Source organism: Musca vetustissima, unplaced genomic scaffold (genome assembly GCF_032173495.1).
Source record: "Musca vetustissima isolate MV318-11 ecotype Yass unplaced genomic scaffold, APGP_CSIRO_Mvet_v1 utg2004, whole genome shotgun sequence".
NCBI lineage: Eukaryota > Metazoa > Arthropoda > Insecta > Diptera > Muscidae > Musca > Musca vetustissima.
The window spans coordinates 45,782-189,960 of record NW_026876008.1 but is presented as its reverse complement, the minus strand read 5'-3'; the positions used below and the strand labels follow the sequence as shown (position 1 = coordinate 189,960).

At 35.2% G+C, this 144,179-nt stretch overlaps 2 protein-coding genes and 1 long non-coding RNA gene across 3 annotated transcripts in view; 1 reads left to right on the top strand and 2 right to left on the bottom strand.

Annotated features, from left to right (window-relative positions):
- Positions 1 to 23,095: 23,095 nt before the first annotated feature.
- LOC133338555 (uncharacterized) lies at positions 23,096 to 108,389 on the bottom strand. Its single transcript, XR_009754633.1, has 2 exons — positions 108,232 to 108,389; positions 23,096 to 23,187 (listed from the first exon to the last, which is right to left on the bottom strand). It is a non-coding gene; the product is annotated as an uncharacterized LOC133338555 (long non-coding RNA).
- Positions 95,689 to 103,701, bottom strand: LOC133338552 (proton-coupled amino acid transporter-like protein CG1139). Its single transcript, XM_061546722.1, has 9 exons — positions 103,697 to 103,701; positions 103,177 to 103,311; positions 102,961 to 103,111; positions 102,756 to 102,877; positions 100,913 to 101,139; positions 100,723 to 100,853; positions 100,191 to 100,369; positions 99,643 to 99,818; positions 95,689 to 95,959 (listed from the first exon to the last, which is right to left on the bottom strand). The coding sequence occupies exons 1-9, from the start codon at positions 103,699 to 103,701 to the stop codon at positions 95,715 to 95,717; spliced, it is 1,371 nt and encodes a 456-aa protein (XP_061402706.1). The 3' UTR covers positions 95,689 to 95,714.
- Positions 108,390 to 135,059: 26,670 nt separating the features above from the next.
- The window catches only part of LOC133338554 (uncharacterized), a 9,534-nt gene continuing 414 nt past the window's right edge, over positions 135,060 to 144,179 (top strand). Inside the window, exons 1-2 of the mRNA XM_061546725.1 lie at positions 135,060 to 135,083; positions 142,405 to 142,755. Coding sequence (XP_061402709.1) covers positions 135,066 to 135,083; positions 142,405 to 142,755 — 369 coding nt within the window. The 5' untranslated portion in view covers positions 135,060 to 135,065. The remainder of the gene's footprint in view (positions 135,084 to 142,404; positions 142,756 to 144,179) is intronic.

Sequence of the window (144,179 nt, the reverse complement as noted above, 5' to 3'; positions counted from 1 at the left end):
AGGTACCAGAAGGTGTGAACCAATAAGTCCCATCTTCTGACTCAAGCTGGACTTGGTAAACAAAATAGGTTATCCAAAGTCCGACATTCCATTCGATTGATATTTCATTTATAAATATTTAAACTTTTAACCATTTGTGGGGAGGTACAAGAAAGAGTGACCCAAAGAATTTAGGCTTAGTAAAGAAAATAGGTTGTGCAAAGTGTGGTTCAAATTGGATATTTCATTCGCATGATATTGTAAAATTAATTTTTAGCACAATTTTGACAATTTTGTGAGTAAGGTGCCAGAAGGAGTGGTCCGATATATCCCATCTTCGAACATAAACTAAGTTCGGAAGAGATACTGTAAATTTCTTAATAACTATTAAATATAAATATATAGTATATTCTGAGACTTGAAGTGTATTTTGACGTATAATATTTAATTTTTTGACATTTTTCCCTTTTTCCATCGAATTCCGTATGGAGAAATCCTTCAGAATTCTTCCAACAAAACTTTCCGAATTTGTCGTCACCTTCACACAATTTTGTTCCGATTCCGATAAGAATTCGGCATCAGAATCGAAAACTTGTGTAAAGTTTTTCTATGGAAAGGCAGTAGTGACCATATGGTACATGGTCACTACTGTATACCGTTATCTTTGGATTTTGTCACCACTTCCATTGAAACGGATTGTGTGTAATCTGACTAATGCTATGGTAATTCCGTAGTGCCACCTGTGAATCGTTTCTAAACTACCTATCAGTTCATCATTTGCTCGTTGTTGGTTCTAGTAAATACAGTTTACCGACAAAAGTTGTCATCTGGTTTTTGATTTGTTGGCTTATTTTTCCTATCTTCTTGTCTTGCAAAAGCATCGAATTTTTTTTTGGAAAATGTCGATTTATTTGGTCTCAACTAATTCCTATTTATCTATCATTTATTTGATTCGGAGTAGGGTCGTTTCATTGGCCATTGTTGATACTGTGATGGTCGTTGGTACCATTGTGGTGCATTTATTTTTTTTTTTTTTTTTGTAGGGATTAGTTTGTTATACACTTCACACACATACATAGAAATCATTGAGTGTGGGTGTATATGTGGACATATCATTGTGGGGATGGATGCTTAAGTAAACTATGTTAACTTTTTATTCCTTCATTCATTTCGAAAGTTGTTTGTACATCGAAACTAGGTTGGAAACATAGCACTCAACAATGATTGATTTTTTTTTTTTTTTTGTTACATATGATTTATTACCAGATAGTACTGTAGCGAGAATATTACAAATAAAAGCCTATATTTTATCGACATTCCAAGGTAATCGATAATCTTCGAAAAAAATTGAAAATTACAAAATGGTAAAAGTAAATATTTATTAAACCAGAATGGATCGAATGTTTTATAACTTTCTGGTAAAACGGTTAGTTGAAAATATCCTCTGAAATTAAAACAAATTGAAGAAGAACAGAAAGTTTGCGCTGCATTGCACTATAGGTCAAATGACCACTTTTTCTGTGCAAAATTAATAGCGGCTACAAAATCATAGTATTCGACATGAAATTTGGCCCAACTGATTTTTTTGCTACTTGAATCGATATTGTTGAATTTGGAAGAAATCGGTTCAGATTTGGATATAGCTCCCATATATATTTTCGTCCGATTTTATGTAAATGGTGCACCATACTGCCAATATTAGTCCGATTTAGACAAAATTTTGCACAGAGTATTGAATTAGGTCTAGATTGATATGTGTCAAGTTTTGTTGAAATCGGTTCAGATTTAGATATAGCTCCCATATATAATTTCGTCCGACTTAATGTAAATGGTCTACCAAAGTCCCTATATATCTTTCGATTTGCACGAAATTTGGCACACCGTAATAAATTAGGTCTAGAATGGTGTGTTAAGTTTCCTGAAAATCGGTTCAAATTTAGATATATCTCCCATATATATTTTCGTCCGATAGGTAAATGGTGCACCAACCTGAAATTGTTTGCCTGTTTGGGACAAAATGTTGCACAGCGTACGGAATTTATTCGAGTTTGACATCTGTGAAGTTTTGTTGAAATCGGTCCAGATTTATATATAGCACACATATATAGTTTTGTCCGATTTTATGTAAATGGTGCACCAAACTCCCAATAATGGTCCGATTTAAACGAAATTTTGCACAGCGTCGTGAATTCAGTCCAGTTTGACATATATGATGTTTTCCTTGAAATTTTATTGAGATTTTGAAATGGTGCACCAACTTTCAATAATAAATGCTTTTCTTATATTGTATATGGCTTTTATTCAAATTCATATTTTGGTTGTTCCCAAAGTGGTAAAGGGTATCATATAGTTAAAATTTGATCTTTCCTTACTGGTTGTCAAAACATATCTTTCTGTGACATTTTTCCAAATTTTACGCTAATTTTAAGCAAAATAAATGTACTATGTGTTTGAAAATTTTCTCTCTTTCGTCCAAAATATTGTCGACATCAATTTTGCTCACTACATGTTTGAAAACCGCACCAGGTTTTTTCTTTTTGTTTCCTTCTTTTCGTCATATTTCACAAAGTTCGATTTTTGTATACGGAGGTTGCCTAGGTAAAAGAGGCATCACTCGCAAAACGCAAAAAATCGCAACTTGAAATAAATTTAAATTAACTCAGTACTTATCACTTAATTTAGGTGCAAAATTTCAAAGAGGTCATATTGGGTCATTTTTTTAATAGATTACTGAAAGTCAATCTATCAAATTACTTTAACTTTTTAAAGTCTTCATAGACTAATGGGTTATTATCAAGTATAGGGTAGCAAACATAAAAATTTTTTGATTTATTATAAAAAAATTGCAAAAAATAAATTGTTTTCGATTTATTTAACATTTAAAGTTTGACTTTTCCTCTGAAAGTCGTGTAAATGACTGTGGAAGTGCCCATATCATTCTGAAATCTATGAAAAAATTATTGGTGTACCATTTGTATGAAATCGAGACAAAATAACGTTTGAAAATCTGGACCTAATTGAGCAACCGTGGCGTATACCATTTGGTATGCTGTGTGGACAATGCGCTGTCCACAATTTTATATTGTGTATATTGAACAGACGTAGGCTCCTCTGTGCACCTTTTACATAAAATCAGACGAAAATATATATGGGAGAAATATTTAAATCTAAACCGATTTTCGCAACTTTAATACACATCACACCATTTCCAAAAAAATCGGACAAAACTATACATGAGAGCTATATCTTAATCTGAACAGATTTCAACAAAACTTCACGGACGTCAACCTGCAGTAATTTCAATACGGATGTCAACCTGTAGTAACTTCAGTACTCTATGCTAATTTGTTTATCAGTCTGACCAATATTGGCAGTAAGGTGCTCAATTTACATAAAATCGGACGAAACTACATATGGGAGATATATCTAAATCTGAACCGATTCCAACAAAACTTCGCATGCATCAATCTGGGCCTAATTCAGTACGCTGTGCAAAATTTTGTGCCAATCAGCCTAAATTGACTCTTTGGTGCTCAGGACATGCAGACGGACAAACAACAAGATGAAGTGTATCCCCCCAATCAAAATCTCCAAAGGTCAAATTACACCCACCACAGTTTTCCAACTGCAATACCAAACATCCTAGTTGTGGTAGTGATGGTTGAGATAAATTCACCTATTTAATAGAAAAACATAAAGTCTACAATTGTCATTTGTTTTAAAAACCAACATTCTGCGAAACCTTAAATTTAAAACTTTTTCAACGATATTTACGGCAGGTGATGAGAAACTTTTTTAACTACGTCAAAAGCCATAAAAACAACAATTTGTGTACATCACAAACAAACAGACACAAAACAGCCAAATTTGCCACCTGAAGTCACAAATAAAATAAAAACATCACAAGAGTTTACGAAATTAACTTTTGTGGTGCTTTCTGTAAACAACATTTGAACAAAATATAATTAAGAACCACATTTTAATAAAATTTATATATATACTAGCTGGACCCGTGGCACTTCGCTGCCCCTTCCAAAGGCCAAAAAATTAAATCCATAATATGGTAATTTTTACTATGAAATGTGTAACTTAGAAACTTAGACTTAGAATTTTTAAACGTATAGCATTATTGCTATGAGAAAAATCCAACATCGCGCAAATATTCCAAATTCGAGGTATCAAAATATTGATTTTTCTGGAGGAGTGTGTGAAAGAAAATAACATCCTTAAGTGTCCACGGTAATATATATACTGAATAAATTTTTCAAAAGAACATCCAAGAAAGCGAGTAACATATTCCGACACGTGATTGTCACTACGTAGATTTTTAATAAAGCGTGTTATGGTATTAATAATTCGCTTTAGCTTATTAACATGCAAATCAATGGATCCCGAATACACTCCAAGTCCATATAATTGCAGCGACATTAACAGAGCATTTGCCAGTATTAACTTTACACGTTGCGTTAAATATAAATTAGATGCAAAAATTCTACGTAAAGTGTTGCAATCTTTCCCCGCTAAAACAGTTGCTGTACAACAATAATTTTGCACTGATCTAGGAATATATTGAAGGATGAGGGATTATGATTATTAGAACAAAATCCCAAAGCTTTTGGTTTGAAAAAATTTATATTAAAATAATGCACAGAACGCAGTACATAAAGGGTCTTAGATGGATGTTTTTGTTATCTTCCATCAAAGTAGAACTATACATTGAAAAGCAGTAATAGGATCAGCGAATAAAAATTAAAGCTTTATCTAAATTTATCATATCCCAGTCTCCGACTTTTAACGTGCCTTCTAGATGATCAAACGATTTATAATTAAAATTCACACTATTCACTTCGGTGTTTTTTAAGCAAAATAACATTTTTCCAAAGTAAATATGTTTTCACAAACTGAAAAAGACAGTAAGGAAAGCAGTAAATTCGGACTGGGCCGACTATATGATACCCTTCACCATTTTGGGTATTTATCTATATCTAAACCGACTAACATCAATCCCTACACATGTCATTCTGCAACCTATCGTAAATCGATTTAAAGCAAACTTGACACACGCTATTTGGTATATTGCTCGGTTTAAAATTTAATCTCAATCAGACATCCATTGATTACATGGTGTAAATTTACCATGAACCGAATTCAAGGAAAGTTACCAGAGATTAATTTATATCGGACGAACATATATATGGAAGCTACATCTAAATCTGAACAGATTTTCACGAAACTTTGCTAGACTATTCTAGACTTAATTCAGTACGCTATGCCAAAATTCGTGCAAATCGAATGATTTTCAGGGGCACCATTTACATAAAATCGGACGAAAATATATATGGGAGCTATATCTAAATCTGAACCGATTTTCACGAAATGAAAATCGAATGATTTTCAGGGGCACCATTTACATAAAATCGGACGAAAATATATATGGGAGCTATATCTAAATCTGAACCGATTTTCACGAAACTCGAATGATTTTCAGCATTTACATCGGACGATATATATGGGAGCTATATCTAATTTTTTCACGAAACTTAGCATACATCATTCTTGACCTAATTTAGTAGGCTGTACCTAATTTCGTGCAAATCGAAAGATATATAGAGACCATTTACATTAAATCGGACAAAAATATATATGGGAGCTATATCTAAATCTGAACCGATTTTTATGAAACTTTGCGCATTCATTCTAATTCAGTACGCTATGCCAAAATCTATCTAAATCTGAATCGTTTTTCACGAAACTTAGCACACATCATTCTACGCTATGCCAAAATTCATGCAAATGGAATGATATATAGCGATTTTGGTGTGCCAATTATAGAGGCTTCGGTGCACCATTTACATATGGGAGCTATATCTAAATCTGAACCGATTTTCACGAAACTTTGCACACATTATTCTAGACTTAATTTAGTCCGCTTTGCCAAAATTCGTGCAAATCTAATGATTTTCAGGGGCTTTGGTGCACCATTTACCTAAAATCGGGCAAAACTATATATGGGAGCTATATCTAAATCTGAACCGATTTTCACGAAACATAGTATACATTATTCTTGACCTAATTCAGTATTCTATACCAAATTTCGTGCAAATCGAAAGATATATAGGGACTATTTACATTAAATCGGACACAATATATATATATATATATATATATATGGGAGCTATATCTAAATCTGAACCTATTTTCATGAAACTTAGCACAATCATTCTTGACTTAATTCAGTACGCTATGCCAAAATTCGTGCAAATCGAATGATATATAGCGACTTTGGTGTACCAATTACCTAAAATCGGGCGAAACTATATATGGGAGCTATATCTAAATCTGAACCGATTTTCACGAAACTTAGCACACATTATTCTTGACCTAATTTAGTAGGCTATACCAAAAAATTTCGTGCAAATCGAAAGATATATAGGTACCATTTCATGCATAAATCGACTCAGAAAGTTATTCTATGCTTATTCTCAAAAGGAACCATGGGTCTATCTCGATTTCTTTTGCCTGTTACAAACATATGCACAAAGTCATAATACCCTGAAACACCCTGGTGAAGGGTATAAAGAGGGCAAATATGTGTACAGTACTAATTTGTGTATATAATCCAAATTATTTAAATCGCTTCGTGCTCAAATTTTACGAATTCTGTCATCAGTAATGTGTACAGTACTATTTTGTGTATAGAGTCCACATTATTGAAATCTCTGCGTACTCGAATTGTACGAACTCTGTCATTAGTATCACTTTTTTGATTCAGATATTTCCATCTTTATCATTGTCATAAAAACAAATTGTGAATTGGCAACACCTACATAATTGTGGTTTGTGAACTTAGTAAACATCTGTGGTTTGTATATTTACTAACACTTTGCTATAATTGCCAATTCCAATTCTCTGCTATAATGGCCAATTCTGATCTAAAAAGGGGGCAATTTGTATGGGGGCTACTGTTTCCCCTGCCCCCATCAAAAAATTAAGTACCCTATGTTACCACAAATGTACTCAAAAATCGACTGTGAAAATTTCATGAAAATCCGTTCAGTAGTTTAGGAGTCTATAGGGAACACCTATCAAACAAACTAACAAACAAACAGAAATTCATTGTCACTTTGGCACAGAACCTATTTGCAGTTTTAATTTTTCTATTTTGCTTTTATGTTTTCTTCTTTGTTATTTCGTTTCTTTGTTACTTACATGTACATGTTTTGGTCTGCGTCATTAGAAAAACCATATACAATGTTAAACATTCGAAATAATTTGGAAATTACATATGCGAATTCTGTAAAACGAATACAAAGGACGGAAATAGCGTATTAAACAATGGAAAGCACAACTAGCCACAGTTGAGTGAGCGGTTGTTAGCAACGGTTGCAAAACTAACAACCACTTAGTGAGGGAAGAGAATGACAATTATACCAAAACAAATCACAGCCGAATGAATGGAGAGAGAGAAAATGAGCGCTAAAAGTGTTAATGTAGAGCAAAGAAAGAAAATAGTTGTGATATTAATGAAATGTTTACATATTATAGAAAAAAGGGTCCTTTCTTGATTATAAGAATTTTTAGTTGTATTCTAAGCGTGGTATATGAACAATACGGAAAAACTTAATTTTGAATGAAATTGTGAAAATATTCATTAGTTGTTTTGTGTACAGTTTTTTATAACTGTTTAAGAGATTATGGCTTTACTATCTCCGCCTGTAATAAGATCTAGTAAGCGAAGTTGAGACTCTGCCTGATATCATAGTATCATATGCTTTTACTTCTCTTATTTCAGCCATTCGATCCAACTCAAAACCTCCGATTGAGGATCCGATTTTAGCCTTTACTATATGTTGGTGCACTCTATTGTATCCGGTGTCGATCAACTCGTTCTTTGCTTTAGCCTGTGTTGGCCGCTTTATATTTTACAATTGGATGAATGTACAATATTGTCTCCAAAGCTCATGTTGGTGTTGATTTCATTGTCCCTCATTTACTTAGGCAGCATGTTTTCTGGTCTTTCTGTAACGATTTTACACCACATTTTTTCCCATTTCTGTCCACCAGACTAGCAACATGGCATGTTAGGTTTGGTCTAATATCGCTCTTATAGATCCAGTGTATCATTTTCGGATTGAAGCCATACTTAGAGGCTACGACTCCTCTCCAGGATGATCTGTATCTGTGGGTTTTTTTCATTTCGTTCCTGTATGGGGTCTTTCCATTTAAATGTTCAGATATTTAACTTCATTTGATACGGTTATGGCTTTGTATTAAAAGATGGGTTCTTCATACTGTTCTATTTTTATCTTTCTGATGTGGAGACAAACCTCCGTCTTAGTCGGATTTACATTAAGTCCTATCGGCCTCGACCAATTATAGGCAATGTTTAACACCGTTTCAGCCTTGTTACATAACAAATTATGATTCTATCCCCTCAGAAGTATTAAAACGTCGTCTGCATAACAGACTGGTTCAAACCCCCCTCAGTTAGGGTCCTTATGAGACTATTGATAGAGGTAACCACAAGAGTGGTGATAGAATCGCTTCCTGCAGTGTCGATTGTCCTACTTTGTCCCTGATATTTATGACTTATTGGCTACAGTTTATCCATCTCTTCCATAACATATGGCTGACCAGGATATGATTGTCTGGTCATCTTGAAAAGTGTCTATGGATTGGATAAACGTTTCAACTCCGACATTATTGAAAGCTCCCTTGATATCAATGGATACAGTTAAAGTGAATATTTTCTTATCGAAGGTGCTTTCAATGTGGTGTACCACCTCATTCAGCGGCTTCCACTGATATTCCCTTTACGTACACGTGTTGTTTGTACTATAGCGTATCTTTGGGTATGTTGCTCTTTATCATGACATCCGTTCCATAGTTTTGAGTAAGAAAGAAGTTAGGTTTGTTGGCCGATAGGATGTTGATGTTGCGTAGTTTATCTTACAAGGCTTGGGTATGAAGACTACCCTGGCTTCCTGCCAGGCTTTCGGAGTGTACGCAAACCGTATACATGAGTTAAAAGGTACTGCTAAATATGGTGATATGTATGTTCTGCCGTCTTTTGCCATAAAGCTGGGAAGACGTTGCTGGCCCAGCTGCTTTAAATGGTGAAAAGCTCTTCAATGTATAGCGGTGTGTTCGTTGGGAGTTGAGCTTTCATGAAGAGTCTTATTGTATCTTCTGTTGTCTCTATACTGATTCCCCCCTCATCTACCATGGTATCGGTTCGACCTGTTCACAGCAGATTTCAAGTAAATAAAATGAGAATAAACAAGTGAAAGGAACAGTATATTGGGGCGGTGCCGACCATACACATCTACCACATAAATCTAACTTTATCCGGTTCTATATACTGAGACTGGGCAATAATTCGCGATATTTACATCTTTTTTCGATTATGGGTCAAGAGATCAAATTTCTAACCCTGGCATATTTTCTAAATCTTGTTTCACTGAGGTGACTATTTACGCCACGAAATAAAAATTTGGTCACTTTAGGTTTTGATTGATTTGACCTTCGATTTATTGACCGATCGTCATCTAATCAGACGTTCTAAGTATTTGGTCAGATCCCCTTCACCTATTTCGTGCAAATCGAAGGATATATAAGGACTTTTGTGCCTTAAATCGGACGAAAAATATATATAAGAGCTATATCTAAATCTGAACCGATTTTCACGAAGCTTATCATACATCATTCCAGAATCATTTCATTACGCTATGTCAAATTTCGTGCAAATCGAAAGATATATTAGGGCTTTGGTACATCGTTTACATAAAATCGGACGAAAATGTATATTGGGTCTATATCTAAATCTGAAGCGATTTTTCTTAATTTTAATAGGCTTCGTACTAAATGTGACATATACTTTGTTTACATTTTAATATTGACAGACAGACGGACGGACATGCATAAATCGACTCAGAATGTGATTCTATGAATATAATCAAAAGGAACCATGTGCCTATCTCGTTTCCTTTTGCCTGTTACAAACATATAAACAAAGACATAATACCCTGTACCACAGTGTGGTGAAGGGTTTTAAAAATGGAGCTCATAGCCGGCAAATGAAGAATTCCATTTATGGATATGAAATCCCTTGCGTATATACATATTTAGAAAACAGAAGGCGTTAAGCCATGGCGTTATGGCTTTATGATTTCGTTCTTTTAGCTTCATATCCATGAATCGCTCCTATAGGTTCATATCCACCTTTTGAGTTGTTATTTCAAATATTTACTTCTTTTATGAACAATTAATTGATGTCTACAAATTTCCGAATTGTTAGGTGTACTATACAATTTGTTGAAAAATTAGAGAGGTTTTGTGACTCTCATAACTCATTTAACTGCAAATAACGCTTATTCCATTTGTCACTTTAATCACCTTGTATCATAAATTAAATTTATTTCAACACAACAGTACTTCGAATATGTCGTTTGTGACGAATACTGGCAATTCGTAATATCCAAAAAAATCCTTGCTTTTCATTACATTCTACATATTTATATGCCACATGTTCGAATTTAGAAATTCCATATAAGCACGTTTTTGTGTGTTTCGTTGTTTTAATCTTTCAATTCTGGGCTTCCAGCATTCGCTTTTATCAGAATCCACCTCCTCCATAACCCATTTAGTTAAACAAAATATTTAAATAAACACTCGACTACACATGAAACAACTAAATAAAATCAAATAGAATGAAATAAAATGCGACGAATAAATCTCTTTCACTATTCAAAATCGTGCTGACACAAATCATAACAAAATATATATTTCATGAAATAAAAACTAGTGAGTGGACGAACAATATCGGGTATTGGCGACTGTGAGATACCTTAAGCCGCATCAAAATAGGGAATAGATGCTTCTCTGGAATATTATGATTACATTCCATAACAAATCCATTGGCGTTTCGAAGAAAAATTCACATGAATCAAAAGATTTAAAAAATGATTTTTGATTTTAAATCTATTCGCCTTAAAAATATTGTTATTATTACATCAAAATGATTTTACTTGCAAACATCTGAATAAGTCGTTAAGTTCGGCCGGGCCGAACTTTGGATACCCTCTACCATAGGTATACCGTTACTTGAAAGAAATATATAGGGATCAATTGTCCCAAACGATTGTTGAAAATCATAATGTACACAAAATACTAATATCAGCAATTTTTAATGGATTTTTTCCTAAAATCACAAACCCCCAAAATGTGGACCGATTTATAATCTCCAAAAACCTGCAATTTAGAGGCCAAACTTATATGAGACCATCACCAACGTACACAGGAATTTATTTCGGGGGTGGCTTGGAAGCTGCTGGTTCAGTATGAAAATTGTCATTGTGGGGAAAATTTTGTAGACGTACGGCCCTAGAGGCTATATCTAAAGCGGGAGATGCTATGGTTAATTAATTAATAGCTCAACTTTGAACTTAACATGTTTGTATTACAATACTATTCCTCATGCAAAAATTTAAAAAATACCGAAAATACGTATGTATCATTATATGGAGACCCAGTTGAAGGCCGAACCTGATCTCGATATCATCTGAAGGTAGAATGATTACAACAGATGACAGAATCGGCAAAAGTGTCTTAGAATATAATACTTTCGATTACAGCATATCCAGCCTACTATGGTGGCATACGACTATATGGGAATAAACCAAAAACACGGACCAAATCAGATAACTATTTTAACATAAAAACGCGGTCGAGAACCGCAAAATACAGAAAATTGGCGATACTCTTATATGGAGTCGATCCGAACAAATTTAACTATATTTATAATTTTTTGTCAAAACTCCCCAAAATACTGTAAATTGGGGGTACCGTTATTTCGGCTACCAGAAAAAATTTACATCTATCTATCTATATATAAAAATCAATTTATGTTTGTTTGTTTGATAGGTGTTAGCTATAGACTCCTAAACTACTGAACGGATTTTCATGAAATTTTCACAGTCGACTTTTGAGTACATTTGTGGTACCCAGTGTTGCCAATTTAGCACTTTTAGTGCTAGATTTAGCACTTTTAACACCAAAAAATTGATCTAGCACCTAACATCTTTTTTAGCATTTTTTATTTTTTCTGGATATTTTCAAAATTTTCCGTCTATTTGGCTTTATACCAAAAAAATTGCGTTTTTCGATTATACATAGAATTTTTGTTATGTTTCACGCTATGAGCTTTATTTTTAATGTTAAAGAAGTGTCAGTATATCTGTGAACAAGTAAAAAACCCGACCCCGCCGATGTGAAAAGGTTTTTACAACTTTAAAATGATGCGAATAGGACGGAAATTTTATATGGAGTATATGATCAAATATAGAAATTGTCCGCATAAAAATTTTCTACCCTAACAGAACCCAGAGAATACGGCTAAATCCCTCAAAATACCGAAAATAGGTCGGTACTTTATGCCAGCCTCCGAATCATACGCGCAATGTTATATTGAAATCAATTCAATTCTATTAAACACGCCCCCTACCGCTCTCTGGGCCGAAACGGCCCAATATTGATAATTCTTTGTATCTCCTGATTTAGACGAGTTTACTTGCGGCAATTCTTATCGTTTTCTTTTGAACTTGCTTCATGCGTCTATACAAGGCAATTCGGTTTCAAATTTTTTTTTTTTTGGTTTTCACATTAAAACACAAAACGCAAAACGAATTGCCAGAAAATTGCCGGTACGAGCAATTTTTTCCATTTCTTTTCTCGTTGCCCTTCTCTCCTACAAACAAAGACTTGTCGCAAGTAAACTCGCCTAATCTAAATTGGGACTATGGAGAATTCCTGTCTAATGAAACCACTTGGTTGAATAATGTACCTAAAGTCACTAAACCACCGAATAATGGAGGTACCGCTTTCCGTTTCAGAAAATGTTAAGTCGATTTACGCATGTCCGTCTGTCTGGCTGGCTGGTGCGCACGATAACTCTCGAAGGGAATAACCGATTTCACCTAAACTTTGCATTTAATATTTCTTTCAAACATAGTTTAAGTTCGAATATGGTGAATATCGGTCCACCCCTTAATTTCATAATAACATGCAAACGGACCATCCGATTTTAACGAAACTTTGTACAACCTATTAGATTAAGTATGAAAATGGACCCATTGGTCCACTCCTTCTTGTACCTCCCCCACAAAGGGTCAAAAATTTTCAATATTTTTAAATCCAATATCAGGCTAATGGAATGTCCGATCTTAAACAAACTTTGCACAACCTATCACCTCTACTAAGCCTAGATCAAGCTTAAAAATGGTACTCATTGGACTACTCCTCCTGGTACCTCACGCAAGATGGGACCCATTGGTCCACTCCTTCTTGTACCTCCCCCACGAATGGTCAAAATTTTCAATATTTATAAATGCAATATCAGGCGAATTATTATTGCATTGGTATATTATCTCTACCAACCCTATATGAATTCCGAAGATTGAACCCAGTAGTTTGTACAATTTTATCAACATTAAATCCGAAACCTCTTTGATAAAAGCATATTTCTTATATAAAGCTAATAATAAAATGTGTGTGTAATTCCGAAGACCTAGGCAAACCATAGGCTGGGGGTATATATCTGTCGGCAACACCGACTGACACTTTTTTACTTGTTTCCAATGAAAATCCAAAATATGAAATTATAGCTAATTCGGTTGGGGCTTCCCTTAAAATGGACACATATATCCCATTTTCAATACCATCCTAGGAATATTAGCATTGTTCAGATTTTCAAAGATCTGTCTTCAATATTGCGAGCTATATATACATGGCTATATCGACATAGAAGTTTATTCTAATTATGAATAAATAGGATATCAGGTGAATATTTCCTGGTTTGGCAAACAAATTTTAGGAAATGCAGATTTTATTATTAGCTATAAGCGAAATTCCTTCTATAAACTTTTTAGCACTTTTTTTAATTTTTTAGCACTTTCTAGCATTTTTTTAAACAAAATCTAGCATTTTTTAATGACAAAGTTTTGACAACACTGGTGGTAACATAGGGTACTTAATTTTTTGATGGGGGCAGGAGATACAGTAGCGCCCATACAAATTGCCCCTTTTTTAGATCAGAATTGGCCATTATAGGAAAGAATTAGCAATTATAGCAAAGTGTTAGTAAATATACAAACCACAGATGTTTACTAAGTTCACAAACCACCTTTATGTAGGTGTCGCCAATTCTCAATTTGTTTTTATGAAAATGATAAAGGTGAAAATATCTGAATCAAAAAAAAAGATACTGATGACAGAATTCGTACAATTCGAATACGAAGCGATTTAAATAATTTGGACTGTATACACAAATTAATACTGTACACACATTTTCCCTCTTTATACCCTTCACCGCTTTGTGCATATGTTCCAACAGGCAAAAGAAATCGAGACAGACCCATCGTTCCTTTTGAGAATAAGCATAGAATAACTTTCTGAGTCGATTTATGCATGTCCGTCCGTCTGTTGATGTTAAATTGTAAACAAAGTACAAGTCGCATTTATAATCCGATTTGGATGAGGTATGGTACAGCTCATTTAGTTGGCCAAGGACCCTATTGAAATTGGTGAAAATCGGTTCAGATTTAGATGTAGCTCCCATATATATTCGTCCGATTTAATGTAAAGGTACACCAAAGTCCCTATACATCTTTTGATTTGCACGAAATTTGGCAGAGGGCACTGAATTAAGTCTTGAATAATGTGCTCAAAGTTTTGTGAAAATCGGTTCAGATTTGGATACAGCCCTCTCATATAGTTTCGCCCGATTTTTCGTAAATGGTGCACCAAAGTTGCACTAAATTTGGCAACGCGGTTAGATTTTGATAAAGCTCCCATTAAATTTTTTTCCGATTTTGTGTTAATGTAGCACTAAAACCCTATGTATTTTTCGATTAACACGAATTTTGACATAGCGTACTGAAGTATGTCTAGAATGATGTGTGATAAGTTTCGTGAAAATCGGTTCAGATTTACATATACGTCCTTTATATATTTTCGTCCGATTTTAAGTAAATGGTGCAGTAAAGACCCATAGCTAGGCCAATAGACACAACCTACTGATGTTAATATTAATTAATATGTGGCAAGTTTCGTTGAAATCGGTTCAGGTTTAGATATGTTGATTGTACACCAAATAATCAGTGGGTGTCTGATTGAGATTAAATTTTAAACAGTACAACATACAAAATAGCGTGTGTCATGTTTGCTTTAAATCGATTTGCAGAATGACATGTGTAGGGATTGATGTTAGTTGGTTTACATATAGATAAAGATCACATATTTAAGTTCGTTCAATTTCACGTCAATGTTCCTTCGAAGGGGCGACGTCTGTTAGGATACATATACAACATGAGCATGGTACGATCAAGGTAAAATGTACTCCTCATTGCATTTGAATCTATATGTATATAGAAAATATATTGTTTGTGGACTCAAAAACACTGAACAGATTTTTATTAAATGTTCACAGTACGTCATGCGATCCCATGGAAGTAACATAGGTTAGACAAACTTTTAAAAGTCCGCGTGGATGTGGAGTAATAGCATTAAAAGTATTCATACATCTGATAGAATATATGTATGTACATTTGCTATGCAAATTTGGTTGAGAAAAATGGATGCCAATACGGATCATCCGATGAGGATATATTTTGAAATACCCATAAGTAGAAAATTCACTGAAATAATTGACATTAATTATACCCTTCACAACACACTGGTGCATATATTTGCAAAAGGAATCGAACTAGACCTATGGTCCTTTTGAGAATATGCATATAATCACTCTCTGAGTCGATTTTGATGTTAAATTGTAAGCAAAGTACAGGTCGCATTTATAATCCGATTTGGATGAAATTTGGTACAACTCATTTATTTGGCCCCAGGACGAACCATATTGAAATTGGTGAAAATCGGTTCAGATTTAGATATAGCTCCCATATATAATTTCGTCCGATTTATGTAAATGGTGTACTAAGGCCTCTATATACGCGATTTAAACGCATTTTGGCATAGCGTACTGAATTAAGTCTAGAATAGTCTAGAAAAGTTTCGTGAAAATCGGTTCAGATTTAGATGTAGCTTCCATATATATGTTCGTCCGATATAAATTAATCTCTGGTAAGTTTCCTTGAATTCGGTTCATGGTAAATGTACGCCATGTAATCAATGGATGTCTGATTGAGATTAAATTTTAAACCGAGCAAAATACCAAATAGCGTGTGTCAAGTTAGCTTTAAATCGATTTACAAAATTTAGCATAGGTTACAGAATGACATATGTAGGGACTGATGTTAGTCGGTTAAGATATAGATAAATTTCACATATATAAGTTCGTTCAATTTCATGTCAATGTAGGGTATCATATAGTCGTCCAAGTTTGAATTTACTGCTTTCTTTACTGTTTTTTTCAGTTTGTGAAAACATGTGTACTTTGGAAAAAATGTTATTTGGCTTAAAAAGCACTGAAGTAAATAGTGTGAATATCAATTATAAATAGTTTGATCATCTAGACGGCACGTTAAAAGTCGGAGACTGGGATGTGATAAATTTAGATACACCTTTAATTTTTATTCGCTAATCCTATTACTGCTTTTCAATGGATACTTCTACTTTGATAGAAGATAACAAAAACATCCGTCTAAGTCGTTTTATGCACTTCTTTCTGTGCATTATTTTAATGTCAATTTTTTCAAACGAAAAGCTTTGGGATTTTGTTCTAATAATCATAATCCCTCATCCTATCAGTGCAAAATTATTGTTGTACAGCAACTGTCTTAGCGGGGAAAGATTGGAATATGTTACTCGCTTTCTTGGATGTTCTTTTGAAAAATTTATTCAGTGTACATATTACCGTGGGCACTTAAGGAGGTTATTTTCTTTCACACACTCCTCCAGAAACCCCAATATTTTGATACCTCGAATTTGGAATATTTGCGCGATGTTGGAATGCACTGCTACTTGAGTTATGGCTTTTTCTCATAGCAATAATGCTATACGTTTACAAATTCTAATTCAGTTACACATTCCATCGTAAAAATTACCATATTATGGATTTACTTTTTTGGCCTTTGGTAGGGGCAGCGAAGTGCCACGGGTCCAGCTAGTGAATTAAGTATAAAATGATGTGTGCTAAATTTCGGGAAAATCGCTTCAGATTTTGATATAGCTCCTATATATTTTTTCTTCCGATTTTATGTAAATTTTGCACAAACGACCAAAAGTTTTTCCGATTGCCACACAATTTTGTACAATGAACTGAAGTTAATATAACCTAGCGTTTGGAAAGTTTTGAAATCGGTTCAGATTTGGATAGAGTTCCTATATATATTTTCTCCCGATTTTAAGTACATGATGCACCAAGAACTCAAAATGTGCACAAAACATACTGCAATTAGTATAATTTAACCTGTGACAAATTTCGATGAAATCGGTTTACATTTCGATATAGCTTTCATATATAGTTTCTTCCGATTTTTAGTAAAAGGTGTACCAAACTACTCATATTTATCCAATCGGACACCCGGAATGATATTTGCTTTAAATTGTTTTGAATAATTTTGTCCCATTATGAGAACAAGCCCATTTTCATATTAATGGTCCTTCTAAAATGCGACATCTGTTAGGATTCATCTATTGAATATACCCAAAGTGGTGAAGGGTATCATATAGTCGGCCCCGTCCGACTTTACTACTTTCCTTACTGGTTCATATTGCTAATAAGAAATATCGGTCCAAGTATAATAGTTGCGCCTCATTTCTGGCATTTTTAAGATTTTAGCCGCATTTTCCTATTAAAATACCTGTAATTTGACAATCCGGCATTTTGGAGGATATCACACATCTACATAAAATATTATCAATATACGATCAAGTATTGCCATGACCCCCATATAAAGATACCTTCCCATTTTCGGTATTTTAAAATCCGATTTTGTCTGATTAATGGCGTACGGAGGTCTGCACATCTGTCAAACAAATACGAAAATAATGTTAACTTTAAAACGACATTAAATACTTTCAAATCACAATTATATTACTTTCATATAATTTCGTCCATCTTTTCCAAATTCTTTCGGATTTTTCCATATTTATTTACTGACTGTCACAAACACATCCATAAAGTCTATCATAGTGTCCCTACACCACAGTGTGGTGTAGGCTATACAACATAAAATGTTTTGTCGGCATTCCAATAGCTGTGAATGCACTTCAACAGTTCGAAATGCCAACGTGTTTTTGGAATTCAATTGGTGCCATATTTTTGTGTGGCAGATGGAAGAAACAAAAAAAAAAAAAACATTTTAATAAAAACAACAAATGACTGTCGAAATTAAATATAAACAAATTTATTTTAGCACAATATTTTTATTTGTCGGCAAAATGTTGCATTCAATTTTATTCCATTTCAAAGTGCATTCTATAAAATTTAGCGATAATTGTAGAGTAGCTATGGGTGAAAACACTAAATTATATTAACAATTAAAAATTATAAATATAATTATATTTAAAATTGTTTATATGCTACAAAAAAAGCATCGAATTGAAATAATTCCTTAAATTGATCGGAACATTTATATGGGGGTTATGGCATTATGGCAAATTACAAGCATTCTAGTTGAAAAACTTAAACGGGGCTTTGTTTAATTTTCTTTTTTTTTATTCACCAAGAATCCGATATGTCGAATTATATCCACTCCTATGAGATATTTCGATTAAAAATTTATTGACAACCCATGAGAACCTGAAAAGACAAATCGAAGTCAATTCGGTTAAAAATGGCCAAAACCCCTTTTAAAATATCTGATACCATACAGGGTGATTTAAAACAAGTAAAAAAGCGTTAAGTTCGGCCGGGCCGAACTTTGGATACCCTCCACCATAGAAATACTTAAAATTTTTTGAAATGAAAACATAGGGAACATACATATAACGACAATTCTTCCAATCGATTGTTGTAAACCAAATAGAAAATTCAGCATATCAAATGTTGATATATATTATTAACGCATGGTACGGTGAAACATGTGTATAAAATCCTGAACATACTCCAATTTAGAGGCAATATTGTATATGAAGCATGTTTATATTATATAAGGGGTTAGGCCTAATTAAGGGCAGATGTAGCTCAAGTTCCAAGATAATATTTTAGTTTTGAATTCCAAACCGTCCATCACGCTAAATAATATATACGTAGGAAGTTTTATATAGAACCTGGTCCTAAATGCGGGTCGGAACAGTTCATTCTCAAACCTCACGTTTTAGTTCTTATGTCGATATCCTCCGAGAGAAAAATTATTACAACATATGGCTAAATCGACTAAATCGTTTTAAAATTCCATACTATGTGGGGTATGAACTGAAAATTTCGTCTACCGAATATCCCCCCTGAATACAGCTATGTGGGATAAGCCCAACACACGGAAAAAATCAGCTAACTATTTTAAAATAAACAAGTGAAAAAGCGTTAAGTTCGGCCGGGCCGAACTTTGGATACCCTCCACCATAGATATACGGGCAGGTACTAGAAATGAAAATATAGGGAACATGTCAAAAAGTGGACCTATACCGACATTTCTAAAAACGGATTATGTAAACCATAATGTAAACAACAATACAAATTTCAGAAAATTTTAATGGATAATTATACCTTCAGCCTTACAGCTAATGACGGTGTATACACTTTAACACAATGAAAATGTGCCCCATCGAAATATTGGTTCTAGACCCCATGTTTCTTTGGACCAAATCCGTTTCAGTAAAGTTGGATTTCATTCAAACCTCGCACATCTTATTATTTCTTCCAAACTTAGTTCAAATTCGAAGATGGGGAATATCGGTCCACTTCTTCTGGTACCTCCACACAGGGGCTAGGTCTAAATGCGGCTATAGTTCATTATCGAACCTTACGTTCTAATTTTTTATCTCGCTATCCTCCGCAGGTGAAATGATTACAACAGAGTCTTAGAACCAAAATTAAAACGCGTAACAAATCAGATAACTATATTAATATAAAAAAGGGGGTTATATGGGGACTACCCCAAAAAGGGGGCGAATATTAATAATTTTTGGTAGGGAGATTTGTTACCATATACGACTACAAAATACCAATTTGCAACAAAATTGGGGGTACCCTTTTATGGGGGCTATCCGAAAAAATGGACCTATATTCATAATTTTTTGTGGAGAGTTTAGGGACCTATTAAGAACTAAAAATACTAAATTACAGCTAATTCGGCGGAAAAATACGATCAAAACCCCCAAAATACTGAAAATTAGGAGGTACCGTTATATGGGGACTACCAGAAAAAGTGGACCTATATCCATAATTTTTTGTGGAGAAATTTATTACCCAATAGGAACCCAATAAAGCAAATTTCAGCGAATTCCGTTGAAAAACGCGGTCAAGAACCCCAAAATACCGAAAATTGAGGGGTACCGTTATATGGGGGGTACCAGAAAAAATTGACCTATATTTATAATTTTAGTATGTTTATTTGGTACCCAAAAAGAACTCAAAGTACCAAATTTCAGCGAATTCTGTTGAAAAACACGCTCAAGAACCTCAAAATACCGAAATTTTGGGGTTACCCTTACATGGGGGCTTTCCGAAAAAATGGACCTATATTTATAATTTTTAGTGGGGATATTTGCTACCCAATAAGAACTCAAAGTACCAAATTTCAGCGAATTCGGTTGAAAAACACGCTCAAGAACCTCAAAATACCGAAAATTGGGGGGTATCCTTATATGGGAGCTATGCCTAAACCTGCCTGCAGACAAAAGACCTGCCTGCAGACAAAAGACGACTCTATGCGAAATTTTGGGGCACTATCTCAATTCGTTTAGACGCTAGAGTGATTACAACAGACAGACAGACGGACATGCATAAATCGTCTTAGAATTTTACGCTGATCAAGAATATAAAGTATATATTCTTGATCAGCGTAGGGTCGGAAATGAGTATCTCGATGCGTTACAAACGGAAAAACAAAACTAATATACCTCCATACTATGGTGGAGGGTATAAAAAGGGGGTTATATGGGGACTACCCCAAAAAGGGGGCGAATATTAATAATTTTTGGTAGGGAGATTTGTTACCATATACGACTACAAAATACCAATTTGCAACAAATTCGGTTGAAAAACGCGCTCAAGAACCCCAAAATACCGAAAATTGGGGGTACCCTTTTATGGGGTCTATCCGAAAAAATTGACCTATATTCATAATTTTTTGTGGAGAGTTTAGGGACCTATTAAGAACTCAAAATACTAAATTACAGCTAATTCGGCGGAAAAATACGATCAAAACCCCCAAAATACTGAAAATTAGGAGGTACCGTTATATGGGGACTACCAGAAAAAGTGGACCTATATCCATAATTTTTTGTGGAGAAATTTATTACCCAATAGGAACGCAATAAAGCAAATTTCAGCGAATTCCGTTGAAAAACGCGGTCAAGAACCCCAAAATACCGCAAATTGAGGGGTACCGTTATATGGGGGTACCAGAAAAAATTGACCTATATTTATAATTTTTAGTAGGTTTATTTGGTACCCAATAAGAACTCAAAGTACCAAATTTCAGCGAATTCTGTTGAAAAACACGCTCTGGAACCTCAAAATACCGAAATTTTGGGGTTACCCTTACATGGGGGCTGTCCGAAAAAATGGACCTATATTTATAATTTTTAGTGGGGATATTTGCTACCCAATAAGAACTCAAAGTACCAAATTTCAGCGAATTCGGTTGAAAAACGCGCTCAAGTACCCCAAAATACGGAAAATTGGGGGGTACCCTTATATGGGAGCTATGCCTAAACGTGGACCGATATATCCCATCTTCAAAGTACCAAATTTCAGCGAATTGGGTTGAAAAACGTGCTCAAGAACCTCAAAAAAGCGAAAATTGGGGGTACCCTTATATGGGGTCTACCAGAAAATATGGACCTATATTTATAATTTTTGGTGGAGATTTTTGGCACCTAATGAGAACCAAATGTACAAAATTTCAGCGAATTCGGTTGAAAAACGCGCTCAAGAACCCCAAAATACCGAAATTTGGGGGGTACCCTTATATTGGGAGATTTGCTACCCAATAAGAACTCAATGTACTAAATTACAGCCAATTCGGTTGAAAACTACAATAAAACCCCCAAAATTTATAGAGGTACCGTTATATGGGGGCTACCAGGGAGCTATGCCTAAACGTGGACCGATATATCCGATCTTCGAACTTGACCTGCCTGCAGACAAAAGACTCTATGCAAAATTTTGGCGATCTATCTCAATTCGTTTAGACGCTAGAGTGATTACAACAGACGGACAGACGGACATGCTTAGATCGTCATAGAATTTTACGCTGATCAAGAATATATATACTTTATAGGGTCGGAAATGAGTATTTCGATGCGTTACAAACGGAAAAACAAAACTAATATACCCTCCATACTATGGTGGAGGGTATAAAAACTGCAACAAAGTCAAACGTCATAGTATTTACGTTTTTTTTTATTTTATTGAATGAAAGCAAAAAATGTCGGAAATAGCATCAACTTTTAGAATACGTTTAGATTTGTTCGAATTGGTCACCTATGGCACCGTTTGGAATTGTGGCCTTAAAAGGCCAATGAAACCATCACACGCGGCCAAATTTGCTCTGCGGTATTTTGGCCAATTCCCGGCGAAGCGCTTGCTTGAGATGATCCGATACTATGGTATTTTTAGTGCCAACCTTGCCTTCCAAAATACTCCAGACACAATAGTCAAACGGTTTAGTATAGGAAATTTTGGTGACCATTGTGCGCTGGAAAAGAAGAGAGGAACCTCATTTTATAACTATTCTTGGGCGGCGCGTGCTAAGTGCGATGGTGCTGTTGGAATGTCCAAGGTCTGCGGCCAAAATGTTTACGTGCCCAAGGCTTTAATAAACCCTCCAGAACATTTTCGTGATAATATTCGGCATTTATTCTGATGTCGAGCGGAGAGCGACCATCGGCTGTTATGGCGGCCCACACCATCATCATGACCGGCGCTTGAGTTCTGGTGGCCAACCTAAGATGCACATTTTCAGCTGACCTCTTTGGCAAGTAAACACGATCGTTTTGTTTGTTTACAAACTGCTTGAGAACGAATGTTTTCTCATCGGAGAAAACCAAATTCGGCAGTTCACCACTTTTGGCCAAGCGAAGCAACTCTTTAGCTCTCTTTAGAAGAAAACTTGACACACGTTATTTTAGTACATTTTGCGAAATTTCGTGCCAATCGGGAAGGCATGATGCCTATTTTTATACCCTCCGCCATTGTATAGAGGGTATATTAATTTTGGCATTCCGTTTGTAACTCATCGAAATATTCATATATATATAAATATCGGTCCACATTTATTGGCTATAGTAGCATCTCTTTCTTACACACAAAGTGTCAACTTTAGTCCCTCTTCAATGTCAAATAGTTTCAGTAGTATTTTTAAAAAATATCAAAATTCTACATTCAAAATTGTAAAGTCTGCGAAACTTGCGTTGAAATTATTGTGAACATTTCTGCTGTATCGAATTTTAATTTTTATTTTTGGAAAACAAATTTTATTGTAATACTGTCAGCTCATGTCATATCTGCTGTCTCGCCTACAGCATTAAATACCCGAATCGTATTACATTTGCCAATTAAGGCACACTGCCAGCATGCCATATGGCTTTAATAGCATCTCAGGTAATTTGAAAAATTAACACACTTGACAGGTGTTGAGTTTCGGCATTTCTTTTCTGTTCTGTTGTGCCTTTGTTTTTTATTCTTTATTTGTTTTGACGGTATGCAGAACATCGCTTTTGAATAAAACGAAAACAACTTCAATTCTCTTCTGTTCTTATGTTGAAATGTTCTGTTCTCCATTCGTAATTTCATTGTTATCTGTTGGCTAATGTACTGACAGAAAAGCAGCATTAATGGCATAGCTGCGAATACAAAAAGTACTCACGTTATAGCAGTATTTCTGTTTACCATAAAGATTTCAAATGGTGATGATTCGTAAATATTATTTTACTTTTTGGGAAACATTATTTACCATAATTATACTCTGCAGATATACAGAACAGATATTTTTGTCCACGTTAAATTGTAAACAAAGTACAGCTCGCATTTATGATCCGAATTAGATGAAATCTGGAACAGCTCATTTATTTGAAATTGAAGAAATCGGTTCAGATATATCTAAGCTCCCGCATATATTTTCGTCTGATTTAATGTAAATGGTGTACCAAAGTCCCTGTATAACTTTCGATTTGCACGAAGTTTGACATAGCATACTTCAGTTAAGTCTAGAGTGATGTGGTTAAGTTTCGTGAAAATCAGTTCAGATTTAGATATAGCTCCAATGTGTATTTTCGTCTGATTTAATGTATATGGTGTACCAAAGTCCCTGTATAACTTTTGATTTGCACGAAATTTGGCATAGCGTACTGAATTGAGTCTAGAAAGATGTGTGCTAAGTTTCGTGAAAATCGGTTCAGATTTAGATATAGCTCCCATACATATTTTCGTTCGATTTAATCTAAATTGTGCACGTATATATCTTTCGATTTACACGAAGTTTGGGATAGCATACTCAGTTAAGTCTAGAGTGGCGTGTCTTAAGTTCCGTGAAAATCGGTTCAAATTTAGATATAGCTCTCATATATATTTTCGTCCGATTTAATATAAATGGTCCACCAAAGTCCCTATATAACTTTCGATTTGCACGAAATTTGGCATAGCGTAATGGCGACGTCAGTTGGGATTCATATGTAGGGTATACCCCAAGTGGTTATATTAAAATAGTTAACTTATTTATTCGCATGTTAAGGATAAGCGCGTTTATTCATAGTATGGGGGATATTCTGAACATATGATATCATAATACCTCCGAAGTGTATCAGTATACAAAACTGAAAGGTTACTTTCGAAAATGAGTTATATCGGTTCACACTTAGGCATAGCCCCATATAATGATACCTCACGACTTTCGGTAATTCCTACCAGAGCACTATGGGCCAGGATTCCAATTTTTTGGCAAAAAGTCAATTTCAGGTAGAGAGGAAAAAGCGTTATACAGTATTTTTCGGTTAATTGCACATCAAAATTTGCACAAATTTTTGTTCAATTATATTATAAAACTATGACATGAAATATTTTTGACCCATCATGTGGTTCAATTAAGCGTGGAAACCAATTAACCGTAGGGTCAATTAACCGAAAAATACTGTATATTTAAAATCTGGGAACTTCGAGCTTTACACCAGTAATATTCATTGTGGGTAGCTTTTTACAAATGACATGAGGTCAACGTCGAAATTTCATATTGTTCTGAATAAAATTTATATTTGAAAAATGTTATATAACATTGACATGTGTCATGAAATGACGACCCATTAAAGAGATGGAACTGGTAATTATAACGAAAGTGAAAATTGTTAGTAATTAGAAGATAATCATCAAAAATGTTGTAAATCTATCTATCTATCTATATCTATATATATAAAAATGAATTGCTGTTCGTTAGTCTCGCTAAAACTCGAGAACGGCTGAACGGATTTTTCTGATCTTAGTCTTGAAATGTTCGTGGAGCTTCAGGGAAGGTTTAAAAGGTGAGAAAAATTCGACAAACCGCGAAAAATTTGCAAAAAAGAAAAAATATTATGAAAAAAAAAAAATATTTTGAAAACAAATATTCATTTGTCAAATATTGAAAATTTTCAAAATATTTTATTTTATTCAATTGACATTGTAATGAAACTTTTTTTCTGAGAATGCAAAACAATAATTGAGAAGTATACGCGATCATTGTATGTACACGTCTTCCATGAAATTCACGTACATTTTGGGACAAATGCAAGGATGAAAATCTGAAGATTCAGAAAAGAGTTCTGATTCTAAGACACATGCCCTAGATTATTCTTCTTGAAAATAATAATAATAATAGGAACATAGGAACATGTTGTTATTGAAGTACCTAAAATGTACCATTATATGGTGGTTATATGCCTAATCGTTGGTCAATGTCTTTAATCGCATATGTGTATCACAGAGAAAATTAAGTTCATATTGAAAGAGAACAACTATAAAAAGCATTTGTTATAACAAAGAGTCTCATGATGTTACATCAATATATCAACTACCGATATATTTAATACCATGAAAAATCGTTGTTAAGATCGAACTTTTGTACTTTCTAATATGTAGATTCTTTAAATCGGCCGGGACATTTATATGGGGACTATGTTACACAGTACGTGTAGTAGATTGGAAAACGGGGGGTAAGAACTTCAACATACTGAAAATTAAACGGGAAATATGTATGGCGCCTTTCTATTACATTAAGCCAAATCCATGATCCATCCATTCCGTCAAATTCTTTACAAAACCGAAAATGGCGCGGGCCCCTATGTAGGAGCTATACAAAATTTGGTCCTGAATAGAAATGTTTCCGCAAATGTGTTTTACCCTTTCAATATCACGGAATGATATATGATATGAATGACATACGATACTACAATGGGTATGGATATATACTAATACCACATGAGAAAATACCGAACAATAAGAGTATATCATTATATGTATATCAATATATGGGGCTACCCGGACCAATTTGCACCAACATTGATAATTTTTTGTAAACAGGTTTTCTTCATCCAAAATAAAACATTACAGCACTTCGACTGAAACACTCCCTAAAATACCGAACTCCTCAAAGTACCGAATATTGTGGGTACCTCAAAGATTTAACCAATATTGACAATTTCAGTACGATTCATTCTACCAAATATACAACCAAACGTGCCCAAACCCCCCACAGTATCGAAATAGGTTGATTACTATTACATGGGGGATATTTGAAAGCTTGGGCGAACATAACATTGCAGCCAAATACCGAATATTAAGGGATGCCGTTAGATGGGGATATCCGAATACTTGAGTCAATATGGAAAATTCTAATTAGGGAGAATTTCTGCCCAATAAGTATCCCTAATATTAGGTTTGGGAAAAGAAATCCATTAGACCGGTGGAACGATCGAATTTTACAGGCATGTCGTTACATCGTCCAGGAGCTAAAAATTAAACCTGGATTCAAAAAGAAGCTCAATGGTTGGGTGCCTCACCAATTAACAGAAAAAATGGAATGGATCGAATTTCCATCTGCGAAGCCTTGACCAAACGGAATGAGATACTCTTATTTATATAAACGGATGGTGACTGCAAATGAGAAATGGATCACATACGATAACCCTATGCAAAAACGATCGTGGTCAAAGAGCGGTGAAACACCTCAAACGGTGACCAAACCAGGACTAACGACCAGGAAGGTTCTGCTATGCATTTGGTGGGACTGGAATGGGATTATTTATTATGAGTTGCTTTCAGGGACGTACGCAGGGGGGCGGCCCTGGGGGCCCGGGCCCCCCCCGAAATGATTTTTTTTCAGAGTAAATTTATGTTTGCAACAGCGAATTTTTTCATTTTGTACTACCGGGCCCCCCCCGAAATGAAATTCTGTGTACGTTGCTGGTTGCTTTCATATGGCCAAACGCTAAATTCTGATCTCTACTGCCAACAACTGTACCGTTTGAAGATAGCAATTGGCCAACAGGGGAGGTGTCGTGTTTCACCAGTAGGCCTATTCTGTAACTTTTAACAACATTCGATATTGTTTAAATTTCTTTTGTTATTGTAAAAACAATAAAACTTACAAATGAAATTGTTGTAAAATAGACAATATCGAATGTTGTTCAAAAGTTACAGAATACAGGGACAGGACAACGCTAGGCCATCTTATGAGTAGTACAAATGTATGTGCAAATATAAAATTTATATCTTAAATCGTTGAGGGAGCAACAAAACTCACTCATAAACATCAAATTCAGTTTTGTAATGTTACCCTATGTGTGCTCTGATAAATACCAAGATGTTACAAAAATATATTCAAATCACCTTATGATGGTGGGTATAAAAACAACCTAAAATGCCGAAAATTATACATCAAAAATATTGTTAGGCAAGACAACGTTTGCCGGGCCCGCTAGTCTATCTATATATATAAAAATGAATTGCTGTTCGTTAGTCTCGCTAAAACTCGAGAACGGCTGAACGGATTTTTCTTATCTTAGTCTTAAAATATTCGTAGAGCTTCAGGGAAGGTTTAAAAGGTGAGAAAAATTTGAAAATCGCGAAAAATTTGCAAAAAAAATATTTTGAAGCATATTTGCATTTCCACGAATTTATTATCGAGCTATTTTTATTGCACCACGTCGTAGTTGTTATTTTCAGATATTTTGGGCGAAAATTGGTAGCGTATTAAGCTTTCATTTGTCAATTATTGGAAATTTTGAAAATATTTTTTTTTTTCAATTGGATTGATATTGTATTAAATTTTTTTGTAAGAATTTTAAAAATAAGTCAGAAATACCATTGAATGTACACGTTTTCCATAGAATGCCCGTACATTTGGGACAAATGCAAGGATGAAAGTCAGAAGACATGCGGAATAGAGTTCTGATTCTAAGATCTATTCCCAAGAGTATTTTCTTAAAATAATAATAATAGTTCCATAGGGACATTTTATTTCATAAGGTACCTAAAATGTTGATATCAGGTGGAACCATCATTGCCTAATCGTTGGTTAGTATCTTTGAACTTATAAACTCAATACCGCATATATCCGATAGTAATAATATGTATCACAGAGAAAACTAATATACCGTTCATTTGCTGCAAGACAGGCATAACTCAAAAAACGTGATTTTCGAATTAATGTTGTGTAAAAAATCATTTGAATATCTCTTACACACTCTAATTGGGAAGCTGTAGAAGTTCCTCTGTCCCATATAAAGTGTGAGTAAATTGAAAACTTAAAACGCATTCTCTGCAAAATTGCTTTTTTGAGTTATGCCTGTCTTGCAGCAAATTAGCGATGTTTACGATCATATTTTCTGTGCAAAATTATATCATTAAGTTCATATAAAAAAGTGATGGTACCTTTTTGTAATGAACCTGTGACTGTAAAATTACAAATATTTCAACATGTCAGGAGATCCAATAACATGTAAAAATGTTGTTAATATCGAACTTGTCATATCTTCTCATATGTATATTCCTAAAATCTGTCGGGACATTTATATTACAGCTACTACAATGGGAATGGATATATATTCATTTTTTGAAGGAAGATTTGACACCACATGAGAAATGCCGCTACCTCAAAGAGTGGACCAATATAGATGAGTTTAGTGCGATTCATTATACTAAATCCCCCACAGCATCAAAAAATGTGGGGTACTATTAGTGGATGGGGGATACTTGGAAGCTTGGGCGAATATAAAATTACACCCAAATACCGTATATTAAGGGATATACTTATATGGGAGTTATCCGAATACTTGGGTCAAAATTCAGTACTGTAATGTTACTTCAAGTGTGATATGATAAATACGAAGGTATTACAAGAATCTGTACAATTTACCTTATGTTGGAGGGTATAAAAACAAAAATAAAATTCCGAAGATTAGACATAAACAATAGTGCTAGACAAGGCAACGTTTGCCGGGCCCGCTAGAAAAATTCGTAAATATGTTTCTTCCAAATTGATTGTAATTTGGTATTTTAGGCTCGCATTTAGCTGCACATATTCTTACCAAATATGATAAATTTTGGTAAACTATTTTAGTATTTATACCCTACACAACTATGTTGTCAGGGTATTATAGCTTTGTGCAGCTCCAAGAGTATAAGTATACCGATCGTCATATCTCGACTAGCTGAGTCGATCTAGACATGTGTGTCCGTCCGTCCGTCTGTCCATTATAATTTGTAAACACGATACAGGCCACAGTTATGGACCAATCTTCACGAAATGTTTCATGTAGCATGGATTCTGGCTACTGAAGACCCCTATTGTTTTTGGGTTAATATTTAGGGGATGAAATGGACCAAATACTAAATTTTTGTCGGCTTTTCTGGTCGCTCCAGAGGCCGCAATTATTGTCCGAACATCGTAAAATTTTACATGGAGAAGGGGATCGGGTCAAAGTATAAGCATGCCTGTTTGATAAAGATCGGCCAATATTTAGCGGGTCAAATGAACCCTGACTTTTGTGTGAAAAATTACAAAATTTGTATTTGTATCCAAGAGGAGTGGTTGACCATTAAATTGATACCAATTATATTGTCGTATATATTCGGATGTGAGAGTTACACTTAAATATTTACAGGTGCTTACGTACTCAGATATGATTTAGCAAACCATTACCACACTAAAGTGCGGAAATATAGCGCTGATCGCTTTGAAATTTTCCATGAGATTCCAATTGTGGTCAAGGACAACGCCTATAATTTCGGTGATGATCAGGTAATAATTTTGGGGTGAAGTGGGCCGAAAACTTATTTTTTGTGTTTTTTCGAGTAGATCTATTGGCCACAATTGAATACCGAACATCACAACACAATCCAGGGTGAAGGGAATGTGCACAAGTAATTAGAAGGGTTGCACTGAATATTAGTAGTATTTGTTGACCTCCAGTCAGTCAATAGCTACAAATATCGTGAAGTATTGCCCAAGCTCAGAATATAGAACCACAGAAAATTTTATTTTCGTGGAAGTTGTGTAGGGCTCCGTCTGACTATACTGCTCCGCTCACTGGTTTTAATTGTCATTAAGAGTGAAATTTTCTTACCAAAATTTTATCAAAATTGACTTATGCGTTGGTAGGCCTATAAACTCTGTTATTCTGTGTTTTGGGAATTTTTATTACGCTTTTTAACAAAATCGTCGGTATTTCAAATTTATATAAGGTGAGTCATATTTTTAAGCCCTTAATACATAACACAACGATTTTAAGTGTGTTTTCATGTTAATACTGCTAGAAAATAAAATATTTAATTATACCCTACACAACTATGTTGTCAGGGTATTATAGCTTTGTGCAGCCCCAAATGTTTGTATTATTTGTCCTAAACCTTTAAGTATACCGATCGTCATATCTCGACTAGCTGAGTCGATCTAGACATGTGTGTCCGTCCGTCCGTCCGTCTGTCCATTATAATTTGTAAACACGATACAGGCCACAGTTATGGACCAATCTTCACGAAATTTTGCATGTAGGATGGGTTCTGGCCAATGAAGACCCCTATTGTTTTTGGAAAAGATCGGTTAATATTTAGGGGATGAAATGGACCAAATACTAAATTTTTGTCGGTTTTTCAGGACGCTCCAGAGGCCGCAATTATGGCCCAAACACCGCGAATTTTAGCATGGAGAAGGGGATCGGGCCATAGAATAAGCATGCATGTTTTGATAAAGATCGGTCAATATTTAGCGGGTCAAATGGACCCTGACTTTTGTGTGAAAAATGACAAAATTTGTATTCTATGGCATATATATTTACTCCTGGAGGATGTAGACCAAAGGAGTTGATAGCATATCCAAGAGGAGTGGTTGGCCTTTAAATTGATACCAAATATAGTGATGTATCTACTCAGATGTGGGAGTTACAGTCAAATATTTACAGGTGCTTACGTATTCAGATATTATTTAGTAACCCATTACCACATTAGAGGGAGAAATATCGCGCTGATGGCTTTGAAATTTTTTATGAAGTTCCAGTTATGGTCAAGAACAACGCCTACAATTTTCGGTGATGATCAGATTAAAATTTTGGGATGAAATGGACCGAAAACATAATTTTTTGTGTGTTTTCGAGTAGAGTATAATCCGAAAATCACAACACAACCCACCGAGAAGGTAATTTGGACAAGTAATTAGAAGGACTGTACTGAATATTCGAAAAAAGTATGGAAGAGGTGTTGTTAACCTCTAATCGGACAAGAGGGGGCAAATATCACGAAATATTACTCAGACTCGGAATAAACATCCTCAGAAAGTTAGAGTTCGTTGTAGTTGTGTAGGGTATCGCATGGTCGGCCCCGTCCGACTATACTGCTCCGCTCACTGGTTTTTTTCTTATGTTTGATCCACCACTTTCGATTAATTTAATATCAGTCCCTATTTGGATTATTGAGAAAAAAATCCCCATTGTTAGTTCCTGAAACTTATATTTAATGTACATAGTGACATACACTAAATTATAACACCGCGACCCAACAGTATAGTACAGCTTCGTGTTGGGTGAGAAGCGTCATTTTTAATAAATGTCAATCCAATATGGTGTAAATTTTAGGAAATTTGTCAATTTATGCCCTCCGGTAGAGTGTATGATATCAGTGGAAAACATTGTTTACATTCGTTTTGATTACCCAGTTCCGATTACATCGGAGTTTTTTGCCACGTGGGTTTGATTTTTAATGTCAAGTAGGTGGCAATGTACCTATGGTGGTCTTTTTCACTTGTTTATTTTTTAGGTTGTAGTTAAATTTTTTCGCCACACCCTATGATTACCATTAAATCGAAGTTTTTCTAATTATGATTATGTCCCAATTTTACAGCTATGCCTAGACTATCTAATAACGTATGGCCTAATCTCCTTTTATAAAATCTTCATTTCGTATTATTTTCAATTCTTTCATATTTCTGAGAACTTCGTATTATATATTGAACGGAGTTTCAAAAAAAAAAAAAAATTATAGACATAATCTATATTTGGTATGGTAAAAATTTAACTTTGACATTATGACGTCAATCAAAATTGTGAGAAAAGCTAAAAAACTCGTCCACTTCAAACAATTTATATATATATATAGCCTATCAATACGATGGCGGTCAGTGGATGTTGCTATTACAAAAGAAACACTCTTTGAATAAGAACTTCGTTCTAATTCTTGGAACATGTTTATTCGATACTTATGTGCTGTTTATACCCTACACAACTATGTTGTCAGGGTATTATAGCTTTGTGCAGCCCCAAAAGTTTGTAACGCCGCGAAATATTGGTCCTAGACCCACCTTTAAGTATACCGATCGTCATATCTCGACTAGATGAGTCGATCTAGACATGTGTGTCCGTCCGTCCGTCTGTTCATTATAATTTGTAAACACGATACAGGCCACAGTTATGGACCAATCTTCATGAAATTTTGCATGTAGGATGGGTTCTGGCCAATGAAGACCCCTATTGTTTTTGGGAAAGATCGGTTAATATTTAGGGGATGAAATGGACCAAAAACTTTATTTTTATCGGTTTTTATGGTCGCTCCAGAGGCCGCAATTATGGCCCAAACACCGCGAATTTTTGCATGGAGAAGGGGATCGGGCCAGAGAATAAGCATGCATGTTTTGATAAAGATCGGTCAATATTTAGCGGGTCAAATGGACCCTGACTTTTGTGTGAAAAATGACAAAATTTGTATTCTACAGCGTATATATTTACCCCTGAGGGACCTGGACCCGAAAAGTTTATATTATATCCAAGAGGAGTGGTTGACCTTTAAATTAATACCAATTATATTGTCGTATGTACTCGTATGTGGGAGTTACACTTAAATATGAACAGGTGCTTACGTATTTATATATTTTTTAGTAACCCATCACCACACTAGAGGGCTGAAATATGGCGCTGATCGCTTTAAAATTTTCCATGAGAATCCAGGTATGGTCAAGGACAACGCCTATAATTTTCGGTGATGATCTGATAATAATATTGGGATGGAGTGGACCGAAAACTTATTTTTTGTGTTTTTTTCGAATCGATCTATAGAACACATGCCGAACGTCACAACAGAACCCACAGTGAATGGAATCTGGACAAGTGTTTAGAAGGGCTGTACTGAATATTGGGAATATCCGGAAAATATGTCAGTGTAAGGAAGAGGTGCTTTTGACCTTTAATCGGGCAAGATTGTGCAACTATTACGAAATATTTCCCATATTCGGAATAAAAATCCGCAGAAAGTTAGATTTCCGTGGTAGTTGTGTAGGGTATCGTATGGTCGGCCCCGTCCGACTATACTGCTCCGCTCACTGGTTTTTAATCTGTTGATTACAAATACTCTGTCCATTACGGGATTCTGTATGTGCCTAAATCTCATAAAAGGCAAACGCACAAAAAATACGCAAACCTAAAAGTATAAGGAAAGGCTAAATTCATAACATTAGAAAGGACGTAATACAAAATGTATTATAACTTCCGCTTTGATATAAAAAGCAACTACACAGGAATTTGTATGTGTATTCGCAGTTCGTTTAGGTTTAGCTTTCAAATGATATATACCGTGGTGATCACATAATTACAACATCACTTGCATTTTTGTTCAGCCCTCAATTCCAAAAGAAACATATAAAAACAACATTAAACTCGGCAGGGCAATATTTTTATATATTTCTTATTTTATTGTGCATTTAAAATATGAGGTGATGTAGGGGATTAGATACCAAGCTCTGATTGGCTTTAAAATTGCAAAGCCCAGACTTATCTTGCTATAATACGTATAAAAACGAAGTTCTTCCACATCAGCGCAAATAATGCGCCCATGCTCCCACGGAAGGCAAAGATGAACAGACCAAAGACATATTTTGCGAGCGCCTGACATTATTAATTCTGCTAGAACATTTTTTTAAAGAAAAAAATCGGAAGGAAGAATATTTATTTGACCCCACTGTTGAAAAATGTAGCCTCCATGAAGAAACATCCGACAATGGCATGAGGTTGATTGACTTCGCGCTAGAAAACACATGGTAATTAGCAGCACCAGATTCAATCATCTCGACATACACAAGGTCAACGGTCTTTCTCCCGATCAAACAACGAGAACTCAAATTGATCATGTTGTGATAGACGGGACAAAGGAGATAGGCGAAACGTATTTTCAACAGAAAGAAGAAAGAACAAAAAACGTGATGTGAAGAAATACACGATTCAGAACGAAATTTTATCAATGAGTAAAACACCAAACCGAAGGCTTTGTTGCAGGTACATCCTCCTGTAGAGATGAAGATGGATGGATGGCTAGGTCATGTTGTGAGAACGGACCGAGGCATGTCAGTAGAAAAGGCATATAAAAGCGAGCCAACTGATGGCCACGAATTTGATGGAAAGATCAGGAGGAAGACAACTTCTCGGAACATGGTATTTCAAATTAGATGAGCTGCGCACAAGACCGATGCGGCTAAAACAAACGTTCTGTCACAAGCCTGAAAATATCTGTAATGTGTTGAAATGTTATATTTTGTATTCTCCCCTATACAAAGGTCCCGTCTTATTTTCAGGATGTATAAGTTCATAGCCCAGGTTTCAAACCTGAGTGTCGGTAATTTAGAACATTACTTTTTTCAGAACATGAGATTCTTTCCACCTTGCAATAACATTCCAACTGCAATAACATAGTCCTCAGTAAAAGGTCCCAATCGATTTTGAATTGCCTATCGAAGTATTTTACAAACTTCCAACGCATGTCCTGTACCTTTCCAAGAATACCATCAACATTAGTATGAAATGTACTGCAGTTTGCATTCCGGTCATGTGTGTATGTCGTGACATGTCATATTCACAAAATATTGACATTTAAATTACATAATATCCAGACATCAATGGCCCTATTTCCTGGTATTTGACATATGCCTGTGTGCCGTCCTTTCATTTCAAGAAGAAGCTCAACCAATAAAAGAAAAATTAAATTGCATTTTTATAAATTGCCAAAGAGAGACACAGAATAAAACAACAAAACAAAATAATGGAAGAAGTATAAGCCAGCCATGAAAACTTCCCACATGTCCTGGGAAAATTCACCGATGTAAATAAAATTGTCCAAAGGGCAAGATTTCTGTGTCTGTGTGTATTTTTCGAAAATACAAAAAAAAAACGAACAAACGAACGAAAAATCTCTGCACCACTTGCTCGCCCATGAAAATGGAAGACGATAAGGATGGGAAAAGTTAAATAAACTTCTCGTTGGAGCATTAAATAAAAATACAAACAATAAAGGAAAACTTCCATGGTCGAACAAATGAAAATATTTCACATGAAGATAGGACACACAAAAAATATATAGGCAGGAGTAAGAAACTTAAATTGTTGGTTGACCAAAGCCATACGATTTTAAATAAATGCCTATTCATGGGAATTTGTTTTATATTGTTTCGCTATTAGGGGGCATGGGTGGAAGGATAAAGTTGAGTAGATAATTTAGTCCCGGAAATGGCTGTTTGAGAAATAATGAACAAATCTGTTTTTTGTATCACGTTTTGTATGCCCACATAACATTGGTGTGAGGTTGGTGATATAAGAGCGGCACAAAGAGTTTTTAAATCCTGGAAATGCCAGTTCTACATCTACCTTATACATATACCGATTATATATTGATGATATGTAGTAAACGTTTTAGTTGCAGTGCTACTGAAAGTGTAGGTCGCACGATTTTAAAGGACGAAAGTCGGACTGGCCTGGCCTAGCTGCACAACAACAGCGGCTCCCAAGATTCTTATTCTACCCTCCACCATATGCTGCATTGCATATTAATTGTGTCATTGAAATATTCACCGGAGACCACATATTTAAGTTATATTTCAATTGATGCCTGTATATTGAAATCACGATAGATCACGCAATCATCACGAAAATGGTATATATCGTTTTGGTATAGACCCAACATAAAGGTACTCCCCATGTTTTAACCGAATTGACTATAATTTTGTACTATGAGTTCCCAAATATCTCTATCAAAAATCAGTTAGGCAAAGTAGTAAAGTTGGACTGGATCGACTATATAATACCCTTCACCACTTTGGGTATATTCTACATATGTCTGCTACTAGAATCTGACTTTTCGAAAGAACATTGACATGAAATTGAACGATCTTGAATATGTGATATTTACGCCTTTCTGGAACATATGCTAAATTGCATTTCATTCGGTAAGTTTAGAGTGATGAGAGCTATATCTAAATTTCAACGAAACTTGCCAGAGATTAATTTATATTAACTTCAGTACATTATACAAAATTGTGTGTCAATCGTACAAACTTTAGGTCTTTAGTGTACAATTTACATAAAATCAGAGGAAAATATATATGGGAGCTATATCTAAATATGAAGCGATTTTCACGGACAAAATATGTATGAGAGTTATATCTAAATCTGGGCCGATTTTCATGAAGCTTACATGTCATTCTTACATCATTCTAGACTTAATTCAGCAAATCGAGCTAATCAAAAATATATAGGGACTTTAGTGCACCATTTCTATTAAATTGGACGAAAATATATATGGGAGCTATATCTAACTCTGGACTGATTTTCACGAAGCTTAGCCCACATCATTTTAGACTTAAGTAAGTACGCTGCGCCAAATTTCGTGCACATCGAAAGATATATAGTGACTTTGGTGCACCATTTACATAAAATCGGACGAAAATATATATGGGAGCTATATTTAAATCTGGACCGATTTGCATGAAACATGGCACACATGATTCTAGACTTAATTCAGTACACTGTGCCAAATTTCGTTCAAATTATAGATATATAGGGACTTTTGTGCACCATTTACATAAAATCGGACGAAAATATATATGGGAGCTATATCTAAATCCTTGGCCAAAACAAATGGTCTGTACCAAATTTCATCCAAATCGGTTTATAAATGCGAACTGTACTTTGTTTACAATTTAACACCAACAGACGGTCGGACAAACGGACATGCATAAATTGACTCAGAATGTGATTCTATGCATATTCTTAAAAGGGACCATGTGCCTATCTCGATTCCTTTTGCCGGTTACAAACATATGCACAAAGCCATAGTACCCTGTACCACAGTGTGGTGAAGGATATAATTATGGATATCAATCTAATTTATACGATAGCCTTCATAAAATGGTAGTGTACCAGTCACATACTAGCACATACATTTCTACTTCTCCCAGGATGTTTGGTATTGAAAATGGAACACATAGGACCACTTTCTAGGAAGCCCCCATATAAGGGTATAGCACATTATTATCAATGTTTTAATATTAATACTCCCATATAAATGTCTCGGTCTATTATTAATTTTTTAAACGCATTTCATCAACTGGCTGTATTTTGGCATATATATCATCAACCTGGCTGTATTTTGGCATATAGGATTCCGATGGTGCAAAATGAAAAAAGTAAAATTTCTTATTCCTCAAATAAATATGTTTACAGGATTAAGTTTAAAAAATAATGTTTTATTTTAATATATATCATTTGTACGCATGCAAAATTGGTATATGTTTATTAGAAAATATATGGAAAGGTATTACTAATCGTGAAAATGTATTAAAACCAAAGACAATATTCTAAATTTATTAACGACACAAAAATATAACTTCAGTACTCTTAATAATATTTATTTAAAATCAAGTCTTCTATTTTTAGATTTGTTTAATTATATGATTAGATTTTTAAAATGAAAATTGATGAGAAAAAAATTAATAAAAAAATTAATTAGTAAGTGTATAAAAGGTAAATGTAGATTTACATATAAAAACATATAATGAGTTAAATGGCCGTTAAGTACGACCGGACTAAATTTTGGAAACTTGTTAGCCAAGTAGAACTCTAAATATAAATAGCAGATAATTCGGTTGGAAAATTTGTGTAAAAAGCCTGACACCTTTTCTGAACGGATTTCCATCAAATACTGCAATCGCATCAAGTGGATTAGATGGCCGGGGATCTTTCGCTTTCCACATAGTGATCCACAGATCCACTTTCAGATATTTTTCATAGAATTGTATAGTTTCTTTAAAATCTGTACATTAAAATGTTACAATTTTCGATAATGTTTTAACTATTTTTTAATTTTCCAGAAAAAAAGATAATTGTCCTCGACGTGGGAGAGAAAAACTTCTTTCAGCTGATGCTGTGGTTACCGTTATAGAGGTTTGTACCCATATATTTATATTTCGAAACAAATTTCCATCTAATACTGCAATCGCATCGGGGATCTTTCGCTTTCCACATAGTGATCGACAGATCCACTTTCAGATATTTTTCATAAAATTGTATAATTTCTTTAAAATCTTTACATTAAAATTTTATAATACTCGATAATGTTTCAATACCTTTTTTTCATTTACCAGAAATCTCTTTGCCATATTTACAATTAGTTCGTCCAAACATCGGATAAATAATTTAGTTCTATAAAAATACTCAGAGTTCGAAATCACAATATTTGACTTGGCAATGAATCTTCTACTTATTAGAAATAAATCAAAATTATATTTTACCATTTTCTAGTATTTCTTCCGACGATTTTAATATATCTTCTATAGATCCTTTAAATATTTGTACGCAATCATGCAGCTCAACCCATCGTGTTTCACAATATGCATGTAGTCGTTTCAAAGAATTTGTTTGCTTCTCGAAATATTCTATATGAAGTAGCATACCTTTTTAGATTTTCCAAAGAATGAGCAAATGTCCAAATATACTTCGAATTTCTCGAATCTTCGAAACTGCATTTAAACTAAATTTTAAAATGAAAAAAGCAATGAATTCATTCTGCAGAATGGAATTTACATTTGAAGAATTAAAAATTTCCTGTTCCAAAACTAAATTTGTTTAAAGAACAAAAAATATAAACGCTAAATACAATACATAAAACAATTGTTGATACGAACAGCAAGCCCATCCGAATGATTTATATTGTATGTGGTTGTTCTAATCACGCAAAATATGTTCATGACCAAATAACGAAGAAGGAGAAGAAAAATAACATTAAAATAGAGAAATTTAAAACGACAATGAGTTACTGAAACCGCCACCTCAAAACGCACTCACTCCAAAGTTATTTTTCCAATCTTCTCTCTCCTTTTTCTCATTCCTTTCTCTCTCTCTATCTCTCTCTGTCTGACAAGAGAGTATTTAAAGTTTTATGGATTGCATTCATAAAATCCAAAAAATTCCGACATTGGCAATGTTTTCTGAACATTATTCATATACTATACGAATTATTTACGTGGCACTTCGCTGCCCCTTCCAAAGGCCAAAAAATTAAATCCATAATATGGTAATTTTTACTATGAAATGTGTAACTGACTTAGAATTTTTAAACGTATAGCATTATTGCTATGAGAAAAATCCAACATCGCGCAAATATTCCAAATTCGAGGTATCAAAATATTGATTTTTCTGGAGGAGTGTGTGAAAGAAAATAACATCCTTAAGTGTCCACGGTAATATATATACTGAATAAATTTTTCAAAAGAACATCCAAGAAAGCGAGTAACATATTCCGACACGTGATTGTCACTACGTAGATTTTTAATAAAGCGTGTTATGGTATTAATAATTCGCTTTAGCTTATTAACATGCAAATCAATGGATCCCGAATACACTCCAAGTCCATATAATTGCAGCGACATTAACAGAGCATTTGCCAGTATTAACTTTACACGTTGCGTTAAATATAAATTAGATGCAAAAATTCTACGTAAAGTGTTGCAATCTTTCCCCGCTAAAACAGTTGCTGTACAACAATAATTTTGCACTGATCTAGGAATATATTGAAGGATGAGGGATTATGATTATTAGAACAAAATCCCAAAGCTTTTGGTTTGAAAAAAATTATATTAAAATAATGCACAGAACGCAGTACATAAAGGGTCTTAGATGGATGTTTTTGTTATCTTCCATCAAAGTAGAACTATACATTGAAAAGCAGTAATAGGATCAGCGAATAAAAATTAAAGCTTTATCTAAATTTACCATATCCCAGTCTCCGACTTTTAACGTGCCTTCTAGATGATCAAACGATTTATAATTAAAATTCACACTATTCACTTCGGTGTTTTTTAATCAAAATAACATTTTTCCAAAGTAAATATGTTTTCACAAACTGAAAAAGACAGTAAGGAAAGCAGTAAATTCGGACTGGGCCGACTATATGATACCCTTCACCATTTTGGGTATTTATCTATATCTAAACCGACTAACATCAATCCCTACACATGTCATTCTGCAACCTATCGTAAATCGATTTAAAGCAAACTTGACACACGCTATTTGGTATATTGCTCGGGTTAAAATTTAATCTCAATCAGACATCCATTGATTACATGGTGTAAATTTACCATGAACCGAATTCAAGGAAAGTTACCAGAGATTAATTTATATCGGACGAACATATATATGGAAGCTACATCTAAATCTGAACAGATTTTCACGAAACTTTGTACTATCGCACTTAATAGATGATCTCAATTTATAGGCAGATGTGATCTCAAGCACTAGTAAAGCTTTAGCACGCATTGTCACCGGCCTTCTTGCTCGACGGAATGGGGGAGTTCGTTGCTTTAATTGTACTTGTGCCATTTGACGATAATACAAATAATAAGATTTGCGTGCTTATGTGAAAGAATATAGATAGAAGGAAAGTTGAAATCAGTACTGCTCTCAAATGTTAGGTTTTTAGGTGGTATAATACCTAACTTTTCAAATATGAGTACTAGGTAAGAGTACCCCACTGTATTTAAAGTATTAAATGCAGTATCTGCATAAACCCAAATGTATTTAAAAGCGCTAATGATATTATATGTTAATTTCTTTGCATGTCACACAGCATCAGCTGTTACTTGCTAACAATGTAACTCTTCAATGTTACTAAGATAATGTGAGATCAGAATAAAAAATATTCACTTACTTACATAAACACTGCTCGTCGCTGCCGTCGAAAGATCTTCCGATGCGTTGACTGCGATGAATAACGCTGGTAATTTCACTTTATGTTAACAGTTTTCTTGATGGTGATGACAAGCAGAGAAATACAAATGATTATGTCTTGTTATACAGTGACCTAATTATTTACAGGGTAGTCTATGTTAATATCAAATTGTAATGTTAAATGTTCAGTGAGTAGCGGAACCAATACAACCTACACAGTATTCCGAAACAAAGTGGAATGGAGAAGAGGAGCTATATTTTAACAGTGCTCTTTCGTAGTTCGTGATATATTTGTAGCTGCAAGTGTGTATTGATTTGACTACTTACTGAAACGGTACCTTAAATTCTTTAACAAACCAGATTATTGTAATATATGATAATGAAGTTTGATGGGATGATAATGAAGATTGATGATTATGATGTTAATTGTTGGCTGTTTGCTTCGTTGGCTCACTGGCGAAGCTTATCAAAATTTTGCAATTTTTGTATATAATTTCCGATGATATTTTCGCCTTCAACTCCTTTCTTCTTCTAGGCAATAATTATGTTAGTAATGGTTGTAAAATTTAGCTTTTTCCGGAATTATTGAACACTTAGCACTCAACCTTGGTAAATTTGCCGTGCTTTGGAAATCTTGAATGCTATATGTACTTAATGTGCAATATGACGTCGTTATGTAGAATATAAATATTCGATATCTCAGTTTCAATACTTTTATTTCTTCTTCGCACTTATTATTTATATCCACTTTGTACACTTGAAACGTCTTTATACCAAGGCAATCAGATGGAACTGAGCGTACGGCTTTGATAGCAAAGCAATGTTTCTAATTCCATATGTTTCTCTGGAGTTGTGTAAAGGAGGGTGCGCTCACTTAAATCAGACAATCAATCTAAATAAGAGCAAACTTTAAAGATTTATAAAGAAACTAAAAGGGCTCATATTACCAGTTACAATAATTGTAAAAAAAAGAGAATACGATGGGATGGTTAATGTTTCATCAATTGGTCTGAATTTTTGTCCGAATTTAGCACTTATCTAAAAAATTGAGCACTAATAAATTTCTGAATAACTTCACTGAGAAATTGAGTGAAACTCACCTGATGATTAAATCAGAAAGCAATATGGTTTTTGTGGTGGATTAAAATCGTATATGTTTCGAAAGAATTATTATAAATTCTTAACTTCTTAAAATTTCAACTTAACACTGAGGTGATAGGTGACAAAATGGCCGAGTTTCTACAAATATTCTGGGAAGAAACCTTTGTTAAGGTGATATCTAATGCTACTTCCAGGCCTAAAAATTGATGAAGATACTAATGAACAAGGGAAAATGGTAATAAATGATGTATGAGCGGGATCATGAGAAATGCATTTGGCCGACAGAGGTCCTAATGGTTAAACTGTTAATTTGAATCAATTTTTAAGAACCTAAACTGAAACATACAGCTCTGCAATAAAGTGGCATACTACAATTCCCCCACCAGAAAATCAGACTTTGGGGTGAGAAACGAATCACAAAGCTGATTCCACCAAAAACATCACTGCCTTATATCCTTGGCGTGATAAGTGCCAATAAGGTTACCTTTCAAGTCTTCCAGCTCATAGTATGAGTTGCCAATCTTTTTACGAACTCGAGATTTCAAGAAAGTTGGAGCCAATTTGGAGTTGTATCCATGTTCGAAGTTGCTCTGTTTGAAGTTTCTGCGATAAACTTCTTGCCCAACAGAATACGAGACTTCTCGAGACCGCAAGTTATAAGTTTTCTCATTGCGTTCGTACTGTTTTTTCATGCACTCAGCAGCCTTAGCCCCCATGATCTGAATGGAATCATTCCTGCTGAAACTTATAGTCCTATCCTCCAACATTTCAAGCTTTCTCAGCAACAAATATGTAGAGGCATTGGTGATCATGTTCTGGCCAAATGTTATGTAATATGGTGAAGTACCAATGGCGGTGTGTGTAGCAGAACGAAGTGCACAACCAATGGAGCTAAGCAATTCGTCCCAGTTTTTCTGGTCCGGTTTAACATAGGACTTAATGGCTGACAAAATGGAGCGATTTACCCTCTCCGAGGCATTGGCCTGCGGAGAGTGGACAGCTGTATAAACATGACGTATATTGTATCGCTTTAGTAAATTATTAAATTCCTTAGACCGGAATTGTGACCCGTTATCCGAAACTATAGTTTCGGGTACTCCGAACATATGGAATATCTCATTTTCAAGATATTTGATAATCAAGTCCGCCGAAAACTTTTTTACTGGCTTAATAAAAGGAAATTTGCTAAAATGGTCTAAAACTACAAAAATTCCAATATTCCCAGAACGTGAGCGGGGATAAGGACCCAAAAAATCGACGTAAATCCTTTGCATAAATCGTGTTGTTCCTGTCATTTGTCCCATAGGAGGACGTTGAACCTGATTCGGGTGTTTAGTGCTTTTGCACACTTCGCAGTCGTTAATATATTTTTTCACATCACTGGCTAGATTTGGCCAAAAGTAATATTTTCTGATTCGATGCAGTGTTTTGGTTATACCACCATGAGAAGAGGTCGGGTTGTCATGTGCCTTTTTAAGAAGATCTAGAACTAATTCTTGTGGAATCCACAGTTTCCAGGCGAGATCGTCGTGTAATTGTTCCCCGGTGGCATGCTCAGTTCTTCTATATAAATACCCATCAATAATCTTGAGATCTGGCATACTATCTAGGTTTTGCTTTATCTTCTCAAGTAGTCCTAAGTATTCAGGGGAACGAAAACTAGGGGAGTTCAGGTCTATAAAAAATCCAGAGTCCGACTCAAAATTTGCACCGCTCTCTACCTCGAATGATGAAATATCCTCTGTGTGTGTACGCGAAAGGGTATCTGGGACTATGTTCATAGAACCACGCCTGTGCTGAATATCGAATTTATAAGCTTGAAGTTTTAAGGCCCAACGAGCTAGCCGGGTACTCAGATCTGTCTGAGACATCAGCCACTTTAATGACGCATGATCCGTTATTACAGTGAACTGTTGTCCCTCGACATATGCTCTGAACTTTTTGATGCTTAGCATTGCTGCTAAGCATTCTTGTTCGGTCACTGTATAGTTGCGTTGGGCTTTGTTAAGTTTCTTCGACATAAATGCGATAGGAACTTCTTCACCCTCCGCATTCTTTTGGACCAATACGCTTCCTATTCCTGTTTTACTGGCATCGCAATGTAGATAAAACGGTTGCGAAAAGTCGGGGCTATGTAAAACAGGGGCACTACTCAGTTTGGACTTTAAAACTTCAAATGATTGGTTTGCTTCATCAGTCCAGATAAACTTACGCTTACCTTGGAGTAAATCAGTTATTGGAGTGGCTATACTCGCATAATCTTGGATAAATTTTCGGTACCACCCAGTCATTCCTAAAAATCTCTGAACCTGTTTTACTGAACGGGGAACAGGAAAGTCTGTGATTGCCGAAACCTTGTCAGGGTCTGTTCTAATTACACCTTTTCCCACAACATGACCCAAATATTTCACCTCTGGAACGCAGAAGTGACTTTTGCCTATATTAATAGTTAATCCAGATTCTCTAATCCTCCTAGCAACATAACCTAGAACCTCAAGATGGCGATCAAAGGAATCAGATATAATCAAGAGATCGTCAAGGTATACAAACACTTCCGTCCTGAGCGTCGGTGGTATAACTTTATCCATTAACCTTGACATGGTTTGGGGGGCATTACAGAGCCCAAATGGCATGACTGTAAAATGGTAAAGTGGACGCCCAGGAACGGAAAATGCTGTCTTCTCTCTTGATGCCTTATCAAGGGGTATTTGCCAGAAGGCGTCTTTGAGGTCAAGGGTAGTTATAAACTCTGCTTTAGGGAGTCGACTAAGGATTCCTTCAATATGGGGCATCGGGTAGGCATCGCCAATAGTGACTGCGTTCAGCTTTCTACTATCCAAACAGAGTCTGTTCTTGCCTGGTTTACGGTGAAGTACCACCGGCGATGACCATGCACTATTAGACTCCTCGATAACTCCAAGGGCTAACATTCTATCTAATTCTTCGTATATGAGTTTCTCTATAGCCGGAGATACGGGAAAGTGCCTTTGTTTTATGGGAATTGCGTTACCAGTATTTATGGTATGGAACAAAAGGTTTGTTCTTCCAAGACCTTTCTCAGCAAAAGATGGAAACAGAGAAATTGTATTGTCCAAACGTTGTTTTTGGGTCACAGATAGTGGTAACTGAATGTCTAATTCAGACAGAGAATGTTGCATCAACGATGTTTTTGCTAGACTAAGCTCGGGGGGAAGTAAATTAAAAATGTGCCAAAAATCAATTCCTAGAAATAGTTCCCTATTCAAATTAGGAACTATAAACATAGTTATGGGCTTTTCCACACCCCTAAAAGAAATAGTGGTATCCACAAATCCCACTATCAAATGTTTATTCCCATCGGCTGTTCGCACAGTGGAGTTATATTTTTTGTAGGGAGCTCCAGAGGATATATATTGCTTAGCAGCATCATCTCCAATACAGCTGATGGACGCACCTGTATCCAACAGACCAAGTAGGGTTTTGCCAAAAAGAACTACTTCCGCATATGGTCTAAGATCAGTAGTTGACGATAAAATGGATGAAACTATTTTGTTAGTAGTAAGTTTCACTCGATTCCAAAACCTTTTCATGCGGCGAGAAGATCTGGAAGGGATCTTCGGTTCATTAAAAATTCTTTCCCTTGCTAAATAGTAATCTCTAAGGCGGACATGAAATGGCTTGAGCTGATAGGGTACTGGATCATCTTCCTGTTGGACACAATGATTATTTTTAAATTGGTTCGGGGGTCTAGATAAAATAGTAACAGTCTTTTGATTTACTTTGGTGCACTCATCTGTGCACCCATCTTCGAGTTTTTTTGCTGGCATTTCAGACAGTTTGGTTTGTATGTATTAGGGGCACCACACCCATAACAAAACACTGTCCTCTCAGCCAAGCAATCTTGATACCGATGGCCAGATTTATTACAGTTCCAACACATAAGAACCAAAGCTGAAACTTCTTCAGACCTATCAAAGGAAGTAGGGCAGGAGTCAATGTCACTGACTACATCTACCTCAGCTATACGTTTGGAAAATTGTATATTTTTGGAATAGGACAATCCGTGCCGTCGCCGAACGTCCTGCATAAAAAACTCGCGTTTTCTACAAGTATTGCGAAGCTCTTGTATCGAATTGATTTCAATATTCAAGATTTCATGTTGAATCTCGGGTAAGAGATTCCTACGCAATATCTCTACTAAGGTTCTGTTGGAAATTGGTTCGCTTAGTCTATCTGTCAAATCGACTATAGAGTCGTAGAATGTGTCGAATGACTCATTCACCTTCTGCTTCCGATCTCGTATCAATTCACGGATGTCAACGTCCGTTCGCGAATCCTTAAACTGGGATCTTAAAGCCTGACAAAGACTTGCCCAGGTGATGGCTGGTACCGATCGGTGGTAACGCCAATACCAGTCATTCGCTTTACCGTCGAATAAAGCACTGATATTACTGCAAAGAATGTCAAAATTACCCTGTAGAGTCTGAGAAGTGAGCGCTTCGACTCGATAAATAAAATTTTCTGCGGTTAGACCACAATTCCCACCGTTAAATTTGATTTTCCAGTTGGAAATAATTTGAAGAACCTTATCTGGGTGGGCACAAAGGTCCGAGGACCATGAGGATCCAGAATTTTGAAAGTGTAGAGCAGTTGTAGGTTGGTTGTGACCACTACTGGAAGTCCTTCTGTTATTGTTAAGGTTGTTCGATTGAATTCCAAAAATGTCTCTAAGAGTCTGCTGTTCAACGTCGGGCAGAGTTGGCATTTGATTTGTTGGTGTACGATGGATATGTGGGGGTCCATGATTGGAATGAGGAGTCGTACCATTATTAATATTAAGTCTTGATAAGTTGGCTTCTAAACTAGATTGTACCAAGCGAGAAATCTCATTCCCTAGCGAGGTCATCATCTGTGCTTGATGCGCAGCAAGCATTGTTGTTACCATTTCCCTAATATCTGAAGCTGGATTTGTGTTTGTAGGATTCGAAGCTAAAGGCACAGTATTTAAGGAATCATCGGCAACTGTAGATGCGTTTTCTGTTTCTCTCACTTCCTGACTACCTGTTTTTTGGGTGGTCAATCTTTTTTGCGACCTAGTCGTGATAATGGATGCACTAGGAGTGGGAGGTTCTAAACTCACCCTTGCGTTACAAACTGGACAGTATGGTCGTGTTTTGGTGCACGATAGTAGACAGCTTTTGTGAAATACATGTCCACAATCTGTTTTATACATGTGTGACTTCGTGGTTATGGGATTTACGCAAGCATTGCATATAATCGATTCACCTGAATCACCACTCACACTCGGGACTTCAGTGTTGTTCAACGCCATAGCTCCTAAGTTCTTGGAAAGGTCTACAGAACTTATAAAACAAAGTGAAAGTAAACCTGGGAATATGTTAATAAACGAAAACTAAAATTAGAGGCCAATATAGCCTACTACAAGATATCAAAAAAGAAATCCTAATTTATTTAAGGAAAAATATATATGTCTGTTTGGAAGTGATTGTTGTATCAAACTGGAAGCTGTGAAATATTTTGAACAGTGAACTAATTTCGAAAGAGAGTAAAACAGTGTGTCATACTGGAAAGAAAATCACATTTTCAGTTTTCACAAATATGACATGGGAGGCAAGACTCATTAAAGTCATTTCATAAAGTGGTCAACACCAGATACCTATCCAGTAGTTGCATTCCAAACCTTAAGAAAAGTGACAGTAACGAGACTAGTTATAGTTTTAGAAGTAAAGGTAATAGTAATCCTGAAACCGAGGCTGGAAAGAATGACGTGAAGTCCTGATCAAATCCATATTCCCTCGTTATCTGGATACCAAATAGTTAAGAAAATTGAAATTGGAAAATATTTAGATGTTGGTATAGAGGAAACTTTTTGAAAGGGACAGAACTATTGATTTTTGTACGCTAAAAGCAGCAAGAGTGTGATTTTGTTTAATATATATATATATATATATATCTCCAATCGTTCTGGCCCCACGTTGGGCGCCATTTTTTGTACTATCGCACTTAATAGATGATCTCAATTTATAGGCAGATGTGATCTCAAGCACTAGTAAAGCTTTAGCACGCATTGTCACCGGCCTTCTTGCTCGACGGAATGGGGGAGTTCGTTGCTTTAATTGTACTTGTGCCATTTGACGATAATACAAATAATAAGATTTGCGTGCTTATGTGAAAGAATATAGATAGAAGGAAAGTTGAAATCAGTACTGCTCTCAAATGTTAGGTTTTTAGGTGGTATAATACCTAACTTTTCAAATATGAGTACTAGGTAAGAGTACCCCACTGTATTTAAAGTATTAAATGCAGTATCTGCATAAACCCAAATGTATTTAAAAGCGCTAATGATATTATATGTTAATTTCTTTGCATGTCACACAGCATCAGCTGTTACTTGCTAACAATGTAACTCTTCAATGTTACTAAGATAATGTGAGATCAGAATAAAAAATATTCACTTACTTACATAAACACTGCTCGTCGCTGCCGTCGAAAGATCTTCCGATGCGTTGACTGCGATGAATAACGCTGGTAATTTCACTTTATGTTAACAGTTTTCTTGATGGTGATGACAAGCAGAGAAATACAAATGATTATGTCTTGTTATACAGTGACCTAATTATTTACAGGGTAGTCTATGTTAATATCAAATTGTAATGTTAAATGTTCAGTGAGTAGCGGAACCAATACAACCTACACAGTATTCCGAAACAAAGTGGAATGGAGAAGAGGAGCTATATTTTAACAGTGCTCTTTCGTAGTTCGTGATATATTTGTAGCTGCAAGTGTGTATTGATTTGACTACTTACTGAAACGGTACCTTAAATTCTTTAACAAACCAGATTATTGTAATATATGATAATGAAGTTTGATGGGATGATAATGAAGATTGATGATTATGATGTTAATTGTTGGCTGTTTGCTTCGTTGGCTCACTGGCGAAGCTTATCAAAATTTTGCAATTTTTGTATATAATTTCCGATGATATTTTCGCCTTCAACTCCTTTCTTCTTCTAGGCAATAATTATGTTAGTAATGGTTGTAAAATTTAGCTTTTTCCGGAATTATTGAACACTTAGCACTCAACCTTGGTAAATTTGCCGTGCTTTGGAAATCTTGAATGCTATATGTACTTAATGTGCAATATGACGTCGTTATGTAGAATATAAATATTCGATATCTCAGTTTCAATACTTTTATTTCTTCTTCGCACTTATTATTTATATCCACTTTGTACACTTGAAACGTCTTTATACCAAGGCAATCAGATGGAACTGAGCGTACGGCTTTGATAGCAAAGCAATGTTTCTAATTCCATATGTTTCTCTGGAGTTGTGTAAAGGAGGGTGCGCTCACTTAAATCAGACAATCAATCTAAATAAGAGCAAACTTTAAAGATTTATAAAGAAACTAAAAGGGCTCATATTACCAGTTACAATAATTGTAAAAAAAAGAGAATACGATGGGATGGTTAATGTTTCATCAATTGGTCTGAATTTTTGTCCGAATTTAGCACTTATCTAAAAAATTGAGCACTAATAAATTTCTGAATAACTTCACTGAGAAATTGAGTGAAACTCACCTGATGATTAAATCAGAAAGCAATATGGTTTTTGTGGTGGATTAAAATCGTATATGTTTCGAAAGAATTATTATAAATTCTTAACTTCTTAAAATTTCAACTTAACACTGAGGTGATAGGTGACAAAATGGCCGAGTTTCTACAAATATTCTGGGAAGAAACCTTTGTTAAGGTGATATCTAATGCTACTTCCAGGCCTAAAAATTGATGAAGATACTAATGAACAAGGGAAAATGGTAATAAATGATGTATGAGCGGGATCATGAGAAATGCATTTGGCCGACAGAGGTCCTAATGGTTAAACTGTTAATTTGAATCAATTTTTAAGAACCTAAACTGAAACATACAGCTCTGCAATAAAGTGGCATACTACAACTTTGCTAGACTATTCTAGACTTATTTCAGTACGCTATGCCAAAATTCGTGCAAATCGAATGAATGAGCTATATCTAAATCTGAACCGATTTTCACGAAATGAAAATCGAATGATTTTCAGGGGCACCATTTACATAAAATCGGACGAAAATATATATGGGAGCTATATCTAAATCTGAACCGATTTTCACGAAACGAAAATCGAATGATTTTCAGGGTCACCATTTACATTAAATCGGACGAAAATATATATGGGAGCTATATCTAAATCTGAACCGATTTTCACGAAACTTAGCATACATCATTCTTGACCTAATTTAGTAGGCTGTACCCAATTTCGTGCAAATCGAAAGATATATAGAGACCTTTTACATTAAATCGGACAAAAATATATATGGGAGCTATATCTAAATCTGAACCGATTTTTATGAAACTTTGCGCATTCATTCTAATTCAGTACGCTATGCCAAAATCTATCTAAATCTGAATCGTTTTTCACGAAACTTAGCACACATCATTCTACGCTATGCCAAAATTCATGCAAATGGAATGATATATAGCGATTTTGGTGTGCCAATTATAGAGGCTTCTGTGCACCATTTACATATGGGAGCTATATCTAAATCTGAACTGATTTTCACGAAACTTTGCACACATTATTCTAGACTTAATTTAGTCCGCTTTGCCAAAATTCGTGCAAATCTAATGATTTTCAGGAGCTTTGGTGCACCATTTACCTAAAATCGGGCAAAACTATATATGGGAGCTATATCTAAATCTGTATATATATATATATATATATATATATATATATGTTGGAGCTATATCTAAATCTGAACCTATTTTCATGAAACTTAGCACAATCATTCTTGACTTAATTCAGTACGCTATGCCAAAATTCGTGCAAATCGAATGATATATAGCGACTTTGGTGTACCAATTACCTAAAATCGGGCGAAACTATATATGGGAGCTATATCTAAATCTGAACCGATTTTCACGAAACTTAGCACACATTATTCTTGACCTAATTTAGTAGGCTATACCAAAAAATTTCGTGCAAATCGAAAGATATATAGGTACCATTTCATGCATAAATCGACTCAGAAAGTTATTCTATGCTTATTCTCAAAAGGAACCATGGGTCTATCTCGATTTCTTTTGCCTGTTACAAACATATGCACAAAGTCATAATACCCTGGTGAAGGGTATAAAGAGGGCAAATATGTGTACAGTACTAATTTGTGTATATAATCCAAATTATTTAAATCGCTTCGTGCTCAAATTTTACGAATTCTGTCATCAGTAATGTGTACAGTACTATTTTGTGTATAGAGTCCACATTATTGAAATCTCTGCGTACTCGAATTGTACGAACTCTGTCATTAGTATCACTTTTTTGATTCAGATAGTTCCATCTTTATCATTGTCATAAAAACAAATTGTGAATTGACAACACCTACATAATTGTGGTTTGTGAACTTAGTAAACATCTGTGGTTTGTATATTTACTAACACTTTGCTATAATTGCCAATTCCAATTCTCTGCTATAATGGCCAATTCTGATCTAAAAATGGGGCAATTTGTATGGGGGCTACTGTTTCCCCTGCCCCCATCAAAAAATTAAGTACCCTATGTTACCACAAATGTACTCAAAAATCGACTGTGAAAATTTCATGATCCGTTCAGTAGTTTAGGAGTCTATAGGGAACACCTATCAAACAAACTAACAAACAAACAGAAATTCATTTTTATATATATAGATTTGTTTATTTATGTATTTATGTATCTATTTATTTATTTTTGTACCCTCCACCATAGTATGGAGGGTATATTAATTTTTGTTTTTCCGTTAAAATTGGGGTAGTCCCGTTATTAATTTGGGGTAGTCCCCATATAACCCCCTTTTTATACCCTTCACCACACTATGGTACAGGGTATTATGTCTTTGTGCATATGTTTGTAACAGGCAAAAGGAAACGAGATAAACCCATGGTTCCTTTTGAGAATAGGCATAGAATCACTTTTTAAGTCGATTTAAGCATGTCCGTCCGTCTGTCTGTCTGTCCATGTATTTTTGTGAGCAAAGTACAGGTCGCATTTATGATCCGAATTGTATGAAATTTGGCACAGCTCACTTGTTTGGCCCAAGGACGAACCCTATTGAAATTGGGAAAAATCGGTTCTGATTTAGATATAGCTCCCATATATATTTTCGTCCGATTAAATGTAAATGGTGTACCAAAGTCCCTATATATCTTTCGATTTGCACGAAATTTGGTATAACGTACTAAATTGGGCTTATAGTGATGTCTGCCAAATTTCGTGAAAATCGGTCCAGATTTAGATATAGCTCCCATATATAGTTTCGTCCGATTTCATGTAAATGGTGCACCAAAATCCCTATATATCTTTCGATTTGCACAAAATTTGGTATAACGTACTAAATTGGGCTTACAGTGATGTCTGCCAAATTTCGTGAAAATCGGTTCAGATTTAGATATAGCTCCCATATATAGTAGATTTCGTCCGATTTGATGTAAATGGTGCACAAAAGTCCCTATATATCTTTCGATTTGCACGAAATTTGGCATAACGTACAGAATTGAGCATAGCGTGATATCTGCCAAGTTTCGTGAAAATCGGTCCAGATTTAGATATAGCTCCCATATATAGTTTCGTCCGATTTCATGTAATAGGTGCACAAAAGTCCCTATATATCTTTCGATTTGCACGAAATTTGGCATAACGTACTGAATTGAGCCTAGAATGATGTCTGGTATGATTCGTGAAAATCGGTATAGATTTAGATATAGCTCCCATATATAATTTCGTCCGATTTCATGTAAATGGTGCACCAAAATCCCTATATATCTTTCGATTTGCACAAAATTTGGTATAACGTACTGAAATAAGCCTAGAGTGATGTCTGCCAAGTTTCGAGAAAATCGGTCCAGAGTTCAATATAGCCCCTATATATAGTTTCGTCCGATTTTATGTAAATGGTGCACAAAAGTCCCTATATATCTTTCGATTTGCACGAAATTTGGCATAACGTACAGAATTGAGCATAGAGTGATATCTGCCAAGTTTCGTGAAAATCGGTCCAGATTTAGATATAGCTCCCATATATAGTTTCGTCCGATTTCATGTAAATGGTGCACCAAAATCCCTATATATCTTTCGATTTGCACAAAATTTGGTATAACGTACTAAATTGGGCTTACAGTGATGTCTGCCAAATTTCGTGAAAATCGGTTCAGATTTAGATATAGCTCCCATATATAGTTTCGTCCGATTTGATGTAAATGGTGCACAAAAGTCCCTATATATCTTTCGATTTGCACGAAATTTGGCATAACGTACAGAATTGAGCATAGAGTGATATCTGCCAAGTTTCGTGAAAATCGGTATAGATTTAGATATAGCTCCCATATATAGTTTCGTCCGATTTCATGTAAATAGTGCACCAAAGTCCCTATATATCTTTCGATTTGCACGAAATTTAACATAACGTACTGAATTGAGCCTAGAATGATGTCTGGTATGTTTCGTGAAAATCGGTATAGAATTAGATATAGCTCCCATATATAGTTTCGTCCGATTTCATGTAAATGGTGCACCAAAGTCCCATATATCTTTCGATTTCCACGAAATTTGGCATAACGTACTGCTGGAATGATGTGTGCTGAGTTTCGTGAAAATCGATTCAGATCTATATGTTCGTCGGATTTAATCTAAGTAATGTACCAAGTTCTTATGTTGCATAGCGTTTTGAATTTAATCCAGAATGATGTGTGCCAAGTTTCGTGAAAATCGGCCAAGACTTAGATATATCTCCCATATATATTTTCGTCCGATTTAATGTAAATGGTGCACCACCTTCGATTTGCACAAAATTTGGCATAGCGTTCTGAATTGATGCTGGAATGATGTGTGCTGAGTTTCGTGAAACTCGATTCAGATCTAGATATTTATATTTTCGTCCGATTTAATCTAAATAATGTACCAAGTTCTTATGTTGCATAGCGTTTTGAATTTAATCCAAAATAATGTGTGCCAAGTTTAGTGAAAATCGGTTGAGGTTTAGATATAGCTCCTTATATTATAGATTGATTTTAAGTAATTGACGCACCAAGGAACCAATATATGGCTAATAGAAACAAAACGTATTGAAATTAGTATAACCTAGCCTATCTTTCGATTTGCACGAAATTTGGTATATCGTAATGAATTAGGTCTAGAATGATGTGTGTTAAGTTTCGTGAAAATCGGTTCAAATTTGAATAGAGCTCCTTTATATATTTTCTCCCGAATTTAAGTACATAATGCATATAACTTAACCAGTGACAAGTTTCAATGAAATCGGTGTAGATTTCTATATAGCTTATATATATATATATCCTTTACATTGCTTTATATAATTTTGTCCCATTGTAAGAAGCAACCCTATATCTGACCAAATAAAAAATTTAGTGTAGGTTGCAGAATGACATGTTTATGGATCCATTTTCATGTTAATGGTCTTTCAAAAATTCGACGTCTGTTAGGATTCATCTGTTGAATATACCCAAAGTGGTGAAGGGTATCATATAGTCGGTCCCGTCCGACTTTACTACTTTCCTTATTGGTTTATATTAAAATAGTTATGAAATTTGGTCCGCGTTTTGGATTTGGTTTTAAGACTCTGTTGTAATCATATCACCTGCGGAGGATATCAAGATAAAAAACTAGAACGTAAGGTTCCAGAAGTTTGGAAAAGATAATAAGATGACCAAAGGATGAAATCAAAATTTTCTGAAACAAATTTGGTCCAAAGAAACATGCGGTCTAGAACCATTTTAACCGTACCAAAGTGTAGAACTATTTTAACCGTGTCAAAGTGTATACACCCTCATTATCCATAAAGCTGAGGGTATAATTTACCATTAACAATTTCTTAAATTTGTTTTATATTTTACATTATGGTTTACATAATCGGTTTGTGGAAATGTCGATATAGGTCAAATTTTTGGTATTTTCCCTATATTTTCATTTCAAGTACCTGTCAGTATATCTATGGTGGAGGGTATCCAAAGTTCGGCCCGGCCGAACTTAACGCTTTTTCACTTGTTTATTTATTTATTTTTGTTTATACACAAAATGAACATTCCTGTTTCAAACTAAATGTTATTAGATTCTCTGCTACACGCCTATTGGCGTAATTCTCTAATGAAATGAAAACTCATTAAATTATTTAATTATATAAATATATTTTATATAAATTAGTTATCAATTAAAAAAATAATATTTCATATACATATGTATATATGATTGGTTGTTGTCCGATTGCATGATGTCTGCAATTTGTTGTGATTACGAAAAACAAACAAACAAATACAGTCGTGAGTAAATAAAATGCAATCATACGATATATCAAAATCGGTTCTCATTTTGGTATAGCATCCATATAGCGGTACTTCAACCGAATTGTCTGTAATTTGGAATTTTGTGATTATATTGGGTACCAAATCTACCTACCCAAAATTATTAACATTCTGCCGATTTTTGGGGTTGGCCTCATATAACCAATTTAAAAAAATGTTTTGAAATATTTTGCTTTTTCTTGTGTTTTGTGGGTTGCAAAAGATCATTGGAGAACATTTTTTTTTTCTATAAATTAATAGGTTCTTATATCGGTTATATGTTACTGCATATTGAGGTAGTAGATCGTTGACGCTCTAAAAAAAATAATGTTCCAAATTACAGACACTCAGATTGGAAAAAAGACACTTAGTGGGAAATTCGAAAAAAAAAATAAAAATACCGGCACCATGTGTAAACACAGGAACACATATCGAAAATTCGGTGGGAAACCTAAACATTCCGAAACAGATTCGAAATATTTAAATGGGGATTATATCAAAACTTGGACCTATGTAGACAATTTTCAGCAAAAATGTGGTAGAATTTATTTTTTTTCAAAATATCCAATATCCCGGAATGCCAAATTGCAGCCAAAGCAATGAGAAAAAGTCGGCCAAACGCTTCAAAATACTGGCAATGGGGCTCTACGCTTATATTGTGGTTAAGTCAGGAACCCTTTATATCAAATTACAGCCACATTGTAACATGACCGCTACTGTATTTAACGCGTTCAGCTCGTTCCTGCACTATTCCCCTTTTATAACCGCACATGAATTAAACTCACCTCCTGCGATTAGAGTGCTCCTGTATTCAACGCGTTCTAGTTCCTGCTCTGTTCCCGATCCTACATATAACCCTAACTTATTAAAATCGCTCCTGCATTCAGCTCCAGTCATAGCCAGCTCATCCCTCGTAATAACTCGGCCTTGTGTCATCCCTGGGTTCCCAGAAAGTCGTACCCGTAATTACCGCCCAGCTACAAAGGCCAACAGTCGAGAGTATTTACTGAAAACTCGATGCAACTAGCTATATAAAAGAACATCTGAATTTCAACACATTATCCATTTTATTAACATCTGAGTATTGTAATAAAAAATTCAACCTTATACAACTCGTGTTATTAGTTAAAGTTTGTGGGTTCTTGAATAGACCCTGGTAACGGTGAGCTTACACCAGATAACATCATTGGGAAAATAAGTCAAAGCCCTAAAAATACCGAAAATTAACACAAATAGATATTTATAATTTTTGGTAGGCAAATTTGACACCTCATGAGAATGTTAAAAATCCAATTAGAGTCAATTCGTTTGAATAACCCCTCAAAAAAGCTAATGATGTGGGCTGTCATTATATGGAGCCCAACTTATTTGTGTTATTATACACTGTGAGAACCCGAAATAAGAAATTGCAGCTGATTAAACTACATCAACGTCCTAAAGCCTCAAAATACTAAATATTGTGGGGTACGTTTTATGTGGGGCCAATATTGATGGTGGATGGGAAGCGTCATAGCTAATAAATGTCAAGCCCTATAGTAAATTCCCAAGATATCATTGGAAAACATTGTTTGCCTAGGTTCATTTATTTCTAATTTTACATGTAACTATGGTGGTGGGTACCAAAAGTTCGGTCCGACCTTTTCGCTTATTAATTTTAACAGTTAATTATTCAATTGCCACAAATTGTATGCTGTTGCATTTATTTTGTCCATCACGGCCAAACACAAATGTTTGTTCTTAATTACACATAAATAGATAATAAAATATATAAAAATCTATTGTCTATTGAATATTTGGTGCTTGCCAACAACGATAACGCCAAACACATTGCGGGCGGCAATTATAAATATTTATTCAAGCGAAAAATCTACATAAATGTGTCCTGCAATATGAATCAGCCTGAAACCAATAATTATTACAAATGCTAATTAGCGGTTTTAAGCAAATAGACTCAATAAAAGGCATAATAATGACGTGGCTTAAACAAGCATATGTCCCGCTATATAAATACACACCATCCATATATTCATATATGGGTGATTTCATTCTGTCATGGGAAATTAAAAACAGGAATATAAAATAAGGTTCAACGTATATATCCGATGATGGGTGGCAGGTTATCAACGCCTACGATATATCTTTGAAAAGTCGCACACACCTTACTAATATTGAAACTGTGATATATAGATCCATTTTATAGGTTAGTCCCTTTATAGCAGCACCCTCCAAAATTTTGTTTTTTGAATCTTTTGGTCTCGTTTTTCAAGTTAATCAGCTTTAGCGTGATATTTTGGTCGATATTTTAGGGTAGCCCTATATAACTGTACCCTCAATATAATTTTTTGCACGTTTAGCAATAGAATTAGCTCTAAGCTCCCTACCAAAAATATGAATATTGGCCCCCGTAAAACCTACCCCACAATATTTAGTATTTTGGAGCGAGGACTATGCCGAGCTACTTTGACTGCGGGTCTGCCACACATCGACTTCACCAGCACCGTTCGCTAACTCTCGTTGTCGACAACTTCATTGATGAACCAGTAAGGAAAGTAGTAAAGTCGGACGGGGCCGACTATATGATAACCTTCACCACTATGGGTATATTAAACAGGACTATCGGGCGGAAATATATATGGAAGCTCTATCCAAATACAAACGATTTCAAACAAACTTGTCACAGGTTAGGTTATACTAATTTCAGAACGTTTTGTTCTTATCAGCCTATTGATTCCATGGTGCGTCAATTACTTAAAATCAATCTATAATAAAAGGGAGCTATATCTAAATCAGGACCGATTTTCTCGAAACTTGGCAGACATCATTCTAGGCTCAATTCAGTACGCTATGCCAAATTTCGTGCAAATCGAAAGATATATAAGGACTTTTGAGCACCATTTACATGAACTCGGACGAAACTATATATGGTAGCTATATCTAAATCTGGACCGATTTTCACGAAACTTGGCAGACATCATTCTAGGCTCAATTCAGTACGCTATGCCAAATTTCGTGCAAATCGAAAGATAGATAGGGACTTTGGTGGACCATTTAAATGAAATCGGACGAAACTATATATGGGAGCTATATCTAAATCTTGACCGATTTTCACGAAACTTGGCAGACATCATTTTAGACCGAAATGATTAGGCTGTACTATATTTCGTGCAAATCGAAAGATATATAGGGACCGTTTACATGAAATCGGTTAAATATATATATGGGAGCTATATCTAAATCTGAACCGATTTTTCCCAATTTCAGTAGGGTTCGTCCTTGGGCCGAATAAGTGACTTGTGCCAAATTTCATCCAAATCGGATCATAAATGCGACCTTTACTTTGTTTACAATTTAACATCTACCGACGGACGGACGGACATGCATAATTCGACTCAGAAAGTGATTCTATGCATATTCTCAAAAAGGAACCATGTGTCTATCTCGTTTCCTTTTGCCTGTTACAAACATATGCACAAAGACATAATACCCTATACCACAGTGTGGTGAAGAGAGATAAAAAGTGAAACTTATCAATATGGTGTTACGAAGTGAATGAGAATTATTCTGTCGCACAAGTCACATGTGTTGTTGTAATAGAGTTAAAATTGTGTTATGGATATACGAGTGGGCAGTATTAATTGTATTTCATAAGGGGGAATGGTATTTTATAAGGAAAAGCTATGAATTTTAGGAAAAATATGTTTTAGTGATAGAGCAATTTCACGGACAACTTACATATTGTCTGTAATTTGATATAAAGGTCATTTACTTACATATTGTCTGTAACAAGGCAATTTGATTTAAATATATAAAATGTCAACAAATACGGTTTTTGAAAATTTTTTTTCATTTCTATTCCCCTTGCCCCTCTCTCCTACAAACAAAGACACAAAAATCAAGACAAGGGTTTTTGAAAGCTGACACAAAAACTTATCAAAGTAGGTAAATTTTTTGACATAGCCACAACATAAGCGTAGGGACCCATTGTCACTATTTTGGCCGCATTTTCCGCATTTTCCCATTGTGTTGGTTTTAATTTGGCATTCCGGGATATTGGATATTTTCAGGAAAATGCGTTTTATCAAATTTTTGCTGAAAATTGTCTACATATGTCCAAGTTTTTGATGACAATTTTTGTATACATGCAAATTTTCGAATTAAACCGTTTGGGAAATATGTCCAAAATCCATAAAAATACTTAAAATCTTCGAACACAAGAACAACTTATAAGCATTTTGGGTATAATAAATTTTCGTTAGAAATTCGCCATAAAAATACTTAAAATCTTCGAATTTGCATTGGGTATAATATTGTTAGATTCGCCAGACTTTTTCCGAACTATTTCAATTGTATGTAAATTTCATGTGATATCCACCATATACAGAATAAATAATGATGCCCGAAATAAAAACAAAACAAACAAATATCGGCACACGCACCATGGTAATGAAAACCTCTTGCTGTACATTTGAAACGAAGCCATCATCTGGTTTTAATCAAATTCTCCATGGTAATGTTGCCATGTTCTGGCTAATGGTTATGTTTTTGCCCTAATGTGCACCCATATCCATGGATTGGCTAAAACCTAAGTGCACAAAAAATGTTGATACCATAAATGGAAAAATGCCATGTGGATTCGATAATGAAGAGCAGGCGCAAAAAAAAAACACAAAAAAAGAGTCAAACCCGTGGCGGCCATGAAACTATTGACGAATTGGAAATGCATACAAGGATAATTTCCTCGTTGAACTCGGCAAGTGTACCGCAAATATTCGCTACACCACAATTTCATCGTCGATGCATTTACTCGCTGGCAATCATTTGTATCGAATGCATTTCCACGGATCTGTTTGCACAAATTGCACTGTTGCCATGCCAGGCCCTTTATCTGTCATTAACGGAATGCCGTATCTCGTGAATTTGTAATGAAATCAATTCGCTTGATTCCATTCATTTCCTTTGGCCTTTCTTTTCGCTGTGTCATTTGCGTTTATTGCAGGAAAAGACTAGCAAATAGAATTAAGCCATTCATTGTGTAATGTATATTGGAGGAGATTTGCAAAACAATTGAAAAGGGAGAGGGGGATTACATTGCCACCCACCCCATCAATAAGATAATAATGGAAGAATATATTCCATGTAACATAATAGATGAATACAATACAATTCGATATAAAATGAAATCCCATACACATACACATTATGCAAAAATGTGGGTGTGTGTGTTTGTGTGTACAAACGTTGCTATTATTTACAGGAATTTGTCAGCATTAATTTCTGCGATTAACATCGCTGCAATATTAATTAATAATTCGATATGATGTAAGGAGATTAAAGTCGATGTGCAATCGCACTGCAACAATTGGCCAGATGACGACACACTGACAACTAATTAATTATTATGTCCGAAGTTGCTATTATCAAGTAAAAAATCTTAATTCAATCTGGGTCTTTGTATGGGGATTAGGTTATTGCATTATGTGGTAAGAGGTATGCTGTTCATGCCATGAAAGTCTTCAGCTAATACAAGGGAAATTCAGAATCTTCTTAGCACAACAAACGCGGTATAACTAGAAAAAAGTTAAGCTTTTTGGAAACTTCCTTCACTGTTATGAACACATGTTAAATTTTGTTTTGATCTGGCAACTCCTTCATATAGAAACAGGTGTTCAAACAAACGCATCCGCAATTTGCATACCCTTCACCACACTGTGGAACAGGGTATTATGTCTTTGTGCATATGTTTGTAACAGGCAAAAGGAAACGAGATAGACACATGGTTCCTTTTAAGAATATGCATAGAATCACTTACTGACTCGATTTACGCATGTCCGTCCGTCTGTTCATGTTAAATTGTAAACAAAATACAGGTCGCATTTATCATTCGCAGTGGGTAAATACCCGGTAAATAATATCCATTTGTGGGTATTTATTTGGGTATTTACTATATTGAATCGGTAATACAACATCTTACACACTATTTTCGGGTATCTGTTATTTTTGTCCAAATTTCAGCCAAACAAATTGGCTAATAGATAAAAAAAATACCTTAAATCGGGAGTTACGGTTATATGGGGGGCTATACCAAAAATGGTGCCCAGGGACCCCATATTTCATTTCAACATTTGCTTTAACATTAAAACATGTTAGCAAAATTTTGGCCGTCTATGTCAAGTAGTTCGGTAGTTAATGAGTTTATACCCAATTTTTGGGTAAATACTCGGATATTTACCCACGACTTTAAAGTATCGTAAAACTATCCATTCTACATTGATATGGGTATTTACCCACCCCTTGGGTATTTACCCGATAAATATCCGGCAAATTTTTTTGGCCCAAGGACGAACCCTATTGAAATTGGAAAAAATCGGTTCAGATTTAGATATAGCTCCCATATATTTGTTCGTCCGATTTAAAGTAAATGGTGAACCAAAGTCCCTAATATCCTTCGATTTGCTCGAAATTTGGCATAAGGTACTGAATTAAGTCTAGAATGATGTGTTTTATGTTTCGTGAAAATCGGTCCTGAATTATGACCAGAATGATGTGTGTTAAGTTTTGTGAAAATCGGTACTGAATTATGTCTAGAATGATGTGTGTTATGTGAAAATCGGTTCAGATTATAACCAGATTTAAAATCCCATATATATTTTCCTTCGATTTTGTGTTAAGTGTGCAAAATCCCAAAGTTTATACGATATAATATACATATATATGTTTTCTGTTCAGATTTTATGATATAAGTGTGCACGAAACGTAACAAATGTTTATAGAACCGTTATAACATGTTTTTAATTGGTGCAGATGCAGACACAGCTTCCATATATATTATCTGATTGTGATTATATTTTGAAGAGCGCGGCCTACCGAATTGCGTTTTTCAAGATTGATTTAAATCGATTTACATAAATTTGTACAATTGTAGGCAAACGACATAAACTTGCCCGAATGAAATGAAACTTCGTCTCTCCACTTACTCGATGGTGTTTAGTTTAAAATTTCGTAGTTTGTTTATTTCAGACACTTCATTGCTATTATAAAATTCGCATATGTATTTTTCAAATTATTTCGATATAAATACCTGATATATATGTCAAACAAGTGTTGATACGGCAACATGCGAACCTGGATGTCAATTTAGAGAAGAAAAATCAACCCACTGTAATTTAGTTTCTCTCTCTTTCTCTGACAAGAAACCATTATTTAAAATTTTATCCATTACATTCATGAAATGTAGAAATCCGGACATTTATGAAATGCATTCATAAATAATAGAAATTCGGACATTGGCAAGACTTTCTTAACACTATTCGTATAATATATGAATTATTTAGTTCTGTGTAAACTACTTCAAATTTCAATTTACAAAAAATTTTAAAACACAAATAATTGCATTAACGATAATTTTTACAGATTACTAATATGGGGTAGAATAATTAAAGATAGGTTCTATATTTTGGGCCAAAATCCACATAATTATTCGTGAAGTACACATATCTATCGACACATTCATAAAATATATATCATGAATATCATGAATTACATATAACACTGATTTTCTCTTTAAATTACAACTTACGTTGTCGGATATAAAATTTGATCAAATTGATTAAATAAAGTTAAATCTATTGACAATATTCTATCAATCCAAAATACAGTGACCACTCATTCACTAAAATAATTTAATGTTTAATTCTATTCGTCGCCTAATTAAAATAAGTTGAATGCCGTAAGTGGCCTCCACTTTAGCCACATCGTCATCATTATCATAGCAATTAAGTCAGTAATGTATCGCAAGTCAATTTAATTCATCCTCTTTAGCATCACAAATACTGTAGACCACAATTTCCAGCAATTACTCAATGAGAGTGTGTTTGTGTGTGTGTGTGTGTTTATTTAAAATTCTCTCCAGCATAATTGCATTATCAGGCATTTGTCTTTGGTTTTTCCTTCATCTTTAGCCTTCATCTGAACTTTGTCCATTAGATGGAGGCCACAATGTGAAATGAACACATGCTAGTCATTAGCATTTAATCTCCTTTTAATATCTTTTAATTTTGTCCTCTGTTTAAAGCCTTTATATAAAAAATATCAAAGAAAACTAAAAGCATTTAACCAAACTCAATCATTATAATGATATAAGCAAAATAAATATGTAAAAGAGGCATTATTGTCGACAAAAAGTAACACAATTCTTTCAGAGTAGGTCAATTTCAAGATGACCACTGAATGGATACCCAAAAATGGCGTCTGTAACAATTTTTTTTTATTACATGAAAGCAATCAATAAAACATTATATACTGGTTTCTTGTCAGAGAGGGAGAGAGAGAAAATCAAAATCAACTCTTACTTGTCATATTATATTATTATATATCAGGTATTTATATCGAAATAATTTGGAAAATACATATGCGAATTTTATAATAGCTACGAAGTGTCTAAAATAAACAAACAATGAAGAGCTAAACAAACCACAATCGAGTAAGGTGAGAGACGGAGTTTGTTACAAAACTAATAACCACCCAGTGAAGGGATAGACGGATTGACTATGTCATAACACAACACAGGCGAAGCGCAAATAGTGGTAAAGTTGGACAAAGAAAGAAAACAAATTTGATATTATTGAAACTTTTACATATTTTTGAGGAAAAATAGTGGCTTTCTTACGATTATAACAAATTTTACTCGTAATCTAAAAGAGGTGCTTAGACAATATAAAAAATTAAGTATGAATTCTGAAAATATCAATTAAATATTTTTTATGTGTACTCTTGCTCACTAAATAGTGTACCCGTAGGGAACTAATGAGGAATACAAAGTTAAAAATTGTCGGTCTGTGTTACCTAAAGGTACATTAATCCTGACTTTTTTAGGGGTGGTACAAGAGCTGATGGACCAAGCGGATGATTTGGTTAGGTTATAGAATGCACCACAGCTATAAACTCCCTTTACTCGCAACTCATTTGTCCATCGTGTTCATCCTAAAAAGAAAGAAACAGAAGAAAGTAGAATAAGAAAAATAATAAGTCAATGTTAGTTTTGGTAATCGAGCGGAGACAGTAAACATCTTTTTAAAAATGGCGATTTCCAAACATTCGATGTCTTCCACTGCGAAGCATAAACGACAATAATCTGCCACATTCGTGTTCTAATGCGAGATCTGTTATGAACCCCACAGTTACCTTCACCTCGATCATGCTAATTTATATGGTGTAACCAAAACACGAACGATAAAATTTAGTTGCAAGCGTCGTCGATTCATTCTTTCGCGAGCATTTGTCGCTGAAGAATATTCTTTTGAAAAACTCAAAAAACAAATGTTCGCGAATTCTCGCGAAACGAACGAACGTTGTTGTGTGCTCTCACTCGTTTGTTATGTGTGTGCGCCCATTCTTTGGCGAATGTTAGTTTGGTAAAGAATTTATCACCATAAATTCATTCTTAAAACCAGTAAGGAAAGTAGTAAAGTCGGACGGGGCCGACTATATGATACCCTTCACCACTTTGAGTATATTCAGCAGATGAATCCTAACAGAAGTCGCATTTTTAAAGGACCAGTAAAATGAAATTGGAACCATAAACACGTCATTCTGCAACCGATACTAAATTGTTCATTTGTTACGCTGTGCCAAATTTCGTGCAAATCGAAAGAAATATAGGGACTTTGGTGCACCATTTACATTAAATCTGACGAAAGTATATGTGGGAGCTATATATAAATCTGAACCGATTTTCAGGCAACTTTACACACATCATTCTAGACCTAATTTGCTACGCTGCACTATAGGTAATTTGGACAGTTTTTGGGCAAAAAGTCATTTTTTCAATTTTGGAAAATAAAATCTTTTTTGATGTCATTAAAAAGAAAACATGTCAAATTTTATGAATCTGTAAGATTTTTTGCGTAAAAGTGTCTTAAAAGCGGTGAAAATCGTTGCCAAACTCTAAACTTTGAAAATAAAATTAAAGAAATAAAAAAATTTAATAAATCAAGTCGTATTTTAAACCGTTTAAAACCGCTAAATTCAAAGCATAAACATAAAAATTAAACATGGAGAGTATTAACGGTGGTGTGCGCTATTTATTTAATACATAATATTTGTTAATACGTTTGTGTAGCGATTCAAAATTTACATATTTGACTATAATAAAAGAAATTTTTCTATTTTTTACACATAAGTCATTTTAGATAGACTTTTACAAAAATGTTTAAATTTGTCTGATCTTTTGACAACTGAAATATATTAATGAAAGCATTCTAAATTGATTCCAATAGGTCTCAAATTGCGATTTTTTGCGTTTTTCAAGATATACCAGTTTTTTGTAGGGAACTTCAGGATAAAAAAATAATATTTTCAATATTTGGTTTGATGAAAGAAATAAAAGTAAGGAAATATATTGTTGTTCACAACGTCCCCGCAAGTAAAATTGCCAATAACAACAATATGGACGAAAAATACGTCAAATTAAAATAGGAAATTAGGTTATTTTGCATGCATTTGTCAAGATGCACCGAATGACATAAGAAGATAGAACTTTTCCGCGAAAAAACGAATACGCACGAATTTTGATTACAAAACAAATAACGTGACTCTTAATCCGCAAATAAGTTATCGAAGGAAAGATTATGAGAAAAAAAATCTAAATAGTGGTGAACAGAAAATGGCGGGGTTGAGTTCCCCCTTAGAATATAAACCATCAAACATTTACTTTTTTACTTTTTTCAGGATTGATTAAAAATAAAAAAGTGGCATATAAAAAACATTTGTTCAGTATATCCAGTGTTTACTATAATCGTATTCGACTGTAGTAAGCATGGTTTTATCTCACTTTTACTTATTAATGTACTTAAGGAGTATTAGTGGGTACTGTATTAATAGTTATTAATGCATTCTGCAAAAACATACGACATTGTAATAATTATTCCTTTAAAAATTTAATCGCGGGGTCGAAATTTTATTAAATTATTACTCTAATCGTTTTCAATCGTTTGTTGTGTATAAAACAACTAATTAAAATATCTGAAAAGTATTAGCTTTGTTCGTTATATGTGTAGTTGCTTATAACCGTTGTTCGTTATATCCGGTTTTTACTGTAGAAATCTGCGTTTTCTCTTTCTTGTACATATACATCATTTAAAAAGTCAAAAAATCGTTTAACACCGCTGTTATTAATTTTTTCCTCAAATCAGGGCAAATTACCTATAGTGCGCTGTGCCAAATTTCGTGCTTAAATCGACTCAAAAAGTGATTCTATGCATATTCTCATTTATAATTTTTGCATGTTACAAACATATGCACAAAAACATAATACCCTGTACCAGAAAAAAGAATTTGGTTCAAGAACCTCAAAACCTGGGGGCTACCAGAAAAAATTGACCAATATTTATAATTTATAGTGGAGAGATGTGCTACCTAATAAGAACTCGACGTACTTAGTTACAGTTAATTCGAAAAATCCGATCAGAACCCCCAAAATACCAAAATTTTTGGGGTACCGTTATATGGGTACTACCAGAAAAACTGGAGTAATTTGGTACCCAATAAGAACCCAATGTACAAAATTTCAGCGAATTCAGTTATAAAACGAGGAAAATTGGGGGGGGGGGCTTTCCGAAAAAATGGACCTTTATTTATAATGTTTGGTAGGGAGATTTGCTACCCAATAAGAACACAAAGTACCAAAAAATGCGATCAAAACCCCCAAAATACCGAAAATTGGGGGTAATCTTATATGGGGGCTATCCGAAAAAATGAGCCTATATTCATATCCTTTGGTGGGGAGATTTGCTACCCAATAAGAACTCAATGTACAAAATTTCAGCGAATTCAGTTAAAAAACGCGCTCAAGAACCTCAAAATACCGAAAATTTGGGGGTACCCATATATGGGGGCTATGCGAAAAAATTAACCGTTATTTATAATTTTTGGTAGGGAGATTTGCTACCCAATAAGAACACAAAGTACAAAATTTCAGCGAATTCGGTCGGAAAATGCGACCAAAACCCCCAAAATACCGAAAATTGGGGGTAATCTTATATGGGGGCTATCCGAAAAAATGGACCTTTATTTATAATTTTTGGTAGAGAGATTTACTACCCAATAAGAACTCAAAGTACCAAATTTCAGCGAATTCAGTTAAAAAACGCGCTCAAGAACCTCAAAATACCGAAAATTTTGGGGTACCCTTATATGGGAGCTATGCCTAAACGTGGACCGATTTTCTCCAATTTCAATAGGGTTCGTCCTTGGGCCAATTAAGTGACCTGTGCCAAATTTCATCCAAATCGCGACCTGTACTTTGTTAACAAAAATACATGGACGGACGGACGGACAGACGGACATGCATAAATCGACTCAGAAAGTGATTCTATGCATATTCTCAAAAGGAACCATGGATCTATCTCGATTATTTTTGCCTGTTACAAACATATGCACAAAGACATAATACCCTGTACCACAGTGTGGTGAAGGGTATAATTAGCACAAAACGAAAAGAATGTATTTTGAATCTTTCGCGAGCGAATTCTTGCGCACCCTGTTTCTGTGGCTTCACCTTCTCCAATCCAATGAAGTATACAGCGCGTTGTCGTTGGTCTTAGCCAGATTTACCATTGAAGAACTGTCCAAGCTAAACATCGTCCTGTGGAAAAAATCGCGCTTCTTCTCCAGCAGTGTCTTTTTCTGCAGACCGAAGACCTCGATCATGCGTTCCGTGGTAAAATTGCTGCCCCAACCTCTCACGAATGCAGTAGCCTTGTAATTGAGGAATGCCTCCTTTTTTCACCAGCTTGATTTTTATTGTTTCATCTATCGGTCCAATACTTGTCACTAGTTTCCTCAGGGCTTCTATGCTCATTGATGATTCAAATTCTAGCATTAGATAGTCCCCTTTGAAGACGTAGCTTTCCAGATTAATGGAGTCCCCTCGCATTCAACACCCCTTTATGGATCTACTTTTTCAGATATCTGGACGCACTATTTCCGTCAATGACTGCATTGCACAGCTCATCTCGATAGCGCTTCCTGGCAACATTCACATAAGACGGCGGTTCCTTACCATCTGTTGCTGTCCACTTCCTCTTTCGCAAATACCGATACACTGATTCCGAATCAGTGCTCGTCTTTCTGATATTGTCTTTGCCTTCTTTCGTCAATGGATTCTCGTGGCAGTTTCCTTCAAAGTAGGTTTGGCTCAGCTATCTCTTATTATCGACCGACGGGAAGCTCTTTTTCTTTTTTGCGGATTTGATACTGATCTGCTCATCCGGAGATCATATCCATACGCCGCTTCTAAAGAAGGTGAAGAGAAAGGCCAGACTTATCCTTTTGAGCCTCTATTTGGCGTGTGACCTGTTTAACGAGATGCAAATGTGAACAGAAATGACACTCTATATACCAACCAGCATATGTTAATCGCCTACGCAGACGTCATCGACATAATGTGTCGAACATTGCGAGTCTGTCAAGATGTTCAGTAGACTCGGACCAAACTGAAATCCGGAGCAGAATAGTGTTGGCCAACAGATGCTACTAGGATCTGAGTAAGAAACTCAAAAGAAACTTGGGTAGGCCATGTTGTAAGAATGGATGAAGATACCCCACTCAAAAGGCATATAAAAGCGAGCCAAGTGATGATTCACGCAAAGTAATAAACAACATGGCCTTTCAAATTGGATGAGACGCTTGGAAATCTTTTTTAAGCTCAGCTTATGGACAGATGCATTCAAAATCCGGGACGCCAAAATAGCGTAAAAGGGACGATATCGTAATTTGAAGGCAACACTAAAACGCGAACCTATATCGAAAATTTCCTCTTAAAAAGTATCCATTCCCACAGTCACTTCAGTTGGATAATGAGCCATAAAAATGCCCAACATTTTCGGCTCGTGCTAATTTAAAGTATGTATCGATCCTTCTTCAGATAAGATTCTTTGCTTTAATAACTTAAATGCTGTCGTTTAACATATTTCGATGTTTCTAATATAAACGCAAGCAAACTTAACAAATGCTTTCTTATCAAATTACCGTAATAAATTACCTACAATTATATTGATTTCCACACTAAGTGATTTTTGTGGTTGAATAAAACGGCTATTTGCCCCCCAACACCTTGGGTATTTATTCTGACCATTAAAGTGACTCGAATGACCGCCTATTGAATTACCAATGTGGGATGTGTTTTCCATTAATACCTATTAACTGAATTGTTTAATAAATATGTATGTCTGTCTGCCTGCCTGTACATATTTTGTTTATTTTCTTCTACATTTTTTGGCCATATCGCACATTGCCTTTCCACTTGTCCTGTCTTTTCTTTGTGCGTTGTCTGCTATGGTTCAAGTTTGATTCTGCATATTTATTTTTGAGCATTTGTCCCCCGAAGCTGTCTGGGCGGCTGTTAATGCCACGTTCCTCAAATAACCATAACGAGACTCCGGAGGATAATTCAGTCGTGGCAATGGATAAAAAGGTTACATTTGCAGCAAAACCAACAACAACATCTCAAAATAAAAGTGAAAAGTAAATACTGATAACACAATCAAAATATTGTGTGTGAAAAATTTTGGAACAGCAAACCACAGCATGTAGATTTGTTTTAATAAGCCTAAAGGCATCTACAAATTTCCATGGACATACAAATGCTCCAACAGTCATACATACGTGTATATACATATATTGCACATTATAATATGTAAATAAAGATGTTTAAATTGTTACCCTAGGAGTTATTTTACAGCTAGGGACATATAAAAACCAAGCAGGACCTTTTTTAAATTGGATGAACAAATAGATTAAAATCCAAAAACAATAGCAAAATTTAATTCCATCCTTTGCAGAATGATACTCTTAAGGTATTGGCATGGATTTGTGGGTTTTCACCATAATTCTAGAACTACTGCACCGATTTTGACCAAACTTTACGTATATGCTCTATGGAGCATGAGTAGTGTTTTTGTATTTAATTTTAAGATCGTCCGACAGATGGCGCGATATATAGCTTCTTTGTGTTTTGCCCGATTAGAGATTGGGAGCTTAATAGGCGTGTGCCGACGTTAAGTATTAAAACACCGACTCATACATAACCTGTTTTCGTGAAAAGGGCGTGGGAGTCAATCGAAAAAAGAATAACTTATCAATTGAACTAAAATTAGTTTAAATGGTGGCAAAAAATGTATACTAACTCATCAATTGAGAACGGCTGGACCGATTTGACTCAAAGTTTCCTTCAGTTGTCGGTAATTACAGTAGGAAGGTTTTTATGAAAGAAAATTTTAAGAAAAATCCGCGGAAATGTTGCAAAATTTATTTTGAAACATATTAGAATTTCCACACATTTTATATCGAACCTTTATGATTTCATCTCTTCGTAGTTCTTCTTGGATATATTTTGGGCGAAAATTGACAGCGTATAATATGTTTAAATAATTGTCATTTATGAAAAATTCTCAAAATAGGTTAATTTTCTAGAATCACTTGGATTGTCATTGCCTTGAATTATTGTATATCTGTATCACTTCACTATATATAAAAACCAGTGAGCGGAGCAGTATAGTCGGACGGGGCCGACCATACGATACCCTACACAACTACCGCGGAACTCAAATTTTCTGCGGATGTTTATTCCGAGACTGGGCAATATTTCGTGATATTTGCACCCTCTTGCCCGATTAGAGGTAAACAGCACCTCTTCCTCACACTGACATATTTTCCGAATATTACGAGTATTCAGTACAGCTATTATCCAGATTCCCTTCACCGTGGGTTGTGTTGTGATGTTCGGCTTTCATTTGAGGTCTATAGATCGACTCGAAAATAACACAAAAAATTAGGTTTTCGGTCCACTTAATTCCAAAATTATTATCTGATCATCACCGAAAATTATAGGCGTTGTCCTTGACCATAACTGGAACCTCATGGAACATTTCAAAGCGATCAGCGCTGTAGTTGCGCTCTCCAGAGTAATAATGGGTTACTATATAATAATATAGGAATACGGAGATACCTGTAAATATTTAGATGTAACTCCCACATCCGAGCACATACAACAATATAATTGGTCTTAATTTAAAGGTCAACCACTCCTCTTGGATATAATATAAACTTGTCGGGTCTATGTCCTTCAGGGGTAAATATATACGACATAGAATACAAATTTTGTCATTTTTCACACAAAAGTCAGGGTCCATTTGACCCGCTAAATATTGACCGATCTTTCTCCAAACGACCATGCTTATTCTTTGGCTCGATCCGCTTCTCCATGCAAAATTTCACGATGTTCGGACCATTGTTGCGGCCTCTGGAGCGATCAGAAAAACCGACAAAAATTTAGTATTTGGTCCATTTCATCCCCTAAATATTAACCGATCTTTCCCAAAAACAATAGGGGTCTTCATTGGCCAGAACCCATCCTACATGCAAAATTTCGTGAAGATTGGTCCATAACTGTGGCCTGTATCGTGTTTACAAATTATAATGGACAGACGGACGGACGGACACACATGTCTAGATCGACTCAGCTAGTCGAGATATGACGATCGGTATACTTAAAGGTGGGTCTAGGACCAATATTTCGCGGCGTTACAAACATTTGGGGCTGCACAAAGCTATAATACCCTGACAACATAGTTGTGTAGGGTATAATTACGTGTATGTTCGTGATCGCTAAACTCAAAAACTACTGCACCGATTTTGACCAAATTTTATGTACAGGCTCTATGGGTCGTGAGAAGTGTTTCTGTGTAGTTTGAAGTTCATCCGACAGATGGCGCAATATTTATTTTCTTGTGTTTTTGCACCGTAACTCAAGAACCACTGCACCGATTTTGACCAAACTTTATGTATATGCTCTATGGGGCGTGTTTAATTTTAAGTTCGTTCGTTTAATTTTAAGTTTTGCCCAATTAGAGATTGGGTGCTTAATCTACGTTAAGTATTCCGACACCAATTCATACATAACCTGTTTTCGTGAATAGCGCGTTGGAGTCAAACGAAACGACTTATCAAATTGAAGTAAAATTAATTTAAATCCACTTATAAAAATTATGTAAAATACTTATAGTAACTCATCAATTTTAGAACGAAGGGGCCGATTTGACTAAACATTTCTTTCAATTATCTGCAATTAGTATGAAAAGGTTTTTACGAAAAAAAAAATGAGAAAAATACGCGAAAATCTTGATAAACATATTTTGAAAGAGCGGCGGGACCGATTTTCCTACCATTATGTGGGACATATACCATATAGTAACACTATACCGACAATTTACAGAGAAGTTCATTACCCATTAAATACCGAATTAAAGGCAATTTCTAGGGTATTTGTTACAACTTTCAAAGTACCTAAAATCAGACCTTATCCAAAGATAAGGAGGCTTAAAAAACCAACACATGGCATTCAACAATGTAGGATACACCAAAATGTCAATTTAAAATGTTTTTAATTGCAGTGGAAAGAGTTTTTTTAATCGAAGAAAATTCTGCACCAATTTTGATGATTTCATTGTGATGAAAATAGGAATAGTAATTACGCCATCCGTACTAAATTATCTCTTGCGGTAAGAGTAGTTAGATCAAAACTTGACCTTCTCCTGAAAAATGTTTGGTGGAAGTCCGACAAATTGATAAACTGAAATACCACACATACTGACATAATTTAATATTTAACAGTAACAATATTTCTTAAAATATTGGGGTATCAGCAGATGAAGGTTTACCGTCGCGAGGAAAATATTATGCGTATTTTTTATATCGGAATTTTGACATAAATTAAATGGTAAATAGTTTCTGAAATATATTTTTCACGAATTCGTTAATTTTTACCAAACCTAAATTGATGCAATTCTGATACGGCAAAACAACGTCTGCCGGTTCTGCTAGTATTATATATTCTTGATCATGTTAAAATTCAAAGACGATGTATCAATATCCGTCTGTCCGCCCGTCTGTCGGTGACATCTGAAGGAATTGAGATCGAGTGTTGAAATTTTGCGTCGGTTTTTTTTTTTTTTTTGTCTACAGGCAGGTTAAGTTAGAATATGAGCTATATGCTGTAAATCGGCACATTGGGTTCTTATTGAGTACCAAATCTCCATGCTAAAAATAATCAATATCAGTTAATTTTTTTCTGGTTTTCCAAAATCTCCGTATTTTTTTAGGTTTTGACCGCGATTTTTAGACCGAAATCTTCAAACTAAAAATAATCATTATCGGTCCACATTTTCGTGAAGCCCCCATAAAGATAATATATTATGCATAGTTAAGTTCAAATCGGACATTACATACGCCTAATATGGGATTTATAGATATTGAAAATGTTGACCCTTTATGGGCCAATTTTTCACAATTTTTACCATTTTGTGGAGGTACTTGGAAGAGTGAGGCAATGGGTCTGATTTTCGGACTTGATCTAGGCTTGGTGGAGATAAAAGGTTGTGCAAAGTTTGGTTTGCAATCAGGCATTCCATTAGTCTGATATTCCTACTTGATCTAGGCTTGATAAATATAATAGATTGTGTAAGGTTAGGTGCAATCGGACATTCCATTCACCTGATATTGGTTTTATTAATATTTCAAATTTTGACCCCTTGTGGGGAAGGTACAATTAGGAGTGGACCAATGTGTCCGAACATACTTGAGCTTGGCTTGGTAAAGGTTGTACAAAGTTTGATTGAAATCGGATAGCCTGTTCGCATGATATTATAAAATTATTTTTTTGACAATTTTGTAGGGAAGGTACCAGAAGGAGTGGAGGAGGAGTATTGGACCGATATTCCCCATTTTCGCACTTGAACTAAGTTTGGAAGAAATATTAAGATGTGCAAAGTTTGGATGAAATCGATTATTCCCTTCGAGTGTTATTGTGCGCACCAGCCGGCCAGACCGACATTTGTAAATCGACTACAAACTTTCTAAAACGCATTGGGTCTAAAACCAATATTTCGATAAGACACATTTTCATTGATTCAAATTGTATATAAAATCATTAGCCTTAAGGCTGAGGGTATAAATATAGGTATTTTGGGGAGCTTGGATACATTTTCAACCGAAGTAGTTGTAATTTGGAATTCATATTTAATTTTTCGGGCAGCCCCCATATAACAGTACCCCAAATTCTTCAGTACTTTGGAATTTTCGGAGCAGCCCCCATATAACAGTACCCCAAATTCTTCAGTACTTTGGAATTTTTGATTGCATTTTCCAACCAAATTCGCTGTAAATTTACGGCCTTATTAATATTCGTCCTCTCTTTGGGGGAGTCCGATTCCTGCAAAATATGAAATTCTATGACAATTTAGCCGTCTGTACATCTGTTGTTATCATACTATCTTCAGAGGGTGTCAAGTTACAAAACTGAAAGGTCAGTCACGAAAATCAGCTATATCGGTCCACAATTATTTTAAATGTTAAGCCTGAGGATCTGTTCGATAACGTGTTATATGGGTTCACATTTTGGGCCCATCACCTCCCACCGACTTTCGGTAATCCCTACCAGAGGTATTCAATATTTAGACACATAGTCAACCCTACCATGCGTTATCAATATCGGTCCACATTTTGGAGTTTTGAAATGAAATTTGCGATGACAAATGTCTGCAATTTAGTATTTACGCACATTTACTTTTTATATTCCCTATCTAAAGACCCCACCCAGTTTTGATTACATCGGAGTGGGAGTGGGATGGGAACTTTCATGTCGGGTAAGTGTCAGTTTACCACAATTCGGTCCGGCCTATTTGTGTTCCTCTTTAAAGTATCTTCTAAATGGCTGGCACCTCTTTGTTTTCTTTTCTGCCACTGCATTTTTACGCACACATAATAGTATAGGTGTCACACATACACACATAACTATAAAAATAAATTCAATTGAGATTTATGATTATCAAAAGTATTAAAAACACCTACCTACGATTTAAATTCGCAAATGCATTTTAATGTAATTTCACGCATGAACGCCCATACAACGACTACGGCCCTGAAAAGCCCCTGAAAAAGAAAAAAACAAAAACAACGAACTACTAAAAAACCATTATTCACTTTTGTTCTGCTCTATAATCCTCGGAATGCTACCACGTAGTTATGCAGCCATAAAATAATCATTGAAAATTACGGTTATTTTCCGAAGCATTAAAAGCAATAATGATGGAAACATAGCGATTATCCCTGCTGTCACATCGAAGGCAAACAATGCGATTACATTGGAGAGCGCAGCTGTCGCAATGCAAGGCTGCAGGGAATGCAACATAGGTGTATGTAAACATTTTTTAGTTTAAAGGTAAATCTGTATGACATAGATTGTGTGAAATATTGGTAGCTAGTAAGGGTGTTAGATTCGCTTGCTCACAACGTCGAAATAAATTTGCAATTTATATCTAATTGATAGATCTGTAGCATGCAGTTCACCCAAAAAAGTATAGCAAAGTTCATATATCAAATATACCTAAAATCGGATACTGCCACTATGGGGTTTTAAATCTATCATCATATTAGGGTATATTTTGTATAGCCCCATTTTCGATCTGCAGTGACTGTAATTTGCACTTCGGGTTCTTGGAAGCTAAAGGATTACCGAATAGAAAATATTGACATAGACCCCATTTCCCATTTCTGTAATCTAAAATTTCTTTCTAGTCTCAATTGGATACGTTGTGCACAATTGCGTGTCAATCGGAGGAGTTTGAAGCAGCATTTACCTTAAATCGGACGAAATGACAGATATATCTAAATCTGAACCAATTTTCAGGAAAATTAACACATATCATTCTAGACTAAAGTCAGAACCCTATGCCAAATTTCATGCAAATCGAACGGTATATAGGGACTTTGGTACACCATTTACCTAAAATCGAACAAAAATATATATGTGGCAGATGTATCTAAATCTGAACCAATTTTCCGAAAATTAACACACATTATTCTAGACTTAAGTCAGTATGCTATGCCAAATTTCGGGCAAATCGAACGGTATATAGGGACTTTGGCGCACCATTTACATTAAATCGGACATAAATATATATGGGAGCTATATCTAAATCTGAACCGATTTCCACGAAACTTAGCACCCATCATTCAAGACTTAATTTAGTACGCTATGACAAATTTCGTGCAACTCGGAAGATATTTAAGGGACTTTGGAGCACCATTTACATTAAATCGGACGAAAAGATTTATGGGAACTATATCTAAATCTGGACCGATTTTAACGAAACTTAACATACATCATTCTAAACTTAAGTCAGTATGATATGCCAAATTTCGTGCAAATCGAACGGTATATAGGGACTTTGGCGCACCATTTACCATAAATCAGACGCAATTATATATATGGCAGATATATCTAAATCTGAACCGATTTCGAAACTCAGCACACATCATTCTAGACTGAATTTAGTACACTATGCCAAATTTCGTGTAAATCGATAGATATTTAGGGTCTTTGGTGCACCATTTACCTTAAATCGGACGTAAATATATCTGGAAGCTATATCTAACTATATCTAAATCTGAAGCGATTTTCACGTACGTCATTCCTGTACGTCATTCTAGGCCTAATTCTGTACGCATTGCCACAGTGTATTGAAGAGTATAACAACTTCAGACAGAAATGTTCTAAATATAAGTCCAACTCGCATATATGTTCATAAATTATTATTTAGTTAGAAATTTGAAACGTTCAGTGTACGAGTTGGTATTGGATACATATAAGAGAAAATATAGCAAATTTAAATATCATCCAAAGTTTTCCATTTGATTCCATGCTTTATAAGAGCTCCCATTTAAAGGACCTACCCATTTTCGGCAATTGGGAGCGTCCGTCTGTCCGCCTATTGTAATTACGCTATATTCTCAAGGAATTGAGGTAGGGTGCTGAAATTTGTATAGGTTTGTCTTTTGTTTGCAGACAGGTCACGTTCGAAGATGGGATATTTCGGTCCACGTTTAGGCATAGCTCCAATATAAAGGTACCCCCCAATTTTCGTTATTTTGGGGTTCTTGAGTGGGTTTTTCAACGAATTTCGCTGAAATTTTATACATTGTGTTCTTATTGGGTATCAAATTTATCCACAAAAAGTTATAAATTTAAGTCCACGTTTTCTGGTAGCCCTTATTTTGGGGGTTTTGATCTTATTGGGTAGAAAAGCTCTCCACTAAAAATTATAAATGTAGATCCATTTTCCCCATAATGGATCTACATTTATAATATTTAGTACCCATACAAGGGTACCGAAATTGACATATGTCGGTCAAAAAAATATACCGCATTTCTGCTAGGAATTTTTCGAATTGTTTGCTAGTGAATTGGGTTCCGTTATCGGTTATCAATATTTTTGGAACCCCCTATCTAGAAATAATTCTTTCTCTGCATGCCTTTATTAATCCCTCTGTCGTAGCCTTCCGCAATGGAACCAACTCCGCACAAATAGTGGCCCATGGTTCCTCCGGAATTCTCATCAGCATTTCCCCTGCTGGTTTCTGTTGGCTAACTTTGTATTTTTGGCAACGTTCGCACTGCTGAACATAACGTTTGATGTCCTGAAACATACCAGGCCAAAAATATCGGTTTGCCACCTTGTTGCCAGTTTTTCGCACTCCCAAATGACCTCCGGCGACACTGTCATGATTTTCTCTAAGGACCTGAATTCTTGATCCGGTGGGCACACACAGCTTCCATGGTGTGCAATCTTCGTCGTTTATTTGCCTCGGAAGATGTCGATAAACATTTCCCTCAATGATTGTATAGTCTGGATACTTCTTCTGATTTTTTTTATGGTTTCCTTCAACTTTTCTAGCCATGGGCACGGGCTGGTGTCATATTTTACCGTGGCTAGGTCTAACGTTTCCAAAGGTGTTCTCGAAAGTGCATCCGCCACAACGTTCTGTTTTCCTCTGCGGTATCTGATAACAAAATTATGTTGCTGTAGCTCGAGAGCCCATCGTGCGAGTCCACCTGTGGGGCTTTCAATAGAATTTAACCATTTTAGGGCCAAATGATCGGTAATGACTATAAACTGGTAACCGTCTAAATAGGGTCTCATGTGTCTAATGCCCCACAGTATGGCTAGACATTCCTTTTCAGTCGCAGAGTAGTTTTTTTCAGCCTGTTTTAAATGTCTGCTGGCGTAGGCTATGACACGTTCCACGTTATCTAACTCCTGTGTTAGAACTGTTCCAAGGCCATAGTTGCTGGCATCGGTTTGCAATATGAACATCTTTGTGAAATCCGGACAAGCCAGAACGGGTGCTTCAGTTAACTTTGCTTGTAGGTCTGAGAATGCTTCTTTTTGTTCGGGACCCCATTTGCAATGTTTTGCCTTTTTAAGAGGACTAGTCAATGGTTGTGAAATTGTTGTAAACTGTGGGACAAATCTTCGATACCAAGATGCTACTCCAAGAAATCTTCGTACCTCCTTTACCGATGTTGGAGGTTTCATTTCCACTATTGCGGCAACTTTATTTGGATCCGTCTTAATTCCCTCGCTACTCACAACATGACCTAAATGCTACGTTTCTTTTCTGAAAAATTCACATTTATCAATGTTTATTCTCAGGTTGGCTGATCGCATTCTTCTGAACACTTCTCTCATGTTCCGCAAGTGTTCCTCAAAAGTTTTTCCAATGACGATGATATCGTCAAGGTACGCAAAAGCGTGGGGGTCCATTTCAGGCCCAATCACACTATCTAATGCCCGTTGGAAGGTTGCCGGTGCTGAATGCAAACCGAAAGGCATTACTTTCCACTGATATAGACCTTTACCAGCTACAGCAAAGGCCGTGTATTTTCTGCTCTCCTTCATCATAGGTATTTGCCAATATCCGTCTTTGAGATCCAGGCTACTCACGTATTTGGCATCCCGCAATCGATTCAGTATTGTGTCTATGCGGGGTAAAGGGTAGGCATCTGGAACGGATCGTTTATTCAATTGGCGAAAATCCGTACAATTTCTCCAATTCCTATTTTTCTTTCTGACTAACGTTATGGGGAAACAGTATGGGCTTGTAGACGGCTCTATACACCCTCGTTCTTCGAGCTTTTTCACTTCGGCATTAATCACGGCTTGCATTGCAGGATTTCGCGGAGCATATCTTAATTTAATGGGTCGATCGTCGATCATTACAATCTTATGTTCGGCTATTGACGATAGGTCATTTAATTGTTGGAACTTAGGGAGCTCCTTTACCAGAAAATTTTCAACGATATCACATTGCGTTTTCCTCAATTCATCGTTTATAAATTTAGGTCTGGGGGATACATTATTCGTAACTGTCATTGTATCTATTACCTCTTTTGATGGGGGTTTCCTCTCCTATAGCCACGGTACAATGCTCCGTTGATGTGGTTGGCTTACTTAATTTGACACTTATACCTGCGCAGTGAATGATCGTGTGGAACTGTTTTAGAAATTCCAATCCAAATATGATGTTTTCCTTGAATTGCGGCATGATGAGGAATGTAACATCTGAGCTTTGATTTCCAAATGTAACAGGTAACACCGTTGATCTTGTGATGTTCACCGCGGTGCCATCTTCGAGGATGACATTTGCTTAATGTCGCGAATAAGTAAACTTTTTCTTGATCTGTTCCGCAAACTCTCTTTTTATAAAGCAGCTAGTGGCACCGGTGTCGACAGTTGCTTTAATAGCTTTCCCCTCTATTAAGACGGTTGCAGTAAGGCGATATTCTTTATATTGCAATGATGTAATATTTTGGTTACTCTTCTTTGCCGGGGGTTCATCCTGCTGCGTTTCCGTATTGGATGGGCTTTCGTTTAGCATTTGGTCACCTTGATTGGTACAATACAGGTTATTTCTAGAGTTATCCGCATGTCGATTATAGTTTTGTTGATGTCGCGGCGGTTCTGACCGCAATCTAAATTGCAGTAGTTTGTGGATTTATATTCTATCAAGCGTTCTTAGTATCGGTCCGCGCTTTGGGCTTTTCATTAAAAATGGTTTACATTACCTATGATGGAGGGTATCCGAAGTTCGGCCCGGCCGAACTTAATTCCTCATTCCCTTTTACTTGTTTTATTGTGACAAATACATAGAGTTCCCTTAAGTTTAAATTCCCGATATATGTTTTTACCATTATCCTTACAATTATAATTAAGTTCGAATTAAGTTCGGCCCGGCCGAACTTAATTCCTCATTCCCTTTTACTTGTTTTATTGTGACAAATACATAGAGTTCCCTTAAGTTTAAGTTCCCGATATATGTTTTTACCATTATCCTTACAATTATAATATATAAAACGACAAAGAAAAAAATGAATAACCCTAAAGCACACCTGCCATCAGCAACAAAAACAATGAAAACTTCAACCAGGTACGTGGATGCTGTAGTGTGATGGCAATGACACTGCTCGCTTACCGGCCTGCCTGACTGGCTGACTGACTTGTTTGTCGAGTGCACGTGTTACAAGGATAATCGCACGAAGGTACACACTTCGACTTGTTAGAACCAAGTTATTTGAAAAATATGATATTCTGCAAAATATTGTGCGTGCCTCTTTATGCTATTATCTAGGAATGTGTTTAGTGTGGTATATTAGAGTGGTACGAATGGAATAGCTTTATGCATCATTTTTAAAGAATGTTGCCACATTTGTCATTTGAACACAGGTCTTTCAATGGATATTTGCATACGAGAACCTTTTCCTAAACAGAACTGTGGAAATATTCAGTCGAAACTTTGTTACATGTATTTCGGCCTTCATGTCTTCAATTTTGGTATTTTGTTTGACTGCACCACACAACGGTTACAATGGTTACCAGTTCCTATAAAAAATATATATCTATGAGCACTCTTTTATTCCCAATTATCTACAACCACACACACACAATATGGCCAAACAGAATTTCAGCAAATACACAGTGTATTACATACACACTCTTACATAAAAATATGAATTATCACAATAGTATAGCCAACGCCATGTGATGGAGGATATATTAGGTTTGGCATTCAGATTGTACATATGGATTTTGTAAGCACTCAGATCTAAAAATATATAAAGGGCATAAATAGGGTGTCAAGAAAAAATACCAAACCTTATGTCATGAATTGTTATTGTATGCGTATTTGTATACCATATAACGATGTCATCCCATTTTCGCAATATTAAATGTAGCCACATTCTCATCAGAAGCATGAGCACTTGCACAAGCAGATGATGCAGCTCTTAGAGTGTTTGAGAGAAAAAGAACCGAAAGATCCATGGACCGATGGTCGACGGTGAATATCACTGTCGAATGATACCATGAGTTGTACCATCTTTTCTCGGACATCGAAATAGACCGACGTATCGAGCTGCAGCGACTACGTTGTCTATGTCATATTGTGAGTATGAATGAGGATGCCCAAGCTCAAAAGGCCTGTAAATCCGAGGCAACTGATGGATCACGTAGAATGGGAAGGCCACGACGGAACGATCCAGTGGAAGATAACATCTCAGAGCACGGCCTTCAATATGGAAAAGCTGCGCACATGACCGACTCGCCTGGAAATATTTTTATACCCTTCACCACACTGTGTTACAGGGTATTATGTCATTGTACATATGTTTGCAACAGGAAAAAGGAAACGAGATAGACATATGGTTCCTTTTGAGAAAATGCATAAAATCACTTTCTGAGTCGATATCCGTCCCAATGTTTGTTCATTTGACTCGAAATTTTGCACAACGTATCAAGTTGAGACTAGAATGACGATATAGCATTTTGTTGAAATTGGTGCAGATGCAGACATAGCTTCCAAAAATATTTTCGACCAACTTAATTGTACACCAAATTATCAACGGGTCAGCTGGAATGTAATGAAATTTTGAATAGGTGGCAGAATGGCAAGTGTATTGATCTTTTTTATCCAAGCATATTTTCAGAATATTTTATCCCGGTGTGAATGTTTACGAACATTGGACCAGCTGAATATTGACCTATCAAAACATCAATTTTAATTAGTTGACCAGATTTCCTTCCCCGCGTAATGTGTTGTGACGTTCGTCTTATTATAAAGACATATAATACGATTTCAAAAAACACATACAAATTAAATGTTTGGTATATTTCAACACCTAAATACCATCTGATCATCTCCGAAAATTATAGGCGTCGTCCTTGACCATAACCGGAACTTCGGGTAAAATTTCAAATCAGTCAGCGTCTGTCTATATCCCTCAGGAATAAATATATTCGCCATAGAATATAAATGTTTGTAACTTTTCACACAAAAGTCGGGTTCCATTTTACCCGTTAAATATTGACCAATCTTCATCAAAACAGCCATGCTTATTCAGACCCAGATCCCTTTCTCTGTGTCAAATTTTCGTGATGTTCAGGTCATAATTGTGGTCTCTAGAGCGACTAGAAAAACGATTTGTCCATAACGATTTGAGGCCTGTATAGTTTTTACAAATTATAATGGACATGTCGATCGGTATACTTAAAGGTGGGTCTTTTACCAATATTTCACAGCGTTTCAAACTCTTGGGGCTGTACAAATCAATAATACTCTGACAACATACTTGTGTAGGGTATAAGAATTATCAATATTGCCCCATATAACGGAAGGGAAAATGTTCGGTATTTTGTTACGTTTTTTCAATGTAATGTGCTATTCCTACTGAAACTTATCAATATTAGTCCATATTTCGTGGTAGCCCCCGTATCATGTAATGTTTGAGTCAATTACGGTGTAATTTTATACAAATTGAGTATGTACGTTCATATAATAATATTCCAATAAATCGGTATTTTGTGGTGTTTTTAGGTTCCTGAGTATAACTCTCATATAACGGTACCGACCCATTTTCGATATTTTGAAGGTATTAGCCGCCGATGTGACTGTAATTTGGTATAAAGGGTTATTGAAGTCTGGCATACATATAAAATTATTAATATAGGTCCATGGCTTAGCCCTCATATAAGTGTAGCGCCCATTGTCAGTATCGTGAAGGGTTTAGCCGCATCCGATCGACGTGGTTATTAATTTGGCATTGGCTGTGGAGTAAAAGGATTTTAGATTTTACCTGTATTACCACCGGTTTTTTCGAAATAAATTACAATGCTGACATAGCTCCTTTTTCCATATTAGACGATGTTTTGACATAGCCGCCCTACTTGCGATATTTTTATGGTTTAACAGTAAGTTTTCATTGAACTTGGTTTAACTTGTCATACCGGATTTCGGGCTAAAGAAAAAACGTTCCAAAAATTATTCAATACAGGTATGTTGAAACTCCACAGTTTTCAAACCTGAGAACCTGAAAACCCTACTACCTGATAAATGAATTAAAGTTTATCTTGTACTTACATGAATCGAACGAAAAACAAGTACCTCTTTGCAACATATGTTAAAGTTCATTTCATTCGGGCAGATTAATATAAGTCGATTTAAAACACTGTTAAAAATTTTATCTCAATCAAACACCCGTTAAAATATGGAAGCTATGTCTGCATCTGCACCAATTTCAACAAAACGTAATTTGATCCGTTTTGCAGAGTTTCGTGTCAATCGGACAAACACTTTACATAAAATCACAATTTACATAAAATCGGGAGCTTTATCTAAATCTGAACCGTTTTTCCACGAAACTTAGTACATATCATGCAAGACTTAATTCAGTACGATGTGCCAAATTTCGTGCATATCTAATAAATATGGGGGTTTTGTTATACTATATATATATATATATACAGTGACGAGCAGAAATGAGTACATGCTTGTACATTGGACACTTTTTACGTCATAAAAATAAAAATATAAAAGCAAATTCCAAAATTTTTGTTGTATTTTATAACGTATTTCGTACCTCACAAATCAACCTAAAGTTGAAGAATTTAACTCTTTAATTTTTAAGAAAAAAACAGAGAAAAGTAAATTAACTCCAATGTACTCACTTTTGAACAAATTTGCAGAATTTGAATATTTTTATTAATTATACCGTAGTTTTATATTTTTAATGTATCATTTATGCAATTTGACATATTTTCAACAAATTTTAGTACAATTTCATTGGAATAATTCTTCCAATCACCTCAGATCCACTACCAAAGTTCGTCTAAATTATTAGGGGCTGATTGGTACTGTCCCACCTCCCTCTTTGCGATTGGCCCCAAATAATCGTTCGGATTGATGCAGAAACTTTGTGCTGACCACTGTGTCAATTCAAAATTTTACTCACGAAGACATTCTCTTACGAATTTTGACGTATATCTTTGATCACCGTCCTACACATAATAACTTTTTCCACAGAATAGGCGTACTTAGCTACCTAAACTGACTGATATGACTCTACAATGATCTAAATGGACTTCTTTCATTATTATATTGTAACTTTTTTTAACATCGGTCCAGGACCCACAAGTTAAAGCCCACGCATACCATGGCAATTCCTCAACCGCGCTTCACATTGGGCCTTTGAATTAGTTTTCATCACCAATAATGCTTATCGTCGGATTGAAAACGGTTGAATTTGGATTCGTCGGACCCAATCACACGTTTCCAGTCGGCCACAGTTCAACTTTTGGTCTAGTTGAAAAGTCTTTACCCTTATTTTGCAGTTTTTTTCCTATAATACAGGTTTTTAGTCTTTTTTTTAATGCTGCTATATCCAATGTCGGGAAGGGCTCTTCACGCCGTTCAATGACTTACAGGTTTGACGAGTACTTACGAAGCATATTTTGGTGTTAAAACTTATCAAATTACATTTCCCTTACCATTAGACGTGGGTCCACACATCTTATAAGCGGTGTACGACCTCTAATTTGAGGTTTGGGAACATCGGAACACCGTTTTTGTACCCACATGACCAATAATTGACACAATTTAAGTCCCTTTGCAATTTCCAAGGTAGAACAGATTTTTCAGATTTTTCCGAATGTCCTCTTCAGTGGTTATTATATATATTTCTACTTGAATTATTATTATTAGTTATTTATTTGATTTTTGTTCAAAACTTTGTACAATTTTTTAGTAAACGGGACTTAAATGATGTAAAACTTATACATTTTCTTAAAAAAACTAACGAAAACCAAAAAACATTTTTTTACATTCCTTTTGTGTACATTATTAAAAAAATGCAGACGTGCAAAAGTGAGTACATTGGGGTTGATTTCGTTTTCTTTATTTTTTCTTAGTTATTTTTAAGATTTAGATTTTTAAATTTAGGTTGTTTTGTTGAGTACAAAATACCCAATAAAATGCAACCAACATTTTTGAAATAGCTTTTTTAGTTTTATTTTTATGACGTAAAAGTGTCCAAAATGCAAACATGTACTCGTTTCTGCTCGCCACTGTATATATATATATATATATATATATATATATGGGAGCTATATATAAATCTGAGGCGATTTTACACATTGTTCTAGACTCAATTCAAATTTCGTGCAAATCGAAAGATGTATAGGGACTTTGGTGCACAACTTACATTAAATCGGACTAGAAAATATACATGAATCAGAAAGTGATTCTATGTATGTTTAAAAGGAACCATGTGTCTATATCGCTTCTTTTTGACTGTTAGAAACATATGCGCAGTGTGGTGTAGGGTATAAAAAGTGAATAGTTTTGGGTTTCAGAACATTTTCTCTATATGTGTACCAAAAATCATTGATGTGCCACAAAAACAAAAAAGCTGATTTTTTGAAAATGGAATATTAAAAAATTGGCAATATTGCCCATATATACATATATGTCACACTGTGCCACTCCTACATTGGCCCTGAATTAAAAACACAATATGAGTTATAATGAAATCGTGATTGTGCAATAATATTAAAAGCTGCAAGCTTTATGCCACATCCCAACAAGGTCAATCGGATAATTAAGAAATAAACTATCTATGTGGGTGTAAATGAGACAGCCAGTTCTGTAATGGTTCGATTATTAAATTGTTAGTTAAACAATGCCGGGCGTTCTGTATTTGATTGCTAAGTAATGATATTTGAAAGATAATTGCAAAAGTCTAGTCTTATAAAAGTGGCAAGGCAATAATTAAAGTTAGAAAGTATTAAAGGACTATGTGTTTTATGAAATAGGATAGAACACATCCATTTGCACACATAATATATTAATGCAAGAATACTGGAGAAATACGTTGATGTCCTAAAGATATTTATTCCTCTTGTTGATTATTGAATTAGTAACACTTCGAACAGGTAGGTCATTACTCAAACCAATTGTTAAGGAATAACTGTTTGTTGCTAACATAAGCTATTTATTGCATCCAATTTAAACGTATGCCGATAAACTTAAGGTAACCCCAAACTAAATGACGAACCTTTGAAAAACATAAGATAAAAACCAGTAAGGAAAGTAGTAAAGTCGGACGGGGCCGACTATATGATATCCTTCACCACTTTGGGTATATTCAACAGATGAATCCTAACAGACGTCGAATTTTTGAAAGACCATTAACATGAACATGGATCCATAAACATGTCATTCTGCAACCTACACTAAATAAGCTATATAGAAATATACACCGATTTCATTGAAACTTGTCACTGGTTAAGTTATATGCATTATGTACTTAAGTTCGGGAGAAAATATATAAAGGAGCTCTATCCAAATCTGAACCAAATTTTATGCAAATCGAAAGATATATAGGGACTTTTGTACACCATTTACATTAAATTGGACAAAAATATATATGGGAGCTATATATAAATCTGAACCGATTTTCACGAAACTGAACACACATCATTCTACACCTAATTCAGTACACTCTAGCAAATTTCGTACAAATCGAAAGATATATAGGGTATTTGGTGTACCATTTACATTAAATCGGACAAAAATATATATGGGAGCTATATCTAAATCTGGACCGATTTTCAGGAAACTTAACGCACATCATTCTAGACCTAATTCATTACGCTGTATCAAATTTCGTACAAATCGAAAGATAGGTTAGGTTATACTAATTTCAGTACGTTTTGTTCCTATTAGCCATATATTGGTTCCTTGGAGCGTCAAGTACTTAAAATCAATCTATAATATAAGGAGCGATATCTAAACCTCAACCGATTTTCACTAAACTTGACACACATTGTTCTGGATTAAGTTCAAAACCCTATGCAACATAAGAACTTGGTACATTATTTAGATTAAATCGGACGAAAATATAAATATCTAGATCTGAATCGAGTTTCACGAAACTCAGCAAACATCATTCCAGCATCAATTCAGAACGCTATGCCAAATTTTGTGCAAATCGAAGGATACATGTGGTGCACCATTTAAATTAAATCGGACGAAAATATATATGTGAGATATATCTAAGTCATGGCCGATTTTCACGAAACTTGGCACACATCATTCTGGATTAAATTCAAAACGCTATGCAACATAAGAACTTGGTACATTATTTAGATTAAATCGGACGAACATATATATATCTAGATCTGAATCCATTTTCACGAAACTCAGCACACATCATTCCAGCAGTACGTTATGCCAAATTTCGTGCAAATCGAAAGATATATGGGACTTTGGTGCACCATTTACATGAAATCGGACGAAACTATATATGGGAGCTATATCTAAATCTGGACCGATTTTCACGAAACTTGGCAGACATCACTCTAGGCTCGATTCAGTACGTTATGCCAAATTTCGTGCAAATCGAAAGATATGTAGGGGTTTTGGTGCACCATTTACATGAAATCGGACGAAAATATATATATGGGATTTCATAAATGAAAAAATTCGCTGTTGCAAACATAAATGGGAGCTATATCTAAATCTGAACCGATTTTTCCCAATTTCAATAGGGTTCGTCCTTGGGCCAAACAAATGAGCTGTGCCAAATTTCATCCAATTCGGATCATAAATACATGGACTTAAAAAGTGATTCTATGCATATTCTCAAAAGGAACCATCTCGTTACCTTTTGCCTGTTACAGACATATGCACAAAGACATAATACCCTGTACCACAGTGTGGTGAAGGGTATAATAAGGAAGATCCTCACCGATTGAATTTATCCTAGTTCATCCAATAGTTAAACACTCACAGAGAAATGTGTCAAAATTTGGAACCGATTGGGTTATTAGCTTTTTGAGTTATGGTGCCCGCCATTCGTAAAACCACTGCTTCGAGCAAAAACGAGTTTAAAGTTTCACTCTTGCCACCACTTGTTGCTAACACAATAAATCCACTATAACTTCAAGATTTGTTGAATTAGTGTAGGTTCAAATTTAATCAAAACAAGTAAAAAAGCGTAAAGTTCGGCCGGCCCGATCTTTGGATACCCTCCACCATAGGTATACTGACAGATACTTGAAATGAAAATATAGGGAACATACCAAAAAGTGAACCTATAGCAATAATTCTACCAACCGGTTTATGTAAACCATTGTGTACGCCAAATACAAATTTCAGCAATTTTTAATGAAAGCGCCAAAGCGTGGACTGATACTAATAACGCATGGTAGAATATACAATCCTCAAACTTCTGTAATTTATATTACAAAGTTAGATTACATACTGTAGGAATTAGCGAATATTTGGGGGTACCGTTATATGGGGGCAACCAGAAAATGTTGACCCATATTTATAATTTTTAGTGGAGACATTTCGTACCCAATAAGAACCCATTGTTTCAAATTTCAGCGAATTCTGCCAAAATATCGATAATTGTGTAGTAACCTTATATGGGGGCTATGCCTAAACGTGGATCGATATAGCCCATCTTCGAACTTAACCTGCCTGCAAAATTTTGGCGATCTATCTCAATTCCTTCAGAAAATAGCGTGATTACAACAGATGGGCGGACGTACAGACGGACATGGGGCTATCCGAAAAAATGGATCTATAGTCATAATTTTTGTGGAGAGATTTGGTACATATTAAGAAATCCGGTCAAACCCCGCAAAAAATGAAAATTGGGGGGTACTCTTATATGGAGGCTACCAGAAAAAGTATCTTTAGGTGGAAAATTTGGTACATTTGAAACCGAGAATGGGGGGACCCCTTAAAATATATACTTTTGCGTTATTTTTTCAGATATTATTATGGCTTTGTACATGTGCATTATAACAGGCAAAAGAAAATGGTGCACCCCATTTGTTAGAATGTTAGAATGATGTGTGTTAAGTTTCCTGAAAATCGTTTCCGATTTGCATTTAACTCCCATATATATTTGCACCAAAGCCCCGATATTTATTTCGAATTTCACGAAATTCGACATAGCGCACTCAATTGAGTCTAGAATTGTGAGTGTCGAGTTCCGTAAAAATTGGTTCAGATTTAGATATAGCTCCCATATATGTTATCATCCGATTTAATGTAAATGGTGCACCAAAGTCCCTATATAACTTTCGATCTGCACGAAATTTGGTATGTCGTACTGAACTAAGTCTAGAACGATGTGTATTAAGATATATATATTTTCGTCCAATTTAATGTAAATGGTGCACCAACGCTCCAATATTTCACGGAATTTTGCAAAGCGCACTGAAATGAGTCTAGAATGATGTGTGTCAAGTTTAGTAAAAATCGGTTCAGATATATATATATATATTGGTCTTATATGATGTAAATGGAGTACCAAAGCCCCTATTTTTTTTCAAATCGCACGAAATCAGCTCGATTCGAAATTTTCGAATCAGCTCGATTCGAAATTTTGCACAAAGTGAGACTAGAATGACGTTATAGCGTTTTACTGTAATTTGTGCAGATGCAGACATAGCTTCCATAAATATTTTTGACCGACTTCCAAATATTCAAAGCGTGTCTGATTGGGATTAAATGTTAAACAGTGCAGCATAAAAAATAGCGTGTGTCGAGTTTGCTTTAAATCGATTTACATAATTTTAGCATAGGTTGCAGATTGACATGTCACTTATAGATAAAGATCACATATTTATGTTCGTTCAATTTCATGTCAATGTTCCTTCGAAAAAGCGACGCATTTCAGGATACATCAGTTTAATACACCCAAAGTGGTGAGGGGTATCATATAGTCGGCCCAGTCAGTGAAACGCAATAATGAGAAATCATGGGAATTGATATTACTGTATGCGTTTCGCAAATCGGGATATATTCCCCAAATTATATCAAGATGATCTATACGTTGTACCACACTATAATTAATTCATGCCTCAATTAATTGTATTATGAATATATATTAAATTATCTTTACCATCCTCAGTTACCACAAAATATATTTTTTTCTAATGGTACACCACGGACGGAATGTGCAACTAAAACAAATATGCAAAAAAAAGAAAAATAAAAAAAATTAAAAATTGCCATGCCATTGTAAGATCGACCTGAGGCTAACCAAAAATTCATCTTCGTTTATTCCATTGTAACCTTAATTATGGTTAGCCATGGGCAGGGTAGCGTTTAAAATAAACAAAGCCTCCATCAAAGCTACAACAACAGCAACAATGTAACCACTAGCCACTCGTTTGTTGATAAGCCTATTTTGCCAAATAAACATTGCCACGGCGGTTATTGCAGGACAGTTTACAAGGCAAACATAATTATGGCAGACACGATGCGGTAAATATAATTGTTTCCTTGGAATAATTATATCTTAGATTAAAGGGCAATAGACTGACGGAAACAATTACAACATTTAAGAATTAATTTAATAATAATAATAGTAAAAAAGTCGTTAAATTTGGCCAGGCTAAACTTTTTTATATTTCACAACTTTTTTATATTTCACAATTTTGTTTATATTTCACAAAAAATATATTCACCACACTGAGGTGCAGGGTGTTATGTCTTTGTGCATATTTTTGTGACAGGCAAAACGAATCGAGATCGATCAATGATTCCCTTTGAAAATATGCATAGAATCACTTTCTGAGTCGATATATGAATTTCCGCGAAGTACGGGTCGCATTATTAGCAAATTTGGATAAAATTTGGCACAGGTCACTTATTTGACGAAGGACGGACCCAAAGACGAAACCTATTGAAATTGGAGAAAATCAGTTTAGAATTAGATATAGCCCCCATATATATTTTCATCCGATTTTATGTAAATGGAGCACCATACTGCCAATATTGGTCCGATTGACACAAAACATTGCGCAGCGTACTGAATTAGATCCAGATTGATCTACGTGTTTGAATTTCACGCATTTCGCTGCTTTGAAATTGCTTAGACAAGGTGGTTATCAACACCAAATCGGCCGAGACCATATTTTTTCGATTATCACAGCAATATATGTCGCATTGCTTAAAAGGAGTTTGCGAGGTGATTGAGCGAATCATTTGTCCCAAGCACATACATTTTGAGGTAACCGCGGAAAAGGAAATTGAAACAAAAATATCCTTTTTCTATACGTGTGGAATTCCTTCGATGATTGGGGCAGTAAATGGCACCCATATACAAATGATTCGACCATACTTAGAGATGGTATTTACCGGGTAAATACCAAAGTGGTGGGTAAATACCCAATTGCGGGTATTTATTTGGGTATTTATTATATTGAATCGGTAATAGAACATCATACACCCTATTTCCGGGTTTCTGTTATCAAATCGATTTAGAAGGGATAGTTTTACGATACTTTAAAGACGTGGGTAAATACTTGGGTAATTACCCGAGTATTTCCCCAAAAATTGGGTATAAACTCATTAACTGCCGAACCATTTGACATAGGCGGCCAAAATTTTGCTTACATGTTTTCAATGTCAAAGCAAATATAGAAATCCCAAATGGGGTCCCTGGGTCCAAGTTTTGATATAGCCCCCATATACGACCATTTTACGACCAAATTAGCTGTAATTTGGCACATAGAGTTCTCTTTGGGTACCAAATATCCAAAAATTGGGTATAAACTCATTAACTGCCAAACCACTTGACATAGGCGGCCAAAATTTGGCTCAGATGGTTTTCATATCAATGGAAATACTGGTATGGGAAATGGGATCTCTGGGTCCCAGATTTGATATAGCCCCCATATAACCGTACCTCCCGATTTAAGGTATTTTTTGTCTATGAAACACATTTTACTACCAAATTGGCTGTAATTTGGCACAGAGAGTTCTATTTGGGTACCAAAAGTCCATGCACAAAATTATGTATGTAGGTCCACGTTTACTGGTAGCCCCCATAAAAAAATAGGGGTACCTATTTTGAGTATTTACCCAAAAATACTGTATACACTCATTAACTGCCGAACCACTTGACATAGGCAGCCAAAATTTGGCTCAGATGGTTTTTAGATCAATACAGATAATGGTGCGGGAAATGGGGTCCCTGGGTCCAAGTTTTGAAATATAACCATACCTCCCGATTTGAGGTATTTTTTGTCTATTAGAAACATTTGATTGGCTGGAATTTGGCTCAGAGAGTTCTCTATGAGTACCAATTGTCTACGCTGGTCCACGTTTTCTGTCCTATATAACGGTCCTGATTTTGGGTATTTATATATATTTATGAACTCTTTAAATGCCGAACCACTTGACGTGTGTTTTGAAGAGTCCATTTCCCATACAGGAAATAATGTTGATATTTGAACCATTTGTCTTTCGCATGAATATTTTGTGGAAATAGAGGTCTCACAATGTCAAATTATAACCAATTTGATCGCAAAATGTGTCTAATGGACAAAAAGTACCTTTAATCGGGAGATACGGTTATATGGGAGCTATATCACAACTTTGACCCAGGAACCACAGATTCCACTTCAATGTTTGCTTTGACATTAGAAACATGGAAGCAAAATGTTGGCCGCCTATATCAAGTGGTTTGCCAGTAAATACTCAAAATACAAAATACATTTTTGCATGGATATTTGGTACCCAAAGAGAACTCTCTATGCCAAATTACAACTAATTTGGTAGTAAAATGTGTCTAATACACAAAAAATAACTTAAATTGGGACATACGTCTATATCAAAACTATCAAAACTTGGACCCAGGGACCCCATTTCCCGCACCATTACTTGTATTGATATAAAAACCATCTGAGCCAAATTTTGGCCGCCTATGTCAAGTGGTTTGCCAGTTAATGAGTTTATACCCAATTTTAAAGTAAATACTGAAAATAGGGGAACCTTTGTATGGGGGCTACCAGTAAAAGTGGACCTACATAAATAATTTTTTGCATGGACATTTGATACCCAAAGAGAACACTCTGTGCCGAATTACAACCAATGTGGTTGTAAAGTGTGTCTAATAGACAAAATATACCTTAAATCGGGAGATACGGTTATATGGGGGCTATATCAAAACTTGGACCCAGGGACCGATTTTGGATTTCTATAATTGCTTAGACATTAAAAAACATGTAAGCAAAATTTTGGCCACATATGTCAAGTGGTTCGGCAGTTAATGAGTTGACACCCAATTTTTGGGTAAATACTCTGGTATTTACCCACGTCTTTAAAGTATCGTAAAACTATCCATTCTAAATCCATTTGATAACAGAAACCCGGAAATAGGGTGTACGATGTTGGATTACCGATTCAATATAGTAAATATCCACAAATGGGTATTTACCCAATTTACCGGGTATTTACCCTTTGGGAATTTACCCACTGTCCATCTCTAACCATAGTGGAACAAACATCTATACTTTAACAGAAAATTAAAGCACAGTATGAAAGCTATGGTGGTATGAGAGTTTTTATGTATGAATGGGGCTTATTATAAATTATTTTCATTTTTTTTCCAACGCAAAGCAAAAAATTAAAAGAAAGTTTCGAAAAAGGAGAGAATGGATATTGGCTGATTGCTGATAAACTTTAAGCAAGTTTCAATGATTTTTCCATACAGAAACGCGGCGGAGAACTAGCCCCAGAGTAGTTTTAATAACAAATTTTGCAAATAACAAATTTTGCATTATTGAAAGAGTGTGTGGTGTTTTGAAAGACAGATTTCGGTGCAGCTTGAGAGTTGCATTACGCACCCTTTTTGCCAAATCGCTGTGTTGCAACATAAAATCTACAAAAGTTTGGAACTGACAATGCTGAATTAGAGAGTACCAATTACTCGATCCGATACAATTTTTGTTACGCATCGCAATACAGAGTAAATGCACATAACTTTTATCGGAACTTTTTTATTTCGTCGTTATAAACACTATAAATGTTTTTTAAACCATATTCCTTACCAAATTCCCAGCCACATTAAATATGCCGAATTTTTCCCACCTTTAATTCTAAATTTTACAACCTATTTTTATTATATTTAGTTTCATCCTGAATGTTATTTCTATACCATTTAAAAAAAAAAATCCTAAACTTGTATTTAAAAAAAATATTAGATATTGGTATTCAATTACAGTGATGTTAAGCTCTTTGACTCAAGGGGACCCCCCCCATATATATATGTTCAATGTTACAAACCTTAACAAGCATTGGTATTCATTTACCAGCCCATTTAAAATCTTAAAAAAATAAACAATCGAGAATGGGGGGGTTCCCTTAAAAAAAGAAAAAACCCCTTACGAAATTTCATACCATCATCACAATCCGAACATATTACATAGAAACTCAATTATTGCAAATTTTATATACAAATGCAACAATTACAACATTCAATGCTACCCTCCATCAACTTCAATTTTATTCCAATAATGTGTCAACATTTGATGTGAAACCCAAAAAAAATAACAACCCAATTGCCACAGTTATTTACACAAAAAAAATGAAAAACATTTTCTGGTTTTTCTTAATTGTATTTTCATTTGTTATATGCGTTTACAATTTCAACAATACTAACGTACGTTCCGACCACACCACCCAAAGCACCAAATGCCACAAGTAATAAATTTTTGGTTAATCTTATCTTCCATGGACCATAACCCGTCGTGTACTGGACGCAAATCTGCAACAAGGCTGGGAATATTAAACCCAAAATCGACAAACAAAACGAGCCGACCAGTGACAGGAACAACGATAAATCCGGTATGGCAACAGCAAAACAAACTGCAATGAATAAAAAAAGAATAGAAACAAAATAAAAATGTTTTTTGTCTCATTCGCTTTATAACAAAATTGAATTATTGGCTGTTCGGTTTTGGGTATATCACTTAAATTATATGCAAATAAAATCAGTAAGGAAAGGACCATGGTCGAACGGAGGGGAACTGCACCGAATATTATAGATAGTAATAAATCGATTCATTTAAATATAATTTCGTAGTTTTTCAAATGAATTAATCCGCACCAGCAAGGAAAGGACCATAGTCGGAAGGGGGAGGACATGAAATCAGACGAAATTGTGTTTGGGAGCTATATATAAATAAATATGTTTAAAACAAAATTTACACGCGTCATTCAAAACGCCATTCTTACGCTTTTTTTTTGGTTTCTAAGATGGTGGCTATACAACGATGTTATACCATTTGATAAATTTCGAAATAATCAATGTCACTGATGTTGCCAAGTTTTGAAATCACGATAGTGATCAAATTATTTGAGCGTAGTATTTTTATAGACAAAATGTAGCTTACTGCTACTACTCTTCCACAAAGGAATATATTGGTTCAAGTTTTGTATACACCCCATATTACCGTACCACCGTATTTTTTCGTTGTTCGCTTTTTTTTTCGGACCATTTTTAATTGTATTAATATGGAGGGTGAAAGAAGTTTTTACGTAATATTTTCTATATAGAACCATGTATAGGTACCACTTCTGTTTAGGTATTGCCGTGGTTCTAGACGCATATTGCAATCGAAGTTGCTGTAATTTGGTAATCCGGGATCTTAAAGGATATAAAACATCTTCGCCCGAAATTTTCGATAAAGGTCCACACAGAAAAAACATTTAATGAATATTTTCATTATTTCATTTATAGGTAATTTTTTCCATATTCCGCATGTACCTCGCAAGTAAAAATTCTTATAATAAGAGGCTAACATATTTTCCAAAAAATTAAACATTTAATTATTATTACAACGATTTTCCTACTTCGTTCAACTTTAGCACTATTTACTCTAATCTCTCTCATTTCGACAAAAAATGGCTCCCAAAGAAAAAACACCATTCATTGTTTTGTCGCGTTTTGTTTTTGGTATCGTTCTCCCTCCTCTCTTCTTACTTGGCGTTTCTAATTTTTGCAATCGTTTGGTTGATTACAACAACCGCCGACTTTCCACTGACTCAATTATGACTAGTTTTTCATTACATTGTTTCTTGCATACACTCATACCGACCTCTGCATTGGTGTTACAAAATTCGCATATATATTTTCCAAATTATTTCGAGTGATGAAACTAACAACAAGCCCAAGCGAATGCTTATTATTGTATATGATTGACGTAGAACATGAACCAGAAGTAAATAAAATCAACATAGAAAAAAACAAAGATTTTCTGTGCAACCCGCCACCACCACCAAACACACTTCAGAGTTATTTTTGTCACTATCTCGGACAAGAAAATGGTAATTAAAGTTTTATGAATTGTATTCATGACATGCAGAAATCCCGACATTGACAACACTTTTTTAACACTATCCATATAATATCCGTATTATTAAACCCTTTACCACTCTATGGTGCAGGGTATTATGTCTTCGCTCATATGTTTGTAACAAACAAAAGGAATCGAGATAGACCCATGAATACTTTTAAGAATATACAAAGAATCACTTTCTGAGTCGATTTATACATGTCCTTCCGGTCGTCCGTCTGTCTGTCCATGTTAAATTTTAAACAAATTGCTGGTCGCATTTGATGAAATTTGGCACAGATCATTTATTTGCCCCAAGGACGAACCCTATTGTCTATAACACCATTTTACCTCTATTACAACAACACATGACTTGTGCGATCATCAATACAAACAAACAACCATCTATGTTTACTCATTCCACCATTGTAACTTCAGTGCATTTTGCACTGTAGAGTGAGTGAATAATTCTCATTCACTCAATAAAGCCATATGGATAAGTGTTCCACTTTTCATCACTAAAGGGGTCGAGAACCAGAGTTAGCGAACCGTACAAGTGAAGTCGACGTGTGGCAGCTGGCGGTGGACAGCTCACCGCCAGCTACATGCTTATAGCCAGCAATTTTAAATGCAAAAAGTCGGTTAGTCGAAAGTCGATTTACTTATCCCTAGCCAGCAACACGCTCGTAGATCGCTCATAGCCAGCTTTACGCCCGCAGCCAGCTTCCCACATCCAACTCGCTCCCGCGTTCAGCTCGCTCCTGCACACTGCCTGCTCCTACATATAACCGTTCCAGTTTTCAACACGCTCCAGTACCTAACTCGCTCCTGTACTCTACCCGCTCTTACATATAACCGTTCCTGTTTTCAACACGCTCCAGCACCTAACTTGCTCCCATACTCTACCCGCTCCTACATATAACCGTTCGCTCCAGCATCTCCGCCCCCACTACAAAGCTGCAAAGGCCAACGGTCGAGAGTAATTATTGTTAAACCATATACAAATAACCACCTGAATTTACACACATTATCCATTGTCTCAACATCCCAGTATTGTAATAAAAGATACAGTCATCTACAACTCGTGTTATTATTTAAGGTTTGTGGGTCCTTGAATTGACCCTGGCAACGGTTGAGCTTACCTCAGCCCTAGATAAAACCACTCGTTATAAAATTTGTGAAAATCGGTTCAGATTTAGATATAGCTTCCATACATATTTTCGTCAGATTTTTACCAAATGGTTCACTAAAGAATTCAATTTTGTCTCATTGCACACAAACGAATCTAAATCTACCCAAATGACATCGAATTTGACATAGGTTACCGAGAACATGTGTTTAGATTGATGTACCAAAGATGAGCCCATTGTACGAAATTTAAGCGAATTCGATTAAAAAGCACGCTCAAGAACCCTAAAAATACCGAAAATTGGGAATACCTTATGGGAGCTACCAGAAAAAGTGGACCGATATTTATAATTTTTGGTGAAGACATTTGATAACCAATAAGAACCAATTGTACCAAATTTCAGCGAATTCGCTTGAATAGCACTTCAAGAACCCAAAAATTAGGGAAGGGGTACCCTTATATGCCTATGCGTGGGCCGATAAAGCTAATCTTCGAACTTAACCACCCTGCAGACAAAATACAACGATATGCAAAATTTTGGCGATCTATCTCAATATACCCTCCACCATAGTAAAGTACAAATGTAACCGGCCATTGGTCGTACGGCTATGTCGTCCACTTGTAGTCCACTATGTAGTCCACTTTCATGTCAATGGTCCTTAAGAAATACGAGGTATGTTGGGATGCATCTCTTGAACATAGACAAAGTTGTCAGACTTTACTAATTCCCTTACTGATTTTTTTCTGTGCATGCTTTGGCCTCCATACAAAAGTCAGGACCAACTTTAGGTATTTGGTCATATTTTCCCACGGAAGTGGCTGCAATTCTTGAAGGGAGAAAATATTTTTGCAATTGCGATTGAGGTCAATGTATTGTATCCATATAAATATTCGGTCCAATTTTGGGCATTTTTTAGGTTTTAGCAGCATTTTCCAACATAACGTGCTGAAATTTGCCAAATTTATCTTTGGGTATTTAATGGTCCAGGGTTCCTTTTCCAACCGAAGTGAAAACATAGTCGGTCATTGGTGAAGTTTCAACCAATGAATCTTATCTAAAAAAATTTTCAAATATTTCCACTTACATGTTAATATCACAACCATTGCTCGAATCAATAGTTCATAGAGTGCATGTTTCGTGGTGTCCTTCACACGTTTCGATAGATATTTATTCCAAATAATATCAGCTGTTACATAGCCCTGCAGGGCATACGATATCCAGGTAGTAATGGCAAATAGAATTTTAGTTACTTGTGCTAAACTGAAAAGAAAGGTACAAATTTTAAATTATTTCAATTGGATATGTGTTAAAATGCACATGTATTTGTTGCAGTTTTGCAGATAACTTATATAATTTTATTATGCCCCCTATGTAAACTTTTAAAATTCACATACACGTGTCTTCTATTCTCTATCAGATTTTTTTTTTTGAATTTCCAGATAATAATTATGCCAATTATTAAACTAAATTGTTAAAAAATATATATTTAAGACTCTGCCACTTAAATTTATTTCATAGAATTTTATAATTTGAAATACATTTTTATTTTTTTAAAACAAAATGCCTTCAATTCATAACTTCGACCTTATTCAATTATCATCCCAACCACCCCAAATTGCAACAAATACTTACATTTTTTCCTGTGGTATATTTAATGTTACACTGCCCATAGCATCATCTCCGTATCGCCAATAGCCAAAAAATCCCAATGTAATATACAGCGAGAGGACAATGAGCATTCCCATATTCATGATGCCAAACGGTTTCAAATAGGCTTTGGGTGTGGCCATATTCTCTTCGATGGCCAGTATCTGTAAATAGAGAGTGGAGGATAAGGCAAAGTAAAATGTAAAAACGTAACAAATAATATTTTCTAGAAACAGCAGAATTCTAGCAAATCAAACAAACGACAGTTCAAGGAAACCAACAGACAAAGGCATAAATTGTTTCAGGCTAATTAATTGTGACTGCCAGTGCCAAAACGCCATAAAGCGGAATGGACAAAATTTAATATTGTCCTTTTGTAAATGTTTTCATAATAATCTTAATTGTTTTGTGGTTTTGGATTTAATGCGATGGTTTGCCATTTAATATCCTTGCAGTGTCATTGAAACTCATACTCCCCAACCAAACCCACACACCCGCACCCACACAATTAACATACCACACCAACAGCTTCCAAGGCAAAGAGCACAGTACCAAAGAATATGGGTAATTTGGATAGAGCTTCAACTGCTTTACGCTCCGACAACGGTGGCAGCTCATCAAAAATATAATAGAGAATTACACCGAAACCTTAAAAATGAAATTTTTCTTAATAATTATATTTGGTGATGTTGAGGAAAATTACTTACCCACTAATAACAAAAGATTGGCAAATGACGAAAACGGTGCCAGAAGTTTTAAATTGCGAATACTGAATATCAAGAATAGCGGAACCAATACAAAACACATATGAATTCGCAAATCCAAAACAATTAAATGTTCATCGACAATTTGTTTTATACTTTCGGCAATGAAGACAACATAAACGCAACAGATACCGAAATGATAAAATGCCAGAAAACCATCGACAAAGGGTCTGGAAAAACGAAAAAAAACAAATTGAATATCATGTAATTTTCTACACAAGTACCAAATTTTTATAGAATGTTCTTTCTATCGAAAATGGAGATCTGCTTAATGGTTTGACGTTTAAATTTTTTTTAACAATAAGGTGAGGAACTTAAAGTAATAGGGGTAGGATGGGCCCATGGACTATAAGATAACTCACACCACTTACAGTATATAAAAATAGTGTTGGATTTAAATAAAACAGCATTCTATGCGGCAATCGGACTTATGTATATGCAAAATTTCTCATTTTGTCATAGCTTCCTTCATAGTTCCGTTCAATTTTTTTTATTTATTTATTTATTTTTTTTTTTTTTTTTTTTGTATTTTGAAGCCACATTTTCCCACTAAAGTAGCTATAATTTGACATTCCCATTTAGGTCTATGTTTCGACATTTCCGTCATATATAGGTCCGGGTTCTTGAATATTGAAAACCATTTTTGTAGACTGTTTTCGATATAGGTCCATGTTTTGACATTTACCCCATTTATATTAAATCGGACGAAAATATATTTATGGGAGCTATATCTAAATCTGATTCGATTTTCAGGAAACTAAACACGTATTATTCTACGATAAATTCAGTTCGCTATGCCAAATTTCGTGGAAATCGAAAGATATATAGGGACTTGGGTGCACCATTTACATTAAATCGGACGAAAATATATATGGGAGCTATATCTTAATCTGAATCAATGTTTAAGAAACTTAACGCACATTATTCTAGACTTAAGTCAGTACGTTATTCCAAATTTCGTGAAAATCGAAAGATATATAGGGACTTTGGTATAGCATTTACCTTAAATCGGGCGAAGATGAATGTGGGAGCTATTTCTAAATCGGAACCGATTTTTTTCCAAACTAAACTCACATCACTCTAGACTTAATTTAGTATGTTATGCCAAATTTCGAGCAAATCGAAAGATATATCGAGACTTCTTTAAACCATTTACATAAAATTGGACGAAAATATGTATAGGAGTTATATCTAAATCTGAACCGATTTTTACGAAACTTAGCATACATTATTCTAACCGCAGTTCAGTACGCTATGAATAGGGGCCTTGGTACACTATTCACATAAAATCGGACACAAATATATATAGGAGCTATATTTAAATCTAGACCGATTTTCACGAATCTTAGAACACCCTATACAAAATGTCGTGCAAATCGGAAGAATTATAGTGACTTTGGTGCCCTATCTACATAAAAACGCACGAAATTATATATGGGAGCTATATCTAACTCTAGACCGATTTTTCCCAATTTCAATTGGGTTCGTCCTTGGGTCAAATAAATGAACTGAGCTTAATTTTATCCAATTCGGATCAAAAAGGCGACATGTACTCTGTTTACAATTTACCGTGGACAGGTGGACAATCGGACGGACATGCATACATCGACTCAGAAAATAATTCTATGCTTATTCTCAAAAGGAACCACTTTAAAAATGTTTAAATCATCTCTTTTATATACCCAAATGAGGTGAAGGTTATCCTATAGTCGTCCTCGTTCAACCTTGGCCCTTCCCTTACTATTTTATATTAAATATTGAAATAAATTAATAAACAATATCTTACGTTGCTATCGGTATTATGCATTTGAAAATTGGTGGTCCCTCTCTGAATCCCATTGTCATGGCTTCGGAAAAAGTTAAATATGCCACACGTTTACGTTTGCATAGTTCGTACATGGAATTAATCTGTTAATCAAGAAAACAAAAGCACAAAAAACAATCTGTTAATTATATTATTATTGCATATTCAAAACTTTACGATTACTCACCAAAATGTGTAAACAATGAACTGCCAGGAAGCCAACAATAGCCGTCAGAACAAAACCGTTAACATAACCGGCATTGGCAAATGCACTCGGCATGGCCAGTACACCCGTACCTATGCTGGCCTTAAGAAAATGGGCAAATGTTTGCCAATTTCTAGAAAAGGGAACAAAATAAATTTCTCACACACAATTACAAACTTACCAAACTTGTATACTTACGTAGTGGGATTTTTAACATTACGATGTTCATGTGGATCGTAATCATCATTCACTTCGCTACACGATGCACTCTTATCCACCTGTCGCAGTGAAAGATCCAATGTTGAATCGACAATATTTTGTTGCGATTCGGTTCTAAACCAGAAAAGAAAGGAGATAAAAGCAAAATAAAACAAGTAATTTGTTTATGAGGTCTTATCAGAAATTAACGATTATTTTATGGGTTCTTAATTTATGACATGATTGTAAATCACATATCGTGAATTTGGTTTTGGGACAAATATTCGCTTCACTTATTTAATTTTTATGGTGACGATGATGATGATGATGAGCGAATGAGTGAGTGGCATGGCAATAACCGCAAATAATTATTTAATTAGAAATTTTGCCAACGCGTGAAATACTACGGTGGCCAGTTTTATAATTTGATATTGAAATTAAAAACAAACATCATAATTAAATAATTAGCCTGATATATAATATTTTACAAACAAATCGACATGCATACACACTGGCATACGTCATTTGTTTGAAGCCGCAGGGTGTTAAATGAAAATGTAATTAGCCTTGAGAAACACGAGTGTGGGAAGGATTAAAGACAGGCTGCACCACGTACAGTGGCAAGCAAAAGTGTACTGTAAAACATGGCGGGGAACGTTTGTTGGTTTGGGTATGTTCCACTTAGTGGAACTGTGGTTCACTCGTTTAGATAAAAGGTATATTAAAGAAGGAAGATTACCTAAATATTCTTCAAACCAATTAGCCACAAAATTGAGAGAAAAGTGCATATCTCGAGGAGGAGTTATCGAAAATTTATGGACGTTTTTAATGAGAAGACTGACAGTGTAAGATAAGAGGTTTAGATAAGAGGTATATTAAGGGAATCACCCAACACCCAAAATTTCAAGTGAAAATCTCAAGAACTCTTGAAGATATAGCCGATTTATTGTGTCAGCATCAAGTGACGGCAAGAGTGATTCTCAAACTTTAAACGAATTTTTCTCGAAACAGTGTCTTACGAATGGTGGGCACGATAACTCAAAAACTAATAATCCAATCGGTTCCGGAGTGTATAGGTCTTATATGAACTAGGATAAAGGCAATCGGTGAAATTATTTTCTTCCTTTTTAAATCTTCACATATATATGTGCAAAGTTACAAACCTTAACAAGCATTGGTATTCATTTCCCAGCGCGTTCCCTTAAGCGCGTTTTAAACCGAATTCGCTGAAATTTGGTAGAATGGGTTATTATTTGATACCAAATGGGTTCTTATTGGATACCAAATATATTAAAATAGTTAGCTGATTAGTTCCGTGTGTAGAGGTTGTCCCCATATAGGCGTATTCTACCATAGTATAGGGGATAGTCGTTACTCGAAATAGTCAGTTTTACCCTACAAATTATGGAATTCTAAGACTATTTAACCATCGGTTGTAATCATTCCGCTTTCTAAGGAAATCGTGATAAAAAAAAATCGAATGATAAAATATATAGGCGTCTCCCCCATATAATTATACCTCCCGAAGGAAAGAATTGAGACACAAAACAAAAATATTGGGTTCGTAATTGACATATGTCGGTCATTAATTAGGCATATACCTCGTATAATTATAACCCCAAATATTCGCTAATTCCTACACACTATGTAATTTAACATTGTAATCTAAATTGCAGTAGTTTGAGGATTGTATATACTACCATGCGTTCTTAGTATCAGTGCACGCTTTTGGGGGTTTTCATTAAAAATTGCGAAATGGATTACACAAACCGGTTTTGTATAATTATCGGTATAGGTTAATTTTTGGTATATTCCCTATATTTTCATTTCAAGTATCTGTCAGTATACCTATGGTGGATGGTATCCATAGTTCGGCCCGGCGGAACTTAACGTATTTGGCCGACTATATGATACCCTTTACCACTGTGGGTATATTCTATATATGTATCCTAACAGACGTTGCATTTTTGAATGAACATTGACATGAAGTTGAACGAACTTAAATATGTGACTAACATCAATCCCTACACATGTCATTCTGCAACTTATGCTAAATTTTGTAAATAGATTTAAAGCAAACTTGACACGGTATTTGGTATGCATTGTTTAACATTTAATCTCAATCAGACACCCATTAGGAGCTATAACTAAATCTGAACCGATTTTCACCAATTTCAATAGGGTTCATCATTAATTTAAATCGAATTATAAATGCGACCTTGTAAACAAAGTAAAATTTAAGGACGGACATGCATAAATCGACTCAGAAAGTAATTCTGGTCATATTCTCAAAAGGAACTATATGCCTATCTCTTTTCCACATGCACAAAGCTATAATACCCTGTGCCACAGTGTGGTGAATGTTATAAATACCCTTTATTTTAAATATTTTCAAAAAATAATTTTTTATTCCACAATAAGGATATTGTCCCCTTTAAAGTAATTCCTCTTCGATATAATACACTCATCCAGTGGTTTTTCCCCAATCATCGAAACACTTCTGAAACACGCATTTTCGTATAGTCAACAGCTCCTCTTTTGATTTTTCTATTATCTCTTCAATCGTAGCAATGCGTTTCATTGGAACCTTCAATTTTGTGAAGACTAAAAAATCAGATCAATTTATACGGATGTTTGAAGGCGTTTTGCAACCAAAAAGCCTGTAATTTGGAATTCCAGGTTCTTTGTAAACAAAAATATATGTGTATGTTAAGACAGAGGTCCCGATTAATTTCATGCTCAAGTTCCTAGCCTAATTTTAGAACCTTAGAGTATGTAATTATAACCTCTATCATAAGGTGAAGAGTGTAACGTGACCGTCACATAGCTCCATACATTTTTCTTATAAAATACCAGTAATATTACAACAACACATGACTTGTACGATCAACAATACAACCAAACAACCATCTATGTTTACTCATTCCCCCATTTTAACTTCAGTGCGTTTTGCACTGAAGAGTGAGTAAATAATTCTCATTCACTTAATAAAGCCATATGGATAAGTGTTCCACTTTTCATCACCGAAGTTGTCGAGAACCAGAGTTAGGGAACAGTACAAGTGAAGTTGGCGTATGGCAGGTCCGCAGTCATAGTATCTCGTCAGTAGGGATACGTAGTCGAGCGCAAAAGTCGACTTTTCGATTTTTGCCTCTGACTAGAGTTGTTCTATATAGCTCAGTTAGCTGATCGCTCTTTATAGTTCAGCTTATTTGACTGAACTAGTTCGTTCTTCTAGTTCAGTAGTTCAATCGTTCGTAATTATGCTCTTTTATTCAGCTGTCGTTTTACTTCGGTTGTTCTTTTAATATTTCTTCGCTCTCCGAATCGTTCAGTTGATAGTTTGTGTGAATAAAAGCAATATTACAATTTTGTAAAGCATTATTATGGACCTATATGGCGAGGATATTAAGAAGAAAAATTTAAGAACAGTTTATGGACCTATAATGTGCGAATTTTTAAATAAATGTTTCAAAAGAGTTGATAAAGTGGTGGAATAAAAAAGGTTCCAAAGAAAATGTGGACCTAAGAGGCGTAGATTTTTAAGAAAAGTTTCAGAATAATTGAATAATTACTTGCCAACATAAATGATAGGCAACATATTTTTATTTGTGTTTGCTAAATGAAAGCGCTGTTAATATCACATGAAAAATAAACCTCGATCGGCGTCGCTTCCATTTAGACCAAAACGAACTAGGTCAGTAAAACGCTCACATTTGAACTAAAAGGAACGATTATTCCAGTTCGTTCTTTTAATGAACTAAAAAGAACGAATTTGTAAGACTTAGTTCAAACGGTGTTTTAAGTGAATCGTTCATTTGAACTAGTTCGTTCGTGAACTGTACAACTCTACCTCTGACCAAAAAGTCGATTTTTAGACTTTTCGATTTTTGCCTTTGACTAAAAAGTCGACTTTTCGATCTTTTGATTTTGTCAAAACTGTTCAAAATCGATTTTCGGCTTTTACTGACTTCTGCAAAATTGACTAAATTTTCTCATAGATCAAAAGTCGACTTCGACTTTTAGACTTTTCAATACAAAAAGTCGAAAGTCGATTTACTACTTATCCCTACTCCTGTACTCTACCCGCTCCTACATATAACCGCTCCTGTATTCAAAACGCTCCAGCATCTAACTCGTTCTGCGTTCAGCTCGCTCCTGCGCTCTGCCCGCTCCTACATATAACCGTTCCTGTATTCAACACGCCCCTGCATTCAGCTCGCTCCTGCGCTCTGCCCGCTCCTGTATTCAACACGCTCCAGCACCTAACCCGCACCTATACTCTATCCGCTCCTACATATAACCGTTCCTGTATTCGAAACGCTCCAGCATCTAACCCGTCCCTGCGTTCAGCTCGCTCCTGTGCTCTGTCCTCTCCTATTTTCAACACGCTCCAGCATCTAACACGCTTCTGCGTTCCGCCCCCACTACAAAGCTGTAAAGGCCAACGGTCGAGAGTAATTACTGTTAACCCATATACAAATAACCACCTGAATTTACACACATTATCCATTGTCTTAAGATCCGAGAATTATAATAAAAGATACAGTCATATACAACTCGTGTTATTATTTAAAGTTTGTGGGTTCTTGAATTGACCCTGGTAACGGTTGAGCTTACCTCAGCCCTAGATAAAAACCACTCGTTATAAGAGTATATTAAATTTTTCATTCAATTTTCTATCGAAATATCGGTATCGAAATATTTACCGGAGACCTCATATGCACGTCCATCTGTCTGGCTATCAGATCTGCCTATGAAAAATTATCAATATTGTATTATATTTCGTGGTAGCCCCTATATAACCGCACCTACTCCAATATTCGCTATTTTTATGGTTTTGGACATATGTTTCTTCCTAATTGGTTGCAATTTGCTATTTTGGGTGTGGTATGGTAGTAAAAATTCTCTATTATGGTTCACCATTTAAGGTAGCCCCCATATAAAACTACACCCCAAAAAACGGTATTCTCGGGAGCTTAAGTACGTGTTTGAACCAAATTGTGAGGAATTTACTTATTTGGATTCTCATTAAGTAGAAAATGTAGAACACACTGAAAACACTTTTTATACCCTCCACCATAGTATGGAGGGTATATTAATTTTGTTTTTCCGTTTGTAACGCATCGAAATAATCATTTCCGACCCTATAAAGTATATATATATTCTTGATCAGCGTAAAATTCTATGACGATCTAGCCATGTCCGTCTGTCAGTCTGTCTGTTGTAATCACTCTAGCGTCTAAACGAATTGAGATAGATCGCCAAAATTTTGCATAGAGTCGTATTTTGTCTGCAGGCAGGTCAAGTTCGAAGATGGACTTTATCGGTCCACGTTTAGGCATAGCTCCCATATAAGGGTACCCCCCATATTTTCGGTATTTTGGGGTTCTTGAGCGCGTTTTTCAACCGAATTCGCTAAAATTTTGGGTTCTTATTGGGTACTCAATGTCTCCACAAAAAATTATAAATATAGGTCCACTTTTTCTGGTAGCCCCCATATAACGGTACCTACTAATTTTCAGTATTTTGGGGATTTTTAACGCCGAATTAGCTGTAATTTAGTATTTTGAGTTCTTAAAAGGTACCAAATCTCTCCACAAAAAATTATGAATATAGGTCCATTTTTTTCGGATAGCCCCCATATAAGGGTACCCCCCCCCCCAAATGTCGGTATTTTTGGGTTCTTGAACGCGTTTTTCAGCCGATTTCGCTGAAATTTGGTACATTTTGTTCCTATTGGCTGCCAATTATCTCCACCGAAAATTATAAATATAGGTCCAATTTTTCTGGTAGCCCCCATATAAGAGTACCCCCAATTTTCGCTATTTTGAGGTTCTTGAGCACGTTTTTCAACCGAATTCGCTGAAATTTGGTATTTTGTAGTCGAATATGGTAACAAATTTCTCTACAAAAAAATTTTAATATGCACCCCCTTTTTGGGGTAGTCCACATATAACCCCTTTTTTATATTAAAATAGTTATGCAATTTGTTCCGCGTTTTGGGTTTGGTTACAACAGAGTCTTAGAACCAAACCCAAAACGCGGAACAAATTGCATAACTATATCACCTGTGGAGGATATCGAGATAAAAAACTAGAACGTAAGGTTCGATAATGAACTATATATGAACTATAACCCGTATTTAAACCTAGCTCCTGTGTGGGATGTACCAGAAGGAGTTGACTGATATTCCCCATCTTCGAATTTGAACTAAGTTTGGAAATAATAATAAAATTGGCATAGTTTGGATGAAATGTATATTTTCTGAAACGGATTTGGTCCAAAGAAACATGGGCCTTATTTACTTAGATTAAAAAACGGGACTCCACCAACATTTATATAATAAAAATAAATAATCTTTTTTAATCTAAGTAAATAATAGAAAAATGACAAATAATTAAAGTAAGTTAAAAATAAGTGCAATATTTAAAATGTAATAAAAGAAATTACATCTTCATTTTTATTTTGTCAATATATTAATAAAATCAGCTCTTGAAAATGTTGGAAAAAAGCCAACGAAACGTCGAGCGAAATATGGAATAAAAGTCGTTTTATTTTCATAAAAAATTATCTGACCAGAAAAGCCCAACAAGAAACATAAAGATTCAATAAGAAAAAACATTGGTCAACAACAGAAATAGGAATATATAATAGTTTCCTCCGAAATAGTGCCCAATCCTCTTAACTAAATCTTCAATTCTAATTGATTGTAATTCTCGTATATGTGGTTCTGGTTTTACATGTATTCAATTTTTTAACCTTTTCCCATGATGTAAGATATTTTAATTTCGATACGTACAAAAAATGACATCAGTATTTGTTTCTTATTAATTTGTGCTTCTTTTTCTTGTTAAAATCATGATGTGTGTACGAATGCGTTTCATTAACAGTTGGCATGTGCCAATTTTATAAGCACGTGCATCAACAAATTCAAAGGTCATTAACATCTTAACACGAGTATGGTAAATAAAAAAATAATTATTTATTATTATTTTTTTATTTACTATAACAATTAAAATATTTCTCATTATTTGGTTATCCTGTGTTGTGTTTTTCATGTAATGCCACATTTTTTTCTGCAGCACGTCTGGTCATTTGAATTAATTAAGGTGTCACCATTTCAAAGGTCATCGGCATTATTGCAAAAGATTAGACGTCGTGGCGCTCATTTTTAATGACCTTACAATTTGAAGCATTACAGTATAATGTTATTTTCACAGCTGTAATTCAGATCATTCAGAAAGTATCAAATTCATATAGATAAGAATGGAGGGGAATTTATTAATTTGTACCAACTACTTCAGGTCAAGTATGAGATTGCTAAAACATTGTGATTGTTATCGCATCAGACACAACGAGTATCAGACCTTATTATATTTAGTATGTTGTAAAAAATTGATACAAGATTAATGGGCAATTATTTGGAAAAGTTGTCTGACATCTGTCATTACAGAGACGGATTAAACCAGTAAGGAAAGTAGAAAAGTCGGACCGGGCCGACTATATGATACCCTTCACCACTTTGGGTATATTGTACATATGTATCCTTACAATTACATGGCAATTTTCCCTCGAAGGAATATATCCCTGTCTTTCTGCAATCTATGATAAATTTAATTTGATTCGGCCAGATTTAGTATCGTATGCGTACTATGGGACAAATTTATGGAAAACGATTTATAGCAAATTTAATGTTAAAAATTTAATTTTAATCACAATTCGAACCACCAATTTCAATAAAACGCAATAAACATTGGGAGTTTGGTCCACCGTTTATGTAAAATCGGACTAATATATATGTATATGTGGGAGCTAAGTCGAGATCTGAATCGATTTTTCCGAAACTTACCACACATCATTCTGGACTTAATTATGTAGCCTATGCAAAATTTCACTCAAATCGAAAGATGTATAGGGACTTTTGTGCACCATTTACATAAAATCGAACGAAACTATATACGGGAGCTATATCTAAATTTGAACCGATTTTCACGAAACTTAGCACTCATCATTCTAGACCTAATTCATTACGCTGTGCCAAATTTCGTGCAAATCGAAAGATATTAAGGGAATTTGGTAGACCATCTACCTTAAATCGGACGAAATTATATATGGGAGCTATATCTAAATCTGAACAGATTTTTCCCAATTTCAATAGGGTTCATCTTTGGACCAAATAAGTAACATGTGCCAAGTTTCATCCAATTCGGATAATAAATGCGACCTGCACTTTGTTTACAATTTAACATGGACAGACGGGGGGTTCTTTGGCGCGCTTTTCAACCGAATTCTCTGAAACTTGGTACATTAGGTTCATTTTTGGTACTAAATGTCTCCACTAAAAATTAAAAATATCGTTCCACTTTTTCGGGTAGCCCCCATATAAGGGCACACCCAATTTTCGGTATTTTGGGGTTCTTGAGCGTATTTTTCAACCGAATTTGCTGTAATACCCGTTTAGGGGTAGTTCCCATATAACCCCCATTTTATATTAAAATAGTTAGCTGATTAGTTCCGTGTGTACGCCATATAAACGTATTCTGCCATAGAATGGGGGATTGTCGTTACTCGAAATCGTCAGTTTTACCCTACAAATTATTTCTATGGAAATCGTGATAAAAAACTTGAACCTGGCGATAATGAAATATATCGGCCAGCATTTGGGCATCTCCTCCATATAATTATACCTCCTGAAGGAATGAATGGAGAAACAAAACTAAAATATTGGGTATGAAATTGGCATATGTCGGTCATTAATTAGGCATAGCCCTCATTTAATTATAACCCCAAATATTCGCTAATTCATACATAATGTAATATGACTTTGTAGTCTAAATTGCATCCAAAATTCTTCAAATCGATCGGAACGTGTATATGGAAAATATGTTATGTGATTGCAGCTTATTCATGCTTCAAGAAACAGTGTTCCGAATTACTGGCAATCTAGTTTCAAAACGTTAACGGGACTTTTTAAATTTATTTTTATTCACCAGGAATACCATACACCAAATCATAGAAAAATGGGTTAAAAATGTATTTCTATTGAAAAACAAACGGAAATTTTTTTGTGGTATTATAACAAAACTTGGACCTAAATATAGAACGCACAAGTTTGTATATAAGGCAGCCTTCCACAATCCCATATATACTCTTGTCCGATTTAGTGTAAATGGTGCACCAAAGTCCATATATATAATTCAATTTGTATGAAATTTGGCATAGCGTACTAAATTATGTCTAGAATAGTTTGTGCTGGGTTTCGGGAAAATGGATTCAGAATTAGATATGTCTCCCATATATATGTTGAACTGATTTTCACGAAACTTTGCACACAAAATTTTAGACTCAATTCAGTACGGTGTGGCAAATTTCAAGCAAATCGAAGAAAAATTAGAGACTTTGGTGCACCATTTACAATAAATAGGACGAAAATATATATGGAAGCTATGTCTAAATCTGAACCGAATTTCACGAAACTAAGCACACATCATTCTAGTCTCAATTCCGTACGCTATGCCAAATTTCGTGCAAATCGAAAGAAAAGTAAGGACTTTGGTGCAGCATTTACATTAAATCGAACGAAAATATATATGGGAGCTATATCTAAATCTGAACAGATTTTCACGAAACTTAGCACGCATCATTTTTAACTGAATTCAGTACGCTATTCAAAATGTCGAGCAAATCGAAGGAAAAATAGGGACTTGGTGCACCATTTATTAATATATCGGACGAATAAATATATGGGAGCTATATTGAAATTTAAACCGATTTTTCCCAATTTCAATATGGTTCGTCCTTGGGCTAAATAAATGAGCTGTGCCAATTCGGATCATAAATGCGACCTGCACTTTGTTTACAATTTAACATCAACGTCTGTTCATGATAAAAGACCTACGGACATGCATAAATCGATTAAAAATTGATTCTATGCATATTCTCTTAAGGAACCATGTGTCTCTATCGTTTCCTTTTGCCTGTTACAAACATATGCACAAAAATATAATACTCTGTACCACAGTGTGGTGAAGTGTATAATAACTGAAAATTATAAATTGACACTAGCAAAGTAAATAAACCAACACGAGCAAAAGCGTGTCAATTGTCATTTATTGTGATTGTTCATGATAACCAAAGTAGTGATTGTTAATGTTATTATTTTTTGCACTATAATATAATCCAACATATCGCGGAAAATGTACCACCATTCGTCCACTTTCGCACACCTCTGTATATCCATATAAAACACAGTCGGGCGAACCACCGCACGCGTGCACTCTCGCGAGAGTAAATATCACTCACACACATTCAACTGAACCAATTGAAAAACCATTAACACACACACAAGGACAAGTGCATGAGAACAGAATTGTTTACGCTCTGCCCGATATAAAGGCCAGGCGGTGGACGCCAATTTTTCGAACAAAATGTCCTTTAGCGATGAAGCACATTTCTCACCCAGTGGATATGTAAATAAACAAAATTTTCCTATTTGGTGTTCTGAGAATCCGCAAGGCCATTACATTCAGAAGAATATGTAGTTTCAAGAAGACGCTGCCACACAACTCGAGCGAATATGGCTTTATTGCAAGAGACATTTTCAGGCCGTGTAATTTCTCGTCGTGGCGATATCAAGAGACCTCGAAGGTCATGTGATTTGAAAATATTAGAGTTATTTATGAGGCTAGTTGAGAGATCGAGTTTATGCAGATAAACCTTCAACTCTTGAACAACTACAAACCAACATTCGTCACGTTGACCTAACCTTAAAAGGATCAATGCTTGCAACATTTCGCGTGGTTGTCACTCAAATGATTTCTACTGATAACAAGCCGCTAACGTGATTATTAACTATTAACGCGTATACGTGGGGATTAGAGTTCCCCATAATGCCTTTTTAATTCGAATTTGAAAACAATTTCAAACTTATTATACAATATTTTTGGCTATACCACGGGACTTACTTCATAATGGTTGAGATTATCTCTCTCTCTCTTTTTTTGAGATATTTTAAACTAAGTTATCACAAATTAATGCAATCACAATTGTATAATTTGTAATGTTAAGCCTTTTACTGATGTATATTTCAATATCAGTCCATTATAGTAATTATTCTTTTTTAATATGTCTATATGATGTTTCGGCCCAAACTTGTCACGTTAATGAAAATCTGAAATTTGCCGTTGATACCGTTACGTTGGAAATTAACTTAGGTACTAAACCTCTCGATATGATGCTTCAAATTTCCAACCTGTCGATGCTATACGAATGACTTTAATCGTTATTTTATGACGGCACTTGACGTCGACGGACCCATGGATACTTGCCGCACATACCAGCAGCAGCAACAACAACAACAACGTCCAACAGTACACAATAAAAGTTAAATGCAATAAAGCAGTTTGTTTATTTGCTCGGCTCTTGGTTAAACAAAGTCATTTTTTATTCTTGCCTTTTTTATTTTTTGCCTTAGATTTTAGTGTCTATAATCAGTTCCATAATCTCAGTCCGTATGACGAGCAATTACAAAAAAATTAAACACTTTTATCACTTCCATTTTGTGATAGATAAAAGCTGCTTTTGCAAATTCCATAAACCTTTATCGGCTGAAAAGAAAATATAATTCGTGGAGTATTTGCCCCCGTCGATTATAGGGTGTTCTGGAAAAAAATGATTCTTCGTTGTAGATTTTAACAGGTAATTTCTCGCATGGTCAAATCGTGAGGATACAAATTGGTAGTCTTCCTTACATCAAATTTGGTTTTTAACACGATCAACCAAATTGCTAATCGAATCATCAGATTTACACTCCAAGTTTCATTGAAAACAAATCAGTTTCAGACAATTTGGAGCTGATTAAGACATGTTCGTGGGTCTGTCTGACCATGGCCATGACATTAAAATTCTGCTAGGAGGTTTTACTACAAAAATCGGAAGGAAACTATTTTTGGCCCCATCGTTGGAAAATTCAGCCTACATGAAGAAACATCCGACAACGGCATGAGATTGATTGTCTTTGCGACAGCAAAAAACATACACAAGGCCACCTGGATTTCGCCTGATCTAGTAACGATAAATCAAATTGATCGCCTTGTGATAGAGGGAAGGCATTCATACAGTCTTTTAGACGTTCGATAGATCCGAAGAGCGAATATCGATTCGGACCATTACCTTGTGAAAGCCAAGGTTCGCAGCCGTCTTAATGTAGCAGCAATGATGCGATCTAACACAACACGGAAACTCAATGTCAAAAAGCTACAAATGCAGTAGGCAGAAGCCTACTTCGCTCAACTTAACCACCTGCTTGACGAAATCACTCCTTGTACAAGAGATATACAGAATGAAGTCCGAAAATTTTACCAACGAGTAAAACACCAAACCGAATGCTTTGAAGATGGAAAGAAGATTGAAGATCTTGAAGGAGTATTTTGAAAAGTTTTTGATATCAGTAGTGTTGGCCGGTTATTTGGGATACCATTTATATTTTGTTCTTGCAAAATAGTCAATAGGCTGAATCCCAGTTTGTTGTTTTTATAAAAAAAAGTACTTTATAGTGGGGAATGTATGGCATTGTCCGCCGAGTTGTAAGACGAGAAAGATTATAGTTTCGGATCTCACCACTGTTTCATCAGTTCTCCTTAGTTTTTATACCCTTCACCACACTGTGGTACAGGGTATTATGTCTTTGTGCATATGTTTGTAACAGGCAAAAGGAAACGAGATAGACACATGGTTCCTTTTGAGAATATGCATAGAATCACTTTCTGAGTCGATTTATGCATTTCCGACCGTCCGTCTGTCTGTCGATGTTAAATTGTAAACAAAGTACAGCTCGCATTTACGATCCGAATTGGATGAAATTTGGCATAGGTCGCGTATTCGGCCCAAGGACGAACCCTATTGAAATTGGGAAAAATTGGTTTAGATTTAGATATAGCTCCCATATATATATTTAACCGATTTAATGTAAACGGTCCCTATATATCATTCGATTTGCACGAAATTTGGTACAGCCTAATCATTTAGGTCTAGAATGATGTCTGTCAAGTTTCGTGAAAATCGGTTTAGATTTAGATATAGCTCCCATATATATATTTAACCGATTTAATGTAAACGGTCCCTATATATCATTCGATTTGCACGAAATTTGGTACAGCCTAATCATTTAGGTCTAGAATGATATTTCGTGAAAATCGGTTAAGATTTAGATATAGCTCCCATATATATTTTCGTCCGATTTAATGTAAATGGTGCACCAAAGTCCACATATATCTTTCGATATGTACGAAATTTGACATATCGTACTGAATTTAGTCCAGAATGATGTGTGACAAGTTTCTTGAAAATCGGTTGAGATGTAGATACAGCTCCCTTTTAAGTAATTGACACACCAAGGAATCAGTAGGATAGGAACAAAACATACTGAAATTAGTATATCCTAACCTGTGACAAGTTGCGTTGGAATCGGTTCATATTTGGATATAGGTTCCATATATTTATATATTTTCGTCCGATTTGAAGAAAATGGTGCATCAAACTCCTCATGTTTGTCAGATTGTCTGAAATGTTGCTGAAAGTGAGCATAGAATTACGTACATCTAGGTAGATTCACATTTAGTTGTATATCACATATTTTATTTCATCCAATTTCATGTTAATAATCCTGTTTAATATACCCATAGTGGTGAAGGGTATCATATAGTCGGCCCCGTCCGACTTTACTGCTTTCCTTACTGGTTTTTGTTTGGATATCCTCCCCAGAAGCTATTTATTGCTTCTTTACAAAAAAACCTTTCATACCCAAATGTCTCTTGTAACAAATCGAAGTACTTACGTTACCAGCGATACCACCTCAATGAGAAGTTTGTTGGTGCCTGACTTCGTGGTTAACAAGGCATTTGTATGACATCAAAAAGTGGCGGTGAAGAAGATACCCCAGAACCAATAAGAGATGACGGTATAGATTGTGTACCACCTTGCCAAGAGGAGATCAGAATAGCAATCAATCGGCTGAAGAGTATTAAAGCAGCAGGTGCCGATGATTTACCAGCCTAACAATACAAGGCCGGTGGTCAGATGCTGGTCAGAAGCATGCAGCAACTGATAGGTACAAGTTGGCTACAGAAATGCGTGCCCTATGATTGGAATCCCAGAATACTGTGTCCCGTGCACAAGATGATATGTGTCAACTATAGAGGAATAAGTCTCCTTCCCATCGCATATAAAGTGCTATCTAGCGTGCTGTATAAACGACTGAAACCAATGGTCATTGATATAATTGGATCTTATCAATACGTCTTCAGATCTGGACAATCCACCAATGGCCAGATTTTCACTAGACGCCAGATTCTGAAAAAGGCCACGAAAAAACATCGACACTTAGGTGTCGATGTTTTTTTGTCGACTATAAAGCCGCATTCAACATTCCTAGGCAGTTCAGTGGTGTTTAAAGCCTTGTCTGCGTTCGGCATTCCTGCAAAGTTAATAGGGCTATGCAGGTTAACTTGAACTGGCACAAGGTCAACATTTAAGGTCGGAAAGGACATATCGGATCCCGTTAATGCCGAATGAGGATCCAGACAAGGTGACAGTTTGATTTTAAGATCCTGCTGGAAAAGGTCATACGTGAGGCAAAGGTGAACCGAAATGGCACTCTGTACACCAAACAGCATATGTTACTCGCCTACGCCGATGACATCGATGTAATGGGTCGAACATTGCGAGCTGTAACAGCCATCTTTGAACAACTTGAGAAGGACTCGGCTAAAGTGGGTCTGGCTGTAAATGGCGAAAAGACTATGCTGATGGTATCAACAAAAATTAATATATATCCATTCCCATTGTAGTAGCTATAATATACCATAACGGGATATTGAAGGGTAACACACATTTACGAATAGGTAACATCTCTTTTTTTGATATGAACTTTTTGCGCAGAAAATATCATCGTACATATCGCTCATTTGCTGCAAGACAGGCATAACTCAAAAAAGCGATTTTGCAGAAAATTCGTTTTAAGTTTTCAATTTCCTCACACTTTATATGGGACAGAGGAACTTCTAAAGCTTCTCAATTATAGTGTGTAAGAAAGATTCATATGATTTTTTACACAACATGAGGTCTATTATAGCGAACAATCGTCATTAATTCGAAAATCACGTTTTTTGAGTTATGCCTGTCTTGCAGCAAATGAGTGGTATATTAGTTTTATCTGCGATACACATTATTAGTATCGGATATATGCCGTATTGATATTATAAGTTCAAAGATACTAACCAACGATTAGGCAAATAACCACCATATAATGGTGCCATCTGATTTCCCGTGACATAGCAACATTTTAGGTACTTTAAGAAATAAAATGTCCCTATGGAACTATTATTATTATTTGAAGAAAATAATCTTGGGCATGGATCTTAGAATCAGAACTCTATTCCGCATGTCTTCTGATTTTCATCCTTGCATTTGTCCCAAACGTACGGGCATTCTATGGAAAACGGGTACAATCAATGATAGTCCTCAATTATTTTTAAAATTCTTACAAAAAATTTCAATACAATGTCAATCCAATTGAAAAAAATATGTATATTTGTTTCAAAGGAAAACCAAGTTAGTTTCTGACTTCCACGAGTCGCTCTGATGGCCCCATGTAGTCTAGGGCCACAAAAATTTGCAGAGGGGTTGAAGAACACCTAAATAAGATCCCAATAAAAAAATAATTATAAAAGCTTAACACATTCGAAAGCTATAACGAATTTACTATGATTGTTTTAGATAGATTATAATCTAAGCATGGATTCAAATATATATTATTTTAATCTATATATATAAAAATGAATTGCTGTTCGTTAGTCTCGCTAAAACTCGAGAACGGCTGAACGGATTTTTCTTATCTTAGTCTTGAAATGTTCGTGGAGGTTCAGGGAAGGTTTAAAAGGTGAGAAAAGATCGAATAAATGCCGGGAAATCTCTAAAAAGCTGACTTTTATATTTCACATACAAATGTTTTCTAAATAAAATGTAGATTCATACATTCAATTTGCTTTTTTTGTCAGAATTTTTTTAAATTTGATAAATTTTAAGTTTTGTCAAAAATTAGGATTCTGAAAGATTAAGTTTCGATTACCGATACGTGCGCGAGAACTTTCTTTACTTTTGTGATCCTTTGAGATAGTGACTCTGTGATTTTTACACTATTGTTCAGTAAACGCGTAATTTTTTCATAATTTAATAACGTTAAGATGCCGAGGAGAAGACGACCTGACTTAGGTCGTCCATTGAATGCAAGTACATTTTGGAACTAATGCGAGGATGGAAAATCAGAAGAGATTCTGAATCGAGTTCGTGTCCATTCAGGGTATTCCGATTCTAAGATCCATGCCCTTGATTAATTTGTTTGAAAATAATAATAATAATAGGAACATGTTGTTCCTTAAAGTACCTGAAATGTTGCTATGCCACGGGAAATATCAAATCAGGCGGTTATATGCCTAATCGTTGTTCAATATCTTTGAACTTATAAACAGAATACCTCGCATATATCCGACACCAAAAATGTTTATCACAGTGTAATATACTATATATCTTCTTTGCACAAATCTATCCGATATTACGCATTCGTATTGAACATGCTAACTACCGATAACACTCAGGTTGGAAAACGGGAGTAAGATATTCAACATACCGAAAATTGAACTGGAAATAATTATGGTGTTTTTTAACGTTAAGCTGTAGTGCAAAATTCCTAGAATGATGTTTTTTATTCACAGTTCCCCTCAATTTCCCGGAATGAACTATTTATACATGGGTGCAACCCGCAAACTTGGACCAACATTGAAAATTCTTTGTAAGGAGATTTTGGACTCACCAAATAAAACAACTAATTACAGCTGATTAGGTTGAAAAACGTGCCCAAATCCCCAAAGCATTCTATAATGTGGAGTTCCATTATATGGAGGCTTTCCGGAAGCTTGGGTAAATTTTGTTAGGAACATTTTCTACTTAATGATCATCCAAAATGTAGAATTACAGCCAAATACCGAATATTATTATATTATTATTATATATTATATTGATAATTTTATGTAGTGAGATTTTCTGTTCAATAAGTATCCCCTATATTAAACTAAAAGCAATTCTGTTGAAAACCGTGCCAAGAGCCTCAAAATACCGAATGTTTAGGGCTACTATTATATGGGCGGTACACCGAAATATGGGCCAATATTGATAATATTTGGTACGGACACTTTCTGTGCAATTTCAATGTATGTGCAAATTTCAGAGCACTATCTTAAAGATAGCATAATATTGGGCTATCGTTATGTGAATTATACATCAACAATATTGCTATGCAAGACAACGTTTGCCGGGCCGGCTAGTGTATATATAATTTTGAGTTCCTACATCTAGATCAGATCCGTATAAACTAATTTAAAACAGAAAACCTCACGATAGTCCAATTTTTTAATGAATTACAGAGCTATCTTTGTATGGGTACAAATGTACCACGGTTATTGATCTACGTATACTTTTTTGGTTATAGGGTTAAGTGGATGTATTCACATTACTTTTAAACCTTCCCTGAACCTCCACGAACATTTCAAGACTAAGATAAGAAAAATCCGTTCAGCCGTTCTCGAGTTTTAGCGAGACTAACGAACAGCAATTCATTTTTATATATATAGATATATATATATATATATATAGATTATATTGATAATTTTATGTAGTGAGATTTTCTGTTCAATAAGTATCCCCTATATTAAACTAAAAGCAATTCTGTTGAAAACCGTGCCAAGAGCCTCAAAATACCGAATGTTTAGGGCTACTATTATATGGGCGGTACACCGAAATATGGGCCAATATTGATAATATTTGGTACGGACACTTTCTGTGCAATTTCAATGTATGTGCAAATTTCAGAGCACTATCATAAAGATATCATAATATTGGGCTATCGTTATGTGAATTATACATCAACAATATTGCTATGCAAGACAACGTTTGCCGGGCCGGCTAGTGTATATATAATTTTGAGTTCCTACATCTAGATCAGATCCGTATAAACTAATTTAAAACAGAAAACCTCACGATAGTCCATTTTTTTTAATGAATTACAGAGCTATCTTTGTATGGGTACAAATGTACCACGGTTATTGATCTACGTATACTTTTTTTGTTATAGGGTTAAGTGGATGTATTCACATTACTACCTTCATTTGACACACCTTTTTTGCAATTTAAAGATTTGTAATTGTTTTCAATAGTTTTCCTTCTTCAATTGCAAAGATAATTTTTTGTCGTTAACTGATTTGAGTTGGTAAATATTATTGTTATTATTAAAACAAAAACACTCACACACACACAATTTATCAACAATAATGAAATGTTTTACCTATCAGAACTTTGAAATAAGTGTTTTTTCTGTGGCCCGCACTAAATTGCATGTTGATCGGACAGGTGTAGGTAGCATCGTAACCAGTACTATCCAACGTATTGTTATCGTCATATCGTCAATTGCTCATACGCACAGTGGGGAGACTATCGTTTTAATAAATAATTGCTCTGTTCTAGAAAATGCAAGAATATTTTGTCTAAACGAAATTGTTTTCGATTTTCCTTTTGCAAAGTTTTATTCCTTTTTGAGTTTCGTGTTTTTTAACCCAATTTTTTATACAACACTAGCATATGCCCGCCACGTCGTTAGCGGGTCTTTCAAAAGAAATTATTATATATTTTATAGTTAAAATAAATAAACATTGATTTAGCTACACAATATAACTTAAGGGAAACACCCCCCACCCCCCCCCCCCCCCCCGAATCCTCGTTTTTAATTTTTCAAGATTTTCAATGGGCTGGTAAATCAATACCAATGCTTGTTAAAGTTTGTAACTTTGCACATATATATTTGAAGATTTAAAAAGGGAGAAAAATAATTTACAAAAAAAAATTTTGTTGTTGTTTTGTTGTTGTTTTTTGTAATTAAAGAGAAGTCCTTATTTTTGATGGCGGGCATGATAACTCCTGACTGGAACATCGGAATCCGAAAATTCCAAAGGTGTTAGAAAGAGTACATGTCTGGCTCTCGTATGAACTAGGATTATTGACTTCGCTCTAAAATTAACAAAATGGCGGACCTTTGAAAAAATATTTTTGGAAAATCGCCGATTTTTGACCAAAAACCAAGTTAAAAAATAAGGAAGATCTTCGCCGATTGACTTTATCCTAGTTCATACTATAGCTATACACTCACAGAGAAACGTGTCAAAATTTGGAATCGATTGGGTTATTAGTTTTTGAGTTATCGTGCCCGCCATTCACAAAAGAGAAAAACGAGTTTAAAGTTCGAGAAGCCCTTTAGGCGTCACTTGATGCTGACACAATAAATCGGCTATGTTTTCAAGAGTTCTTCAGATTTTCGCTTGACATTTTGTAGGGACTTTCTTGAATTAGTGTAGATTCGAATTAAATAAAAAAAATTGACCCCGAGAATGGGGGGTCCCCTTAATATAGATTTATGCATTTCTAAGTATGTACTAACAATGACATATATATCACATTTAAACATTTTTATACCCTCCACCATAGTATGGAGGGTATATTAATTTTGTTTTTCCGTTTGTAACTCATCGAAATACTCATTTCCGACCTTATAAAGTATATATATCTTCTTGATCAGCGTAAAATTTTATGACGATATAGCCATGTCCGTCTGTCTGTTGTAATCACTCTAACGTCTAAATAAATTGAGATAGATCGCCAAAATTTTGCATAGAGTCATCTTTTTTTGTCTATCGGTCCACGTTTAGGCATAGCTCCCATATAAGGATACCCCCCAATTTTCGGTATTTTGAGGTTTTTGAGCGCGTTTTTTAACTGAATTCACTGAAATTTGGTACATTGAGTTCTTATTGGGTAGCAAATCTCTCCACTAAAAATTAAAAATATGGGTCCATATTTTCGGATAGCCCCCATATAAGGGTACCCCCAATTTTCAGTATATTGGGCGGTTTTCAACCGAATTTACTGCAATTTGGTATTTTGTAGTCGTATATGGTAACAAATCTCCCTACCAAAAATTATTATTATCCGCCTCTTTTTGGGGTAGTCCCCATATAACCCTTATTTTTATACCCTCCACCACACTGTGGTACAGGGTATTATGTCTTTGTGCATATGTTTGTAACAGGCAAAAATAATCGAGATAGACCAATGGTTCCTTTTGAGAATATGCATAGAATCACTTTCTGAGTTGATTTATGCATGTCCGTCTGTCTGTCCATGTTAAATTGTAAACAAAGTACAGGTCACATTTATGATTCGAATTGGATGAAATTTGGCACAGCTCATTTGTTTGGCCCAAGGACGAACCAAATAATCAAAGAGTGTCTGATTGAGATTAAATTTATATATATATATATGGGAGATAAATTTATATATATATATATATATATATATGGGAGAGAGAGCACCTTTGAACAGCGCTCATAAAATCTTGTTTTAAAACGTTTCCGACCCGCAACCACTTTTTTGTATATGGCAATCTTGTTCTCTAACTGCGTAAACCACTTTGGCTAGCTTTTTCAGTGGTCGACAAAATCTACATGGGTGAGCATGTTTTCGCAGTGCCATTGTAAACTTTTATTATTTTGGTTGTAAGGGCGCAGGGAGAATTCAGCGATAGTTTTGTTTCGTTAAACATTTTTTTGCATTCCAACAATAACTAATGTATTTTCTTTCATATATATTTATTACAAAAAAAGTTATTCTAAATTTCCGTAAAATGCCACAGGTTTCGACAGGTTTCGATTTCTCAAAATTTCCAATGGGCTAATAAGACTACGAAATGAACTGTATTTTTCACCATATTAATTTGTGTTTTTATCTCACTTTATGTTTTAATCAATTTTGATCGGAATTTTTAATTTTCGAACATGTTTGTATATATTTTTTAATAAATAAGTCTTGATTTAGATTAGGCGAGTTTACTTGCGGCAATTCTTGTCGTTCTCTTTTAAACTTGCTTCATGCGTCTATACAAGGCAATTCGGTTTCCAAAATATGTTTCTATTTGTTGTTTTTTTTCACATTTAAATTCATATAAAACGTCAACAAATACGAAATACACAAAACGGATTGCCAGAAAATTGTCGGTACGAGCAATTTTTTTACATTTCTATTCCCCTTGCCCCTCTCTCCTACAAACAAAGACTTGCCGCAAGTAAACTCGCCTAATCTAAACCAAGACTTAATAAATTTCTGATATGTTTGAACAAAATACATAAACACTGTAAAAAACCATGCCGTTCAAAAATGCCAAGCCTTGTTCCAAAGTGCCCCCCTGGGGGGCAGGTTCAAAGGTGCCTCCTCTCCCCTATATATAAAGATCACATATTTCGATCAATTTAATGTAAATATTCCTTCGAAAAAGCGACGCCTGTTGGGATAAATCAGTTGAATAAACCCAAAGTGGTGAAGGACATCATATAGTCGGTCCACTACTTTACTACTTTCCTTACAGGTTTTCTGGTTGTTTTTGTAATTAACGAAAAGTCCTTCTTTTCAACGGCAGACCTGATTTCCGTCCTATTCCAAAAATGCCAACGGCATTCGAAAGAGTACATGTTTGGCTCTGGGCGGACGTATGAACTTTAATTTTTGAAAAATTTTCTATTTTTTCATTTGGATACATCCATTTGCAATGGATTGGATTATTATTTGTTGATTTGTAACGACGATAATATATGGTTTGCGCCATCTATATATTGAGTTTGAGAGCAGTCTCAGTTGGACGATGTATGTGCTAAATAAAACGATATGTATTTTTGATAAAAGCTTAAAGATGTTTTCTTTTTCATCTAATAGATGTCTCACCACAAGTTTCGTGAAAATAAATTTAATCTTCTGCCAGCGTACAGATAGAGAGTTTTGGTGTTTTGGCAAGAGACCTAGCTTTGAGTCTTTAGTATACCGTTTACTTGAAATCGGATGAAAATATATATGGGAGCAATATGTAAATCTGAACCGAATTAAACAAAACTTGACACACGTAAGGTTATACTAACTTCAGTATATTGTACAAAATTGTGTTACAATCGGCAAAGCATAGGGTATTTAGCACATAATTTGAATAAAATCGGAAGAACAAAATATATAAGGGTTATATCTAAATATATATGAGGGCTACCCGAAAAAAAGATTTGCTACCCATCAATAACTCAAAGTACTAAATTACAGCCAACTCAGTCGAAAAAATACGCTCAAAACTCCAAAATTAGAGGGTACTGTAATATGGGGTTACCAGAAAAGTGGACCGATATTTATATTTTTCAGTGGAGATATTTGGTACCCAATAAGAACCCAATGTACTAAATTTAAAATTCGTTTAGAGGCTAGAGTGACTCCAACAGACAGACGGACATGACTAGATCGTCATAGAATTTTACTCTGATCACCAATATATATACTATATGGGATCGGAAATGTTTATTTCGATGATTAAAAAACGTAAAAATAAAATGAATTTACCCTCCATACTATCGTGGATGGTATAAAAAAGCTTCTATTTATACCCTTCACTACACTGTGGTACAGGGAATTATATCTTTGTGCATATATTTGTAACAGGCAAAAGGAAACGAGATAGACACATGGTTCCTTTTGAGAATATGCATAGAATCAATTTCTTAATCGATTTATGCATGTCCGTCCGTCTGTTCATGTTAAATTGTAAACATAGTACAGATCGCATTAATTATTCGCATTGGATGAAATTTGACACAGCTCATTTATTTGGCCGAAGGACGAAATATCGGATCAGATTTAGATATAGCTCCCATATATATTATCGTCCGATTTAAGGTAAATGGTGCACCAAAGTCCCTATATATCTTTCGATTTGTACGAAATTTGGAACAGCGTACTGAATTAAGGCTAGAATGATGTGTGCTTAGTTTCGTGAATATCGGTTTAGATTTAGATATAGCCCCCATATATATTTTCATCCGATTTACAGTAAATGGTGCACCAATGTCCCTGCATCTCTTTCAATTTGCACGAAATTTGGTATAGCGTACTAAATTGAGTCTAGTATGAAGTGTGCTGTGTTTCGTGAAAATCCAAATAATGTGTGCTAAGTTTCGTGAAAATGGGTTCAGATATAGATATAGCCCTATATATTTCGTCCGATTTAATGTAAATGGTGCACCAACGTCCGAATATATTATTCGATTTGCACGAAATTGGCATAGCGTACTGAATTGAGTCTAGAACAATGTGTGCTAAGTTTCGCGAATATCGGTTCAGATTTAGATATAGCTCCCACATATATATTTTCGTCCGATTTAAGGTAAATGGTGCACCAAATTCCTAATGTTTGTCCGATTGACACGAACGTTTGCACAACGTATCAAATTGAGGCTAGAATGGCGTTATTGTTTTGTTGAAATTGACGAAGATGCAGACATAGCTTCCATATATATTTTGCACGGGTGTCTGATTGAGATTAAATTTTGGAAAGTGCGGCATACCGAATAGCGTTTCGGTATGCTATAAATCGATTTAAGGGGATCCCCCCCCCATTCTCGGGGTCAAAAATTTTGTTGATATAACTCGAATCTAGACTCTTGAAGATATAGCCGATTTATTGCGTCAGCATCAAGTAACGGCTAAAGGGCTTCTCAAACTTTAAACGCGTTTTTCTCTAAACATTTTTTTGCGAATGGCGGGCATGATAACTCAAAATCTAATAACCCAATCGATTTCAAATTTTTACACGTTTCTCTGTGAGTGTATAGCTATCGTATGAACTAGGATAAAGCCAATCGGTAAAGATCTTCCTTATTTTTTAACTTGGTTGTTGGTAAAAAATCGACGATTTTCCAAAAAATATTTTTTCAAAGGTCCACCATTTTGTTATTTTTAGAGCGAAGTCAATAATCCTAGTTCATACGAGAGCCAGACATGTACTCTTTCTAACGCCGTTGGAATTTTCGGATTTCTATGTTCTAGTGAGGAGTTATCATGCCCGCCATCAAAAATAAGGACTTTTCTTTAATTACAAAAAACAACAACAAACATTTTTTGTAAATTATGTTTCTTCTATTTTAAATCTTCAATTATATATGTGTAAAGTTACAAACCTTAACAAGCATTGGTATTGATTTACCAGCCCATTGAAAATCTTGAAAAATTAAAATCGAGAATGGGGGGGTTCCCTTAAATAAGTTTGTCCCATTGTACACAAACGACTGTAAATCTGTCTGAATGAAATGAAACTTAGCATAGGTTTCAGAATATATGTAGGTATTGATGTTAGTCGGTTCACATATAGATCAATCACATATCACATATTTAAGTTCGTTCAATTTCATGTCAATGATCCTTCAAAAAGGCGACGTCTATTAGGATATGTATGTAGAATATATCAAAGTGGTGAAGGGTATCATATAGTCGGCCAAGTCCCTGACAACTATGTTGTCAGGGTATTATAGCTGTGTGCAGCCCCAATAGTTTGTAACGCCGCGAAATATTGGTCCTAGACCCTCCTTTAAGTATACCGATCGTCATATCTCGACTAGCTGTGTCGATCTAGACATTTGTGTCCGTACGTCCGTCCGTCTGTCCATTATAATTTGTAAACAAGCTACAGGCCACAGTTATGGACCAATCTTCACGAAATTTTGCATGTAGGATGGGTTCTGGCCAATGAAGACCCCTATTGTTTTTGGAAAAGATCGGTTAATATTTAGGGGATGAAATGGACCAAAAACTTTATTTTTGTCGGTTTTTCTGGTCGCTCCAGAGGCCGCAATTATGGTCCAAGCACCGCGAATTTTTGCATGGGGAAGGGGATCGGGCCAACGAATAAGCATGCCTGTTATAATAAGGATCGGTCAATATTTTGCGGGTCAAATGGACCCTGACTTTTGTGTGAAAAATGACAAAATTTGTATTCTATAGCGTATATATTTACTTCTGAAGGACATATGCGCGAGGAGTTGATAGTATATCCAAGAGGAGTGGTTGGTCTTTAAATTGATACCAATTATATTGCCGTATGTACTAAGATGTGGGAGTTACACGTAAATAACCACACCCATTACCACACTGGTGGGCGGAAATATAGCGCTGAGGTTCCAGTTATGGTCAAGGTCAACGCCTATAATTTTCGGCGATGATCAGATAATAATTTTGGGATGAAGTGGATTGAAAACTTAATTTTTTTGTGTGTTTTCGAGTCGATCAATTGCCAAAAGCCGAATATCACAACACAACTCATTGTGAAGGGAACCTAGATAAGTAATTAGAAGGGCTGTACGGAATATTGGAAATATTCGGAAAATATGTCAGTGTAAGGAAGAGATGCTGTTGACCTCTAATCGGGCAAGAGAGTGCAGCTATCACGAAATTCGCCCAGGCTCGGAATAAAACTCCGCAGAGTTAGAGTTACGTGGTAGTTGTGTAGGGTATCGTATGGTCGGCCCCGTCCGACTATACTGCTCCGCTCACTGGTTTTTATTTACATTTATTTTTGAAACTTCAATATGTATAACAGGAATATTTATATGTATACAAGGAATAACATTGTTTTACCACTCCAATAGATTACTATTTCTGTACTCTCTCTCTCTCTAAATGTGTAGCGTATTAGCAACATTAAATTCGAGCACAACCAGTGCTGCCAGTTAAATTTCATGAAAAATCGTCAATTTTTCAGAAAAAAATCGGCATAATCGGCATTTGTATTTTTAAAAATCGGCAAAAAAATCGGAAGCATATAATTTATAAGTAAATTCATATTTTTTTGGTTTATAACAAATCAATATTGTTTATTACATTAAAAAAAGATAACAAATTCAATTCTGTATAAAAAATAGCATAAAAGATTCATTTTTCTACAAAAAATGTAGATTTTTCTAAAATATAGTAATTATTATGTACACTAGGAGATCTTTCAGATCATAAAAATAACGTACAAACTAGTACATATTTTTATTACACAATTTTAGTAATTCATTATCAATTTTGACATTAAAACAATTTGATTTATTTAGTTTGAGGTAATATTTAGAATAAAGAATCCCTTCCAATGAATCATTCTCAAGTGAGCTTCTAATTTTAGTTTTGTTAAGGTTTACCTGACTAAAAATTCGTTCCACATTTGGTGTGGAGTGTGGAAGAACCATAATTCTTTGTACAAATTTAGACAAAACTGGAAAAGCTAAATTGGAGTCCCCACGTTTAATTTCGGAAATTTTTTTCCAAAAACTTTTTAAATTATATTCTGCATTTTCAAAAATTTCTTCAAAATTCAGAAAGTTTAACTCCCTAAACTCGGAGTCTAAAGATTTGCCTTATTCGATGTAAAATGTAAACTAGACAGAGTACAATGCTGACACAAATGCAGATATCTAAGCCATTGAAAACTGCTGCGGCGAGTCGCCGATAGTTATAATGATTTAAAGCTGCCAATTTTAAATGTTTGTATGGTAACGCCGTATTAAATTAAAAAGTTAGACAATTTGTGTCGATTGTTGAAATATCGGCAATTCTGAGGCAAAAATCGGAAAATCGGCATTTTCCATTTTTAGAGTGAAAAATCGTCAAAATGCCGATAAATCGGCAAATATGGCAGCCCTGAGCACAACGTAATTGTATTTAAAAAGAGTTTGCAACAGGTTCACATTCCCCTACGTAGACAAAAGCAATTCGATAGTTTGATAACAAAATAAAAGAGAGAGAGCAAAGAGAAAAATATATCATACAACGAATATATTGGGAAATTGAGTGGTGCTATTTGAATGAGGGAGAGACGGTTAATGTTTAGATCAAATCAAATTCCGTCGTCCGCTTTATTCAAAACCCATGAAAGCTCTCACCGTGAGTTCTTCGTCAAACGTTGTCGCGTACGGCAGTAGACGCGATATATAAGTAAAATAAATTAAAAAAACAATTTATTTCGATTTTAAACAACGACATCAAGGAATTATAAAAAAATAACGACTTGAAACGACGGGAATGTGAAAATTTGAAGTAAGAATGAACAGAGTCCAAATTTAAAATCGAAATGCAAATGCGCGATTCGTGGTGAATTAAATTAGGAAAAAGAAAATAAATAAACCAGTACTAATTTAAATTGTTAATAAGCGTTTAATGTAAATCTATTTCACGAAAATAAAACAAAACAAAATTAGACAACAAATAACCCATCGAATCAAAAAAATCGTACGATATTTTATTGGAAATTTTGTTTTGATATCAGAACATACAAACACACACATGCATAAATTTGAGTGTTATGAATATCTACCTACATACCTACATAATATTGTCAAACAAAAAAAAAAGAAATACACGAGAGCTTAAATGTTAATATGGTTGTTGATGTTTTTTTTTTTTTTTTTTTTTTGAGGTTTAGCTTGCTATCCAAAGTTAAAGCTTCCATGTGGCTAAGTGAAAATCTTTCGACCATCATCATGTTTTTGACCATTTAACGATTCACCGACATTGATCAGTAGACTGTTTGCAGACATAGTTATTAGTTATCTTAAAAAAAAAAGTTTTTTTTTTAAATAAATGTGGCTCGTGTGTCTGGCAAAATAGTGTACAGTTAACAGAAACCGGTAATATTGTATTTAAACTCCGATGACAAGCTATTACTTTTCCATCGCATTGGTTAAATTCGTTGAAAAATAATCGGATGAATAAAAACTATTTAAAGTAAAAAGAGGAAAGGTCCAAAGTCAAATCGGATCGACTCTATAATTAAAATAAAATTAAATAGAGAATCTTCTTCTTAACTGGCTTGTAACAGAGCGGTTGTTCCATAAGGCAAACTTAAAAAAGATTTCCAGGCGCGTCGGTCTTGCACCCACCTCTTCCAATTTGAAAGACCATATTTCGAAATGTTCTCTTTCGCCTAATCTTTCCATCTAATTCGTGGCCTTCCCCTTCTGCGTGAGCCATCAGTAAGCTCGCTTTTATATACCGTTTGTGCTGGGGCATCCTCATTCATTCTCACAACATGACCTAGCCAACGTAGTGATTGCAGTTCGATACGTCTGACAATGCCGATGCCCGAGAATAGATGGTACAACTCATGGTTCACTCGACGGCGATATTCACCGTCAACGCAGATCGGTCTATAGATGTTTCACAGAATTTTTCTCTCAAACACGCCAAGAGAGCGCAAGTACCCATGCTTCAGATCCATATAACAACACGGGTAGTATCAGCGCCTTTTAAAATGTGAGTTTGCTCACTCAGATCTTAGTAGCATTTGTTTGACAACTCTATTCTTCTCCGGATTTCAAAGCTGATGTTAATGGTATTAATTATGACGGTACTGAGGTATATAAAATCATTCACTACATCGAAGCTGTAGTTTTCAAGTTCCACATTTGGTATTTCGTCATTTATTGTCAGTCCCACTTGGGCAGACTCCTTCTCAATTTGTTCAAAGGTGGCTGTTACCGCTCGCAATGTTCGTCATATTATGTCGGTGTCATCGGCGAGTAGCATGTGTTGTTTGGTGTTCGGTTCACCTTTGCCTCTGGAAAAGGTCATACTTTTCCAGCAAGATTTTAAAAATATCACCCGACAAACTGTCACCTTTTCTGAATCCTCGTTCGGTATAAAATGGCTCCGATAGGTCATTTCCGACTCTAACTGCTGACCTTTTGCCAGTTAAAGTTATCCTACATAGCCGTATTAATTTTGCTGGAAAACCGAACGCAGACATGGCTTTTAATACCTCTGAACGTCCGAGGCTTTATATTCGATGAATGGGTGGAATGTGTCGATGTGTTTTTCGTGGGTCTTTTCCACGATTTGGCGCAGAGTGAAAATCTGGTAATTGGCGGATATGGTCCAATAATGTCTTTAGTACCCAAGTGTCTTTGGTACCCAAGTGTTGATTTTGCTGCAGTTCGTAGCGAGTGGGCAATTCTTTGCCATTGTTCTTCCACATTATTATCGGGACAAGGAGTGCTTTCGTCAAGCAGCTGAATAAGTTGAACGGAATAGGCTTCTGTTACCTGTTGTGTTTGCAGCTTTTCGACATCGAGTTTCCGTGTTGTGTTAGATCATATATTTTCTGCTAGATTAACATGAGTACGGACCTTGGCTGCCACAAAGTAATGGTCTGGATCGATATTCGCTTCTCGGATCGATCGAACGTCTAAAACACTGGATGAATGCCTTTCGCCTAATAGTGATGATATCGGGCTACTCCAAAAAGAGGACCATTTTCAATACCAAAAATTCTAGGGTTAGTAGAAATTTATGTGAACAATTTAAAGATCTGCAGATAAAGATCAAGGTTACACCTCATCTACAGTATGTTAAATGTCCTAATCCTACTTTATTTACAAGGTAGATTGTTTTACGTATTTTGAATTTGGGCCTCTAGTTCCGTTTTTTCACAAGACAGGAAAATATTTATTATTATCATTGTTTTTTTAATAATTGCTACGGATCAACGTAACAGTTGGTATAATCGAATCTAATTGGAGATGCAGTTAGTGTGAGTTTTTCAATGGTCGTACTTAAAATGTACTTAGTTAGAACCGGTTTGTAAAATAAACAAAATAAATGTACATGCATATGTATGTACATTAGGGTTATGATCGACTCAGCTTATACGACGATAGATTTACCAAAGAGTGGGTTTATATGTATCTACAATGACTCCAAAAAAATTCTTTATATTTCTCATTTATATTTCTCAATACGACTGATGTCCGTGGTTCATACCGATATTCACCGTCAACGCAGATCGGCCCGTAGATCTTTCAGGGATTTTTTCTCTGTTCAAAGGTGGCTGTTACAGCTCGCAATGAATGACCCATCATGTCGATGTCATCGGTGTTCACCTTTGCATCTCGTATAACGTTTTCCAGCAGGACATTAAAAAGATCACACGATAAACTGTCACTTTGTCAGAATCCGCATTCTGTATTGAAGGGCTCCGATAGTTCCTTTCCGACTTTAACTGCAGACCTTGTGCCATTTAAAGTTATCCTGCATAGCCTTATTATTTTTGCAGGAATTTCGAACGTAGACATGGCTCTAAACACCTCTGAACGAATAGGTTTGTCGAAAGCGTCTTTACAGCCGACGAATAGGTGGAATTTGTCGATGTGTTTTTCTTGTTTCTTTTTCAGGATTTTGCGCAGAGTGAAAATCTGGTCTATGATGGATTTGCCAGGTATAAAGTTGCATTGCTTTGGTCCAATAATGTAATTGGTATCAGTGGTTCACACAGTACTTTATATGCGATGTGAAGGAGACTTATTCATCTATAGTTGGCTCATATCGCACGGGATGCTGAGAGTCCAATCATTGGGCATGCATTCCTCTAGCCAAATTTTACTAATCAGCCAGTGCATGCTCTAACATCTGACCACCGGCTTTGAATAGTTCGGCTGGTAGCCCATCAGCACTGTTGCTTTATTATTCTTCAGTCCATTGACTGCCGTTCTGATCTCATATTGGCTATGTTGTATACATTATATACCGTCATCACTTATTGGTTCTGGGATATCTTCTTCACTGTCACTATTTGATACCAGAATCACTATTTGATACCAGAATCAAAATGCTCCTTTCAGATCCTCAACACGCTATCTATATTTGTCTCCCGGTTTCCATCTTCATCTCGTTGGTTAAATTTCCGGACTTCGTTCTGATTCCTGTACATTTCGATTTGCTTCCGTTTTTTGCTCACGTTTTTCTTGTTCCTCTTTCTGAAAATACGTTTCTCATCTCTCCTTTTCTCCCGATAATTCTCTCTCGCGTTACGTGTTGCTATTGTGTGAAGGTTTGTCCTATACGCTGCGTTTTTCACCTCAATAACACTACGTATCATGGGTTTCTTGATGGTGGTCTTTGGTATCCTAGGTTTTGCCGTTGTAGGAAGTGGGCAATACTTTTCATTGTGCTTCTATATTATTATCGGGATAAGGAATGCTTTTGTGAAGCAGGTGGGTAAGTTGAGCGGAGTAGGCTTCTGCTATCTTTTGTGTTTGCAGATTTTCGACATCGGGTTTCCGTGTTGGTTTAGATCGCACCTTTGCTGCTACATTAAGCCAAGTGCGAACCTTAGCTGCCACAAGGTAATGGTCCGAATCGATATTCGCTCCTCGAATCGATCGAACGTCTAAAACACTGGATGAATGCCTTCCGTCTATCACAACGCGATCAATTTGATTTCTCATTGCTTGATCGTTCGAAATCCAGGTGGCCTTGTGTATATAGAGATGCTTGACTCTGATGTTGCTAACTACCATGATTTTTTCTGCCGCGAAGTCAATCAACATAATGCCGTTGTCGGATGTTTCTTCATGGAGGCTGAATTTTCCGGCGGTGGTATCAAACATATTTTTCATGGCCAGGGCAGCGGTCAAATGATTTTTCTAAGCGCTCGTAATTTTTTTATAGAATTACCTAATCACTAAGATGTTATGTGATGTTATGTAAAAACTCATCCAAATATGATACTGGTATACAAAGTTTCCAAAAAGTTATAACCCTAATGCACATACATTGTCCTATTACTTTCTTGCGTTGTACTTTTAAAGTACATAGGTCTGCCTCATTGAGCTCGTGTGACGTTTTGTATTTAACATTAATTATAAAAAAAGAACGGCAACAACAAGAACAACAGCAAAGGCAAAATAATCGATGATGTGGATATTTGATGTCTAACCTTTTGCAAATTAATTTGACATTAAACCAATTTACATACACCGTATTAAAAAAACCGCATAAAAACAATATTTCATTTATTTTTAAACAAAACAATTTTAATAAATAGTTAAATTACATTTTATTTGCCAGCAACAATATAAAAAACACACGAAACGCCAAAGTTACAACAGCTACCAATGGGTTTCTCAGTACAGGTAATTATTATCTACTATGCATTTCTATCGTATTAAGTATAATTAAAAAAGCATATATATATATATATATATTGGACGAAAATATATATTGGAGCTATATCTAAATCTGAACCGATTTTACCAATTTAAATAGGATTCGTCCTTGGGGCAAATAGATGAGCAGCGCCAAATTTCATCCAATTCGGGGCCTGTACCTTGTTTACAATTTGACATGGACAGACGGACGGACATGCATTAATCGTCTAAGAAAGTGATTCTAGGCATATTCTCTGAAGGAACCATGTGTATATCTCGTTTCCTTTTGCCTGTTGCACAAAGACATAATACCTTGGACCACAGTGTGGTGAAGGGTATAAACAGGCCCAAATCATTATACTCAACCCTGAATGCTTTACAGTTTTGGCTGTGTATTGAGGTTGGTATTCTGTGTTTGGGGGAATTCGAACATACTATCTGGAATCTGTTCCGCCATATAAGACAATTTGTATTTCATACATCCATAATATGTTACGCCACTTTTCTAGTGGTCAGCCTTTATGAAATTTTGCAAAACTCAACTCAAAAGCGGAACCTTCCTAGGAATTCTGGCATTTCCATTATTTTAGATTAATCTCCGGCGTACAGTCACATCACTGATTTGTAGACTTAAATTAGTTTGTATCATTTTAGAGGTTCATCCTACTGTACCGTAATTGGCACATATCCTCCAAATTTCTAGTGCTACGTCTCCGGTCACGTTGTTCAAGTTTTTTCTTATATGTCATTGCGTTAAATACCATTGTAGCGCTGCATGCAACAATATTTAAAATGTCTATGTATGTTTGTTCCAGAGTGCACAAAAAATCACTCGCAAATTATTATAAATCCGTTCAATTCGTTTGTTTGGGCTGATTTTACGACTAAATTTATCGCTATAAATTCTTTACCAAACGAGCATTCGCCAAATAAGTGTTCGTTTCGTTTGGGGAGTGAAATTCTTTCTGACATTCGCTCACAAATGAAAACGAAGATTCGATAATGCTCGAGAATGCTCAAAACAGCAACAAGAATAACAACAAACGTTCGTGAACTCAATAGCTGATGGGCATGTGTTTTATTATTCAACACATGCTCAACACTTTCTACTACACACACACATTCATTCGCTGTGTGTGTTTACCTTTTAAAGATATTTTTGTTTGTTTTCGCGACCATTTGTTTTTTATGTTCTTCGAATGAATGCTCTTCAGCAACGAATGCTCGCGAAAGATCGATTCGACGACGCTTGCAGCGAAATTATATCGTTCGTAAATTTTTTGTACATGCGATCACTCGCGATAGATTGCAAATGCCTATTCATTGTAACTTTGTCATTCGCCATAAATTGAAAACAATCGAATTCTAGCTATGAGCAGACGTGAGAAAGAGCGTATTTTAATCATTCGCCGCACCCATAGTATATGCAGTAACCCGCAGAGGTGACAACAAACGTCGGTTGTTGTATGTTGATATGCCAAAAATATTTTGCCAAAACAGAGATTTGATTCGCTTTCTTGATCTTTACATTTCATTTTTCAAAATTTGTACACCAATGATCAACAATATGTGCGTATTTGGTTGTTTGAATGACTACCAAATTGATCAACTGCCCAATAATTTTTTGAACACAAGTGTATATATAAACTTATCAACTACACTGACGCTGTAATTATTTACTGTTTTCTACATTAAAATATCGCAAATTTAAGTTAACTTGTGAATTCTAAGAATTGACGGTAGCAAAACAAAAAACAAATGATTTCGTTTTTGATTCACCGACACGTAAGAAATAATATATACCCGAATGTATGTATGTATGTAATTAAACTTGTTTTTTTCTCTCCCTCAACGCTTTACGAGGTACAATTAATAATTACATGGAACCACCTATTAAGTGTGTTTGTGTTTAGTTATTGCAATTTTGCTCAATTGTATGTGACATATATATTGCCCATCATTTGAGCGGGATATTAATTCTCTATTATTGTGAAGAGAAACTTGATTTATGGGCGACCCTAACATGGGCTGTTGTTAGGTATTTTTATGTCATACTAGCTGACCCGGCAAACGTTGTTTTGCCTTATCAAAATTGCATCAGTATAGGGTTTATTTTGTTAATTCTTCCCACTAATTACAAACAACTGAAGAAACATGTGCGTCAAATCGGTACAGTAGTTCTCAATACAGTAGATATCGGATATATAAGAAAAAGCCGGATATAAGAAGCATTATCAAAAACACCGAGCCTTTTTACATCTTTTCAGAGTAAAAATTGCTTTATATACGAAAAACGCGAATAAGATAAACACTGATATAAGAAATGTTTGTCAAACACCAAAGTTGACAAAGATATTTGAAAACATTTCATATAAGAAAATATTTAAGATTGTTGGCCACACTGAATATATTTAAATATTGTTAGTCAAACTATGAACTGATTTTAATTTTGTTATTTTTCTTTATTTAAATTTTTAGTTTTTAAGATACTGAATTTTTTCTTGCCAAACTATAATGTAATTTCGTAACTTTGTATTTTATTTAATAAAATATTGTTCTATAAAACATGCTTTTCATTTATACATTTTACTTTAAGAAATTATATTTGTATAAGAAATAGATTTCTTATATGCGTATGTACTCTTATAAGAAACATCTTTCTCATATTTGATAATTCCATATAAGAAAAAACACATATAAGAAAGAAATCACTGACTTTTTTTGAGTCTCTTACATCCGATATCTAATGTATACTAATTGTTTTACATCCCTACCTAAAATCCAACTAGCTCGTTCGACGTTTTTCACCACAAAAGTATAACACATGTATTTATATGAAAGTTACCGAAATACGTCGACGTACGAATTTTCAAAATTGAAAAAATTCAACTATGACAGAACGTATTATTTGCTTTTTTCGTTTGTTGAAAATAAAAGCAAAACAAATTGAAAATATGAATTTTTGAATTAGAATATACAATATTTGGGTAAATATTATAATTTTTCAATTTTGTTGTAATATTTATATTATTTCCTTGAAGATATGACTTCGACGTATTTGGGTAATACGGCGTAAACCCAAAATTTTGCCATAGAGGGGATGTTGAATATTTTTATACGCCCCGTCGGATTATAGGTAACGTTATTACATAACAAACTAAATAATCTTGATTTAATGGAAAACGTGAGGAAATAATGACCGCGATAAATGTGCGTATATTACATATTGTTATCTCTTTTCGGTTTCATATTATTAAATTTTTCTCTATTCAAATAAAAATATATTGTCATATATCATATTTTTTCAGAGCAATGACAATCCAATTTTAGATAATGAACATATTTTGAAACTTTTCCATAATTTACAATTGTTTAAATACGCTGACAATTTCGACTAAAATGTGTCCAAAAAGTATTATGAAGTGATGAAATCATAAAACTTCGAAGAAAATGTTTGGAAATGCAAATATCCTTGAACATATATTTTGCAACATTTTCGCGGATTTTTCTCAAAATCCGAAACCTTTCCAATTCAATTAGAGACCATTGAAAGTAATTTTGAGTCAATTTAGTCCAGCCTTTCCCTCAAAATAATTTTGCGAGACTTTCGCGGATTTTTCTTAAAATGTTATTTCATAAAAACCTTTCCACTGCAATTACCGACAGTTGGAACCCATTTTTACTGAAATCGGTCCAGCCAATAATAGTTGATATATGTATACAATTTTGCGGTTCGAAAACTCCTTATAAGCACATCTCATATAAGAAAAAATCGCATATATAACATCTCCTCAGTGTAAAAATTGCTTCATATAAGAAAAACGCGAATAAGAAAAACATAAGAAATGTTTTTAAAACACTAAAGAAATAAGAAAATATGTAAGATTATTGGCCAATTTATAAGCATTGAAAATGTTTTATTTCATTAGCGTGATAACTCCCTCTCCTCTAAGGGTACGCCAAGAATGGCTTCCTTTTCATTTTATTTCATAATTCTAATTATATTGTTGTATTTGATCGTACTTAATGCTATCGATAAATGTATTATTTACAATGGGTACGTTCGTTTACTAAATGCTATCGATAGGTGTATTATTATTTACAATGGGTATGTTCGTTACATAATTCGACTAATTTTTTAAATTATATTTGAAAGAATATTATTTGTATGTACGTTAGTCAAACTGTGAAGTGATTTTAATTTAGTAATTTTCTATCGTTTTTCTTTAAAACGCGCTTTTCATTTAAACATTTTACCTTAAGAGAATATATTCATATAAGAAAGATTTCTCATATGCGTATTTACGTTTATAAGAAACAATTTTCTTATATCCGATAATTCCATATAAGAAAGAAATCTCCCGTTTTTTGAGTTTCTTATATCCGATATCTACTGTAGTTAGTTTATCAAAAAAAAAATATTTTTATTATTCAATATAATCTCCTGAAACTTCAATACACTTAGTCCAACAGTTTTCTAGCAATTCGATCCCTTGATTAAAATAGTTTTCCTCTAGGTCTTCATAATAGTGCTTTACAACAGTAATTGCAGCTTCATTTTAGGTAAAACGCTTGACAGCAAGAACTTTTTTAGATTTGAGAACAAGTAAAAGTCACTGGGAGCTAAATCAGGAGAATAAGGTGTGTGGTCAAGCAACTTTTAATTTAAAACACTCTTGTGCGCTGGTGCGTTGACTTGATGAAAAATTATTTCTTTTTGTGTTGTAAGCCAGGACGTTTTTCTCGAATTTGTACATTGAATTGATGTAAAATGTTGCAGCCAATCAATAAAATACCTTTAATTTGGTGGCGCTATGAATTTTGCACAGAAAAAGTGGTCATTTGACCTATAGTGCAATGGTGGATTTGTCAGGCCTGAAGCCACATTTGGTCTGTTCCCGTACTGCAAGAATCTACTATTTTTTAATACGATAACAATTTTTCCCTTTATAATATCGAAAAAAATAGTAAAAACTCGTAGATTCTTGCAGTACAGGAACAGGCCAATTGTCTTGTCTCCTTCTTGTACACAGGCCAAATTGCCTAATCAGCTAGTGCATGCTCCTGACCAGCATCTGACCACTGATCTTTAATAGTTCGGCTGGAAGCGCATTGGCACATGTTGCTTTATAATTCTTCAGCGCATTGATTGCAGTTCTGACCTGATCTTGGCTACGTGGTATACACTCTATACCGTTATCTCTTATTGGTTCTGGGGCATCTTCTTCACCGCCATTATTTGATACCAACGTTTTCCAAAATGCTCCTTCCAGATCCTCAACATTATATCTGCATCTTCTTCACCGCCACAAAAAAAAACGTTGGGATCCAACGTTTTTCAAAATGCTCCTTCCAGATCCTCAACACTATATCTGTATCTTCATCTCTACGGGAGGATGTGTCTGCACCAAAACCTTCGGTTTTGTGTTTTACTCATTGATAAAATTTCCGAACTTCATTCTGACTCCTGCACATCACGATTTGCCCACGCTCACGTTTCTGAATATTCTCCCGATAATTCTCTCTCGCATTACGTGTAGCTACTGTCTGCAGGGTTGGCCCATACGCTGCGTTTTCACCTCAGTAGCATTGCGACGCTCCTGATCGTATCATGGATTTCTTGATGGCGGTCTTTTGCACCCCAGTGTTGCTTTTGCTGCAGTTTGTAGTTATCTCGACAAGGAGTGTTTTCGCCATGCACGTGTTTAAGTTGAGTGGTGTAGGCTTCGGCTATCTGTTGTGCAGCTTTTCGACGTCGAGTTAAGACGGGTGTGAAACTTGGCTGTCACAAGGTCATGATCCGAATCGTTATTCGCTCCTCGTACCGATCGAACGTCTAAAACACTGGATGAATGCCTTTGATCTTGATCAGGAGGATCTAGGTGGCCTTGTGCTTATCGAGATGCTTGAATCTGTTGATGCTAACTATCATGTTTTTGCTGCCGCGAAGTCAATCAACCTCATACCGTTGTCGGATGTTTCTTCATGGAGGCTGGGTCAAAAAATATTTTATCTCTTTGTCTTCCATCGGAGCATGGGCGCAAATATAACTGATGAAGAACTTCGCTTTTATACGGATTGCAGCAATTGGCTCGTCTACTGGAGTGAATCTGGAGGCGAGGTCTTTTATTCTCCTGTTAACCATAAATCCACAGTCAAATCAATGTGTCGTTTCATGGCAGCTATAATACAGTGCGTAATCATCTGATTTACTTACGCCAGTTCCTTTCCATCACATTTCCTGTAACGCAATAATATTGGCTTTGTACTTCTTGAGTACATCCGCCAACGCGAAAAATGCGCCTGTTCCGAACAACGTGCGCACATTCCAATTGCAGATTCGTCAATATTGGGAAGTTTGGTTTTCTTTTTCGTTGCTTTTTCATAGTAGGAGGGGTTTTCCAGCTCACAATTTCAACGGATGATGAAAGTAGCTACCCCAGGTGACACCGCGGGGAGGTCAGTGTCCACAATTGAGATGAAAGAGGGACCAAGATAAGCCTGGGCTTTGTCATGTTAAAGCCAATCAGAGCCGTTAATGAACTAGTTCCATTTTTAAAGAGTAACGAGAAAGATCTATTCGATCCCTGAACTCGATTGCCCAACTCTACTTTTTGTAATAAAATATATAAAGTATAAATTTCGAAGACAATATAGCCATATCCATCTGTGGTATTTTTATAATGTACTGCTATGTCGGTCTCATATAATAATCCCTCTCTATTTTCGGCATTTTGAATATTTAGTGTCATTCCAAATATTCCTGAAGTAATAACTATTGGCCCATCTTTACGTATTCTGGCCTCCAAATTACGTTTTATGAGCAATATAGTTACGTTGTCCAAGCCATAATAATATTGGTTAGATTTTAGACAGGCATAAAATATGTTTTCCACATCTCAGAATATTCATTACCAGCAAACAATATCAAAACATTTTTATCTGATAAGTGCTCAACTAGTTGGCTGATTCATATAAATAATTCTATAAACAAAATTACAAATCTTATCAATGCCACACCAAACTCTATCATATCGACATTTGGGGTCTAACATACTTACGCATATACCTACCTGCGGATTGTTAGTTTTCTTTTTAATTTATGTGTTTATTTTGCAATCAAGTGTTAATTACAAAAAACCCTTCATATATTTCATCATTCTCTTTTTACTTTTTTTCTATAATTTTTAAACAAGTCACATACTTACGACGTCATCAATCAATGATAATTGAAACAACACAGAATATTATCCAATGAAAGTTCTATTTCATCTCTCTCACTTTTTCTTCTCTCACTTTCTTTTAGAATTCCGAAACCGGTGAGGTTAGCTACATTCAAACAGATGGCGGCCAAATCCACCAACTAAGCTATGACGCCGAAACGGGCGAACCTATTAATGGCAAATTTAGGGTGCGCTATAAAAAACAGAAAAATTTCCAAATACCCAAAAAACTGCTGCGTGGTTCGCTATGCGAAGAATTCGAAAAACAAATGCTCGGACGCAGTGAGGAGATATATCAGGAGCCGTGCGCCAGTATTAGCAAAGAATCAACAACAACACCATCCGTACAAACGATTAAACCGAAACCGAAATTGGCATCGAAAGCAAAATCCTATAATCGTGATGATTTCATCAATATGGAAGGAGTCTCAAATGTAAGTCAATTTCATTTGTGGTTCTGTTTATATCCTTAACATTTATTTATTGAAATAATCCTTAGTTGTTTGACAATATTTTTTCTGTCTGATAATGAACCATTGATACTAGTGCTTACTTACTTATTTAGCTGGCTTGTGACAGAACGTTTGTTCCATAAGACGCAGATCGGTCCATTGATCTTCCGGAGACATTTTTCTTCCGGAGACATTTTTCTCAAACACTCCAAGAGCTGCCTCGTCTACTTGCGCAAGTACCCATGCTTCAGATCCATTCACTAGTAGGGGTAGTATCAGCGTCTTATAGATTGTGAGTTTGGTCTGGCGAGAGATGGCTTTATTTTTGAATTGATTACTCAGACCGTAGTAGCAACTGTTAGCCAACACTATCCTTCTTCGAATTTCAAAACTGCTGTCATTAGTTTTGTTTATGGAGGAACCGAGGTATATAAAATCATACACTACTTCGAAGCTGTAGTTTTCAAAGTCCACCATTGATTTGAGTCTACTGGACGTCTTGCGTGTTTGGTCGTCTCGCCATTTATTGCCTGACCCACTTCGACAGACTCCATCTCAATTCGTTCATAGCTGGTTGTTATCGATCGCAATGTTCGACCCATTATGTCGATGTCATCGGCGTGTAACATGTGCTGTTTGGCGTACAGAGTACCATTTCTGTTCACATTTGCCTCTCGTATGACATTTTCCAGCAGGATGTTAAAAAGATCACACAACAAACTGTCAACTTGCCTGAATCCTCGGTCCGAGTCTACTGGACGTCTTGCATGTTAATACCATCAGCTTGGTTTTCTCGCCATTTATTGACTGACTCCATCTCAATTCGTTCCAAGGTGGTTGTGTTTGCCCATTACAATTAACTTACTCCAGAAGAAATATGGCTGCAGCCTGTGGAAGTAGTTAAATTCCCTACCTTGAAGACAAGACCAGAACCAGATTAAATAAAAAAGAATGATGCACACATAAAACAACTTTTTCTGTAGACCCCCATATAACCGCACTCCAAAAATGTCGGTATTTTGAGAATTACAATTTCGAGCATGGAAATTTATAACAAAAAAAGTTATTATTGCCTGTCATTTTTTGGTATAACCTCCAAATAAAGGTCAGGAATTGGTTAAAATTTGGCATTCCGTGTTCCAAGAAAGTGAAAATGAAAAACATATTCACTGGGTTTTTTGGGCATAGCCCCACATAAGGTTCTATCAAATATTCGGTACTTTAATTTTTTGCAGAATACTCCCACCAAGTAAAAAATTTTCCCAATAAAATGTTCACAATAAAATCTTGGTAAGATTGCATAGCTTTGAGTCAATGATTTTCGTGTTTTCTAAATTCCATCGTTTATAGAGATATGCGGATTCTAGCCATATCCAAACCAATACAACATATTTTAATAACTTTTT

Excerpts from the sequence above, each read along its gene's own strand:
- LOC133338552 (XM_061546722.1), bottom strand. Across the intron at positions 103,112-103,176 it reads AATGTTAAAAATCCCACTAC|AAATTGGCAAACATTTGCCC; the intron begins GTAAGTATACAA and ends TCCCTTTTCTAG. Across the intron at positions 100,370-100,722 it reads CCTTGGAAGCTGTTGGTGTG|ATACTGGCCATCGAAGAGAA; the intron begins GTATGTTAATTG and ends CTCTATTTACAG.